The 136,747-nt window shown below is 45.3% G+C and overlaps 3 protein-coding genes across 7 annotated transcripts; all 3 read right to left on the bottom strand.

Moving 5' to 3' along the window:
* Positions 1 to 17,701: 17,701 nt before the first annotated feature.
* Positions 17,702 to 30,185, bottom strand: PIM2 (Pim-2 proto-oncogene, serine/threonine kinase). 2 transcript variants are annotated; one of them, XM_075260842.1, is made up of 7 exons: positions 30,170 to 30,185; positions 21,423 to 21,569; positions 20,681 to 20,787; positions 20,546 to 20,596; positions 19,858 to 20,221; positions 19,503 to 19,679; positions 17,702 to 19,042 (listed from the first exon to the last, which is right to left on the bottom strand). In XM_075260842.1, exons 2-7 carry the CDS (start codon positions 21,460 to 21,462, stop codon positions 18,939 to 18,941), a joined length of 843 nt encoding a protein of 280 aa, XP_075116943.1. In that variant the 5' UTR covers positions 21,463 to 21,569; positions 30,170 to 30,185; the 3' UTR covers positions 17,702 to 18,938. The 2 variants fall into 2 exon arrangements, with proteins under 2 accessions (XP_075116943.1, XP_075116942.1); XM_075260841.1 differs by lacking the exon at positions 30,170 to 30,185 and having other exon boundaries at positions 21,423 to 21,636.
* A 3,716-nt stretch (positions 30,186 to 33,901) lies between these two features.
* Positions 33,902 to 59,472, bottom strand: OTUD5 (OTU deubiquitinase 5). Of its 3 annotated transcripts, none has more exons than XM_075260302.1 (9): positions 58,942 to 59,472; positions 49,188 to 49,278; positions 38,608 to 38,672; positions 38,366 to 38,522; positions 38,001 to 38,149; positions 36,930 to 37,115; positions 35,521 to 35,722; positions 34,705 to 34,818; positions 33,902 to 34,627 (listed from the first exon to the last, which is right to left on the bottom strand). In XM_075260302.1, the coding sequence occupies exons 1-9, from the start codon at positions 59,386 to 59,388 to the stop codon at positions 34,506 to 34,508; spliced, it is 1,533 nt and encodes a 510-aa protein (XP_075116403.1). In that variant the 5' UTR covers positions 59,389 to 59,472; the 3' UTR covers positions 33,902 to 34,505. The 3 variants fall into 3 exon arrangements, with proteins under 3 accessions (XP_075116403.1, XP_075116405.1, XP_075116402.1); XM_075260301.1 differs by having other exon boundaries at positions 33,905 to 34,627; positions 49,188 to 49,281; XM_075260304.1 differs by lacking the exon at positions 34,705 to 34,818 and having other exon boundaries at positions 49,188 to 49,281.
* A 13,800-nt stretch (positions 59,473 to 73,272) lies between these two features.
* KCND1 (potassium voltage-gated channel subfamily D member 1) lies at positions 73,273 to 128,896 on the bottom strand. 2 transcript variants are annotated; one of them, XR_012711859.1, is made up of 8 exons: positions 128,791 to 128,896; positions 115,266 to 116,826; positions 92,086 to 92,248; positions 89,252 to 89,335; positions 87,609 to 87,701; positions 85,839 to 86,071; positions 73,484 to 74,482; positions 73,273 to 73,356 (listed from the first exon to the last, which is right to left on the bottom strand). XR_012711859.1 is itself a non-coding variant. In XM_075260499.1 (7 exons), exons 2-7 carry the CDS (start codon positions 116,378 to 116,380, stop codon positions 74,281 to 74,283), a joined length of 1,890 nt encoding a protein of 629 aa, XP_075116600.1. In that variant the 5' UTR covers positions 116,381 to 116,826; positions 128,791 to 128,896; the 3' UTR covers positions 73,460 to 74,280. The 2 variants fall into 2 exon arrangements, 1 of the variants encoding a protein (XP_075116600.1); XM_075260499.1 differs by lacking the exon at positions 73,273 to 73,356 and having other exon boundaries at positions 73,460 to 74,482.
* Positions 128,897 to 136,747: the final 7,851 nt, after the last annotated feature.

Raw genomic sequence — 136,747 nt, 5'->3', positions numbered from 1 at the left:
ATACAAAGCCATCCACAACCCGGCCCCTCCATACATCTCTGAACTAATCTCCCGATACCTGCCCACACATAACCTCAGATCCTCCAATGACCACCTGCTCCGCTCTGCTCTCATCCGCTCATCACACAACTGCCTCCAATATTTCTCTCGTGCATCCCCCATACTCTGGAACTCCTTACCAAGACACATAAGACTGACCCCCACAATCACAGGCTTCAAGAAGGCCCTGAAGACTCACCTATTCAGGAAGGCCTACAACCTCCAATAATACTATCACCGCACCGCCATCTGTACAGTCTCCCCCTCTCCTTCTGTCTCTACCCCCCCTTCCCCCATAGATTGTAAGCCCTCGCGGGTAGGGTCCTCTACCCCATTGTACCAGTCGGTCACTGTTAGTATTATATCTACCTGTATATTGTATGTAACCCCCAAATGTAAAGCACCATGGAATTAATGGTGCTATATAAATAAATAATAATATTGAAAGAAGTAGTGTGTAAATATAGGATCCTCGAGACCGACAATAGAACTCACTTCACTGGACAGTTCTCTAGATCCAAACAGAGTACTGGCAACACATTCCCTAAAGCCAGGAGACTGGATGGTAGTAAAGAGATACCCCAGAGCCTTGATCCACAGTTTGATAAACCTTTCCAAGTGCTTCTGACAACATCCTCTTCAGTCAAGTTAGAAGGAAAGTTGACATGGATCCATGCTAGTCACTGTAAAAAGGTGACCTGCCCAGAAGAGGACTGCAAAGATGTGGTGCCCACTGGTGATCCTGGCCCTGGTGATGCAACCAATGGGCTTGATACATGAGGTTCTAAAAGAAGAGTGGGACAATAAACTGATGAAACACCATCAGGTGTCAACGGATAACATGAATGAACAGGAAACCCCATGGACTGTTGGATCTGTACCCACAGCCCTGGTTCTGCAAAGACTAGGCTTTATTTAGCGCTCTCTGTCTTGACCTAGATGAGGTTTTTTTTAGGACTCTTGTCTTCATAATGTATGCTGGAATCCAGTGACTGAACATAAGTAATTTTGTTCCCATTCCTATAGCAGGTTGGGTGACCCTCCCATGGTTACAGCTAAATCCGACAGGGAGGCCAAATAAGTGGTATGATTAGAACCTGGTAACAGGAAAACTTCAACATAAATCCAAAGTCCCATTTCATGTTGGTATCATTCCCACAGAACAGCTTCATATCAGCTTTAGTCTGCCAGGTACCTCTAGTGCAAGGTCAGGTAAAGTGGAGCTCATTTTTAAGAAAAAGATTCATGCCCCCTTACCATATAGTGACAGATGGTTCACAGAGGGAATAAAGGGTTGTCCAGAACACAACTCCTCAATAGAACGGAGACTAGTTAAGGAAAGTCAGTGGTGTCTGATACAGAGAACCAGACTACAAAGAGACATGGGGACATGGGATGAGTGGTGTGAAAAAAAACCCTGCAGCGACTCTTTAGCCACCTCTATTGCCTAGTCTAGCCTCAGAAAGCATGCATATTGCCCAAGGATGTATATCTAGTATGTGGTCACCAAACATACAAGTGGCTACCCCCAGGGGGTGAAGGGACTTGTACTCTAGCTAGACTGACACCAGCCACCTTCATAATTGCCCATGAACATGTGAAACCTGAGATGATACCTCATCATACTTTGTACAAGCGTGCAGGAGACAATCACCCTAAGAAAGATGGACGACCTCATGTGGTTTCAATGGGTACAAGTAACAGAATTATCAGCACAATATTATTGTATCCCATGGTCGTGAAAACTTGGGACAAGTTAGTAGAATCCACCAATTATCTAGATGAGCAGATGTACATTATTTGAGGCCTGTTAACACTAAAACAATGCGAGTAAAAGTCATAATAGTCACCAACACCATAGTCATTGGCTACCTCACAGCAGCACAAGGGGATATGTCAGATCGGACCTTCCTGCTGTCACGATATCAACTCAGAAAGGAAACTTGAAATGCGGGCAAGAATTGATAAGTGACTATAAGTATCTGTGACTATTGATAAGTATCTGAGTGTATTGATAAGTATCTGTGAATATCTGTATATGTGGGCAGGGGTTTGGTTTAGGACCATGGATTAATAAATGCTATGTATGGAACTTCTAATTATGGTATATTACCCTATATGAATTTATGTATATTTATGCTCCTGGCACCAATACTTGTCCATATTCAGTTAGTGTATTCATATCCTTGCGGTCTGATTCATTTATGTAGCTGCTTTGATATATTCTATAGATGTTTGTAATTGTTAGTAGTTAATGATGCATTCATGCATGTAGAAGCACCCTGACCTTGCCTCTGTCTTTGTTGGGTTGGTGAATTTAATCTTATCTTTTTGGTAATTAATAAACTTTTTGATATCTTTTGAGACATACAGTGGGGCAAAAAAGTATTTAGTCAGTTACCAATAGTGCAAATTCCACCACTTAAAAAGATGAGAGGCGTCTGTAAGTTACATCATAGGTAGACCTCAACTATAAGAGACAAAATGAGAAAACAAATCCAGAAAATCACATTGTCTGATTTTGTAAGAATTTATTTGCAAATTATGGTGGAAAATAAGTATTTGGTCACCTACAAACAATCAAGATTTCTGGCTCTCACAGACCTGTAACTTCTTCTTTAAGAGTCTCCTCTTTCCTCCACTCATTACCTGTAGTAATGGCACCTGTTTAAACTTGTTATCAGTATAAAAAGACACCTGTGCACACCCTCAAACAGTCAGACTCCAAACTCCACTATGGTGAAGACCAAAGAGCTGTCAAAGGACACCAGAAACAAAATTGTAGCCCTGCACCAGGCTGGGAAGACTGAATCTGCAATAGGCAACCAGCTTGGATTGAAGAAATCAACTGTGGGAGCAATAATTAGAAAATGGAAGACATACAAGACCACTGATAATCTCCCTCGATCTGGGGCTCCACGCAAAATCTCACCCCGTGGGGTCAAAATGATCACAAGAACGGTGAGCAAAAATCCCAGAACAACACGGGGGGACCTAGTGAATGAACTGCAGAGAGCTGAGACCAATGTAACAAAGCCTACCATCAGTAACACACTATGCCGCCAGGGACTCAGATCCTGCAGTGCCAGACGTGTCCCACTGCTTAAGCCAGTACATGTCCGGGCCCGTCTGAAGTTTGCTAGAGAGCATTTGGATGATCCAGAAGAGTATTGGGTGAATGTCCTATGGTCTGATGAAACCAAACTGGAACTCTTTGGCAGAAACACAACTTTTCGTGTTTGGAGGAAAAAGAATACTGAGTTGCATCCATCAAACACCATACCTACTGTAAAGCATGGAGGTGGAAACATCATGCTATGGGGCTGTTTCTCTGCAAAGGGGCCAGGACGACTGATCCGGGTACATGAAAGAATGAATGGGGCCATGTATCGTGAGATTTTGAGTGCAAACCTCCTTCCATCAGCAAGGGCATTGAAGATGAAACGTGGCTGGGTCTTTCAACATGACAATGATCCAAAGCACACCGCCAGGGCAACGAAGGAGTGGCTTTTTAAGAAGCATTTCAAGGTCCTGGAGTGGCCTAACCAGTATTCAGATCTCAACCCTATAGAAAACCTTTGGAGGGAGTTGAAAGTCCGTGTTGCCAAGCGACAGCCCCAAAACATCACTGCTCTAGAGGAGATCTGCATGGAGGAATGGGCCAACATACCAACAACAGTGTGTGCCAACCTTGTGAAGACTTACAGAAAACGTTTGACCTCTGTCATTGCCAACAAAGGATATATAACAAAGTATTGAGATGAAATTTTGTTACTGACCAAATACTTATTTTCCACCATAATTTGCAAATAAATTCTTACAAAATCAGACAATGTGATTTTCTGGATTTGTTTTCTCATTTTGTCTCTCATAGTTGAGGTCTACCTATGATGTAAATTACAGACGCCTCTCATCTTTTTAAGTGGTGGAACTTGCACTATTGGTGACTGACTAAATACTTTTTTGCCCCACTGTATATATAAAATAAAATTTAAAATTACGTGTATCTGAATATTCATTATTACTGAGGCTATTCCAGATGGGTTTATGTAAAGGAATTGATAAGGTCAGAGAACTTAGAGAAAAATGGTTCAAAGAACATGTGAAGAAGCAGGTTAGTTGGTGATCAGATATATTTTCGTTCTTAAATCCTGACAATGGGTTTCAGAGTTTGGGCGATTAGGATTAGGCGGTTTATGGAAATATTCTAAATATTACTGCTGTGTTTTTGCATCTATCTTAATATAAAGTTTATATTCTGCCCTGTAAAGAAACTCACTAGAAAGAGGCGTAAACTCAGTAGGATTGCAGGTTGGAAGGGTGGCTGGGCACACACAGACATGGCTATGAAGGTATTCCTCTGATATAAATGGTATAACATATTTATGGGGAATGATCAGGATCGGATTAGCAGCTCCTTATGTACCCTGGGTATGGGTTATATCCAGGGCCGGCTCCAGGTTTTTATGGGCCCTTGGGCGACAGAGTCTCAGTGGGCCCCCTTGTAAAGGAGGTGGGGGAGTCGAGACACTGTGCGTTGCAGATGAAGCGAGTGACGTCATGCAGGAGTGTGGCGTCACCAACGCCATACCTCCCAATCTTTTAAAGAGTAGAAAGAGGGGCAAAATGTGCGGCGCGTTCTGCGCGCCGCTGCAAATTTGGCTCCACCCACTTTTATGTTGATTCCACCCATTCTCATTCATTTATCATGTGCTCCCACACAGTATAATCCTCCTACAGTCACCCGTAAATTATATGCCCCCCTCCCATCTCTCCCCCAGTTTCATATACACCCTTCCTCTGCCCCCAGTTTCATGTCCCCCCCTCCATCTCTGTCCCCAGTTTCATCACGTTCTCCCCCTTCATCTGCCCACAGTTTCATGTCCCCCGTCTCTGCCCCAGTGTCATGCTGTTCCACCCCTCCCCTTCATTTGCCCCCTCAGTTTCATTGAGCCCCCTCCATCTCTGTCCCCAGTTTCATCACGTTCTCTCCCTTCATCTGCCCACAGTTTCATGTCCCCCGTCTCTGCCCCAGTGTCATGCCGTTCTCTCCCCACCCCCTTCATCTTCCCCAGTGTCATGCCGTTCCCCCCCTCCCCTTCATTTGCCCCCCAGTTTCATGGGCCCCCTTCATTATGTTTCACCTTAATATGTAATACAAAACAAACACTTACACTCACCTTCTATCACTCACCTTCCATCGTTCCCCCGACGCTCCTCTCTCTCACTCCAGTCACATACGCGATGCAGGAGCTGTGAGATCAGCTCCTGCTTAGCTCCGGCCCGGCTTGCGTGTGTAGGAGCGATGTGATGACGTCATCGCGCCTAAACACGCAAGCCGGGCCGGAGCTTTAAAGCAGGAGCTGATCTCACAGCTCCTGCATCGCGTATGTATTCAGCTCATCGGCGGACGGACGCCGATGAGCTGAGATTGTGACAGGCAAGTGCCGGGGGGCCCCCAGAGGCTCTGTGGGCCCCGGCACTTGCCCGACTATGCCGTGCGCTGACGCCGGCCCTGGTTATATCATTTGCTAGCAGGAGGACCCGGCTTCGCACGAGTATATTTAATTTTTTGTTTGTTTGTGTAGTGGCCCCATAAGAATTGTCCGGTTTTGCACTGGTGTATTTTGTATATTGTTTTGTGTGTGTCCATAAGCGTCATGTGATCATGTGTATCTCATACCGGATATCAGTGAAAAACCTGCAATCGGTTGTTATGGAGACGTGGAGTAAAGCTGTGTGTATGTGACCTTGTGTAAGTGTCATCCACAGCGCCCTGCTCCTTGAAAGCTGACAAAGTAGTGAAGAAAAGTGGCTGGGTTGCTATTGAAACCTGGAGTAAAACTCTAATATGTGGTACTCTGTGCAGAGCCGTGTATATAATCCTCTAGCATGTGGCACTGTGTGCTGACGCACGTATCTATTCCACTGGCATGTGGTAATGTGTGGAGTGGTGCGTATCTAATCCTCTAGCGTGTGGTACAGCGTGCAGTTGCGCGTATCTAATCCTCTGGCGAGTGGTACTGTTTGCAGTGGCATGTATCCAATCCTCCGGTGTATGGTATTGTGTTCAGTGGCGCATATCTAATCCTCTGGCATGTGGATTTGTGTGAAAACGCGTGTATCTAATCCTCTGGTGCTTGGTACTGTGTGCAAACGCACGTATCTAATCCTCTGGCATGTAGTGCTGTGTGCAGATGTGCGTATCTAATCTTCCGGCGTATGGTACTGTGTGAAGACACGCGTATCTAATCCTCTGGTGTGTGATACTGTGTGCTGACCTGTGTATCTAATCCTCTGGAATGTGGTACTTTGTGCAGACGCGCGTATCTAATCCTCTGGCATGTGGAACTGTGTGCAGACGTGTGTATCTAATCCTCTGGCGTGTGATACTGTGTGCTGACCTGTGTATCTAATCCTCAGCATGTGGTACTTTGTGCAGACGCGCATATCTAATCCTGTGGCATGTGGAAATGTGTGTAGATGCACGTATCTAGTCCTACGACGTGTGTAACTGTGTGCATTGGCATGTTTCCAATTCTCCGGTGTGTGGTATTTTGTGCAGTGGCACGTATCTAATCCTGCAGCATGTGAAACTGTGTGCAGACGTGTGTATCTAATCTTCTGGCGTGTGGTATTGTGTGCAGTGGCGTGTATCTAATCCTGCGGCATGTGAAACTGTGTGCAGACATGCGTATCTAATCCTCCAGCTTTTAGTGCTGTGTGCAGATGTACATATCTAATCCTCCGGCGTGTGGCACGGTGTGCTGACCTGTGTATCTAATCCTCCAGCGTGTGGTACTTTGTGCAAACGCACATATCTAATCCTCTAGCATGTTGAACTGTGTGCAGACGTGTGTATCTAAACCTCCAGCGTGTGGTACTTTGTGCAGACGCACATATCTAATCCTCAGGCATGCAGACGCACGTATCTAATCTTTCGGTGTGTGGTACTTTGTGCAGATGTGCGTATCAAATCCTTTGGGTTGTGGAACTGTGTGCAGATGTGCATATCTAATTCTCTGGCGTGTGATACTGTGTGCTGACCTGTGTAACTAATCCTTCAGCGTGTGGTACTTTGAGCAGACGCGCTTATCTAATCCTCTGGCATGTGGAACTGTGTGCAGACACGCGTATCTAATCCTCTGGCATGTGGAACTGTGTTCAGATGTGCGTATCTAATTCTTCGACTTGTGGAACTATGTGCAGACGCGCATATCTAATTCTCTGGCATGTGATACTGGGTGCTTACCTGTGTATCTAATCCTCTGATATGTGTATCTCAGTTTGGATATCAGTGTTGGATTGTACATGTGGAGTGACCGTGTGAATTGCAGTTGGAATATGAGTGAAAGACTTGCAGGTTTGTATTGGCTAATGGGGGGTCAGGGTGTTGGGAAAGCTGTGTCTCGGGAATGGTACGTCCAAGTGAGTTGGGGCCTAGTCTTAAACCTTCCCAGACACCTGAAGTATCTGTGTGCCAAATTTGGTGAAGATTGGTCCAGTTGTTTGCTCGCGCATAGAGAACAGACAGACAGACAAGAATTAATTTTTATAATATAGATAGATAAAAGGAGGGAAATCTGGGGGATGTCAGCTTGTGTAACTTCCATTTTGGATACCAGGGCAATGTGGTCCCATGCCTGCAGCCATTTTACACTCCCTCTTTGTTTAGAGAGCTCATTCCCTCTCAGTCTTTAATGGGGGGAGACTTCTCTCCAGTTTCTTATCCAATAGCCATGTACCAGAACTATTTTACAACTTTGCCCCCAATCATCTTCTGCTAATTCTACTAGTACAACCTGTCCTTTGTCTATACAATGTATTTAAACTACCTCTTTCTCGCCATTAAAGCAGAACCCATCATATACACCATAGCTGAGTGTATTTGTGTGTCTCTCTAAGCCTGGCTTAAAAAACAACTTTATTAATTTGGACTCCAATCCGGTGATACTTGGAGCAGATTGTGCTCATCCTCTAAGCTCTAGTGACAGGCTGGGGATGTTCTGTGCCACTAACTTGGCACACCTTAACATGGAATGCTACTCCTCCACCACCCCACTATGGCCCACTTTAATATTGAATACTAAATGGATTACATGGATTAATAAATGCTTTGTATGGAACTTCTAATTATGGTATATTACTCTATATGAATTTATGTAAATTTTAGTCCTGGCACCAATACTTGTCCATATTTAATTAATGTATTCACATACTTACGGTGTCATTTATCTATGTACCCTGTTTCCCCGAAAATAAGACAGTGTCTTATATTAAATTCTCTTCCGAAATATATGACCTGTCTTATTTTTGGGGGATGTCTTATGGAGCGGCTGGAGCGGGGGACAATCGGCAGTCATGCCGGCGCTTCCTTAACGGAGTGTCGGCATGACTGCTGGTTGTAGGTGGTGTAAGAGGTGGTGGGGGAGGAGGTATGCTAGTTACCTTCCCCATCTTCATAGCAGCGCTGGTGCTGCTGTTGGTCACGGTGGTGGAAGTGGTTGGCGGGGCTTAGCAGAGATTAGCGAGGCTTCCGGCGGTTGTGCCGGAGAGCCTCACTTAGTGGGCATTGCAGCCGGCTGAACGCTGTGCTCCGTGTGCACAGGATAGCTGTCTGCCTCCTCTGCTGTGATACCACTGTTCCGGCTGCTGTGGGATGAGCTGGGAGAGTGGACTCCCCGCAGCAATACAATGCTTTCCCAGCTTCCCAGCATCTTACAGCAGCAAGAACAGTGGTATCACAGCAGAGGCAGCAGCTGGCATACCTGTGCACACGGAACATTGTGCACAGTGTTCTACCGGCTGCAGTGTTTTTGGGGATGTCTTATTTTCGGGGGGTGCCTTATATTAGGCAATTTAACAAAGCCTCCCCCATACCTTACTTTTGGGGATGTCTTATTTTCGGGGAAACAGGGTAGCTGCTTTAATATATACTATAGCTGCCATTGTTAGTAGTTAATGATGCATTCATGCATGTAGAAGCACCCTGACCTTGCCTCACTTTGTTGTTTTAACAAGAATAATTTTTAAATCTTCTCTTTTTGGTAATTAACCCCTTCAGAACCGAGCCCAAAAGTGCCTTAAGGACCAGGCCTAATTTTTCAAAACCGATATATGTCACTTTATATGGCAATAACTTTGAGATGCTTTAACTTACACAAGTGATTTTGAGCAGGGGCAGATCCAGGGCCGGGCAACCGCCCGGGGCCCCGCGCTTAGCGGGGCCCCGTGGCCCGGCCCTAACAAAATGGTCCCGGTCAGCTCGGCATAGTAGGGGCCCACAGAGCTTCTGGGGGCCCCCCGGCACTTGCCTGTCACGATTTCAGCTCATCGGCGTCCATCCGCCGATAAGCTGAATCGCAATTAAAGCAGGAGCTGTGAGCTCAGCTCCTGCTTTAAAGCTCCAGCCTGGCTTGCGTGTGTAGGCGCGATGACGTCATCACATCACGCTTATACACGCAAGCCGGGCCGCAGCTAAGCAGGAGCTGAGGTCACAGCTCCTGCATCGCGTATGTGACTGGAGTGAGAGAGAGGAGCGTCGGGGGAATGATGGAAGGTGAGTGATAGAAGGTGAGCGTAAGTCTTTGTTTTGTATTAAATATTAAGGTGGAACATAACGAAGGGGGCCCATGAAACTGGGGGGCAAATGAAGGGGAGGGGGGGAACGGCATGACACTGGGGAAGATGAAGGGGGTGGGGAGAGAATGGCATGAAACTGGGGACAGAGGTGGAGGGGGCTCAATGAAACTGGGGGGCAAATGAAGGGGAGGGGGGGAACGGCATGACACTGGGGCAGAGATGGGGGATATTAAACTGTGGGCAGATGAAGGGGGAGAACGTGATGAAACTGGGGACAGAGATGGAGGGGGGGACATGAAACTGGGGGCAGAGGAAGGGTGTATATGAAACTGGGGGAGAGATAGAGGGGGGACATATAATTTACGGGTGACTGTAGGAGGATTATACTGTGTGGGAGAACATGATAAATGAATGAGAATGGGTGGAATCAACATAAAAGTGGGTGGAGCCAGATCTGCTGCGGCGCGCAGAACGCGCCGCACATTTTACCCCTCTTTCTACTCTTTGAAAATTGGGAGGTATGGCGTTAGTGACGCCACACTCCTGCATGACGTCACTCGCTTCATCTGCGACGCACAGTATCTCGACTCCCCCCGCCTCCTTTACTGAGGCTCTGTCGCCCAAGGGCCCATAAAAACCTGGAGCCGGTCCTGGGTCAGCATGTCCCTACGGACGCCGATGAGCTGACAACATAGGCGTTTAAAGCAGGAGCTGTCACAGCTCAGCTCCTGTTTTAACGCTGAGCTCCGGCATTTGTAGTCGCAATGTGATGACGTCACATCGTGCCTACAATATGTGTATGAGGGAGAGAGCTGCGGGGGAACGAGGAAAGGTGAGTGTGTGTGAGAACAGTATGACACTGGGGCAGATGGAGGGGGGGAGAACAGCATGACACTGGAGCAGATAGAGGGGGGGAGAACAGCATGACACTGGGGCAGATAGAGGGGGGAGAACAGCATGACACTGGGGCAGATGAAGGGGGGAGAACGGCATGACACTGGGGCAGAGACGGGGGGGGACATGAAACTGTGAGCAGATAAAGGGGGAGAATGGCATGAAACTGGGGACAGAGATAGAGGGGGAGGACATGAAACTAGGGGTAGATGAAGGGTGTATATGAAAATGGGGAGAGATGGAGGGGTGACTGTAGGAGGATTATACTGTGTGGAATCACATGAAAAATGAATGAGAATGGGCGGAGTCAACATAAAAGTGGGCAGGGCCTAATTTGCTGCGGTGCGGTGCGCGTAGGGCCCCGCCAAAGTCAATTGCCCAGGGCCCCGCAAACCCTGGATCCACCACTGGTGACAACCCCTTTAAAGGGGCTCTAGCAGCAAAATCATGCTGATAGAGCCCCACATATGCATGAATAGCCTTTGAAAAGGCTATTCAGGCATCGGTAAAGTTATATTAAAACTACCCCCCCCCCGTTTTAAAATAAAACCCTAAAAAAGTATGTGATCTACTTACGCATCGTGCACTGTGGGCGGGCTTTCAGGGTGCGCCATCTTCTTCATCCCCGCCTCTTCGTCTTCCGGTCCCGTCCTCCTCCGGCGCTTGCGAACTGACATCCGGCGCTTGCGAACTGACACTGATATAAAAAAATGGCCTGGGCGCCTGCGCCTACGCCTTCCACTACGGCTACTGCGCAAGCGCCCAGGCCATTTTTTTATATCAGTGTCAGTTCGCGAGTGCCGGAGGAGGACGGGACCGGAGGACATCGGAGGAAGAAGAGGCGGGGATGAAGAAGACAGCGCACCCTGAATGCCCGCCCATTGTGCATGATGCGTAAGTAGATAACATTCTTTTTTAGGGTTTTATTTTAAAACGGGGGGGGGGGGGGGGAGTTTAATATAGCATTTACGGTGCCTGAATAGCCTTTTTAAAGGCTATTCACACATATGTGGGGCTCTATCAGCATGATTTTGCTGATAGAGCCCCTTTAATGAGGCACTAGAAGATGTAACCAACTAACTGGGTTCCTGTGTTTTATTTATCTGGTGTCTATAACCTAAGGACATTTAATTAATTAAGTTTTTATTTATTTATTTAATTTATATATTATTTATTTTTTATTGTGCTTTATAATGAAATTATACACTTCAACTGTAATTCTAGCTGAGGGATGGGATCATTGATCCCGCCCTCAGTTAATGATTTGTATATTATCTTTGTGAAACAATTCCCCCATTAATTTTCCCCAATAACATTTCATCTATATTATTAAACTAAATCAGCCTGAACCCAGTTCTATCTTAATTGAACCTATGTAACAAGGTTTCCCTGACACTGGGACTATATAGTTAACACCCCTTCTTTTTACCCATTTGCCCCACTTACAGGGCTCATTTTTTACTTTAACCCACTCTAATATATATTATTGTCCACAGGCTCCAACTACTCCAGGTGAGCTCTATCCTTTGATTTGGCTTTGGCGTGAGGGGACACATTGGCGTGCATCACGTCACTTGTGTATGCATGCTGAGGTTCCACATTGAAGTTTGGAATTGCCAGGCGCCTGTGCAAAGCGCAGGAGCCAGCATTCCAACGGAGTGGTGACCACCGGCGCACATGCGCGGGCTGCTCCAAATCGCAAGTGCGCAATAGTCCACATTCAAACTAGGATGTGGCTGCCGGTGCGCATGCACAGGCGGCTCCGATTCGAGCCTGCACAATGGGACGCTCCCCACACCGAGACACAGCACGTGGGCCGCCTATTGCGCGGGTAAACATCTCCTCACGCCCACCAATGCTTTTAAATGAAGGCGGACTGCAGCTGTGAGATGCTATACCTTAGTCATCCACAGCAGGTAAGCAGCACTTTATCTCAATCACAATCCTAATAGTATATTGGAAGATACAACATTATTTTAATAAGACCCTCTGTATGAACTTAAAGCTCTTTGGCAACTCTGAATGATATTACTCTAATGGTAGTAATTTTAGTAACTCTCAATCATGGACCATAGAAGTCAGTAAATATCTGCTGAGTCATTAATGTGCATAGAAGTTTTTATACTATTTTACTCAATCTACATCACTCCTCTCCCCCCCCTCTTTTTATAATATGATGGACCTTATAGGTCACTTTATTATGGACCTTTTTAAACCACCACTAGAGATGAGCGAGTACTGTTCGGATCAGCCGATGCGAACAGCACGCACGCATTGAAATGAATGGAAGCACCTGGTACTTCCGCTTTGACACCAGCCGGCCGCTTAACCCCCTGCGTGCCGGCTACGTCCATTCATTTCAATGCGTGCGTGCTGTTTGGATCGGCTGATCCGAACAGTACTCGCTCATCTCTAACCACCACCTCTTAGTAACTGAGGATGAATAGTTTCTATTCATTGTTGAATTCATTTGTTTTTCGATTTTAGTATTTTGATTTTATATAATGACTTTGAATGTTTTGTACATCCTTTTATTGAATAGGTATACCCTTATTTATTTTAAGCAACCTCAGTTCATTGCACTTGAGAAATGGAAATCGTATGCCCGAAACGCGTTGTGTGTCCGAACTAATAAACGATTGAAATCTATTGAACGAGTGGAGCGCAGATCCTTTTTTTTGGTCCTTCTAAGTGTTGTTCTCACCATTGGTGATGGAAATATCTGCTGCTACTATCCACCCAGGGAGGGAGACCCCTGTGATTGGTTCCTAAGTACTATAAGTAGTTGTGAATTTCTCACAACTACTCCAGGTGAGAGTCTTATGCACTATCAGATTGTCATCTCTCACCTGTAATACTACACTAGATACGGCTCGATGCTGTTCTCTCTTCTTTTTGTTTCTTACTCATAGCTTGACTTTACCAAAGAAAACACCACTTTAAATAGTACAAACTGCACCTCTAACCACACCCAAAAGATGCAAATTGGATTTAAAGGTTGCGTTACCATCCTGCTATATATCAGTTGCCATCTGGATGTCTGTGCATCTTCATTGCGCTCGCCACTATTTCTATAAAAGAGACTTTATTTCATGTGGTGTGAGCGGTGATCTCTCTTATGTGGTGCCAAGCCTGCAGCCATTTTACACTCCTCTTTGTTTAGAGAGCTCTCATCCACCCACACCCCCTCCTTCTAGCAACCATGGTGAAGGGATAGATGGCCACAGGTACTGAAAATAGCGCAGGTTGTATGGACATCACAGCATGGTGGACATTACCGGACTATGTACAATACAATGACAAGTGGACAGTAACCCATAGCAACGACGAGTGATATTGGCATTGAACGCCAATCATCAGATCCCCACTGCTAAGAGGTAGCTCCGGTGCGGAGGTCTACGCCAAATTATAGCAGGTGTAGATTTCACGGATCATTTGTGCCAGAAAATTGTAGTAATGATATTAAATGTAGTGCAAAGTCACAATCTCAGGTCAGTGTCGCCACCATACAAAAATCACCAGGAAATACAATTCATTGCATCACAATCTCCTGTCAAGGTGTCAAAAAGAAAAAAAAAAAAAAAAATCACAGAAAATGGAGCAACAAGACCCCTGTACGGCAGTATGCAGGGGTTTGTGCCCCTCAAAACTGACTCCGACCCAGGCATGTGCTTACCTTAGGGGCCCAGCACCACAGCCCTCCTGTGGCGTCCATCTTTGTAGTGAAGAAATCTCTAATTCTGGAAATAAGAATAGAAAAATTTAAGTAAAGGCCAAAGAAATTCAGTGTTTTGGTCAAGAAAAGGTAAAATTTGTGTGGCCGCAGGAGTCAGTATTAAAGGGGTGTACAAGGTTTCTGTGTTCTAGAAACAGTGCCACACTTGTCTGATGGTTGTGTCGGGTATTGCAGCTAAGTTCCATATTTTGGAAACATCATGCAGACAATTGTGGCGCTGTTTTTGGAAGCCCTCATGAGGCACCTGCCATATATCTCTGACTACCCTTGCCTATAACACAGGCCTGGAGATGACTAAATTTTGCAGACAAACTGGAAAGCTACAACTGAATCCCAAACACTGTAAGTAACATGTATGGCTGACATAAACTAAATGTTATATCAGATATCTGTATCTCTGGTCCACGTGCTGTCCTGTGCGCACCCACTGACATCATACTGACCTTAGTAGTGTAGGCTGCAGTTCAGATAGACCATGGATTTTTCATCCATTTATGTGAACTCCACCAGGGGTCATTCTGTCACTCTCCACTAGATGGCGATGATGCAGCAGCTTACAAAATGCATCAGTTGTACTGATACTGCTGACATTGCAGTCATAGCAACAGGCGGATGACACATACAGATACAGGGGCTTCTGTGCACAATAACGCCCCCTATAGGGTTCTGAGAACCTGTATGCAGACCACTGCATTCCTCTTGGCTGACACCCTTTTAGTAAGAGTCTGATCAAGGCTCGGTCTCATCTGGACTTCCCTTTTCTTTTGCTGCGCTATTACATCCAACAGTTTTGAACGATCCATGAGAAGCTTCAACACAAATGTGAACACAGCCTAATATATGTAAAGCCCAAATTCCTGGGGCCATTGAGATGATCACTTCTAGACCTCTCTTTAAGGTTGGCTTCACATGTGCGCGTTTGGTACATGAGATAAGGACAGGATGTCGGCCATATTTCGGTGTATGGAGCCAGGACCTGGACCCTATAACACCAGAGGCATCTGCCTCCCCACTGGACTGATGTCCTCTACTAAAAACACAATTACATTACGAGGTAGTAGTCCTGCAGGGAGGAATTCTTAGGGTAAGTTCACACAGTGGATTTTGAGGCTGCACCTGCCATACAAAATCTGCTGAGAATCCCCCACAGGTGTAACTTCAGTGGGTTCAGTGTGCACAGTCTCACCCGGGCCCAGGAGCATTAGGGGGCCCCATAAGAGGTGTCTTCCTAATCTGCAAGGACTAGCACTATACATGATACATCATCGCTGGTGGGCCTAATGCAGATTTTGCCCTGGGGTTCCGGAGCTTACTGTTACACCTCTGAATTTCCCCATTCACTTCAATGAGAGGTTCGGGCAGAATCGGCCAGATCAGGCGGGACGCTTATTTTTACCACGAGCTGATATCTCAGAAATGTTTTTCATTGGATTCCAACACAAAGATACTGTTGTGTGAAATTGCTCTTACAATTGAGGACAATCATGCTACTGGTCCAGGTAATACGGTCCATATCCAGTTTCATATCTCACGGACCAAATACACCACTGTGAGTCATCAGGTCCGGCCCTGTCAGACGTGTCCGGCCTTTGCTTATCTACTTTTTTGACATAGGTTGTGCTTCATGTGTAATGGCCATTCATGTTTCATCCTGGAAAATACACGGAAGCAGACCTGAGGTAATCGCACACGGACTTCCTGGCTTCATCTGTCACCTGTGTCGTTGACGTACATGACTGTTTACCTGGCTGCTCCGGGTTGTCGGACGCCCTGCCCCTCCCGCATCTGGAGGTTAAACTAGTTTATCTTCTCTAAGTCACAGAGCGGATTCATTCTGTGGGAGTCACTGACTGTCCTGCTTAAAGGGATTGTCCACACAGACTGTCCCAACCAATCTGACATCGGGCCTGGGTTGATAAGGTAACTGTCCAACGCCCAGTAGTCATTATATACGGGGCCTATTCTAATTTATGAGACCTGTGCCCAATACCGAATAGGGTTAAAGAGGCGACCAATCGCCCAGCATGCAGATGTGTCACTCCACCCCCAAAGTCATATTGGATTGTAGTGTACCCCTAGACATCCTCAGGTCAGACATCTGGACAATATCTACATTGTAGGGCCGCAGGTGTCTGGATCACATTTTATAAGCCAATATCTGCAGCGGATAGTTGTAGCATTAACCATTGGCAATGAGGACATTGATGACTGGATCCTTGGGTGACTCCTAGAAAAGCACTGTACAATGTACATCCTGAGCCTCCTAGTTCATGAACAGAATGCAAGAACTACAGTGGAGGACTAACACAAATAAATGACATATGAAGAAGGAAGCAGTAGAGGAAGAATCGAAAAAGGAAATTCCTAAAATGAAGATGGACATAAGGATATTCAAATATCAATATCAGAAAGTGACTCTAAGGGGCTAGTTCACACAGGGGCAATGAGACAGATTGTGACAGCAGATTTCACCTCTAAATCTGCCTCCATACAATGGTGGTCTATGGAGACTGCTAGCAGAAAAAAGAAGCAACATAACCTTCCTTCAGGTGGATTCCGCCTGAGGAAAGCAATAGAAGTGAATGGGAAACGGAAAAACTGCAAAAAGAATGCAACCGAAAACGCCTAGCATTTTTTTTTTTTTTTTACAGTCCATTCACTTTAAAGGAGGGGAAAACCGCCTGGCGTTTTCTGAAGCAGTTTTTACCAAAACTGCTCCAGAAAATGCTCCAAAAAACGACTCAAGGTCAAAAAACTGCTTCCTAATTAGGAAGAGTTTTTTTCGGGACCTAAGTAAGCCAGGAGTTTTTTTACGTGTGAACTAGCCCTAAATATAAGAAGTGAATGGAGAAGCGCAGCACCCGCATATGGGGCAGGAATTGGGGAGGACATTCCATGACCTCGCAGATCGGCGGTATTAAATACCACTACAAAGCTGACAGTGCCGAAACTAACCGATGTCTCTGGCACCGGGGCGCGTAAAGGCAAAGTGGACAGTGCGCTGAATTCAGCCTTCTAGCGGTATATAATGCCACACAGCTCCGAGGACATGGAAGATCCTCTTTAATGACAGCATGGGTAACACTTTGGTGACCGTCAGTCAGGTGGTCAGAGTAAATGTGAACAGGGCCTAAACCCAATGTGGCTTATGGTTAGGGCTGCACAGCGACTTTGGGCACAACCATTGCAATGTTGTCCTGAGACTGAGTCAATGTGAGTGCTCGGCAACTTCTAGCCCCAGAATGATGGAGTATTGCAGGAGTATTTGGCACTAGAAGTTGCAGTCACAGCCACCTCGGGGTTACACTAGGACTCCATTCACATTGTCACCCATATAGGAGGATAGTGGAGAAGGACAAATAAGAGACGTCTTTATCTGGGTCATTCATTGACACTTATTGGATATAACTCACACAACATGTCATGTATAAAAAAAACGCTTCACGGCCATTTATTAAATAACATCAATACATTATATACAGAATATACATCCCAAATCTATAACATGAGTGGAAATGATCTGGACGCTTCATATAATACACAAGTATTTACTCTGTCAACAAAAGACGCTGCAGCCCCTCACAGGGCAACAAAAAGTGTGCAGGTTATAATGGCGAAACCAAGTAACCCAGACTAGAAAATGGAGGCTCATAGCAACCAATCAGCTCCCACCTCTCATTTCACCTTCATGGATTGGAAAATGAAACAAGTGATCGGATTGGCTGCTGTCGGCAATTTGAACAGCACCAGTACATAAGAACCACAGAAACCAATCAGATTCCAGCTCTCATTTCTCTTTCATTGACTGAAAAGTGAAAGCAGAGATCTGATTGGTTGCTATAGGCATCTTCTTCAGCTATCAGCACCAGTTTACACACAAGAACCATAACAACCAATCAGATTTCAGATCTCATTTTCCAGCGCTAGCTGTACAAATGAAACAAGCATTCTGATTGGCTGCTATGGGCAATGCCTCCATTTTGTGTCTGCCCTAGTAAAGAGCCGTCAACACGCCTTTTATTTCTATTAATTTATATCATTTATTTCTGGGAATATTGTGTAAAAGCGCCCGTACCGGCATTGTCATTCTCACCAATTGGAACATCATTTACAAGAATTGCGCCAATTTGCGGTCTGAATCACATTTCAAGGAATGAGCTTTACAGACCGATAATGGGTCTGACTATAACAATAAGTATATACGCCCAGACGTTGTTAGGCTGTGACTGGCGAGCGCCATTGCTTGTGTCTATGTAACCCGGTTGCTTCTTTGTGGCGTCTTTTACAGAATATCCCCCATAGTTTTCATTACTAATCCGTCCCAGGTAGAACGTCCTGTAAAACCAGGTACTCCAATAAACTTGCTGTTTGCACAAGCTATGAGTCACGGCAGGGTGTGACCGGCAGCATGGCACTGGCAGCGCACACAGGACACTCTGTAAATGTCACTCTAGTTTGCCCAATTAACTTTATTGTCCTTCACTGCCGAGCTTCCTCTCCCAGGACCCACAAACTGCCTCCATAAATCCTGCATCTGCCGTCCCGGACATGAGGGGGGGGGGGGGGCGGTAGCCATTTAGTGCTTGACCTTGGACCAGCATACACGCCCTCTAGTGGCCACAACTGTGTATGGCAGGCTGGCTTTTAGGGTGTTTCCCCAAGAGTCTTTTGGATTAGGTTTATAGTATTACGTGCGCTCCTCTTTCATCCAGGGATGTTGAAGGATCTGTTCGAGAGAGGGTCGCTCCAAGGGGCCCGTGGATAAGCACCAGTGGATTAATTTTTCACATTCTAGAAAGGCAGATATGAAGATGTAAAGATATATAAGATAGGAGGTATTACAGTAAACAGGCACAAGGAGCAAGCTTAGTGTGGCAAGCAGGGAGGCAGCGGAGGAAGCAGAGCAGTGCTGGGGGACCAAGCTCACATATACATATTGGGGTACGTCAGTATTGCATTGCAAGCCATAAGCAGGGGTGTAGAGAGAGCAAGGAGGGGAAGGAGGCATAAACACCTTCAGTGTCAGACTTGGGCCCACCCTCCAAAAACTCCTAGAAAACAGACCAAAGTACCCTTCAAATGTGGGGTCTGCTGGTGTGTTAAAAGTCTGACCCACCAGAGGATGCCCTGGTACTCTGGTGGGCCAGTACGACGATTTATTTATTTTTCCCCCAGAGTCCCTTCCCATACAGAAGCAGGAAGAAGCGTACGGTGGCTGCGTGACATCATATGTAATGGTCTTATCTCTTACCTGAAGAAACATTGGTTCTGAAGACGATTTGAGCTTGCAGGATTTCTTGGTCTCTTTCGAATGGAATGTCCCCACACACCATGTCATAGAGCAGGATACCCAGAGACCACACAGCAGCCGGCACCGCCTTGTACCTCCGAAATGCAATCCATTCTGGGGGGCTGTAGACTCTTGTTCCTGCATGGCAGAACATACAAGGGTAAATTTACTATACAATGAGCAGGTCTCTGTTCACATTTTTATATAGGTGGCATTTGGTAAGAGCACCAATGAAGGAAATGAGGTACTCCGAGCCCTCTGCCTCACAATTTTATGATTTGGAGATAATGGCTGCCTGTTTGTATGGGTTACTCACCGTCAAAGTTACTATAGGTGGAGTCGTGGAGCAGAGCACCCGAGCCAAAGTCAATGAGTTTGACTTTTCCTGTCTGGGTGTTGAGTAAGAGATTTTCATCTTTGATGTCTCTGTGAGTGACCCCTTGGGCGTGACAGTGCAAGACAGCGTCCACCACCTGACGGAATAGGCTGCGGGCCACGTCTTCTTCCAGGGGCCCTTGCTCAGTGATGACATCAAACAGGTCCCGGCAGTGTTCTGGCATCTCCATCACCAGCAGGAAGCTATCAGACGTCTCAAACCAGTCCAGGAGTTCTACGATGCCATGGTGACCTTTCACCTTCAGCATGAGATAGACTTCCATGGGCACACGGGGAAAATTACCCTAAAGGCAAGAAAGACAAAATTAGTTTTTGGGATTTTTTTTGTCAAATGTGAAAGTGACCCCTAGGGGGCAGTATAATAGTAGCTCTGGTGTAGAAGTTAAAAAACAAAAAAAAAAAAAAAAAAAAACGTCAGTGGTTTAAAGGAATTAAAATTAAGCAATGTTATATAAATGCTTTACTCAGCAGGGGGCAACAAGGAGCACATTGCCTAATAATCACAACCAACTGATAATCCGGCAACCTAAGTAGCCCCACTGGCGCCGGATTAAAGGAATTTTCCTGTAAATGGAGAAATAAATCATTGCAGATAGTGCAACACTCACCAGCTGAGCCCAGTCCGTGACTCGAGTCTTCTTGATATACTTCACGGCCACCTGGGGGAGCAAAAGATCAGTCAGTTTCTCCCTTCAGTAAGTGACGGGTGTAGATCCTAAAAGGGGGAGTCTTATAGCACTCACCTGCATGTGGTCTGCCAGTCGCCATGCCCTGTACACCGTTCCAAATCCGCCATGTCCCAGCTCCGCTCCCAGCTGATACAACTTCTCAAAACATGCCCTGTCCTTCCCTGTAAAGGAAACATCATATACATTTAAAGAGATACTCCAACACTGGGGAAAATGGGGTGCGGGGAAGGGTGTTTGTTTACATAAAGGTCCTCCTACAACCATGTACATCCATCAGCTTTGTACTTCATGCTGCCATATAATTCTCCCCATGAGCTGGGGAACTACAACTCCCAGCAGGGTTGCATACTCCTGACATGAAGATCCATTTCAACACACATCACGTAAATGTTTTCTTTCTCACCGACACTACCCAGATTTACCTGGAGTGGCAAGTCGGCACACGTGTGTGACTAGATCCCTACAACATGTACACTCACTCCCACGCACCAACACCCAAGTGACTGATACTGTTCACAGCAGCGCAGAGAAACTGCAGCAACGTGAATACAGCAGATGTGACAGATTCTGTATACATTGTCTGACTCATGATGGCACTATACAAATATATCCATCATAATGCACCAACTTATACCCATAAGAAACTTGGAAGCTCATCGAACTGATGTAGAACTACAAAGCTCAGCATGTCAAACTATAAATCCCAGAATGTCTTATGAGTATTTGTCTTTCAGAGGATGCGGAGGGTTATAGTTTCAATCAGGAGGGGAGTTATAGGGGTGGAATATGTTCTTACCTGACTTGGCGGTCACAGCGTCGATGAGGGGGGTTATCATCTCCAGAACAAAGGCGTCAAAAAGCGATGGCGAAGGCAGAGGGTTAAGCAGAGTCCTACCACTACACCGCACTGCCTCAGCTCGGCGCAGTCACCTGCTCTTACACACTGTAACAAGTGAATGAAGACCATGTCAGTTGAGCAGCCAAGTATTTGCTGTGGAGGGGCGTAGCCTGCTGAGGGAGCAGCCAATCAGAGCTCAGGGCTGGGATATTATTCAAATACAATGAATGAAAGAACCAATGGCGAGCGAGTAAAGCGAGCGGGAGAGTCTAAGTATCAAAATAAAGTCTGTTTACTAGGAATTGTAAACCGCGAATGTCAGAGAGCGAGCGCGCCATGTGTGCCAGATATACACAGATGTGTCACCTATACTCTGCACACAAGTCACCTATAGATTATAAACTGGATACACATACACGGGGAGTGGGCGAAAGAATAAATACCTCATATATAATAAATAAAAACAAATATAGTGAATATAATACAACAATAAAACAAATTCTATATAATAAACAATTATTTACAGATACTAGATAAAACAGAAAAATTAAGATCAAATATATATATATATATATATATATATATATATATATATACGCACACATACACACATATACATACATACACTAATACAATAGAAAAAAAATAAAAAAATAAGTCTATATATTAAACAGAGTGAACTCTATATAATACATACAATAATAAATGCTATATAATAGAAGAAGCGTCACACATGCACTTTACCTTTTTAGTCACGTACACTATAGTTTGTGGTTCGAGGGCTTTTATAGAGTATATGTCAATCACCCACAGCTCCCACATATTGAATAATAAGAAGCTTTCTAACATATTAAGCATTTGGTGGGGGGAGAATTTAACATATTTTCATTTCATACTGCACTCTCCTTCTCACGAGGTGTCGTCTAGTCAACTACATGCGAATGGCATTTCACCCAAAGTTGTCCTTAGTAGGGTCACATTTACATTCATCCAAAATGATGTGACGGCCTTTTAGTATCTGCATCTTTTGCAAAAATTTTATCCACTGGTTTTGGCCAAAACTGCATCAAACTACCTGATCAAAACTACACATGTGAATATAATCCAAGTCTCAAGAACACTGCTGAGAAGCAGGGGTGATACTATCGGGAGTAAAGGATGTGACACTTGAGCCCCTAGGCCCCCCCCCTCAGCTACATTGAGATGGCATTACAGATCAGCTCCATTGAACTGAATGCGACTGAGCTGCAATACCATATATGACCTGTAGACAGGTGTGGTGCTGTTTTAGGAAGAAATTAGCCATGGTTTTCTAATCCTGGAAACCCTTTACATGCTGATACAAACTCTGATCACCTTAGAATGGATACTCATGCTGGATTATCAGACATTCTGCAGATTCCGGATTATAGGACACCCATGGTATACAGCGCATGCACGGATATATAGCTAAATATACATAACAGGCTGCAGCGATGTCAGTTTGCTGATAACACATTTCCTGCATTCTGATGAAGACTAAAAATAATAAAAGATATTTCCATCTGATAAGAACCTGACTTTTTTTTTTTTTTTTTTTTTTTTTTTACAGATCTGAAGCATCAAGAACAGAAAACGATCTATTGAAATTTCACGGGGGAAGAAACAGCAGAAATCAATAACAAGGGAGTCTAGAAGCTTTGAGACCGTGTCACCGGCGCCATCATGGGCTGACACCATCTGAAAGTCATTGTTTGAGTCAGTTGAATGAAGCAGGTGTCACGGAAGACCTAACAACTGTCATCATGATGGCCCCTGAGAACAACCAAACAAAATATTAGAGCCCCATAGTGGTTAGGGCCCCACAGAGAACTCTCATTACCCCTTGTGAAGGTATCCGTTGATATGAAGGGGTTAATACAAACATGTCGCTGCATACAGTCAAAAATGTCGTCTTTTCACTGCAAATTCTGCAATGTACGGACAAAGGAAAGGGAATATTCTGATATTTACAAGCTAGTATATATATTGTGCTTGGTAGGTCTGGTGCCCATTAATATGTGCCAGGACACCATGTCCAATGAAGTAGCATCGTGGCGCCACATGCAGAAAACATTTTAGCACCCAGGAGATTTGACAGCTCTTCCAGGAGCCTTTCAGATGTTTCTAGGAGTGCTGGCAAGCAGGGCCATAGTTATAACGAATTCCTGTCTACCCCAGGAACATGGAAACCGTCAGCATTTCATTATGGAGAGAGCAGCTTATTAGAGATGAGCGAGTACTATTCAAAACGGCAGTTTCGAATAGCCCGCACCCATAGGAATGAATGGATGCGAGCTATTCAAAACTGCCGTAGTACTCGCCCATCTCTACAGCTTATTCATCTATACCAGTGCCAGCCACATAATGCATACCTATAGTACCAGTCACATAGTGCCCCCATAACTGTCCACCACTCCTAACTGCCCCACTTCTCTCCACCATGGATGACCTCCCAAGACCTGCATAGATAGCCATGACAAATGCAGAGAGAGTAGCCATGTCTTCCTGAGCTATAGGTATAGAGACTGTCATCTCTGCCTCTGGTTAGTAAGGGGACAGCACAGAACGACCCGGGGTCCGCAAGCAGTGAACTCCTACTTTACATAGTCATAGATAAACGGTGAATATTCTGGCACTTGTGTATAAAGTTTTATTATTGAGCTCCCTCTAGTGGTGCTGGCAGAGACAGAGATTTGTTAACTTTATTACTAGACAGGGAATCTGAAGCTTTGGATCATAAAAACATCAGAACAAAAAACAAAAACTGTTGGACTTTCATAATTTGAAATAAATAAATATATTATATATATATATATATATATATATATATATATATACAGTCCTATGAAAAAGTTTGGGCACCCCTATTAATCTTAATCATTTTTAGTTCTAAATATTTTGGTGTTTGCAGCAGCCATTTCAGTTTGATATATCTAATAACTGATGGACACAGTAATATTTCAGGATTGAAATGAGGTTTATTGTACTAACAGAAAATGTGCAATATGCATTAAACCAAAATTTGACTGGTGCAAAAGTATGGGCACCTCAACAGAAAAGTGACATTAATATTTAGTAGATCCTCCTTTTGCAAAGATAACAGCCTCTAGTCGCTTCCTGTAGCTTTTAATCAGTTCCTGGATCCTGGATAAAGGTATTTTGGACAAACAATTCAAGTTCAGTTCAGTTTGATGGTCGCCGAGCATGGACAGCCCGCTTCAAATCATCCCACAGATGTTCAATGATATTCAGGTCTGTGGACTGGGATGGCCATTCCAGAACATTGTCATTGTTCCTCTGCATGAATGCCTGAGTTGATTTGGAGCAGTGTTTTGGATCATTGTCTTGCTGAAATATCCATCCCGGCGTAACTTCAACTTCATCACTGATTCTTGAACATTATTCTCAAGAATCTGCTGATACTGAGTGGAATCCATGCGACCCTCAACTTTACCAAGATTCCCGGTGCCGGCATTGGCTACACAGCCCCAAAGCATGATGGAACCTCCACCAAATTTTACAGTGGGTAGCAAGTGTTTTTCTTGGAATGCTGTTTCTTTTTGGACGCCATGCATAACGCCTTTTTGTATGACCAAACAACTCAATCTTTGTTTCCAAAATGAAGTTGGCTTCTCCAAATGTGCTTTTGCATACCTCAGGCAACTCTGTTTGTGGTGTGCTTGCAGAAACGGCTTCTTTCTCACTCTCCCTGACAGCTTCTCCTTGTGCAAAGTGCGCTGTATTGTTACCGATGCACAGTGACACCATCTGCAGCAAGATGATGCTGCAGCTCTTTGGAGGTGGTCTGTGGATTGTCCTTGACTGTTCTCACCATTCTTCTTCTCTGCCTTTCTGATATTTTTCTTGGCCTGCCACTTCTGGGCTTAACAAGAACTGTCCCTGTAGTCTTCCATTTCCTTAATATGTTCCTCACAGTGGAAACTGACAGGTTAAATCTCTGAGACAACGTTTTGTATCCTTCCCCTGAACAACTATGTTGAACAATCTTTGTTTTCAGATCATTTGAGAGCGGGCTGTCCATGCTCGGTGACCATCAAACTTAACTGAACTTGAACTGTTTTGTAGAAAGAAATGGTCCAAAATACCTTCATCCAGGATCCAGGAACTGATTAAAAGCTACAGGAAGCGACTAGAGGCTGTTATCTTTGCAAAAGGAGGATGTACTAAATATTAATGTCACTTTTCTGTTGAGGTGCCCATATTTTTGCACCGGTCAAATTTTGGTTTAATGCATATCACACATTTTCTGTTAGTACAATAAACCTCATTTCAATCCTGAAATATTACTGTGTCCATCAGTTATTAGATATATCAAACTGAAATGGCTGCTGCAAATACCAAAATATTTAGAACTAAAAATGATTAAGATTAATAGGGGTGCCCAAACTTTTTCATAGGACTGTATATATATATATATATATATATATATATATATTTGAGGATGGACTTTGATTTTGTGGTCAGACAAGACTTGACTGGTTGAGGAGTTATTTGGGTGCTGGGGCAGGGGGGCTACAAATACACACAGACTGTATACAACCTAGTGTAATTGATTCTGCAAAAAAACCAAAAAACAGATTCCGTCATCTTTAAGCTCTATTCAGAAAACAGTGATGTAAAACAGTTAAAAAAATGCACATTTTTCTCGGCCTAGTGCAATCATGGGGCACCAGTTTTCATGGATCCCTTTGTAAACTTGAATCCATTGCAGGATTTCTGAAAACATGACAAAAATATAATCCATGATGTGAAAAAACCAAACAAAACAAAAACAAAACAAAACAAGAAAACAACGAAATGAATTGATGTTATTGTAGTCGTGTGACAGTCTTTAGTGGATGGAACATGCACAGATGACCAGTGACATCCATTTTTTTCACAGTGACAGAAAATTGTTAGTGTGAAAAGGCCTTTAAGAAATGGAGGACAAATTCCTCCTTGTTTACAGCCTCCACTGCTGGATTCTCTGGAAGTGAGAGGAGTAGGACGAGTTTCTTTAGAAAGTCTCATCAAGGTTTTCCTTCATTTCCGAGGAAATACAAGGAGGTAAAACCATGACACACCCAAGAGCTCAGAGTCAGACGGCTGCCGGGAAAGCATTTCTGTAACTCCAAGTTGTCTGATTTTTCAGGAGATGTGTTGGAAATCTGGAACACCCAGCGACCTGCCCATTTCTCCAAGTTATGGATGTAGAAGGTTTTGTATATGCAGCTCTTTGACATAAGTCCTGACAGCCTAAGCTTTTTAGGTCCAGATTCTCAATACACAGCATATTCTATAATTGTCTACATCAGTCTACGCATACTGGAAATTGTGTGGAAGGAAACTGACCACTTCCACATTACAGAGAAAAATATATATATATATATATATATATATATATATATATATATATATATATATATATATATATATATATACACACACACACACACACAATGTATTTATCCCAGCTGAAACTTAGCAGAAGGGAAACTGTCAGGTTTTGGACACTAACACACCAGCCATCAGCCAAGTCCTTATGGATTGGTGGTCCAGTGTCACAAATATGCTTGTGGTAAACCTGTCCACTCTGGGGTAGTTTATGATACCACTCTAGTACTCCTCCTGGGAGCTGCTCTCCAGACACATGCACATCTCTCCATTTATGCCAGGCCAGTAGATCTTGGCTTCACTGCGCATGTGCTCAATGTGCCTATACAATGAAGTCAAAGTATACTGCCCTGGCTTCCTTGAAGAAGTACATATGAGCTAGGAAGACCAAAGAGGCGTCCGATTCGGACTTCAGACTCCTCTTCGTGAGCCTTGTCTATACATGGTGGTTTTGTGTTCCAAACATCTCCCAATTGGTTCCCTTTAAAGAAGTAGTCTGAAAATGTTCTTGTAAAGACAAGCAGTGCCAGCCAAAATTTAAGGATAAGAGATGCAGATGAGATGCCCGCAGGGTACATTCCCATCTGTCAATAGTGGTGCAGCACATAGCGTGGAACTAACTGTGAAGATACTTCTAGGAAATGTTCCCAGATCTGAAGATATGGAACACCTTCAAATACGGAGAAGTTTACCGTCAGCTTAAAGGGGCTCTATCATTAGATTTTCTCCATTTGAGATAATCATATGCCTAAGGATAGCCTTTAAAAAGGCTATTCAGGTGCTGCTAACCGTTTAAGAAAAGACCCCCCCGTTTTGCGGAGAACTGACAGTTCCACAAGAAAATGGCGCTCGGGCATGCTTACTGCGCATGCCCGAGATTTCGATTCACTACCGCCGAGAATACAGACGCTGGAGGCGGTTACTCGCAGGGAGGAGGAGGAGGACTAAATTCGAGCACAAGCAACAGATGGGGGCGTGGGCAAGGTATGACGCTGGGGGGTGCATGGAGGGGCTAATTAGCATATTTGTTTTACCGGTATGTTATTAAAACAGGGGTGTTTTTTCTAAAACGTTTAGCAGCACCTGAATAGCCTTTTTAAAGGCTATTCAGGCATACGATTATCTTAAATGGCGAAAATCTAAAGATAGAGCCCCTTTAATCAATCAAGTCTTAGATCCAAACACTTCAATGAATGAGCCCAGCCTGCAAAATGGACAGGACCCACCGCCCATGCCATACAAGGCATGGTCATATATATGGGGCCATAGAAAAGAATTGATAACGCTCTGACCAAAATGATACTCATGTGCATCATTGGGATAAGTTCACAAGCAGCAGTTCGTGCTGCCAGAATATCATCCGCTATCCATTTTGAAAGGGTTCCGCAGAATTGCACATGGAAAGAAGAAACAACTCCATCCACATGTATGGAACTGATGCACAAAATGTTTACAAGAAATCTGCAGCATGTGAACTTGCCCTTATGGGGCAGACACCAGGATCTTTAGTCCCTATCCACAGCTAATATACTAGGCTGATAGTATGGCAATCTGTAACGTGAAATGTCAGTGTGTTATGTGAAGTTCATGCGTCAAACTAGAGTTGGACTCCGTGTACACAGCCCTAGAATAAACAAAGACAGCTTAAATAAACTGAAAGATGGCAGCCGTGTAAATATGTATCTATGAGCCGCCCCATCATACGCAGATTTACATCCCTGGGGCGAAGAGTTCAAAGTTTTACAAGCTATACAAGAATGAATGAAGGTTCCCCCAGCCTCCATGCATATTTTCCTTGGCGTCACTCTTAAACATAATGCGTTGGCATCTGGTGGGTGATGTCACCAGCTCTATACAACTCACTATATTTCCTGACCACAGCTGGAGTCTGGACATCATGACAAGTATTGTCTAACATGGTTACCCCCAACACCCCTTTCAAAATGGCAGCTCTTCGCCTTGAGCACCACCACACAGGAGGGAGGATATCAGTCATAGCGTCATGTTCACATCTTACTGGTCATATCAAATATCAGCCCAATAATCCAGAACCTGATGTCACTTCCATTACCCGAGGTCATGTCAAGGCTGTACTTTTGGCCTGTCATTACCAGAATGAGCTCCTGATAGTGCAGGGTTTCTAGTAATCCCCCTCCACCGCCCACCATCACAGAGTCTTCTCGAAAGTCACATGGTTCGAGCCCCGTAACCACTGTGTAACACCTATGACTCAGTGAAGATGTGGCCATTTTCTCGGAGCTCCGGCCACAAGTGAGATCTTTACACTATATGTAATGAGGTGTGTGGTTAGACATGTGGCGAGGCTTACAAAAATTCTCGTGAAGAAGGCGGTATTATGAAGAAAATAACTTCTAGGTGATGCTTGTTAAGGATTTGTGTGCTTTCTTGTCAATAAAGTTTATTGAGACAAGCAGATCCAGGGATTTTGTTTTTATGTATGCAGGTCTTAGTTACCAAAGACCATCCAGAGCAACCAGATCAGTGTTATCATGGATTTAGTAATTTGTTGAATAAAGTTTATTGAAATCCTCTCACTATACTCCTATATACAGTCCATAATATCAAATATCTGAAAACTGTCTTTGTTGTCCATATAAACCAATCACAGTGCAGCTTTCACTTCACAAACAGTTCTGGTAATCTGAAAGCTGCATCGTGATTGGTTGCTATGGGCAACAAAGACAGTTCTCAAATATCACAGATCATATAGGAGTATAAGAGAGCAGCCTTCAATAAACTTTATTCAACAAACTGCTAAATCCATATTAACCCTGACCTGGTTGCTAGGGGCAACAAAGATACTTCTCACAAAAGAAACCTACGGAGGGTATTTATTAGCCCATCGGTGCGGTTTTTCTGGCGTTCTCATTGGCTCACGGCTCTTTCTTCAACCAAAGATATACCGCATAGTTCTGTGCTGTGTTTCGCTCATTTCAATAAACTTTGTTCATCCAACAAACCGCTAAATCCATACAGACACTGACCTGGCTGCTATGGCCAACAATAACAGTTCTCATAAATGAATGTAGTGTATACAGGGGGATAGATTGCCCCTTCCAATAAACCTTATCTGACAAACTACCAAATCCACATCACATCACTGACCTGGATTCTATGGGCAGCGTCTTCTTCATTTACACATTTTCAGCACGGAGACACTTTAGTAAGCATGGAGTATATACCATAGCGGCACGTCGCCATATAACGTCCTATACATTCTATATAGTCCACCTTCCCGCCACCCGTACTACGATCACTATCCTTCATACCTTATAGTCATGGGAGATCTAGGCTGGGGCCTGCAGGCGCTCACAAAAATCAGCTACAAAAGTCTGCAATGGAATTAAAAGGTAGAAATGACCATCCATTATACAAAGCATGGGCTGTCATTACTCACACGACACTGCTGGTAGATGATCGGCCATTTTGAATTGAAATAGGACACATTATAGATCAATATAGTAAATGACAGTTTAGGACTAGACGTCCATCGACAGCCAATCAAAATGAACACTAATCCTATCTATTGCTTTCGGCAGTATCCCGACATTGACCACCATGGTAAACCTCACACAGTGCACGTACATGACTTATTACTCCACTCAAATGAAGGCGACTGATCTCACCATCGGTGGTGGTCCTAATGCAATCCTTGAGATCTGGCTCATATTTGTGTGATAACTGGTCATTTTAGGACAAGCCCTTTAAACTCACTAGTAACCCTGTACACAATAAAGCTCCCCCTAGTGTTAAGGCAGATTGAGATGCACACAAAAATGTTCATAGTAGATGAATTTGGAGCTCAGATATTTCAAAGAAGAATGTCACGCCTTAATAACCCAAACAAAAAAAACAAAAAAATATTGCGTAAAACCTGCTCATTGCTACTCACCCGTATCGACCATCACTACTGAGCCTGAGTCTCTACTGGTTTTACTTCCTGGTACCTCGGCAATTGGAAAAGGATAACACATTTGCTGCTGGTTTTATATGTTGGTATATGTTTTGTATTGTAATCATAACAAGTACTAGTGAATGGAAGACTTCATGTATCAGTGCAAAATAAATGTAGACAGGAGCCTACTGAGTGCAGAATGTATAGGCAGAATGGCCTCAGTGAGGGGAGGAGGAACTCTACACTGCACCCAAACACCTAAAAATCTCCCACATAAGTTTTGCAATACCGTTTCATAAAACATTGATTAAAGGATACCAGAAACAGCATGACTTATCTAGTGGCTACGTCTGGTATTGCAGTTCATCCCCATTCACTTAAAGGGATTCTACCACTAAAACCTTTTTTTTGTGGATAAGATGTCGGAATAGCCTTTAGAAAGGCTATTCATCTCTTACCTTTAGACGTGGTCTCCGCTTCGCCGTTCCTTAGAAATACCATTTTTTTTACCGGTATGCAAATGAGTTCTCTCGCAGCGATGGGGGCGGGCCCCAGAGCTCAAACAGCGATGAGGGTGTCCCCACCGCTGCCAGAGAATTGTCTCCAGCGCTGCCTCCTTCTTCGTCCACAGCGTCATCTTCAACGTCTTCTTCCGGCGCAGACTTGTAACTTCTAGGCCTCGGGCCTTGAGCAGAGCAGACTGCGCAGGCCACGGGAAAATGGCCGCTAACAATACTGTGCAAGCGGCCATTTTCCTGTGGCCTGTGCTGTCTGCTCTGCCCAAGGCCTCGAAGATACGAGCCTGCGTCGGAAAAAGCCGCTGAAGATGACGCTGCGGACGAAGGTGGAGGCGTCACTGGAGACAATTCTCTGGCAGCGGTGGGGACGTCCCCATCGATGTTTGAGCGTTGGGGCCCGCCCCCATCGCTGCGAGAGAACTCATTTGCATACCGGTAAAAAACAGTATTTCTAAGGAACGGCGCAGCAGAGACCACGTCTAAAGGTAAGAAATGAATAGCCTTTCTAAAGGCTATTCCGACGTCTTAGCCACAGAAAAAAAAAGGTTTTAATGGTACAATCCCTTTAAATATGGCAGAGGTTAAACAGAAGATACATTTTTATAGGAACAGGACATAACTAGGTATATAAAACTATAATTCTGGGAAAAGTCACCACACTTAAAAGGGGTTAATGCCACAAAAGGTGTTTTTCCTCTAGTATAGAAGATAAATTGCTGATCGGTGGAGGTCCAACTACTGAGTTGGTTCATTCAATTCAATAGGAGTGCCTGAGATAGCTGTAGTGAAATGAATGACTGGGCTTCATCCGCATCCACTGCCACTGTATTCACAATGGGGTAAACCTCGCCCACCCCCCTTCTCAGTATCAGTGAGGGTCTTAGTGGTTATAACCCCACCGATCAGCGGTTAATCCTCTATGCTATGGATATTAGTGGCATAGCCAGGCCTTTGCTTCTCCCGATATGTCAATACTTGCATTCATCATACAATTCTGGATTCTTACTACTTTACATGTTACCAGTCTTCTGTTGTGCCTCTTGGATACTTCTTAATAACTTAGCTGGGAGTCACTAATCCCTTTGTCAATGAGGAGCGTCCATACACATTGGCAGGATCTAATCATGGCTGACAGTGTCAGTCTATAAAGGGGCACAACCTATCAAGAAGAAATAGGCCAACTATTCCAATTTATTCATCCATTTCCAGGAGGAATAACAAAAGAACAGCACAACACACGAGTCTAAGAAACAATTCTAAATTATTTCATCAGCAATGCAAGTGTTCGCCGGAACGGTCAAGGCAGGAGAATGGACAGATCCTCTTCAAAAGACACACACCGGGAATCTCCTGTAACATGTTATGCCTATGGGGGCAATTCATTGAATCTGTGACACCGGGATTCCTGTTGGTGTTGCTTTTATTTGTGCCACACTCTTTATCGACCCATGTATGCAGATGGGTGTATTGTGACACATTGCCCTTCCTTGTGTCAGTGCTACACCACATTCCCATTCTGCTCCACACCTGACATATTTATTAGAACTCATGCATTGTACAGGAAATATATGCCAGGTCTCAACTGGCAGATTTCCTTTCTGGCACATGGGCATGCGCTCAATTTATTAAAGGGAGTCTATCATTTAAAAAACTCATTTTCAAGTAAAGGCACGTTGGAATAGCCTTTAAAAAGGCTACTCTACTCCTACCTTTACTTCTCCCCGCCGTTTCTTCAAGTATGCCAATGAGGATCATGGAGCACCGAGGCGTCCCCCCAGCACTCCGAGCAGTCCGTGTCATACATGTCTACCGCCCCTTTCATGCTTGTGCTCCGGAACTTTTGCTTTGCACAGGACTCGGACACCGCATTGTAGCGACTGCGCAGGCCCAAGCGGCAATTTTGTGGTGGTCTGCTACACGAGCATACTGCGCTCATATGCTCAGTTCTCCAGAGAACTACACGAGTGTACTACACAGGCGCAGTACGCTCATGTAGCAGACCACCGCAAAATGGCTGTTCAGACATGCAAAATCAGCTGTGTCTGAACCCACAGTGGCAGAAAAGATTGCACATGTCCAAGATTTTAGACAGGTACAGCGTGTCGTACACGTTCTGGAGAAGAGGAGGAAGGGACAGAGCACAAGCATGAAAGGGGCAGTGGACATGTATGACACGGAAGAAGGGTGCTCGAAGCACTGGAAGAACGCCCCCGATACTCCATGATCCTTATTAGCATACCAGAAAAAAAACTAATTTTGAAGAAACGGCGGGGAGAATCAAAGGGGTAAAGGTAGGAGTAGACTAGTGGCTATTCCAACATACCTTTAGCTGAAAATGAGTTTTTCAAATGATAGACTTTAAGAGGGTGGAGCCTCTTGCTAGGTTTGCGTGCCAGTTAGCAAGACTGGCATAGGAAACACCAGACTTCATAAATTCTACCCAATGTGTGCAATTTTTTGCATGGATGATGAGCTGGGTTTGTTTGAGGCCAGGGATCAAGACTCTGACCAACCTATTGCAATACTACAACTTTCATCATACCCCGACCTCTGCTCCTTTGATGGAGGACTCTGGACTGAATATACCCCAAATAGACATCAGAAATCGCAACACAAACAACATGACACTACAATTGTTCTGTATAAGATTTTTTTTTCCATTGTTTTTTTTTTTTTGTTTTTTTTTCTCTTAATAAGAAAAAAGTTATTCCTAGGTGATTGGAACGTCCTCTTGATAAGATACAAACCAAAAAAAAAAAAAAAAAATCTCAGGAAGATACAAAAGTGGATATAGCTCCACCGGCTGAGTCATTCTCTCCTCTACACACCCATCCAAATCTATCTTCTAAAAGGTGTGGGCACAAGTCAGGGTGCCTCCTGCCGGAGCCAGGAAGGCATCAATTCCGTCGTCCCGCTGCAGGCCTTAAGAGCAAAAAAATAAAGTCTGGAAGGTTTGGGGGTTTAGGGGGGGGGGGGCGGCATTGGGCTGTCAATATTCGCTGTAACATGCAGCTATACAAGTCCTCCATAGGCTAGTAGGAAAGGTACGCTTACAGAAAAGAGCATCATTCATGTGGAGATCACAACGTGAGCATGATAAAAACTGGTTGGAGGAAGTAGGGGTCGGGGGTGAAAGGAAAGGCAAGCAGAAACAGGATGGAGACGGGAGAATTGGATGAGCCGAGCTGGATATCAGCTGTGGTCTGGGGAAGGATCCCTGCGCAGAGCGCTCTTCTTCACCGTGTCTAGATATTCCTGCTGTGACACTGCTAAAACGGAGGCCAGGATCTCATCATCGTCCCAATCGTTTAAACCTGAGGACGCAGAGAAGAGGGCATTAGGAGACGGTAGTGAAAATCTGGAGACACCCTGGATGAGGTAGCACACTCACCAAATGCTGTGGGAGACATGTGTTGCATAAGTGCTCTACACTCCAGGGCTGGGTACAAAGACACAAGGGGTGAGGTGGCACGGTCGGCACCAGAACATGGCTGGTTGCTTGGGCCTAGGCGGAGAACAGACTTTGTGAGGGCACAAGCCTGACAACCAGTGAAGCAAACACAACTTTTAGACCCCACCAAGTGACAACCTATATTTTATGCCAGACAAAGTAACAGCTATTATCACCCCCCTCTTTTAGCTCTTCCTTTGTCCTCTAGGGAGCTCTCCATCTTTCTTTTCATATATTTTGGGACCAGCCGAGCTGCCGGATATAGGCATTACATCACCGGGGTGTGACTGTGTGATTGTGCTTTAATTGCCGCAGCTTTGTCAGAACTTGTGTCAAGCTGAATATTACACAAGGTTACAAATTAGAGTATTTTAACTGGATGCCAGGCACTGTGTGCCACCCTTCTATGCCCGGCACTGTGTGCCACCCTTCTATGCCCATCACTGTGTGCCACCCTTCTATGCCCAACCTATGGACAAAGACATTTCTGGGGACTCTAGGTATTGCAGTGCTGGGAATGACTGCCTGCAGAGCACTGTATACGATACATATGAGAGTGTAGAGCAGAGGTCTCCAAATGTATTACTACAACTCCTAGTATGTCCCGACAGCCCCTGCATATAGACTGTGCATCCCTGGAATACATAATGCTGTATACCAATTCACTTTTTCTTTTACTGCTGGAAATTCTGCAGCAATCTCAGAAAGTTCCATGCTATTTAATATCTATATATACACCAGAGGGCTGGAAGTTACCTGGCGCACATGGGGAAGGGGGCTTAGCTAAAACTAGAGTGGTCCCTGGGGAAGACGGCTTCGCTGTTTGCTCTCCGTGAACGTCTGGGTGCTCGGGGGAGCCGGCAGTGCTGCGCTGTCTTGGTGAACGGCTGCTCCATTCTTCAGGTCCGCTTGAGGCGGCGGCTGTGGCAGAACTGCAGGTTGCACTAGCCTTCCGTGGCTGCGAGAAGGAAAAGAGATGATTATTTATAGATCAAGGAACCATGGAGTGAAGGCATGAAAACAAAAAGCAGCCAACCAGAGCAGGAGGGAACAGGAAGAGACAAGAAATCAGGAGAGGAAGTAAAAAGAAGACTACAGCAGATATCTGGCCATGTCATAAAATGTCCGTATCACAGTGGACCTATTATATTTTCAAGCTTGTGACTTGGGACTTAAAGCTGGGACCCTCCCAACACTGCTAAAACAAAGGGACAGAAGTGATTAGCTGGGCCCCTTTATTTTTGCTTGGCTCCTCTCAGCTCTCCCAGGGGCTCATAGTATTCACTAGTGATAACTGCACCATAGGGGCTGGCAGAGTAGATTACTCTGATAGCAAAGCAATACCTCCAGGCAGAGGAGGTATATAGGGTGCTAGTTCCGATCATATGACAGTTTGAAACATCCTGGAAACCCAGCAGTGACAGAAGCTAGCCTGGAATTCGGAAAATTAAGTTCCCGCATAAAGGCAACCCCTTTAAAGGCATGACTTCTAGCACCATTGGCTGGTCGATTTATTGGTTACACAGGAAAAGTGCCATAAATACAATAGTGGTGGTGCCTAGTATTGCAGCTCAGTTCCATAGAAGTAAAGGCTACTGAGTTGCACTACTAAACAAAGACTCAACTATATGTTGCTATAAGTGTGTAATCATTAGAGGTGCAAGCAAGTAGGGCAGCAGGGACAAGCCATCAATACAAATTGAGGGTAGGGGGCAACATGGTGGCTCAGTGGTTAGCACTGCAGCCTTGCAGCACTGGAGTCCTGGGTTCAAATCCTGCCAGGATCGACATCTGCACGGAGTTTGTATGTTCTCCCCGTGTTTGTGTGGATTTCCTCCCATTCTACAAAGACATATTGATAGGAATAAAAAAAAAAAAAAAAAAATTTACATTGTGATCCCTATGTGGGGCTCTTAATCTGCATTAAAAAAAAAAAAAAAAATGGAGGGTCTTTTCCCTATGCTTTACACTGCAGCTCATTTACCTGATACCTGAATTGAAGCCAGTCTAATTGCCACACAAGTACACAGTGAAATAAAGGATGGTTGGAGATCTGCACTTTATGCACATTAATCCAATAAACAAGAACACAATACAACAAGACAACAGGAAACAGTCAGGAAGTAAAGGGGCAACCACAGAGCAGCAGCGCAGCATAGTGTTACCTGTCTGGCTTGTTTCTCTTGGTCCCGTAACCACTGCAGGTAAGATTCCCGTGCCACTTGCTCTTCGATTGCCTCATTTGTGGCCTCCCAGTCCGTGGCCCTTTTTTTGTCCTCTAACATCTGCTGCTCGATCCATGATTCCTCGGAGGTCCGGATTGCATTTTTCATCAGGGACTGCTCTGCGTACTGAACATAAAGTCTACCATGAGCCTTAAAACACTGATAGAAACCTTCAAAGGGCTATCTACAGAGGTAAAACTCTAAACTGGTTGGGGTTCAGCTGCTGGGACTCAATAGAATGAACTGTATTTACCAGTCAATCGACTGTCAGAGTATCTTATACTTAGGATAGCCGAGTGTCCTGGAATTGGCAGGGAGCCTTTTTTTTTTTTTTTTTTTTTAAAGGCTTATGCCATGTGACCATATGTGATGTTGGGGGAATATATTCACATATATAGGTGACTGTGTAATATATAAACACATCAAGTGCTCCAAAGTTGGAGATGTGCATTGCTTCGGCTCCCAGCTCTGAGCTATGTCTATTGCAGTGTCAAAGGGGTGCGGCATATAAGAGGATGTAAAAAAAAAAAAACCTAGAGAATCCATGGATCAAGCTGTGCCCTAGCATGACATAGGACATCAGTTTGCCTGGAGAGTCTTTAAAGGGGTTCTCTTTAAAGGGGACTTGTATACTGATGACCTATCCTTGGGATAGTTCCTCAATATGTGATCAGTAGGGTTTGACATCCAGGAATGAGGCTGAGCTGCTGCCGTACCATGTGATCAATGAACATGTTATAATTGACACAGAGGAGAGGCCACAATGTCCATGAGGGCCTCAGCCTCTTTAAACAGCTGATCAGAAGGGGTCTCAGAACACCACCTATTATATATTAATGACCTATCCCAAGGAAAACTTATTTCAGATAAAGTCTACCAAAATGATCAGTTATTGGCTGTTCAGTTCTTCATCTTCATTGTGTACCCTCCCCATGATCTCCTGCTCTGTATTCGGTACGCTGACCCCCATGCATTTACTACTCCCAGCATTCACTTGGTTTTATAACTCACACCAGGTTTAAAAGATGGTAATCCCAGTCCTACTCCTATAGTGGCCTTGTTGGGGTTAACCACAGAGTTGTAGTGGATGTTTCGGTGGTAGCTCACTCTGATTGGCTCGTCTTCATTCTGTTGGATCCCGTGGAATGTGTTGATTGGTTCTAGAGAACAGAAATCAAAGATGAGTGGATAAAAAAAGCTCTGTACAGTCTGACGCCACCTACCTACAGCACGCCAACTACACCCAAATACACAACCTGCAATGATGGTGTGCACCCTGCTGCTCTTGTACGCTCTCCCATCATGACCTGATAACCAGAGGCTGTAGAGCATGCTGGAAGTTACAGTTTCGCAACAATTGGCCAGAACTTCCTTACCCGTTCCATACTGATACACTTCTACGGGCCGGTTGTACATCTCCGCCATGGCCTGCATCTCTATGTGGTTACCATGGCAATTGTTTTTCCGTTTCCGATTAATATAAGTGGTAAAGTCTTCTGTAACGTAGTTGGAAAAGTAGTCCGCGTTCTTCATCTGTTTCAGAGAAAGCACAATGGCATTTATAAAGACGACATCCTGCATCTCCCTGCCGACCCCCGAGCAGCAATACCCTTCTTACCAGGTAATCCATGCAGTGTTTCCGGACCACCTCGTGCATGTCCTGGTCGCCATATACCTGGTCAGCTGGAAAGAAGAATAGAGGACACGTCATGTAACATGCACCCCTGGTTTACAGGCTACGAGATGTCAGGGCTTGCCGCCAGTGATTCACTTCCAGTCACATACTTCCCGGTATATGCTCCTTAAGTCTTTATATTTCCTGTCACAAGCGTGCACACGCTCTCACAACATCAATGTCATAATAATCCAATTACCTGAGTTAGGAACATGGGAGGAGACCGGGGGTGGGGCAGATCACATTGTACCAGTGACACCCCTAATGCATCAGGGAGACCGAAACTCTGACAACCTGCCCAGCTACCCTTACAGAGTTTGTTCTATGAACCGAATGCATCCCCTATCCATAGGGTAGGGGTACGTGTCTGACAGATGGGGGATGTGGCCTTAGCTATTGAAGATCTATCCTTAGGATGGGGCCCCACACCTGCAACCTCCACAGATCAGCTGGTAGAAGAGGCTGCAGTGTCAGGGTGAGTGCTGCGGCATCTTTACTGAATACCAAGCACAATGCTGTACATATCCTTGCAGCCGTGCCCAGTATTGCAGGTCAGCCCTATTCACATGAATGGGACTGAGTTGCTACCATATATGATATCATCAGCGCAGGGAAGAAGCCGAACCCTCTTCAAGCAAGCTGACCAGCAAGGGTCCAGGGTTTTAGACCTCCACCCATCACATATTGATAACCTATCCTAAGGATACAGGTTTATGCACTCTGCACCCCTACTGATCAGCACAGGCGCTGAGGCCTCTGCACAGCAAACAAAGCACAGCAGTGTACACTGTCACAAGCCCATTTACTTACATTAGGTTATATAGATCTGGGCACTGTATCAACTAAATAGCAACATAGTAACAAAACCACAAAACAACACTTGTAATAACTTTATATACACAGTGGTGAAGAATAAAAATATATAAAAATCTAAAAAGAAAAAAAAAAGTCAAACAAACCGCAGATGTAACGATAAGGCGACTTGTAAAACCACACTAGATGTAAACAATATGCTATATGCTAATGAGGGCTATACATGGCAGCCTTTCCCGCTCGTCACGTTACCAACTTTCTTAGAAGTTCGGGGGGGTTAGCGAGGGGGACGCTCTAGACCAATAGACTTGAAGGTAACGTTTCCCCGCGCAGAGTGAATTTATAACAGGAAACCACAACAGAAGTCGAGTTTACAAATGCTACAAGCAGATCTGAGTATAGATAAGTGCGAAACACACGAATGGTGCGAGGTGCGTGTGTGTGTGTACAGGGTATAAACTGGGTCAATGATGCCCCAACTGTAAACAGAAGTCACATACAGCAGAGGGGCAACTCATGAACCCCTTAGGCCCCATGCACACAATTGGGAGGCAGTGACATCTACCAAGTGTCTTCCATGATGCCATCACCTCTATGGGGGCTTCCGATCCCTTCTGTTCTGTAGTGTGTATTTGGCCTTACTGAACCCCTTAAATTGATAAAGCTGCAGTCCTGACACCCCCTTGCTTCACTGATACAGAAGCCAATCTGGTGAACGCACCACCACTATGGCTGAGTGATGGCATTGAAGGGCCACTACATGTATTTGTAAACAGCATACTGGCATCAAGTGGGCAGTGTGCTGCCACGGTGAAGTAATAGCATTTCAAGACAGCAAGTACAATACAATCCTTACAGTAATGGTAAGAATGGATGGGGCAGATAGTTTGTGTTCCAGATGTGATACTATGGCTCACATCTGTGGAATCGAGGGCAATGGTGGCTCCCAAATCAAGGTGAGCACCAACTATAAGAACTACAGCCAGATGTAGGAAGTCTGTCACGTTGCAGGGTTGCTTGGTCTCCTGGGCTGGACAGTGATAGCCCCCTCCTCCCTCTCTCAGCATGAGTTGTCACATTACAGAACTGCTATTCTCTGACATCACTGTGTGAAAGGTCCTGGACAGGCTCTAGGAAAGCTTCTACTACAACAGTAATAGATGGTATAGATCACAAAGCCTTCAGCGGCTTGGAGTTTAGTTGTAACCTCATGAAGACAAACCCTCTATCATGTGATATGGACATGACAAAGGGTCCCCCACTTAGAACCCCCAGAATAAGTCTGAACAAGCAGCTCCAGTTCTGGGGGACTCAATGATGACTATTCATCTGGCCATGTAATGTAGTGGCCTCTGAAAGGGAATGACACAACGGCAAAGTGCTGATCCTTACAGAAGAGGGGCCTGGGACAATAAATGGCACACTTAAAGGGGACGTCTCTGATATCATCCACTCTTTCACACATTTCCCAATCGCCTTGCCTATGTATAGTCACAATAAAATATCCAGCAAAGTGAGGTCCCTCCCCCGCCCGCTATACCGTGTAGCCCCTCGGACTGTGTTATGTTCTCAGTCAAGGTGTTAACATTACAGCAACATTTCATGCTTCACTTGAAACCATGTATGCGGAGATGGAATATACCATGTATGCAAATATGGGGATTCAGTGCAGAAACTCCCACTCCCCAGATTTGCATAACATGAACTTGTTTCCCCGCTGTATGCTCTGCTCAGTGGGAACTATGGAAAATAAGTCAGGTTTACAATGTGAAGCAGCCGTGACAAGCTAAACCCCAAATACACGCACCATGTCATCGCCTGAAAAAATCCCTGGAAGTACGAGGGTATCCTCAAGTGTCCTCAAACCCAAACATCTAGGACTGGATATCTGGACAAAGGACGTTATAAAAGGTCATCATTCATTTTCATGGGCGCTGTGTAATACTTCATTTCTCCTGTGGTGACGCCACTACAGGAGAATTTAAGGGCTAGTTCACACGTAGTTATTTGATCCAGATTTTGACGAGGGAAGCCGCGTCACAATACGGAACAAAATGCGCCTGCCGCGGCTAGCCGTGACTTTCAACAGTCGTGGCTTTCCGCTCTGGATTAGGCCCAAATGAATGCGCCTATAGTCCAGAGGGAGGTGTCGTGAGGCGGACTTCTGTGGCTGAATCAGCCGCGGAATCCGCCTGAAGAAAGGGCATGTCGCTTCTTTTTTTGGGAAAAGGAAATGACTGTCTCCCTTTGATTTCAATGGGAGGCGTTTTTTTGAGCCGGATTCTGACGCGGATTCCATGTCAAAATCCGGCCCAAATAACCCCGTGTGAACTAGCCCTAACACTTTACAGGTGTAAACAGAATGTACATGCAGCTACTAGAGGTACCCCATGTGATCATAGGACATCTTGAAGGGCTGACTCCAAATGATCCTAAATACACAGATTTCTATGCTATTCAGTATTTGCAGGAAGTATCTGGCACCACCAACAACCTGATGGGAACTGTAGTTTTGCAAGAGTATCAGTTGGGAGACCGCTGTAATGGATGCTGCTACTGGTGTAACTCAGAAAGCGAGTATGACTATTAAAGCAAACTGGTCGGGTCTGACCTCTGGTATCCCCATTAACCATAAGACTGGTGGTGCCCTTGCAGCCCCATCTAATGGGAGTGGTGGGCATGCTGCCATGTCATTCATATAATGGAGCACTGTACTCCAACAATGAAAGGGGCAGTTGTGTGCTGTGATCAGTGCAGGTCCCAGCAGTCAGGAATCACATGAATAGGGAGTCAGATGCTGTTTGCGGATAAACTTTTTTTAAAAGTGTTTTCCAAGGACATATATAGAGATGATGTATCCATAAGATATATAATGAATATGTGAGTAGTAGAGTCAGACACCTAGAGACCCCACCGATCTGCTGGCTGAAGAGACCACAGCGGTTTGGTGACTGCTTTGGCACTAAATATCAAGCACAGCGCCATACATTGTATAGAGGCTGTGGTTGGTATTGCAGCTCAGCCCCATTCACCAGCTGAGAAACTGTTGTGCAATGTGATCGACGCAATGTGACATCGCTGGCAGCATTCCTGAGCGCCATTGGTGGGGGTTCTAGATATCCTAAGGATAGGTCAACAATATACAAGTTCCCCAAAACACCCTTCCAGAGAATACTAACATTCTCACAATAACATTCTCATAAATACGTATATTTATTGCGGTCTGCCTACACCGTCCATACTATCTACTGCTGCACACCAGTAAGTCCTGCTCACTCCCACGTGGTCCAGTCTTCGAAAAGCTTTACCATGTGGGACTCTCTGACTGTAGAACTGAACAACATGGAGGACAGAGCAGGGAAGAGACCAGAGTGAGCAGAACCCCAGAGGAGACCTGTAGATGCTTGAGCTTCACACGTTCCACCACAGCAGATTCTCAGAACTGTCTTTCACTTCAAAAGAAAGGTCACGTAAAACCGGGGGATTCACAGAAAATGTTTTCATTGAAACTGAAACCACATGGCAGTGGCCTGCACCACTGAGGTGAGACGCTACTGGTTTCTGGGTCTGGAAATGCTGACACATGTAATGTGCAATGTAAGTAGTGCAGCACACTCATGGATGTGACTGCCTACGGTAATCCTGCCAAGTGTACACTGTGCCCACTCACATGCTGCTGGCACCTACCAATGGTGACCCAATGCATTCAGCTCTAAGTGATCCCTATTATACCCCCCTCTATGCCAGTCTCCTCCCTGGCATTCAGCTCAGACCTTCCTATACTACTAATGTAATGTGCCTTCCTTCTGGGATGATCTTCTCCCTCTAAATCATTAGGTGCATAAAAGCCTCCCAAAACTCATCTCTTCATCCGCACCCACCCACCTTCCTCTATACCATGACTACGGAGGTACAGGTCACCAATGCCCCCCACTCCTGCATCTCTCCACCTCTCTTTTTGGGCCGATCTTGCTTCTTCTAATACTTTGCTGCAGTATGTACAATTTCTTAAAGGAAACCTGCCCCTTCCTATACCCTTTAACTGAATATTTACCCATGGAACCCTGTCCTGCAAGGTTGGCTCACACAACTACTGCTAGACTGCCAAGTCACAGAATGACAGCTCTGCAGGTCAGTGAACAAAGCTGTCAGCAAAGGAAGAGCAAACACTGGAGATCTAAGATTCTTCCTGTAGACTTAACCAATGAGTTCCTGAGTCTGTGTATTCTATGCATACATGTGATATATGGCCGTCAGATGGCACTACACAGAGCACTGGGATGATAATATTTATCAAGGGCTGCAGTCAGAGGGAGCGGCCGCCTGTGTCACCCCGACAGCCGAGACACCGAGCCCAACTTCCTAGAAAGGAGACTCATCTCAAGATTAGCTAAATTATATACCAAGATTTCTTTGATCCTACACAGCAGTAATATTACACCTCTCTGCATCATCCACCGGTAGTAATATCACACCTGTACCCAATCCTATACAGCAGTAATATCACACCAGTATCCGATCCTATATAGCAGTAATATCACGCCTCACCCCAAATACAAGTAGTAATATCACACCAGTACCCATTCCTATACAGCAGGAATATCATACCTGTACCATATCCTACACAGCAGTAATATTACACCTCTCTGCATCATCCACCGGTAGTAATATCACACCTGTACCCAATCCTATATAGCAGTAATATCACGCCTCACCCCAAATACCAGTAGTAATATCACACTTGTACCCGATCCTATACAGCAGTAATATTACACCTCTCTGCATCATACACCGGTAGTAATATCACAGCAGTACCAAACCTATACAGCAGTAATGTAACACCTGTACCCAATCCTATATAGCAGTAATATCATGCCTCACCCCAAATACCAGTAGTAATATCACACCTGTACCCGATGCTACACAGCAGTAATATCACACCTTTCACCATCATACAAGATAGTAATATCACACTAGTACCCAATCCTATACAGCAGTAAGATCACACCTGTGTCCGATCCTACACAGCAGTAATATCACACCTTTCACCATCATACAAGATAGTAATATCACACTAGTACCCAATCCTATACAGCAGTAAGATCACACCTGTGTCCGATCCTACACATCAGTAATATCACACCTGTACCTGATCCTACACTGGCAGTAATATCACACCTGTACCCTGATCCTACACTGGCAGTGATATCACACCTGTACCCTGATCCTACACATCAGTAATATCACACCTGTACCCTGATCCTACACTGGCAGTAATATCACACCTGTACCCTGATCCTACACTGGCAGTGATATCACACCTGTACCCTGATCCTACACATCAGTAATATCACACCTGTACCCTGATCCTACACTGGCAGTAATATCACACCTGTACCTGATCCTACACATCAGTAATATCACACCTGTACCCTGATCCTACACTGGCAGTAATATCACACCTGTACCTGATCCTACACATCAGTAATATCACACCTGTACCTGATCCTACACATCAGTAATATCACACCTGTACCTGATCCTACACTGGCAGTAATATCACACCTGTACCCTGATCCTACACTGGCAGTAATATCACACCTGTACCCTGATCCTACACATCAGTAATATCACACCTGTACCTGATCCTACACATCAGTAATATCACACCTGTACCTGATCCTACACATCAGTAATATCACACCTGTACCTGATCCTACACATCAGTAATATCACACCTGTACCTGATCCTACACTGGCAGTAATATCACACCTGTACCCTGATCCTACACTGGCAGTAATATCACACCTGTACCCTGATCCTACACTGGCAGTAATATCACACCTGTACCCTGATCCTACACTGGCAGTAATATCACACCTGTACCCTGATCCTACACTGGCAGTAATATCACACCTGTACCCTGATCCTACACATCAGTAATATCACACCTGTACCCTGATCCTACACTGGCAGTAATATCACACCTGTACCCTGATCCTACACATCAGTAATATCACACTAGTACCTGATCCTACACATCAGTAATATCACACATGTACCCTGATCCTACACATCAGTAATATCACACCTGTACCCTGATCCTACACTGGCAGTAATATCACACCTGTACCTGATCCTACACATCAGTAATATCACACCTGTACCTGATCCTACACTGGCAGTAATATCACACCTGTACCCTGATCCTACACATCAGTAATATCACACATGTACCCTGATCCTACACATCAGTAATATCACACCTGTACCTGATCCTACACTGGCAGTAATATCACACCTGTACCCTGATCCTACACTGGCAGTAATATCACACTAGTACCTGATCCTACACATCAGTAATATCACACCTGTACCCTGATCCTACACTGGCAGTAATATCACACCTGTACCCTGATCCTACACTGGCAGTGATATCACACCTGTACCCTGATCCTACACTGGCAGTAATATCACACCTGTACCCTGATCCTACACTGGCAGTAATATCACACCTGTACCCTGATCCTACACATCAGTAATATCACACTAGTACCTGATCCTACACATCAGTAATATCACACCTGTACCCTGATCCTACACTGGCAGTAATATCACACCTGTACCCTGATCCTACACTGGCAGTAATATCACACCTGTACCCTGATCCTACACTGGCAGTAATATCACACCTGCACCCTGATCCTACACTGGCAGTAATATCACACCTGTACCCTGATCCTACACTGGCAGTGATATCACACATCTCCACAACTTATACTGGCAGAATTTCACACCTTTCCATGATCTGCTACCAACGGATAAAAGGAAGATGTGAAACATTTAACTATAAGTATCTCTTTTGACTCTGATTCCAGCCCAGCAGTGACGTCACTCTTCCCCACAATTCCAGGCCAGCAGTGATGTCACTTCTCCCTGATTCCAGCCCAGCAGTGACATCACTAAATATGAAGCAGTAATAACCTGCATCTTTCTATCCCTAACAATGCTGCAGCCATTGGACCATAACCACACAGCAGCATCGTCACTCACACGGTCACAGTGTTTTGATGCTACACCCACAACCATCTAATGTGACCTTCTGAGCACAGCCGATTGTAAAGGGAAAACCATGATGTCACGTTCACTTCCTGCATCTTATCTGGGTAATAACAGATTAAAGCCGTCAGCGATACTGGAAATTATTATATGGGGGGAAAACTCCCCTCCTCCAGGCCAAGAAGAAATCAGCAACAGGAAGCCGAGGCAGGTGCGAAAATTACCTGGGAAGATCTCTACGGAAACAGCTCTTAAAGGGGATGTCCATCAGTGTCACAAAAAATGCTGCAACTTTGAGACACTTTAAGTGTATATTCCTCAACATATTCAAGATCTCTGCTTGTTGTCAGCACATGAAGGCAATCTCTACACCCAGAGACTGATCCTGACCAGACCTTGCAGCTACAACTACACTGTATTACAATGTATGAGTGCAGGTAAATGCCATCTGCCTGGATTTAGGACTGCATGGTAGGATATACTAGAACAAGCCCCGCAGCTACATTAGCATGAGGTGTTCCAGAGGGGTTTCCATTCACTGACAGCAAGAATGAAAACTGTGAGAACCCATAGAGCAACCTTTCATTGCGTGGTTTTCCTCCGGGTACTCCGGTTTCCTCCAACACACCAAAGACATACCGATAGGGAATGTAGATTGTGAGCCCTATATGGGACAGTGACTGACAATATCTGTAAAGCGCTGCGGAATATGATGGCGCTATATAAGTAAGCATAATAAATAATAAAGTGACTATATGTCATACAATGTAGATAGCTGTTAGTCAGCCGCTATCTCCCTGGCTTCTGTATAAACATGCCTTGTAGTGTGTGTGTGTTTACTGCACCTAAGAGGAGATAAGTGGCTGCCAGATCTCCTAATGCCGCTTATCTACCGGGGGCCTAAGGTCAATCATGTAAAAAGTCACAAAGATAGCCTATATGAAATCTGTAAGTCCTAAGAGGGTATACTGACAAGAGTCTCGGATTAGAACCAAGGTCAAATGATCATAACCAGCACCTGAGTTGATCCACTGCAAGGTCAGTACCATTACCCTTCGTTCACATCTGCATTTGGTATTCCGTTCGGGGAGTCCGCATAGGGACCCCCCGAACGGAATACCGAACGCAACTGCAAGCAGTGTGCAGTGAAAGCACACGGACCCCATAGACTATAATGGGTCCGTGTGCTGCCCGCACGAATCATGCGGACAGAAAAATAGATTGTGAACTACTTTCCTGTCCACATGATCCCTGCGGAGATCTGGTGGCAAGCACACGGAACCCCATTATAGTCTATGAGGTCCGTGTGCTTTCACTGGCACACCGCTTGCAGTTGAGATCGATATTCCTCATGCGGACTCCCCCGGACGGAATCCAAACGCAGATGTTACCTGTACTATGACTTTACTATTACAATGATGTATCTGCCAGCCTCTATAGTACAGGTAGTATCAGTGAACATGGAGACGAGGAGCAAGAAGGATTTGGGTACAGAGTGCTGGTTCTAATCCATCTTTAACCTAAGCACAACCAAATGTACCCAGTAAGTAGAAACAAGGCTAATAGACAACCTCTTAGTCCAGGAATTAATAGAATGTGGCTTCTAGAAACTGAGCCACACCAGTGACGCCAGATGTGAACGTAACCTTAGCCTTTCACGTAAAGAGATTTGGTGTCCTCAATTCATCCCTATTTCGGAGGATGGCAGCATTATGCCACTGAATTTTAGGAGGTTGAAAATAGAGTTGAAAGGTTCCCTATTACAGATCAGTGGGAGTCTCACTTATACCAGGAGGTGCCATGTCCAGTCCCAGATTACCTCTTTAGGCCCCATGCACAGGGATGAATCTGAATTGGACAATCCAGTCCATACTAAGTTCAGAGACCAAGACGCCTGCATCTGAGTGCCCTGCCTGTCCTGGAGCTGTGGGGAGATTGGCCTTCTATATCACTACGCTGCCTGGCTGGGTTTAGGCCAGGAAGTCCAGTCTATGTACAGACCATATTTTATGGTCCGGATTCCCCTGTGTGCATGGGGCCTTAAGGACAATCCATGAGAAATCCCGATCAAACAGCGCCATAAATAGGCCAATACAATCCGGCTTGTGGAGGAGTTTGTTTACTGGGCCTGTAATCTGCCGGCACACAGCTGACTGTAGTACTATCCAGCACCTGTTACGTCTGATTAATTCACATACGCCAGGAGTGGAACTAGCGCCCTCCACTGTACACAAGCCAAACGCTATCTGGATTCCTCACAGCTGAGTCACTATTCTGCGATCTGGCTGCTGAGTCACTGGATACGCCTAGCCGTGTCTGCAAATATCTCTCCAAACCACGCATGCACCACTGTGCTTATACACCTATTAGCCTGAGACACTACAACTCCTAGCATTCTCCGACTGCAGACCTATCTGCCATAGGGTGGCACCGCTAACGTAGTTCTAGGCACCTCTGACTCCTCTATAAAACACGTTCAGACAGAAGTGTCCATAATTACTGTAGTACAGATAGTGGATAAGCAGCTGCCAGGCAACACTCATGCCGCTTATCGCTAAAGGATCAAACATGCATACAATCCGACATGTCTGATCTTTTTCTACTAGGCTAATATCGTGTACAGCAAATACAAGAGCGACAAAGGCCTTACCGACAGCTCTGAACAGGCAGGCGCCATCTTCCTTCATCTGCTTTATGATAAATCCCTTCTTCTCCTGCAAATTCTTCTCGAACCAATTCTCCTGCTAAAAAATAAAAAGTAAAGATGATGAAACTGGAAAAAAAAACAAAACGATAAAAGCCATCAATGTGTAAGAAGAAGTGCTGAAACTTTGCATTAAGATCTGCGCTTCAGTTGTATTTTCTGGATTTCTGCTTGCGGTCAGTGAAAGACATTGATGCGAGTGGAAAACCGAGCAGATATCTAACTGTGCCACAATAGTATCCATTCTATACAATCATGTGGCAATGCATGGTGGTTGTTTTAGGCCCTGTTCACACTAAATGCTATCATATCAACATCATCCCAGCTGTCACAAGTAGAGGGTCTGCGAGGGTCTTCAGTCACTGTATATAAGCATGATCTAGTCACTGACAGCAACCAGAAATAGTCACAATTCTGAGGAACTGATAGACAAGGTATACAGAACTCATACAGCAATTAAAGGCAATGTCCACTTCTTATTACTAGTACAGTGAGGAGGTCGCCCCCACATAGAGAACATATAAGAGCCTCAGTGCACCCTCTGGCGGGTTTACAGCGCAGCCTGTGGTCGTACGTCCCTAGGGTGATGTACAGTCACTATGCAACAGGCACCTGTACACACAAGTCAGAAGGGGCTGTCCAGTTCTTTAAAGGGGTTTTCCAGGCTTATTAACTGAAGACCTATAATATGTCACCTATAGAGGATCAGAGGGGTATGAAACATGAACTGATCAGTTTGTAGAGCCTGCAGTGAATGGGTGAGCTTTGCGGTGCTGAACATTGTATATTGACTGCGCTTGAACGGGACTGAGGTGTAAATGGGTCGTGTGACGGATGAATGTGAAATGATACGGCCTGCGGCTTCAAACAGCTGACACCCAGTATCCTCCCAACCCCTCATCTGATGGCCTACCCAACTTTTATGACCATCCCCAACAGTAACAAACTAAGGCGGCATGCACACTGCCATATCACAGGTCTGCGCTGCACTGTTCAATAATGAAGCTTTCCTCTAACATACCAAGGACAACATTGCAAGTCGTATGCCGGTGGGAACAAGCGCATTAGATTCAACCTTCTAAACATTACAGCGCCCCCAAGTGGTGAAACTAAATCAGTCACTTAAAGCAGGACTAAACTGTCAAACCATTATGTTCTTGCAGAATTTGTGGGGTTAAACACTTCCGCAAATTACTTCATTACCCAATTTTGCCTCTGCACCCAAAAATCTCATTGGTCCTTCACTGACCTCCTTTCTGAAGCCTCGTATTAAAGCTGTCATATCATATGCCAGTTATTCTAAACAGCCCAACGGGCGCAGGGGAGAGGAGATTTACAAAGAGGCTGAGAATGAGGATCTAAGACAATTAGGAATTGGTGTGTTAGAAGATATCTGTAGGGCTGAGGCCATATTTTCACAATGTGGCAAGCAAGGTGCATATCTGGGCTAGTGGAGCACGTTCAGTGAAAGAAAAGGCCTTGCTGCAAATGTACGCCGCAATATCATCCCTCTGTGAGAAAAGAGACAGAGAGGGAATGATGAATCTCCCACAGTTTCTGTGCACTGGGTATAGGACTGTAATAACGCTGTGTACAGGGAGGAGATTTGCTCCCGTTTAGCAAACGGCCCCCTAGACTAACTTAACACTCCAAGAGAAGACCACATCAGTAATCACATAGGGCTTTGCCGCACCCATCACTATGGTCTAGCTACCATTGATCTGCGGAACGGTGCAGGTACTGGGTAAGTAGCTACAACAGAAAGTGGACAGAAATCTTCACCCACTGTACTACTGGTGGGGAGTGGGACCAAACCCAACTATAATGGGCTGAACAAAGGCTTAGGGGGAGAGGGGATTGGTGCGTCAAACAGCAACATCTTAGGTGGGTACTACCCATGATAGAGAACCTGGTGATAAATTAAAGAGACATGAGATACCACTGCGCAAAGTGACTCTGAGCCCTCCAACTTTATTTCACCTCTCCCAGCCCCACGGCCTGCCATCTCTCTCCGGTCTATGTTGTAGCTACCTGCCCAATGCCCACTCTCTTCCATGGCCTGACAGGCAGGTACACTGCAGATCCCTGTGAGATTACCGACATGAGCCCCACTTGCTGAGTGATCTAGGGGGCAGCGCTCTGATATAAGAGAGCAAATTTCTGCTAGCAACAGATAGGGGGCCGCAAATAGAGACGCAGAAAGAAGAGACACATTCAAGCGCAATATTTTTACCACAAAGAGACAAAATTTGGTAATGAAGTCATTTGCAGAAGTGATTAACTCCACAAATGCTGCAAGAAATGGAAACCAGCTTGAAAGTTTCTTTATACTTTAAAGGGGTTTTCCAGGCGTGCGAATTGAAGAACAGAGGGCAGGGATCCAACACCTGGGAATCCCAGAAGTCAGTGGTTCCAAGAGATCGCAGCATTCAGAGAAGTGCTGGAATCTCTTCATAGGAAACTAAGCACGGCGCCGTAAATCTTATAGTGGCTGTGCTTGGTACTGCAGCTGAGCCCCATTCACTTCAATGGGACTGAGCTGTGAAAAAGTCATATGACACGGCCTGTGAAGTAGAGGTGGATCTGGAGGAGTACGGCTGGTCACGGAGTCCGGGGTGTCAAGTGATCCTAAGATAAGATCAATAACTAAAAGTCTAAAAAATCTTTAGGCTCAGGCCCCATATAGGGAAAAGCAGATAAACACTACAGCATGAAAGTGATGTGCTTTTTAACAGTTTTTGTTGTGCTTATTCTTCCCCTATTAATTATATAGGGAAACCTCTTGCATTTCCACAGGTGAAATTAAAGGGGTTGTCCAAAATATCTTAAGATAATGTAATAAATTTTATTTATATAGCACCAACATATTCCGCAGCGCTGTACAATTTGTAGGGCGCAAATACAGACAAAAAGATACATTACAAAGAAATAGTCACTTCACACACTGGGACTGAGGGCCCTGCTCGCAGGAGCTTACAATCTATGAGGTAGAGGGGGTGACACAAGAGGTAGCAGGGGCGGCATCGGAGGTAGCATTGCTTATACAAGTGGTCCAGACTTTCTTGTGATACAGGTGACTGTCATTACACATAAAAAAGCTGAATGAGCCGTCACCAGTCGTGTCCTTTAACATGCAGATTGTGTCTGGACATATAAAGAGCCTGAAACATCATCATATCATGTGGGGTAATGTGGGAGCATGAACAGAGCGGGGTTTGTTTTAGGGATTCTAATTACGGTACAGAAGGGTTTACATTAGGAATTGTGATAGGCCTGTCTGAAAAGATGTGTCTTTAGTTTGCGCTTGAAGCTTCAGAAATTGGGAGTTAATCTGATTGTCCAAAGTAGAACATTCCAGAGAAGTGGTGCAGCTCGGGAGAAGTATTAGATACAGGATTTGGAGGTTCTGATAATAGAGGATGCAAGTGTTAGCTCATTGAGTGAGCGGAGAGCACGGGTTGGGCGATAGACAGAGATGAGGGAGGAAATGTAGGGAGGTGCGGCATTATGGAGAGCCTTGTGGATGAGGGGGATAAGTTTATATTGTATTCAATAATGAACAGGCAGCCAATGTAGTGACTGACAAAGACCTGAATCATCACCGTATCGTCTAGACTGATAGATTAAGATTACTACAATATCTTAGACTTTCTAGCCAAAGTATTTTCGGACTATCGCGTTACCACCAAAATGCTCCTTGTCATACTGTGGGCTAAAGTCTCCCTGTAATCCCTGCCCATCTATCTACACAGTGTGATGGCGCTAGTATGTACTGTGTATGCACGATCAGTCTCGGTCACAGAGGAAGTGCATTAATCGCACATGCGCAGGACATACTAGCGCCATCACACCTTGCAGATAGGAGATGGGCAGGGACTACAAATGCCAGCCCACAGTATGACAAAGAGTCGCTGATGTGCCTGGTATACAGGATGTCACTGGAAGAGGGGAGGATCATCATGTGACCGCTACGGGAGCGCCACTAACAGGACAATTACAGTAATAACAAGGTACTGCAAAAATGTTTTGGTTAGCTAAACTATTGCTGCACTAACCTCAAAATGTCCGAGTCCTGGACAACCCCTTTAACAAGCTGCAGCTATGAATAATGCATGTGTTTAGAGAGATGCAGCTTTTTCGCAGCGTTTCTTTTTTCAGTAAGTGGGGAACAAATGAACTGAAATCTCATTCACTTTACAGGGACAATAAAATGCTGCATTTCCCCCTTGCTACATGGGGCCTTAATGTGATACCATTTTCATTGCAGCACCGGTAAGGCATCGGTCTGACATAAAGGGGCAAAAACACAAGTGCATGAAACCCTAACCACCCCACACACATATACATACACACCTACATGAGAACAACCAATAAAACCCACAACAAGTGTCTATATAATGATATGGCCTCTTCTTGTTACTGGCCCACAGAAGTCGATCCCTCCCAGGACAATGTGTGCGGTCAGATCTCAGGCACAGCTCATCTATATGGTCACTACTATGTGATTTATGATGGTCCTTGCCTTAAGCTGAATGAAGGCGCCACCTGGTGGTCAGAGCAGCACACAATGCGTGCTCTATGCACACAATGCAAAACTATGACCCCAGCACCAGGTAACACCAGGATATTTCTGAAGAAATAATATTTTTGCCACATTCTTTTTTTTATCACAAAAAGTAGACATTGACAGCAGCCGAGGTGTTATACGGAAATCCTGTGGTATAGAAGTGCGAGAGCAGAAGTGACAGGCAGTGCCCCAGTCTTCTAAGACCTTATAAAGATGTCCAGACCAATAACTGCATATCCTTCCTTATGGAAATCCAAATGGATTGCAATGATGCCCCCTAGTGGTGAAATACAATGAGTGGGGGTCCCCTATGACTATAAGGTATGTGATGACATCAGAGGTTTACAGTGGTATAGTAAGGGCTGTATACACTTCTATTGTGTTCTACAGTCAGTACAAGCCTATGCACAAGGTCTAAGACCGTGTTCACACAGTTAATGAAAACAAATTTACCCACACTGCAATGGGTTGAAGCCACAGTAATAATAAATTCAGGACATGCCACCACCCCCATGCATTATACTGCAGCACTGTTTTCACAACCACTGCTTTGTGTGTACTAGGCCTTAGTAATATACTGCTAGGAAAACTGCAATATTCAAGAATCTCAGACAGACGCGTCAGTGTCCACCAGCAGTGATGACGGTGGTATACGAGTATTTCACAGATAGCACACTTAACCACTGTTTTCTATGGGCCTGTACACACAAACAGGAATTTCATGGTCTCGGGTGCGGGGCGACAGTTCGGGCAACATCAGATAGGACAGGTCCCATTACTGTCCTATTTTGTGACTCATGCTTCCGTGGTTCCTATTCATTTAATGAAAGGAGCCACAGAAGTTCGGCGTGTGAACTGGCGCTACACAGGGACATCACGGTACCCCCCCATGTGCAGCCCATGCGTTTAATTCACCGCAGGCCGGTTTCAGCAAAGTCGTCTGCAACCGGCCTAAATGGGTGTACACGAGGGTATCTGTAAGGGCTAATCTAGTACAGGGGTCAGCAACCTTCAGCTTCTGGGGAGCTACAACTGCATGTATATTTGCTCTGTAGTTTTTAGAAGTGACTGGAGCATGCTGGGAGTTGTAGTTTCACAGAAGCAGAAGTGTCAAACAATGCTGACCCCTAATCTAATGGGCATCAAGTGTATTGCTCCTGGCCTGAAGCATGGCAGGCTGTATACTGTGCCCAGCTGAGAGGTCAGGAGCAACTGACCAGGATCCCTCGCTGTACTGGGCCAGGTTTGGTAGCCATCAGGCATGCCCTATACAGAAATCTTATAGATCCCTGTACATGGGAAGTTTATACAGCCCCATCCTACCACCAATAAACAAACATAACATCCAGCAAAAACAGCGCCACACCTGTCCATAGGTTGTGACTGGTATTGCAGCTAGACTACAATGGAGCATGTAGTGCTGGAGCTGCAATGCCAAGCACAACCCATAGGCAGGTGTGGCACTGTTAAAAAGAAAGCCATGTTATTCTAGTCGTGGCCTGTCCATGAGCACAGCAGTCACTGTCATTAGTTATTACTGGCAGCACAATGGTTGCCATCTCTAAGGGCATGTTCACACTGTGTAATTTGAAGAGGAATTTGAGACAGTCATACAACTTAAAATCTTCTTCAAAAACTGACCCTGAAAAACCTGTGGTAGAAACTCAAAGCCCAGCCTCAGCTTTCTGCCTCCGGCCTGCAGGTGTTGTTAGTCTCATATACACTGGGGATAAACAAGCGCGAGGCCTTGTGACAAGATCAAGCAGAAGACGGAGAACCATGGGAAGCAGATTAGGGACGGATTGTGGAGAGGATTTCACAGACCATCAGTAGTATCTAATCTATGGCGTCTGACACCTGGACCCTGTACACATCCAGCAACCCCTAGGTGTCAGGAGCTGCAGGTTAACACTATTGAAGTAAGTGGTGCTGCAGTCCCCCAAAACCCACGCTGTGCGGTGCGTTTCTGACGAGGTTTTTTTTCATTGCGTTTCCACAGTTTTCCTCTGCAGACTCCCTACCCCTACTCTAGCTATACGAAACAGGTCAGCGTTTCCAGGAGTATAATTGACAGGCGGAAATTTTCAGATTATTTTCTGTAATATCTGCATATTTTTTCAGGCTTTAGGCCAGGGCCCTAAGATTCTGGCTAATCCCACCCACTTTGCAGGTAATGTAAAATACAGCAATTTTGCAATGTGGGGCCGCAGCCCAAAGCCTCAAAAACGCAGGCCTTATATTTCTCACAACTGAGGATTTACTACAATTGTATCCAGCCTGTGAGCTAAACAGCCTGAGGCCGGGTTCACATCTGCGTTCGGGTTTCCTTTTTGGGTGTCCGCTTGGGGACCCCGCAAATGGAAACCTATATGCATTAAAAAGCGGTTACCTGAAAAACCCGCAGGTCCCATAGACTATAATGGGTTCTGTGTGGCTTCTGCACGAAACATGCGGAGAGAAAACTCCAGCAAGCAGCACGTTTCACTCCGCGATATACATGAGGAAACCACACAAACCCCATTATAGTCTACGGGGTCCGTATGGTTTCTTAGGTAAACGCTTTTTAATGCATATAGGTTTTCCATTCGGGGGGTCCCCAAGCAGAATCCCCAAATGGAAACCCGAATGCAGATGTGAACCCGGCCCAAGTATTACCGTAACTCTCCCGGCAACGACACATTGTAAGAAATGATCAGGTGAGGAGAAAGACTCAGAAACCATCCTCCGCGTGCGTCCTGACCATTGCCGTCTGGTATCTGCTCTTTTGAGGGGAGAAAAAAGTGGGACTTGCCCCAAACAGATCACCAGCGGATAATGACCTGTTTGTGTCTATTTTGGAATCGGTTTTTCCCTCTGCACATTCTTTGAGCGCTCAAAAAGATCCCATTGATTTCAATGGGAGTTACGAGCGTATACGCCGTGTTATTTTGCGCCCGTGATTTGGCGGGCGTATACGCTCGTAACTCCCATTGAAATCAATGGGATCTTTTTGAGCGCTCAACGTCTGACACGCCGTATACGTGCCAGATCACGCTACACGTTACATCGTGTGAACGCACCCTTAATATACAATCCCTTTCTAGTTCTGCTTTCTGAGCATTGTGGAGAAAAAAAGCGTCTGTTATCCAAATTTATACATAGACAGTGAGGTTTAAAAAAAAAAAAAAATCTGATGAAAGTCGTGGACCCGCCATATTACCTTCACCAACATAACAAAACTGTGACAAATATGACGTAACTGGATACTAATGGACAACAGAGCAAATCCCACTGAAATTTATGGGAATTTCTAACAGTCCAGATATTTCCTGACAGATGTCAACAATAGACACTAACAGCGGCCTCAGGGCACATTCACACTATCAAGTTATGTGCAGATTTTCCATGTGAATTTTAATGTGGAAAATCTCCATCATAATCCATTAGCACTACACTGAGAGAGAAATTCTGTCTCATGTAAATGTTGCATTTTTTTTGGGGCTCAGATTTATAAAAATCTTCCCCAAAATCCAAAAGTATCTGTATGAAAATCTGCCCCAAAATCTGTGGACTCCGGAGCAGATTCCCTCATGTAAATCCTAGACATGAGCATGATGGGAACACCAAGGTTCCGCTCACTGACAGCAAGCAGCGGGTTCACTTATTTACAATCAGCTCCAGCACAAAGGAAATCTTCTGGTGCCAGTCACAACCTGCACATGACAATCAGCCCTCCCAGCAGTGACAGGAGCCACAACAGGGACCGGTCATGTGACATACCAGACACATGAGCATCAACTAAACAACCTCATGTCATAGAAAAGTGAGCGCCCCTCGACCCCGCAGAGACCCCCCCTGGACAGTAATGACCCAGCCCAAAGAGCACACATGTAACATGAGAGGACACACATGTACCCAGTCAGGAGCAGATCCTTACACTACCCCAAGGGGGAACTCAGGACAGAAAATCCAAATGCAGAGCAGACTTCACACCCCATTCTGTTCTATGTATAACATGCCCCCCCTCCTCCCCCCCCCTCATCCCCCAGACATGACCGCACCCCCTCCTCCTCATCCCCCCGACATGACCGCACCCCCTCCTCCTCATCCCCCCGACATGACCGCACCCCCTCCTCCTCATCCCCCCGACATGACCGCACCCCCTCCTCCTCATCCCCCCCAACATGACAACCCCCCCTTTTCTGTTCCCCCCCCAATATGACAACCCCCCTTTCTCTGTTCCCCCCCAACATGACAACCCCCCTTTCTCTGCCCCCCCCCAACATGACAACCCCCCTTTCTCTGCCCCCCCCCCAACATGACAACCCCCCTTTCTCTGCCCCCCCCCCCAACATGACAACCCCCCTTTCTCTGCCCCCCCCCAACATGACAACCCCCCTTTCTCTGCCCCCCCCCCAACATGACAACCCCCCTTTCTCTGCCCCCCCCCCAACATGACAACCCCCCTTTCTCTGCCCCCCCCCAACATGACAACCCCCCTTTCTCTGCCCCCCCCCAACATGACAACCCCCCTTTCTCTGCCCCCCCCAACATGACAACCCCCCTTTCTCTGCCCCCCCCCCCAACATGACAACCCCCCTTTCTCTGCCCCCCCCCCCCAACATGACAACCCCCCTTTCTCTGCCCCCCCCCCCCAACATGACAACCCCCCTTTCTCTGCCCCCCCCCCCAACATGACAACCCCCCTTTCTCTGCCCCCCCCCCCAACATGACAACCCCCCTTTCTCTGCCCCCCCCCCCAACATGACAACCCCCCTTTCTCTGCCCCCCCCCCCCCAACATGACAACCCCCCTTTCTCTGCCCCCCCCCCAACATGACAACCCCCCTTTCTCTGCCCCCCCCCCCAACATGACAACCCCCCTTTCTCTGCCCCCCCCCCCAACATGACAACCCCCCTTTCTCTGCCCCCCCCCCCAACATGACAACCCCCCTTTCTCTGCCCCCCCCCCCCCCAACATGACAACCCCCCTTTCTCTGCCCCCCCCCCAACATGACAACCCCCCTTTCTCTGCCCCCCCCCCCCCCAACATGACAACCCCCCTTTCCCCCCTGACAGCCCACCCTACATTACAGCGCCCGCTCCCCCTATTCCCCCTCCCTCTGCTGACATGACAGCTCTTTGGTCCTCTCACCTGCTCCGCCATGTCGGGGTCCATGGATTGGATGCGGGCCGCCGTCTCATACTCGTCCTCGCTGTTGTTCCCGGCTCCGTCCTCCCGGTCGGGGGTATTCCCGGCAACGGGCAGCCCCCTGTCCCCGGCCCCCACGGCTCCGCTCACCCCCTGCCTCCTCCTCTTGCTGTGTCCGGGCCCAGAGCAGCAGCCTCCGGGTCCTATCCCCGCCCCATTACAGCAACAACAACAAGCGAGGCCTCCTAAACCTTCGGGACCCGAGCCCGCCCCCCCTGGACCACCGGCACCGGGCGGAGGCGAGGCCTGGGCCCAGCGCGGAGGTGGGGAGGAGCGAGGCCGAGCCCCGGAACGCGAGTGAGAATGCGAGTCACCCCCGCCGGCGCCGCTCCGGTCCCCGTCCTCCGGGTCAGAGGGGGGAGGCGGCTTCTTCTTGGGAAGGATGGTCATCGGTCACCTTCACCGGACACCGAGCCTGCGTCACACCGAGCGCCGGACCGGGCAGAGCGTCACTACGCAACACGTCCTCCTACCCCAGGTGACGGGGCGTAAACTGACCCCTGATTGGTGAGGAGACAAAGAGGCGGAACCAAATTCGGTGCGTGTTCCGGCGTCTTCAGGACGTCCGTGCTTGCGATCCAGGCCTCGACTGGGGATGAAGGGTTACCATGGAGACCGCTGCTGCAGGACCAGGAGATAGAATAGGCTGATAGTAGGAAACGGCGGGGGATGGACGAGGAGCTCCTGTGCTGAGCATATAACAGGACGGGGAGCTCCAGTGCTGCGCATATAACAGGACGGGGAGCTCCAGTGCTGAGCATATAAGAGGACGGGGAGCTCCAGTGCTGAGCATATAAGAGGACGGGGAGCTCCAGTGCTGAGCATATAAGAGGACGGGGAGCTCCAGTGCTGAGCATATAACAGGACGGGGAGCTCCAGTGCCGAGCATATAACAGGACGGGGAGCTCCTGTGCTGAGCATATAACAGGACGGGGAGCTCCAGTGCTGAGCATATAAGAGGACGGGGAGCTCCAGTGCTGAGCATATAAGAGGACGGGGAGCTCCAGTGCTGAGCATATAACAGGACGGGGAGCTCCAGTGCCGAGCATATAACAGGACGGGGAGCTCCTGTGCTGAGCATATAACAGGACGGGGAGCTCCAGTGCTGAGCATATAACAGGACGGGGAGCTCCAGTGCTGCGCATATAACAGGACGGGGAGCTCCAGTGCTGCGCATATAACAGGACGGGGAGCTCCAGTACTGAGCATATAACAGGACAGGGAGCTCCAGTGCTGCGCATATAACAGGACGGGGAGCTCCAGTGCTGAGCATATAACAGGACGGGGAGCTCCAGTACTGAGCATATAACAGGATAGAGGAGCTCCAGTGCTGAGCATATAACAGGACGGGGAGCTCCAGTACTGAGCATATAACAGGACAGGGAGCTCCAGTGCTGCGCATATAACAGGACGGGGAGCTCCAGTGCTGCGCATATAACAGGACGGGGAGCTCCAGTACTGAGCATATAACAGGACGGGGAGCTCCAGTGCTGAGCATATAACAGGACGGGGAGCTCCAGTACTGAGCATATAACAGGATAGAGGAGCTACAGTGCTGAGCATATAACAGGACAGGGAGCTCCAGTGCTGCGCATATAACAGGACGGGGAGCTCCAGTGCTGAGCATATAACAGGACAGGGAGCTCCAGTGCTGAGCATATAACAGGACGGGGAGCTCCAGTACTGAGCATATAACAGGACGGGGAGCTCCAGTGCTGAGCATATAACAGGACGGGGAGCTCCAGTACTGAGCATATAACAGGATAGAGGAGCTACAGTGCTGAGCATATAACAGGACAGGGAGCTCCAGTGCTGCGCATATAACAGGACGGGGAGCTCCAGTGCTGAGCATATAACAGGACAGGGAGCTCCAGTGCTGAGCATATAACAGGACGTGGAGCTCCAGTGCTGAGCATATAACAGGACAGGGAGCTCCAGTGCTGAGCATATAACAGGACAGGGAGCTCCAGTGCTGAGCATATAACAGGACGGGGAGCTCCTGTGCTGAGCATATAACAGGACGGGGAGCTCCAGTGCTGAGCATATAACAGGATAGAGGAGCTACAGTGCTGAGCATATAACAGGATGGGGAGCTCCAGTGCTAAGCATATAACAGGACGGGGAGCTCCAGTGCTGAGCATATAACAGGACGGGGAGCTCCACTGCTCACCATATAACAGGATGGAGGAGCTCCAGTGCTGAGCATATAACAGGACGGGGAGCTCCAGTGCTGAGCATATAACAGGACGGGGAGCCCCCGTGCTGAGCATATAACAGGAGGGGAGCTCCAGTGCGGAGCATATAACAGGACGGGAAGCTCCAGTGCTGAGCATATAACAGGTCGGGGAGCTCCAGTGCTTAGCATATAACAGGACGGGGAGCTCCAGTGCTGAGCATATAACTGGACGAGGTGCTTCAGTGCTGAGCATATAACAGAACGGGGAACTCCAGTGCTGAGCATATAACAGGACAGGGAGCTCCAGTACTGAGCATATAACAGGATGGGGAGCTCCAGTGCTGAGCATATAAGAGGACGGGGAGTCCCAGTGCTGAACATATAACAGGATGGAGGAGCTACAGTGCTGAGCATATAACAGGACGGGGAGCTCCAGTGCTCAGCATATAACAGGACGGGGAGTCCCAGTGCTGAGCATATAACATGACGGGGAGCTCCAGTGCTGAGCATATAACAGGACGGGGAGCTCCAGTGCTGAGCATATAACAGGACGAGGTGCTCCAGTGCTGAGCATATAACAGGACGGGGAGCTCCTGTGCTGAGCATATAACAGGACGGGGAGCCCCCGTGCTGAGCATATAAGAGAACGGGGAGCTCCAGTGCTGAGCATGTAACAGGATGGGAAGCTCCAGTGCTTAGCATATAACAGGACGGGGAGCTCCAGTGCTGAGCATATAACTGGACGAGGTGCTCCAGTGCTGAGCATATAACAGGACGGGGAACTCCAGTGCTGAGCATATAACAGGACAGGGAGCTCCAGTACTGAGCATATAACAGGATGGGGAGCTCCAGTGCTGAGCATATAAGAGGACGGGGAGTCCCAGTGCTGAACATATAACAGGATGGAGGAGCTACAGTGCTGAGCATATAACAGGACGGGGAGCTCCAGTGCTGAGCATATAACAGGACGGGGAGTCCCAGTGCTGAGCATATAACAGGACGGGGAGCTCCAGTGCTGAGCATATAACAGGACGGGGAGCTCCAGTGCTGAGCATATAACAGGACGAGGTGCTCCAGTGCTGAGCATATGACAGAACGAAGAGCTCTAGTGCTGAGCATATAATAGGTCGGGAGCTCCAGTGCTGAGCATATAACAGGATGGGGAGCCCCAGTGCTGAGCATATAACAGGATGAGGAGCCCCAGTGCTGAGCATATAACAGGATAGAGGAGCTACAGTGTTGAGCATATAACAGGACGAGGTGCTCCAGTGCTGAGCATATGACAGAACGAAGAGCAATAGTGCTGAGCATATAATAGGTCGGGAGCTCCAGTGCTGAGCATATAACAGGATGGGGAGCTCCAATGCTGAGTATATAACAGGACGGGGAGCTCCAGTGCTGAGCATATAACAGGACGGGGAGCTCCAGTGATGAGCATATAACAGAACGAGGAGCTCCAGTGCTGATCATATGTCATGACGAAGAGCTCTAGTGCTGAGCATATAACAGGACGGGGAGCTCCAGTGCTGAGCATATAACAGACTTTAGATTTCTGTCATTATGTGTATAGTGCTCACTGGTCATTCTAGCTTCTGGCTGACATTCAGTGTAGTATCTGTGCTTATCAGGACTGGTTAGTAATTACCTCTGCCAGTGGGCCTGGTCACCCTCTGCAGGGAGATAATAAAAAACAGTGATGGAGAATAGAGAACCACACCAGGGGGTGGCGCCCTTGGGATTGACGCCATGAGGATTGGAGGCACTTTGAAGGGGTGCCTTTACTCACTGGGCTGGGAAATCCACTGAGTGTGTCACATTGCACAGCACTTTTTACACCTTTCAGAGTACTCACCTTTGTGCCTTGTCCATACCAACATGGATAATTTTTATAGATCCGGTGGGTAGACTGGGCACTCTACTCACTTTGTACGTCTTTTTTACGTTTTATCACTGTTTGTATAGAATGAAAGGATGTAGAAACCCTTTTGCGTCTCTCCCGACGTCTAGGGGAAGGGGTTGTATGACCCTTAGGCTCCCTCCATCCCTGCTCCACTGTCCACCTCTTCTTCTGTGGAGGTGGACATTGTTGCAGGCTCTGGGAGAACTTGTTGGGGTGAGAGCCCATGAGTAGAGTTGAGCGATCATGTTCGGAAAATAATTCCGAACACGATCTTTTTAGGTGGGATCGAGATCGGTGATTATTTCCCACAATGCTTTGCTACTGGCCAAGCATTGTGGGAAAAAGCTAACAATGTTAGCCTTCACACTGAGTATACGCGGAGTGTATACTCAGTGTGAAGGCTCCGCTCCATAGGAATGAATGGAAGCAGCCGGCACACAGCCTTAACCCCCTGTGCGCCGGCTGCGTCCATTCATTCTAATGGGAAACTAGCTAACATCTCTAGTAGCTACTTACCTGCAGAGATGGCTGGTCCGGTGCCCGGTGTTCTTGTTCTTCTTCGCCTCACTACCCCCTCCTCACAGGTTAGTGCTAAAGAGCTAGGAAGAAGGTGGGGCTTGTGGCTTAGGAGAGTGTGGGCGGGTACAGGGCGGGGAGATGTGACGTCTCCCCTCCCAGTACCTGCCCACACTCTCCTAACCTGGGGGGCAGCGAGGCGAAGAAGAACGAGAACACCGGGCACCGGACCAGCCATCTGTGCAGGTAAGTGGTCACCAGGGGGGACTAAGTAGCCAGAGGATTAAAAAAAAATCCTCTGGCTACTTAGTGATTTAAAAAATCACTACACAGCGTGGATTCTAACAATTAAAGTGTTCAATTGTTAGATTCCATACTGTATAGTGAATAGGATTGTTTTTAAAATCCGATCTCCGATTAGTAAAAAAAATCCCATTGACTTGCATTGGATCGAAATTGGGATCGAGATCGGGTTTGAATGAAAAATGATTGGAAATCGGATTTCAAAATCGATCCTGAAAAGTCAAGATCGGCTCAACCCTACCCATGAGGAAACCAGAGCAGGAAGGCTCCCTGCTTCAGCAGGAGACATTTGTAGTCCCGGATCTCTTGGTGCCTTAAAGAGGACCTTTCATGGATTTGGGCACATGCGGTATCATATACCGCTGCAAAGCCGACAGTGTGCTAAATTCACTGTCGGCTTTCCCGATCTGTGCCCCGGGTGCCGTTACCGTAGCTCTTCACAGTCAGAAGGGCGTTTCTGACACTCTGTTAGGAATCTCCTTCTGCACAGCAGCGCCAATAACGCTGTACAGTGTGAGCGGGGAGGAACGCCCCCCTCCCCTCCTGATAGTACATGTCTATGGACGAGCACTGTGAGCAGAGGGAGGAGGCGTTCCTCCCCGCTCACACAGCACAGCGCTATAGGCGCTGCTGTGCAGAAAGACGTTCCTGACAGACTGTCAGAAACGCCCTTCTGACTGTGAAGAGCTACGGTACCGGCACCGATAGCTCTTCACCCGGGGCAGAGATCGGGAAAGCCGACAGTGTGCTGAATTCAGTGCACTGTCGGCTTTCCAGCAGTATATAACACCTGCTCATGTGCCCAAATCCATGAAAGGTCCTCTTTAAGGCCCAGAGGCTTGGCAGAGTCGGGAGTCCATTCTCTTTTGAGATGTATTTTGCAATAGATGCATCCCTTGCAAGAATTTTAGTGGCACTCCCACTTTTTTTAGTGCACTGGGTGTAATGCTGGCACAGTTTGGGGCGCCTTCAAAAATGAAAAAAAAAAAATAGTGCTCACTAGTCGTATGATATGGCATGTGCTCTTATATAGCACCGGTAAGGTGCTCACTAAACATATTATATGGGATGTGTTCTTATATATCAACAGTATAGTGCTTAATGGTCATATAATATGGCATGTGTTCTTATTTATCACCGGTATAGTGCTCACTAGTCATATAATATGGGATATATTCTTATATATCACCAGTATATTGCTCACTAGTCATATAATATGGGATATATTCTTATATATCACCAGTATATTGCTCACTGGTCATATAATATGGGATGTGTTCTTGTATATCACCGGTATAGTGCTCACTGGTCATATAATATGGGATATATTCTTATATATCACCAGTATAGTGCTCACCAGTCATATAACATGGGACGTGCTCTTATATATCGCCAATATAATGCTCACTAGTCATATAATGTGGGATGTGTTCTTATATATCACCAGTATAGTGCTCACTGGTCATATAATATGGGATGTGTACTTATACAGCACCAGTATAGCTCACTAAACGTATAACATGGGATATGTTCTTATATATCACCAGTATAGTGCTCATTGGTAATATAATATGTCTTGTGTTCTCATATATCACCAGTATAGTGCTCACTGATCATATAATATGTCTTGTGTTCTCATATATCACCAGTATAGTGCTCACTGGTCATATAATATGGGATGTGTTCTTATATATCACCAGTATAGTGCTCATTGGTCATATAATATGTCTTGTGTTCTAAATATATCACCAGTATAGTACTCATTGGTCATATAATATGTTTTGTGTTCTTATATATAAGGGCTCGTTCACATCTGCGTTGCCCTCTCCGTACTTGAGGTTTCCGTTTCCTGCCTAAAACAGAGGCAGGAGACGGAAACCTGCAGGAGACTTTCTCACCCATTCATTTGAATGGGTGAGAAAGCTGTCCGGCCGTGAGCGGCGATGAGCGTTTTGCGCTCTCCGCCGCGAAACCGGGTTTTATAATCCGGACACAGAGTCGGACATGTAGTACTCTGTGTCCGGATAAAAAAAATCCGGTTTCGCAGCGGAGAGCCTAAAACGCTCACCGCCGCTCACAGCAGGACCCGGTCTATGGTTTCCGTCTTCTGGCATGCAGAAGACGGAAACCACAGAACGGACAGCTGAACGCAGGTGTGAACCTAGCGTCACCAGTATAGTGCTCACTGCTCATATAATATGTTTTGTGTTCTTATATATCACTAGTATAGTGCTCACTGGTCATATAATATGGGATATGTTCTTATATATCACCAGTATAGTACTCACTGGCCATATAATATGGGATGTGTTCTTATACATCACCAGTATAGTGCTCATTGGTCATATAATATGTCTTGTGTTCTTATATATCACCAGTATAGTGCTCATTGGTCCTATAATATGGGACCTATTCTTATATTTCACCAATAGAGCATTCTCTATTTATATAATATGGATATGGAAAATGTTTACTTATCTCAGCAGTAGATTGCTTTCTGATCATATGAGATCTGTTCTTCTGTACTAACTATCAAGGGCTGCCTGACTGTAGGATCTGTTCAGCTATATCAGCAGTACTATTTATGACACATTCTTTTATCTCAGCAGATTGTTCTATAATATACACAGTGGAATAAGTATTTATAGCTCAGCATTAGGGTGCTCTCTGGTCATATAATATGGGATCTGGTCTTATATCAGCATAAAAATGCTCTCTGATCATGTAATGTGATATCTATTCTTGTATCTCAGCAGCAGAGTGGTCTCTAAGCATATGACATGGGATCTATTAATGTATACCAGCTGTTGAATGTTGTCTGATCATACAAGATCTGTTTGGATATATCAGTAGTACAGTGCTCCCTGGCCTTATATTATGGGATCTGTATTTATATCTCAGCACTAGAGCTCTTTGATCATATGGGATACAGCTTTATCTCAGCCGCACAGTGATCTATGATATATAATATGGGATCTGGTCTTATATTTCTGTAGTAAAGGGCTCTCTGATCCTACAATATGGGATCTGATGTTATATCTCAGCAGTATAGTGCCCTCTGATCCTATATTATGAAATCTGGTTTTATATTTCAGCTGCAAAGTGATATGGGATCTGGTCTAATATCTACATAGTACTGTACAGTGCACTCTGATCGTATAATATGGGATCTGGTCTTGTATCTCAGCAGTAGAGTGCTATTTGATCGTATAATATGGGATTTGGGCTTATATGTCAGCAGTAGAGTGTCCTCTGCTCATATAATATGCAATCTTGTATCTCAGCAGTAGAGAGCTATTTCATCATATAATATGGGATTTGGGCTTATATTTCAGCAGTAGAGTGCTATTTCATCATATAATATGGGATCTGGTCTTATTTCTTAGCAGTATATTGCTCTCTGATCATATATTATGGGATCTGGTCTTATAACTCATCCATAGAGCAATCTATGATCATATTATGTGGGATCTGGTCTTATATCTCAGCATTATAGTGCTCTCTGAACATATATTATGAGATCTGGTCTTATAACTCATCCATAGAGCACTCCATGATCATATAATATGGGAACTGGTCTTGTAGCTAAACATCCAAGTGATCTATGATATATAATATGGGATCTGGTCTTATATCTCAGCAGTATAGTGCTCTCTGTTCATATAATAAGGGATCTGGTCTTATATGTCAGCAGTAGAGTGCCTCTGTTCCTATAATATAGGATCTGTTCTTATATGTCAGCAGTAGAGTGCCTGTGTTCATATACTATGGGATCTGGTCTTGTATCTCAGCAGTAGAGTGCTATTTGATCATATAATATGGGATCTGTTCTTATATGTCAGCAGTACAGTGCCCTTTGTTCATATAATATAGGATCTGTTCTTATATGTCAGCAGTGGAGTGCCTCTGTTCATATAATATGGGATCTGGTCTTGTATCTCAGCAGTAGAGTGCTATTTGATTATATAATGTGGGATCTGTTCTTATACCTCATCTATAGAGCATTCTCTGATCATATAGTATGGGGTCTGGTCCATCGTTCATCCATAGAGCACTCTGATCATATAATTTGGGATCTGGTGTTATATCTCAGCAGTATAGTGCTCTCCGTTCATATAATATAGGATCTGTTCTTATATGTCAGCAGTAGAGTGCCTCTGTTCATATAATATGGGATCTGGTCTTGTATCTCAGCAGTACTGTAGAGTGATATTTCATCATATAATATGGGATCTGTTCTTATACCTTATCCATAGAGCATTCTCTAATCATATAGTATGGGATCTGGTCCATCGTTCATCCATAGAGCACTCTGATGATATAATTTGGGATCTGGTGTTATATCTCAGCAGTCTAGTGTTCTATAATAATTAACCATTTGTACATTTCCATTTTAATAACTTCTTTTATTTCGATTCCTTATCATCAAAATAATCAATTTAAAAGGACAAATGAGATGCAGAGTCTGAACCCCCCTCCCCTCCCCCACACCACCCTATCAAGGTGAAGACAGACAATTAACATGCATGGAAGACAAAATTGTGACAACTGCTCTGAGCGGGTCCATTATTTTGGGAGTCAGGGAGAATTGGATGTGGTGACTGCTCACAGTGTCCATGGCTTTAAGTAGATCAAGAAAATGAAATCCGAGCATGTGGCTTTAAGGATCTAGTGGACGTCCAATGTATATGTGCTATAGAAAACTTCATTATAGATTCAGTGTTAGAAATGTCCCATACTGCATCATTTCCAAATTTTCACTACCACGGACAGATTTTAGACAGATGTCACTTAACTGTGCGCCTCAATTACCGCAGGTGATGACATCACATCAGGGGTGGAGACTGGCACATATATATGTCGTTATTGGGGTAACAGCCACAAGCTGCTACAGTGTAGGAACCATACTGTGACAATGAATGCAGTAACAATGTTTAGGTAAAGATCATGAGAATGGGGGTCCTGTGTCCCCTGTATGAATGGAGCTTGGTTGGCCACGTGCATTCAAAGTCTATGGGACTGACTAAGATAGCCCAATGGCGTACTCAGCCCCATAGACATTGATTGGTGCGGCCATGCACATACTCGACTATGCTCCATCCAAACTGGAGCCGCAGGACCCCAACGATCAGACACTTTAGGGATTCTTACCTGACAGTTCTTGCGATAGAAACCTAGTACATGTAGTTCTTGGTCATAGCCATTGGATTACTGATGCCCAATCTGGACAGTTGGAAAAATCTCAGGAGACAAGTAGTGAAGAACGTCCGCCATCACCTAATGGTTTTTAATTAATTATTTATTTGGAGGTTTTTTTCCATTAGGTCATTAAAAATTCCTCCTGGCAGCAAGCATCTGATTCCCCTACAGCACCTCCACAGGTGAAATGATGTATTACACAATGTCATTTAAATCAATTCACTGGCACAGAGTTACTAACCCTGTAGCACCTATAAGGTGGCCAAAAATGGCCAATTTAGCACATAACGGTGCATTTCAGCTCTTGTACCGTGCTCGTCTCTATTATAGATAGTGGGTAGAGTGAGGCAGGAATCTAGGTGGGCTGGGGACACCCAATATGCCTAGCAAACTGGCATGAGTTATAACACAAATCTACGCCAGTCTGAAGTCTTATAGTAATTCTGGTACATCTTGTACCTGTCAGGGAATGAATTAAAGGGGCTTTCCATCTCCAAATCAATCTTAAATTTCCTGTATATAGGTCATCAGTATAATAAATCAATTTGGGGCCAGAAAACCCCTTTAAGGTTGGCATAATACACACCAGTCTTAATAAATTCCCCCATTGTCATTGTAATGTACGGATGTGTCCCGTCTTCTAGGGCAAGAGATGCTATTTAGAAATTTTTCATCTCTCTGCATAGGTGGCCATACACCAGAGAGCGTCAGCTAAAGGTAGCTATTCCCTCTATCCTCCCATACACATGCATACTCAGCTTGGCTAGATGTAAATGTGTTTTTAATGAGAATAGAGGGAATCCGCTGCCAGACACCAGAACAAAAGGATCGGGCATGTTAAAATCCAACAGTCTGACCTTTCCTTGGACATCTGGTGTCAGGGGAGAGTCGGGAGTCCAAGATGGTCGCTGGTCCTGTCAAAGTCAGCAGGTTTAGTTGATATTAGTGGAGGGTGTATGGTCAACTTAATAAATGAGCACCCTGATTGAGAGACTCCTAGTATTAACCCTAACAGGATTTCTGACTGAAGAGATGCAATGTTCTGCAGCCTTCAAGTACATAAAGTGCAATTTTCTGCAAATGGTGACAGCAATTCTGTATACGTTTCAGCACACGGTAAGCGACCGTGCACGCAGAGCAACATTCTGCATATATCATGGAAGCAATGCTCTGCAGATGCCATGGGTAGGGTGAACAATGTTCTAGATAGGGAAATTAAGTCTGCAGATATATTAGACATGGAGAGCAATGTTTGACAAGTGCAACATTCTGCAAACATCAGGGATAAAGGGAAGCAATGCTCTGCAGGTTCATTGGTAAGGGTGAGAGATAGCCTAGACAGGAAAAGTAAGAAACCACTGATATAACAAATAGGAGGGATATTCAGCATGTATTGAGAGCGACATTCTGCAAATATTATAGAGCAATACTCTGCAGATTGGATAAGGAACAATCTGCAGATACCATGGACAAGGTGAGCAACAATCTAGGTAGTTACCCAGCTAGATTCAATAGACAATGCTCTGTGGGTACCTACAGCAACAATCTGTATATGTCATGGACAGAGGGGTGCAAAGCTCTGCAGCGGTAGTAGGTAGCGTAAAGGATATTCTGTCAGTACCATGGATAGCGTAAACATGACTGCAAATACAAAGGAGAATAATGCTCTGCAGACATCACTGTAGGCAAGAGCGGCGAAGAAGAGATGGAGAGCTGTGGTTTGGACCTGTACAGAGCTAAGATCATGTGACCCCGTGGTGAAGAGACTGCACACAGAGTCTTATGTAACAGTCCGTGGAATACTCTATCTAGAAGCAATGAAAAAAAACTATTCAAATATTCGCCCTAGGTCTTGTACATCAGGACCATGTGGACAGGTACCTAGAACGGTACCCAGTCAAGCTCAGGATACGCATACATACCCCCTCCCCCACCCCCAACACCCTCACATATGGCTGTGTGTGAATTGTGCCCACATGTGCATATATGAAAGTCACAACATGCATAGAACGGCCCTTGTAATGCCCATTGTGAGCCTGCAGATGGCGCCGTCACCACCCAAATAAACACCCTGGCATCACCCCACTGTATTGCCACAGACTTACATGTGCGACCTGATTTCTGCCGTCTTTGGCCACACAATGATTGTACAACAATCGCACAATGAACATCAAACCTCAGCAAGAATCGCACAATGACATAGAATTCTTTAAAAACAAACAGAATGTAATAAAGGGGTGGGGGGCTGAGTGGTGCTCCTTGCCATCACATTCGGGCTGTCACCTCTGTATCGTCCTGGCAGGCGGTGGGCAGGCAGCAGCACAGTGGGGCTGGTGGCATGCAGTGGTCACTGGTTGCAAGGATCAGACGTGTTATGGTCTGCAGGGCCTTAGACATGAAGGCCGACAAGAAAGGAAGAAGAAAATCTGTGTGTCCCTGAGTCAGAAGCTCTTACCGTATCGTCCCCCGGCCTTGTAGGGGGTCACGGCCCACAACCCTGCTTTAGTATGCATAGTCGCCTACACCAGCACCTTAGCCTGCTCTGCATCGTAGAGCATGGAACACATTGCCCCTCCATTTATATAGTGCTGTACATCTATATACACATACATGCTGTACCTATATATACACACATACATATCAACATATACAATGCTGTGCATACATCCACAGGAGCTCTGCATAGTCATATACATGGCTGTGACTACCCATCTATACTGTGCTGTGTATACGTGTAAATATATATACAAGGCTGTGCATAAATATACTGTACATAGCTCTGTGCATGTAGACATTATACATTGCCCCGAATCCCTATAGAAGTGTACTGTGCTGTACAAGTATCGCTATCTACAGGTCTGTACATACATGTCCATACTGGGCTCTGTACACACATGTGTGCAATGTGTCTCAGTTCCAAATGCAAGGACCCCCTTCCCCAGCGATATACGTATAGAATAATATGTGCATAGATTTCCTCTCGATTTGTGCATTACTCTAGACTACAGAATTGTCCGTCCAGTGGGAACCAAGGTGTGCGTGTCCAGTGTGAGGGTGTATGTGTATAATGTGTACATGACGTGTGTGTATATACTGTGTATATGAAATGTGCATGATCTGTATATATGATGTGTGCTGGTGTGTATGTAGTATGTACATAATGTCTCTATGTCCAGTGTGTGTATATAGTGTGCAAATGATATGTGTAAATATGTATGTGATGGGTGTATCTAATGTAAGGATGTGTGTACATGATGTATATGTCCAGGGTGTGCATATACTGTGTATATATATATGAAATGTGTATGTTCAGGGTGTGTATATAGTATGTACATGATATGTGTGGGTGTGTATGTAGTATGTACATGATGTATGTATGGCATATGTATCCAGTGGGCGAGTGTGTGTATGAAGTGTGTACGTGATGTGTGTGTACATGGTATGTGTATATGATGTGTGTATAGTCTGTAGATGGATGATGTGTGTGTTTATATGAAGTGTGAGTGTATGATGGACTGGCGAGGGTGAAATGTATCATAGAGCTGAACAAAACCCAGGAATCAGGTAGCCATAAGGACAGGAAATTTGAAGGCTTCTCCCTATTGGTTCCTATGGAAGATCTTCTTGTCAAGCCTAATATAATGGCTACTTGTATATTGTCCATCCTTGGGTTATTATGGGTGAGAGTGAGGAAGAATATGAGTAGAATGAATGATGAAGATGATGATGAAACCTTCCCACGTACATACATATCCATATATACAGACCCTCTTTATCCATCATGATATTATTTTACCCCATAACCTAACCATACAGTTCTGTGCAGGCCCCTAACATCCCATTACCTGATCCTCTGTACCCAGGCACAGTTTCAGTTACCCCATAACGTGACCTTCAGGGTCTGTACATGGCCTGAGACTCCATGACAGGCCTTCAGTTACCTCATAATGTGACCTTCAGTGTCTGTACATGGCCTGAGACTCCATGACATGCCTTCAGTTACCTCATAATGTGACCTTCAGGGTCTGTACATGGCCTTATACTCCATGACAGGCCTTCAGTTACCCCATAATGTGACCTTCAGGGTCTGTACATGGCCTTATACTCCATGACAGGCCTTCAGTTACCCCATAATGTGACCTTCAGGGTCTGTACATGGCTTTATACTCCATGACAGGCCTTCAGTTACCTCATAATGTGACCTTCAGGGTCTGTACATGGCCTTATACTCCATGACAGGCCTTCAGTTACCCCATAATGTGACCTTCAGGGTCTGTACATGGCTTTATACTCCATGACAGGCCTTCAGTTACCTCATAATGTGACCTTCAGGGTCTGTACATGGCCTTCAGTTACTCCATGACAGGCCTTCAGTTACCCCATAATGTGACCTTCAGGGTCTGTAAAGGTCCTGAAACTCCATGACAACATTGACAGGCCTTTAGTTACCTTAACCTGCTCCTTAGGGTATATGCTGGTCCCGACATCCCATAACTTGACCTTCAGTATCTGTGAGGGTCCTGACAACCCATCATTTCAGCTTCAGAGTCTGAGAAGCTTCTGACAACCCATTGCCTTTTTTTAAACCCTTCCTGACGTGGTTACAATGACATGGGTAATGCAGTATGTCTGACCGCTGCGCTGACCTGTCTTACCTTCTATGAGGGTCCTCTCTGTGACAACCATTACATATGGTTGTCAGTCTCCTCTACCACATGGTAGTCAGGTATACCGGAGTCTTTCTAGTCTTGGTCCTTCCTGGGGTATCCTGACTCACTGACTATGTTCTCCTGCCCGTCACTACTACCCCATCATTACATAGTAGATTTGTATGTGCTTTTAATATGCCTATTACCTTTAACCCTTTCATTCTCTTACCATGAATCAAAAGGTGATTTGGTGAAGGTGATATGACAATGCATGTAGATATCAAGGGCAATGGAGACGATTAAAGTTGTGCTGTTTTGAATGCTGGAAGCGTGTGTTTTGTGGTGTATGTAGTGTCGTGTAGTAGCAGCGGTGTTGGTTGTCACGGTGTGTTTTCCGTCTGATGGCTTTTGCGTCGGTTCTGCCGTCCACGTGGAGATGGGCTGATTGTCTGGTAGATATGGTCAATGTGAGGTGTTCTGTGTCCGTGTGGTGTCACAGTGTGTTTGGAGACGTCACTTGTTCCGGGGTATACCAGGCCCTACAAGCTGGAAATCCTGACAGTCTCCTGGTAGTATCTGGCGGTGACACTGGAATTCCTCACAACGCCGGCATTTGGTGACGAGGGCTCATCTGGAGTGTTGGCAGGCGGCGTCGGGATGCTGATAATGGCCGCCGTTAGATCAGACGTCTCGCAGTTAAGCTTCAGGTTCCCGTGAGTTTTGGCATTGAGACTGGAGCGACTAAATACAGGAGAGACAAAAAGAAGACAAGACCAAGAGCGTGAGAAACAGAAGTAATGAAGAACTCTAGGAAAAAAATTAATTTAGATGGACACTTAAAGGGGTTTTGTGGGATGTTGATATTTATGACCTATGCTTAGACTGGGTTATCAGCACCAGATTGGTGGGGTCTGACACAGGGGTGAACCTGCCCTTTTCGCCGCCAGAGGCGAACGACAGAAAGCCGACCCCCCCCCCCCCCCCCCCCCCCCCGGAGGAGGGGGCGGAGCGGGTGTGGTGGAGCGAAGGGGGCGGGGTGAAGCAAAAGGGGCAGGGCTTAGCAGCGTTCGCAGGCAGAGAGAGGACCTGCTCTTTGCTTGAGCGTGAGGGGAGGCCGCTGGAACAGCTTGTCCTGGACTGGCTTAGGTAAGCAAAAATGCCGCCCTCCCTGGGGCCTTGGCATAGCGCCGCCTGAAGCGGTCGCTTCAGGTCGCCTCATGGGAGGTGCGGCACTGGTCTGACAACTGACACCCTTACCAATGAGCTGTTTCTGGGGTTGCTGCAGCTTCAACACTTCTTACCAAGCACAGCGCTGTTTATTGTATAGTGGTTGTGCTTGGTATTGCAACTCAATCACATTCACTTCAATGGGACTGAACTGCAGTATGGCCATGTGACTGATGAATGTGATGTCACTGGCTTGAGAAGTCTGTGTGAAATGGGGATTGCCTGAGCTCTATGACCTCTTCAAATGGCTGATAGTGAGGGGGGAGGAGTCAGACCCCCACTAATACAATATTAATATCCTATCCTAAGGACCGGTCAATTTTTATGGTCCTAGAAAACGCAGATTGGTGGGGGTCTGACACCCTGCACAACTATAGACCAAGCACAGCGTCTTACATTATAATATTGCTCCGCCCCATTCACTTGAATGGGACTGAGCTGCAAACAGGACATGTGACTAATGCACGTGTAGTCACATGATTACTGTTTTGAACAGTTTATTGTGGAGGTGTCAAGTGTTGGGCACCCTCCAATCTAATACTGATGACCTATACTAGAGACAGATCAGAAATATTTAAGTCCTGGAACACCCCTTTAAATGGACACTAACCCTAAAGCTCTCTGCTTATAAAGGGTCAGTAGTGTTATGAGTATCATCATTAAAGGGTATTCCCGTAAGATCAAGTTACAGCATAAAGTAGGTATATTGACCAAGTCTGGGTCAACGGTTAATGGGGAGCCTATGCATACGTTTGCCATATTTGCCGGGGGAATCCTCAAATCCTTTGGCAAGCTGACACTGCAAACATAGTATGATATGAGCCGTGTAATGGCCTCAGGAGATAGCTCATCCATGATCTCATTGAAGACAACAAGCCAGAAGGGGGCAGGAGCAGCGGCCTAGCTCTTATGTGATGTCACCTAAAAATCGTCAGCAGGAACAGGTGGCATTGGAAGCTGCAGTACTGGGCAGAGGTGCTGAGGTGTCCATAAGTCTTCCCTCCCCACCAAACATTTGCAATGGAATCTTCCGCACACAGAAGAGCGGGTATCCATTATTAATGTGTATTAATGTATTTATCTAAGCCATAGATCCCTTGGAGTAGCGAGCAGTGCGGTAATATCGGCCGGCTGTATTGGATTTTAGCTGTGGATTATGTGATATTTAAGTAACTGTGTAAGTATCTGCATTTGGTCAGTGTAAAGTAGACTATGGCTGGCGTATAATGTCTGATGTATCATAATATATATGTAATATATAATATAATGTTAGATTGGTGGAGATGTGCAAAAATCAACCCCCACATATTGCAGTCTGAATTTTACCATATATTTCCTTGTGTGTAAAAAACATAAGAAACACATACAAACTTATATATAGCACTTTGTACGCATCTGAACTATGACACTTATGTCTAAGAATGTACAGTCCTATGAAAAAGTTTGGGCACCCCTATTAATCTTAATCATTTTTAGTTCTAAATATTTTGGTATTTGCAACAGCCATTTCAGTTTGATATATCTAATAACTGATGGACACAGTAATATTTCAGGATTGAAATGAGGTTTATTGTACTAACAGAAAATGCGCAATATGCATTAAACCAAAATTTGACTGGTGCAAAAGTATGGGCACCTCAACAGAAAAGTGACATTAATATTTAGTACATCCTCCTTTTGCAAAGATAACAGCCTCTAGTCGCTTCCTGTAGCTTTTAATCAGTTCCTGGATCCTGGATAAAGGTATTTTGGACAAACAATTCAAGTTCAGTTAAGTTAGATGGTCGCCGAGCATGGACAGCCCGCTTCAAATCATCCCACAGATGTTCAATGATATTCAGGTCTGGGGACTGGGATGGCCATTCCAGAACATTGTAATTGTTCCTCTGCATGAATGCCTGAGGATTTGGAGCGGTGTTTTGGATCATTGTCTTGCTGAAATATCCATCCCCGGCGTAACTTCAACTTCGTCACTGATTCTTGAACATTATTCTCAAGAATCTGCTGATACTGAGTGGAATCCATGCGACCCTCAACTTTAACAAGATTCCCGATGCCGGCATTGGCCACACAGCCCCAAAGCATGATGGAACCTCCACCAAATTTTACAGTGGGTAGCATGTGTTTTTCTTGGAATGCTGTTTCTTTTTGGACGCCATGCATAACGCCTTTTTTTATAACCAAACAACTCAATTTTTGTTTCCAAAATGAAGCTGCCTTGTCCAAATGTGCTTTTTCATACCTCAGGCAACTCTATTTGTGGCGTACGTGCAGAAACGGCTTCTTTCTCATCACTCTCCCATACAGCTTCTATTTGTGCAAAGTGCGCTGTATAGTTGACCGATGCACAGTGACACCATCTGCAGCAAGATGATGCTGCAGCTCTTTGGAGGTGGTCTGTGGATTGTCCTTGACTGTTCTCACCATTCTTCTTCTCTGCCTTTCTGATATTTTTCTTGGCCTGCCACTTCTGGGCTTAACAAGAACTGTCCCTGTGGTCTTCCATTTCCTTACTATGTTCCTCACAGTGGAAACTGACAGGTTAAATCTCTGAGACAGCTTTTTGTATCCTTCCCCTGAACAACTATGTTGAACAATCTTTGTTTTCAGATCATTTGAGAGTTGTTTTGAGTAGCCCATGATGCCACTCTTCAGAGGAGATTCAAATAGTAGAACAACTTGCAATTGGCCACCTTAACCGGTTAAGGACCAGGCCCAAAAGTATGTTAAAGACCAGGCCTCTTTTTTCAAAACTGACATGTGTCACTTTAAATGGCAATAACTTTGAGACGCTTTAACTTACACAAATGAATTTGAGATTGTTTTCTTGTAACACATTATACTTCATGTTAGTGGTAAACACTAATCAATATTTTTGCATTTATTTATAAAAAAACTAGGAAATTTGATGGAAATTTGAAAAAAATTGCAATTTTCAAAATGTGAAATTATCTGCTTTTCAGGCAGATAGTCATACCATCCAAATACATGAATAAATATTATCTCCCATATCTCTGCTTTATATTGGCATCATATTTTGATTGTCTTTTAATTTATTTTGGACGTCACAAGGCTTACAAGTGTAACAGCAATTTTCCAGATTTACAAGAAAATTCTCCAAACCAATTTTTTAGGGACCACTTCAGTTCTGAAAGTAATTATAAAGGCCTGTATAATAGAAACCCCCATAAATTACCCCATTTTCAAAACTGCACCCCTCAAATTATTCAAAACAGCATTTGGGATGTTTGTTAACCCTTTAAGCATTTCATAAGAATAAAAATAATATGGCAGTGAAATTTAGACATTTCATTTTTTTTCACTAATACATTCATTTAGACCCAAAATTAACACATTCACAAAGGGTTGAAGGAGAAAATGCATCTGACAGTTTATTGTGCAATTTCTCCCGTGCACAGAAATACCCCACATGTGGGTGTAAACTGATTTTTGGGCACACGGCAGTGCATGGAAGGGAAGGAGCGACACTGGGTGTTTGAACAGCAGATTTTGCTGGAATAATTTTCAGCGCCATGCCTTATTTGCAGAGACCCTAGAGTACCAAAACAATGGAAACCCCCCAAAAGTGACCCCATTTTAGAATCCACACCCCTCACAGAATTCATCAAGGGGTATAGTCAGCATTTAGACCCTACAGTTGTTTCACAGATTTTACTAACATTGGGATGTGTAAATGAAAAATTACTAAAATGTCACTTTATCTCCAAAGTTTTCATTTTCACAAGGGGTTAAAGGAGTAAAAGCCCCCCACAGTTTGTTAAACAATTTCTCCTGAACACGGCAATACCCCATATGTGGCTATAATCTGCTGTATGGGAACATGGCGGGGCTCAGAATGGAAGGAGCGCTATTTGGCTTTTGGATGGCAGATTTTGCTGGAATAATTTTAGGTGCCATGTCGCATTAGCAGAGCCCCTAGAGTACCAATACAGTGGAAACCCCCTAAAAGTGACCCCATTTGGGAAACTATACCCCCCACAGAACATATTAAAGGGTAGAGTGAGCATTTTGACCCTACAGCTGTTTCACAGATTTTATTAACATTGGGCCATGAAAATGAAAAATTACTTTTTTTCCAACAAACTGTCAATTTAGCCCCAAATTTTTAATTTTCACAAGAGGATAAAGGAGAAAAAGCTCCATAAAGTTCGTTACACAAATTCTGCTGAACACAGAAATGCCCCATATGTGGTCATAATCTGCTGTATGGGAACATGGCGGGGCTCAGAATGGAAAGAGGGCTATTTGGCTTTTGGAGGGCAGATTTTGCTGGAATATTTTTCAGGTCCCATGTCGCATTTGCAGAGCCCCTAAAGTACCAATACAGTGGAAACCCCCTATAAGTGACCCCATTTTGGAAACTACACCCCTCATAGAATTTGTCTAGGGGTAGAGTGAGTATTTTGGCCTCACAGGTGTTTCACAGATTTTATTAACATTGGGACGTGAAAATGAAAAATTACTTTTTTTCCCAATAAATCGTCCATTTAGCGCCATAGTTTTAATTTTGCAAATAGTTTAAGAATTAAAAGCCCCCCACAGTTTGTTACACAATTTCTTCTGAACACGGCAATACCCCATATGTGGCCAAAATCTGCTGTATGGGTACATGCTGGGGCTCAGAATGGAAAGAGCGCTATTTGGATTTTGGAGGGCATATATTGCTGGAATAGTTTTGAGGTGCCATGTCGCATTTGCAGAGCCCCTAAAGTATCAATACAATGGAAACCCCTCAAAAGTGACCCCATTTTAGAAACTACACCTGTCAAGGAATGTATCAAGGGGTATTATCATTTTGAGCCTAAAATGCTTCCCAAAAATTAATGTACAAAATGAAAATTGAAATTTTTAAAAATCTGCCATTTCGGTGCCCAATACGTTGCACCCACTTTGTGTTGTCAGAGACCTGCACTCCTAAAACTATTAAGTGGGCCATCCCGGGGGTCAAAAAATTATATATGTGGGTGTAAACTGCTGCTTGGGCACACAGCAGGGCTCAGAAGGGAAGGACCACTGTGCGTTTTAGCTTTTGGGATACAGATTTAGAGGGACCCTCTGGGCGCCATGATGTTTTTGCAGAGCCCTGGAGGTTCCAGTAAACTGGAATTCACCAAGAAGTGACCCCATTTTGTAGGGGCAATTTTAGGGTCTCTGCAAATGTGACGTGGTGTCCAAAAACGAAGAATCTAAATCTGCACTCCAAAAGCACATATTGCTCCTTCACATCTGCACCCTGCTGGGTACCCAAATAGCAGTGTATGCCCACATGTATGACACTGGTGTACCCCGGATAACGTACTTAATGCCATATGTGGGTAGAATCGGCTGTTTGGGCACAACCGGGGACAGAAGGGAAGGAGCGCTATTTTGGTTTTTGGAGCACAGTTTGGTTTTTTTTGCCACTTTTGCAAAGCCCCTGAATTGCCAATAAAGTGGAATCCGCAGACATGTCACCCTATTTTGGACACTAGCCCACAGATGGGATTTATCAAGTGGTGTAGCGAGAATTTTTAACCCTTGAGTGTTGCATTTATTTAGTTTCCAGAAATGAAATCGCAACTGATAGAGAAGTTAAAAATGAAAATTTTACAGATTTGCCATTTCAGTGTGCAACATGTTGTGCCCGACTTATGTCAGCAGAGACACTCCAAAAACTGTTAAACGGGTATCCCAGGCACAACAGCTTTTAGAGCGTTCATCTCTGATACAAGGTGGGCACAACATATTACGCACTGAAAGGACGTATTCCTGGAAAAATGGTCATTTTCACCTCTCACAATCCACTACAGTTATAGTTATATATATAAAGTTATAGCAACACTTGGGGGTTAAAAATGCTGTCTGTACCCCTGGATAAATCCTTCAGGGGTGTAGTTTCCAAAATAAGGTAATTTATCAGGGGATTCCAAATTACTGGCGTTTCAGCTCTACAAAAGTGTCATGGCATCCAAAAACCAAACCGTCTGTGCTCCAAAAACCAAATGACCCTTCTTCCCTTCTGTGTCCGGCTGTGCCCTAGTATCAGTTTATACCCACATATGACATTATGTCCGTTAACTGCAGTTTGGACGTACAGCAGGGTGCAGAAGGGAAGGAGCGCTATGCGGCTTTTGGAGTACAGATTCAGATGTTTGGTATCTGGACGCCATGTCATGTTTGTAGAGCCTGTAAGGTACCAGAAAAGTGGATTCCATGGGGTACCAGGAGTGACCCCATTTTGAAAACTGCACCCCTCAAAGAATTTATCAGGGGGTGTGGTGAGTATTAGTATCCCGGACGTGACTGCACAGCGGATGGCGAAGAGGGAATGTATAAGCTGTGCGGAGGACATTGCAAACACCAAATTCCCTACTATGTCCCCGTAGCTCCTATGATTGGGGGAGTCACTCTGGGGGTCACTTTAGGGGTCACTTCTGGTGTCTGTTCCCTCATAAGCTGTAAATCTGGGGTGTCCCCTGATATCCGCTCACACAGCTTATATATTCCCTACATGACGCACCCAGTTGTGTTCTAATAATTTGGCGATTTTTGAGGGTTTTTGTCTTCACATTGTGAGATGCTATATTTTCTTTATGTTTCTGGTGACGCGGCCATATAAGGGCTTATTCTTTGCGGGATGAGATGCATTTCGTAATGACACCATTTTTGGGTGTCTACATCTTATTGAATACATTTTATTAACCCTTTTTTGCTGGATTTAAAAAAAAAAAAAATCAATCCTGGCATTGAGTTTTACTTTTTTAATTTTGCGCCATGCAGCGTACAGTATAAGTAACATGTTCCCTTTATTCTGCGGGTCGGTACGGTTACGGCGATACCTCATTTATAGTATTTTTTTATGTGTTACTAGTTCTGCAGAGGAAAAACACATTTGGGGACATAAATCAATGTTTTTTGCATCGCATCTTCTAAGAGGCGTAACATTTTTATTTTTCGGTTGACAGAGTTGGTTGAGGGCTTATTTTTTGCGGGACAACCTGCGCTTTTTATTGGTACTGTTGTCGGATGCATATGACTTTTTGATCACTTTTTATAGCATATTTTGTATGGTGAGATGGCGAAAAATCATTACTTCCGGCGAGTTTTTTCCGTTTTTTTTTTCCGGCGTTCGCCGTGTACATTAAATATTATTTCAGTTTTATTGTACAGATTGTTACGGACGCGACAATACCAAATATGCATTGTTTTTATTACTTTTGAGTTCTTTTTTTATATAATTCATTTTCTATTGAGAAAAAGGGATTTTTGGGCTTTATAACTTTATTAATTTTTTTCATACACTTCATTTTATTTTTTTTACATTTTTTTTTACTTTTTCATGTGTCCATTTAGGACACTTCAATCAGCAATACTTTGCTGATATAGAATGCCATGTGAGACACAGCCTGCAGGTGTCCCACATGGCATTCCGTAGCAGGATGTCAGGCTGTGTAGACGCACAGCCTGACATCAGAAGGTCCTGGCAGGATCACCAGGTATGTGGGGGCTCCGGGCAGTCTGGGGTCACTGGCCAGACCCCAGACTACCTTTTACTGCTATCGGCACCCTCCGATCTCGCCGCGGGGGGTGCCGATCAGCTTCAATTGTCGGCGGATGCCTTTCGATCGCGCCGTGATGTTTCACGGCGCGATCGAAAGGGTTAAAACTTCCAGTCGGACTCAGTTCTGACTGGACGTTATGGAGGAAGGGGTTAGGTGTTAGTAACACCTAACCCCTGTCCCCCCCGCACCCCTCCCCCCGCCAGAAAGGTACCTAAAGGCCGGACGTATTTCGGCAATAGTCCGGTCTTTAGGTACCAGCACATGAGGCCGTAAATTTACGTACGGCGGTCCTCATGTGGTTAAATACCTTTTCTTATGATTGGATACACCTGGCTATGAAGTTCAAAGCTCACTGAGGTTACAAAACCAATTTTGTGCTTCAGTAAGTCAGTAAAAAGTAGTTAGGAGTATTCAAATCAATAAAATGATAAGGGTGCCCATACTTTTGCACCGGTCAAATTTTGGTTTAATGCATATTGCACATTTTCTGTTAGTACAATAAACCTCATTTCAATCCTGAAATATTACTGTGTCCATCAGTTATTAGATATATCAAACTGAAATGGCTGTTGCAAACACCAAAATATTTAGAACTAAAAATGATTAAGATTAATAGGGGTGCCCAAACTTTTTCATAGGACTGTATCTATCTTATACATTGTTTGTTACATGCTGAAAATACAAAAACCTCAATAAAAACTTGTTGAATTAAAAAATAAAATTATACACAGTATACCTAAAAAGTTCAGCACATAATTGTGACATAGACCATGTGGTATGAGAGCACATCTTTGAACTATTCTGTCCAGCGTAGCCATGTAACTCCCCAGTAACAAAGCAATTTAGCGCATGAAAACTATGGCAGGTGAATAAGCACAACATGGGCGAACTGAATAAGAAATAGACATTAGAGTCGTTCATAACCAGGGCGCATGTGTTAAAACATCATGAGAACGCTAGTACATAACATACGGTCCTGCTTGGCTTACAAAGCAATCATTAGCCCCAATGCAGTATTATCTTATCTAAATCTTCATTATTACAGCTAATACAAATAGCCCCAATAATATGGAGTCAATATATGACCATATGGATCATGGCATCAAAGCACAAAATATGACAATGATATATTAAAAATTTCCTAAAGTGCAAATTATATTATGTGAACACAAAAACCTAAAAATGTATGAAAATAGGGAAAAATATCAAATAGATACAATAAATGAAATCGGGTGAAATATATCTGATACATACAGCATTAAGTAATACATAACAAGGAGATAAATAAGTGATTAATAGATAAATTAGAGATGTATTATATCAGGTCATTCATCATTTATTAATCTCTTTGGTAGGTATTATTTAATGTACAGTGTACACATTTATTTCATGCGATATGTATTTAGCAGATTTATTTCACAATCTACATCACATGTCTGTACTGGCCTTTACATATACTCTACGAGAGGGGGACTTCTGTGACCACTGGGGAAGTGAAGTGGGCCTTCTATGACCACTGGGAAGGAAGGGGGGCTGCTGTGACCACTGGGAAGGAAGGGGGGCTGCTGTGACCACTGGGAAGGAAGGGAGCTGCTGTGACCACTGGGAAGGAAGGGGGGCTGCTGTGACCACTGGGAAGGAAGGGGGGCTGCTGTGACCACTGGGAAGGAAGGGAGCTGCTGTGACCACTGGGAAGGAAGGGGGGCTGCTGTGACCACTGGGAAGGAAGGGAGCTGCTGTGACCACTGGGAAGGAAGGGGGGCTGCTGTGACCACTGGGAAGGAAGGGGGCTGCTGTGAATACTGGGGAAATGAAGGGGGCTGTTGTGCCCCCTTGGGAAGTGGAGGGTGCCTGTTATAACTAATGGGTAAGTGAAGGTGGGCCGCTGTGAGTACTGGGAAAATGGACAGTGCCTGCTATGACTACTTGGGAAATGAAGAGGGGCTGCTGTTACTACTAGAGCAGTTAAGGGAGGCTACTGTGACCACTGCTACTGTGACCACTGGGAAAGGGGGCTGCTGTGACCCCTGGGTAAGTAGGAGCTTAATGTGACTATTGGGAAAGTTGGAAGTTTGACGGGTATGTTGTGACTACTGGGGGAGTGGATAGGGCTGCTGTTACTACTAGGGAAGTGAAAGAGTGTCTGATTGACTACTAAGGGAATGACAGGACACAGCTGTGACTACTTCGAAAGTGGAGGGGGACAGACATGATTAAGTGGGGATGTAGATGGTCTGCTATGAGTCCTGGTAAAGTGGAGAGGGCTGAGAATAGTGACCAGAAGGGGACAGCAGTGACTACTGGAGAAGTGGCGGAGGATGTGTAAGGCCTAATTATCTTTTGGCTCTTGGACCCTGCTATGGTTTGTGTATGCCCCTTGGTTAGCACACACAGCTCTTGCTATAAATGGGCAGATTGTGGGGGCGTCAGGGCGACCTTTAACTTATTTTATAGATAATGCTACATGAACAAAGGGGCAGGTGACTTGCACCTTTAAGAGTCTCTCCCTGCCCCATACATTAATATTTCACGTCAGGAAGTCTAGTCAGGGATATCTGCTCATCCTCCTGCTCAGAAGTGACCGTCTTGCAGAAATATATTGTCTTGTATCCCTGTAAAAGACATTACTGCCGGCTCAGTGCTGACAACTCACTTTATAACCTGCCAATCTCCAGTCTATCCCTCAGTAAATGCTTATCAACCCCTTCCCCCTTGACGGTCCACTGCCATACAAGATATATCATGCATTATAGGAACAAGCAGTGAGGGCTGGCACAATTAATATGAGTACCCTGGGATCACTCTGAAAATATATATAGGGTCACTCTGGCTTTGTTATGGGGCACCATTTGTTGGCACTGCTTGTGGGGTCACTCTGCAGTATTTCTTTTTTCCACGGGCCCTTATCCCAATGAGGGCCCGGGAAATCAGCCATGTCAGGTCCCCATCAGACCAATAATCAATAACATAAGGATAGAGAATAGCATAATAGTGGCAATATCACAATGGCCTACGATGGAAACCCTGCACGGGGGACAACGCTCAGGCCTAAGAGGAAGGCCCAGAGCCCAGAAGCATCTGATATTCACAGAGCGTTGGAATTCCAGCCAATAAAACCAGCTTTTATTAAAGACTCCAACCATGTCATGCAGGAAGGAAGTGAGGTTTTCCATGCACATGATCTCGTTGACCTTTAAAATCCAGAGGGAGAGATACTCTGCAGCATTTCTAACCAGGTTCTAGCAATGTAGACATTTGAGGGGCCCCTGATGTAGAATGGGTGATGGCGGCTGTCATTATTTGCTCACCTCTGGCTGAGACCCTTCTGTACATGCAGGGTATCCAGCTCTTGCATGCTGCCACGACTGACGGAGACTGTGGAGTTAGCAAGTCGTATGGCTCGTCGCTTAGCTCGCCGTGGGCAGCAAGATGTAGTCAAACCCTGCTGGGAGGAGACGGAGGTGCTGCGGCTGGTCCGGTACCCAATGGACTCGGTCATTAGAGCTTCACTATAGGTGTGCTCATCTGTAAACTCATGGCACTGGGGACAAGAAAGAGGAAGAGAGAAGGAGACAGCAATACAGGCTCAGTGCCCAATGGTGAAGCAGAGAAGATATCACGTCTTGGTTAGTACAGGGTCCTCACCTACACTCTATGGCCAAAATACATGAACCTCCCCTAACTATTGACTTCACTTGCCGTACCATGCAGAGTGGGGCCATTCTGTACTTCAGCACGTATCACGTACAACCACCTATTCTCTGTGACATCATCCAGAGCTCCAATCTATCAGCACAAGAACTGTACAGTCAGGTAGCTGCTCATAAGACTAAGATCACCATGCACAATGCCAGGGGTCTGCTGGAACGGTGTAAAGCACGTAGTCACAGGGCTGCTCTCTGGAGCGACAATATGTTTCACCATCTGGTCATCTAATGGATAAATCTTTACTGGAGGGCTGACGAATGCTACCTATCACAGTGCATAATATGGCAGAGGAGAGACTGCACTTTGTAGCCATTACAATGGTGACATCACAGTTGGGGATTCTGACTTTACAAAGGGTCACATTCAATTCTATAACATCAAAAAGGACTATGTAAAATCACAAAGCAGCATTGTCACACCGCAAAGAGGCATTATAACATCACAGTGGGCAATGTGACATTACAATGTGACACTGTGACATCACAATGGGGTATTATAACATCAGAATGTGCTATTGTGACATCACAGTGAGTTACGTGACATAACATCGGGGCTCTGTAATATCACAGTGAGACATGTTGACATCACAATATGGCATTGTGACATCACAAAGAGTTCTGTAACATCACAATGAATTGTGTGAGATAATACTAGGCTATGTGACATCACAATGGTCTGAATTACATTACAATGTGGCAATGTGACATAATGATGAGGCCCTGTGACCAGTGTCGGACTGGGCTACCTTAGGCCTTCCAGGGGTGATGATACTAAGGCTATACTCTCACCTATACAGGACTGGCCCACGTCCATGTAGGACATATCATTAATAAGATCTAAAAAGTGATATCACCTCATAAAAGACAGCCCCTAAATGGGTTAGTCCACTGCCGGACCTTTGGGGCCCATTATTATGGTTCAGAGATTGTGTGCCCACTGGAGGATCCTGTTATACTGATGGGCTACTCCAACCCTGATGGTATTGTGGTGTTTTTTAAGGTTTTCCCTATACTTCCAGTTAAAGGAACCTACCGCCCCTACATCACCAGTATGTCCTGCTGGGGTTCAGGGCCCCAAACCAAGTCATCTCAATCTCGGCTGACCCTAGAGACACTAATTGGATGGCTACTAGCATGTTACAACATTTGGGCCCAGGACAGTATACCCCTCCTCACTGTGCACAGGCAACATGTACTGTCTCCGCATCCAGCAGTGCAGCGCTCATGTGTCTGGAGGTGTCACAGGTGCGTCTGGATCTGCAGCTACCACTAGGGGCGCTTGCTGGATACATTGAGCTCAGTAACACAATATGCCTTCTGGCTGTGCACATTGTAAGGTTCACTGGTATGGGTCCGTCTGTAGGTTCTTACCGTGGTCTTCTCTAGGCAGTGCAGCAAGTGATGGTGCTGCAGCTCAAAGGCCGAGCGGTTTTTCACACACAGGGCATGACTTTCACTGTCCTCCTGGAAGGAAGCAAAGACCATTGAGAATTACCTTTGACCCTTGAGGAAACTTTGTAAAAGCAGCGGCATCTACAGCAGTGGTGTCCAAGCTGTGGCTCTCTGGCGGTCGCAAAACTACAACTCCCAGCATGCCCTGGCAACCTTTGGTCCCTGATCTAGAAGATATAGACGGCTTCTGCTCCTCAGTCTATTCTTGTCTTTCAGTGACCTCTGAAGCTCTGATTTCCCCATCAGAACCTGTCTCGGCCCCATCCTGATATCTCGATCTTATGCCTCGTCCTTATTCTGTCCCTTCTTATGTATTGATTTTCTTATCTGCAGCGCAGCGAGGTGCAGGACGTCATGTTATATCGCCAGTAAAATCTACAGAGAACCTTGAGCAACTCTGCAAGGGTCTGGCTTTAATTCACTAATTCATGTCTTACTCTAGTCCCATCCACAGCTCCATTCACATGTCTTACTCTACTTGCATCCAGAGCTGCATTCACATCTTATACTGATAGTCACATCCAAAGCAGCATATACATATCTTAAACTAGTCACATCCAGAGCTGCATTCACATGTCTTACTCTAGTCCCATCTACAGCTGCATTTACGTCTTAATCTTCTAGTATCCATAGCTGCATTCACATCTTAAACTGCTAGTGACATGTAGAGCAGCATATATGTATCTTAAACTAGTCACAACCAGAGCTGCATTCACATGTCATACTCTAGTCCCATCTACAGCTGCATTCACGTCTTAATCTTCTAGTATCCATAGCTGCATTCACATCTTAAACTGCTAGTGACATGTAGAGCAGCATATATGTATCTTAAACTAGTCACATCCAGAGCTGCATTCACATGTTTTACACTAGTCACATCCAGAGCTGCATTCACATGTCTTAAACTAGTCACATCCAGAGCTGTATTCACATGCCTTGCACTAGTCACATCCATAGTGGCATTCACTTGACATTTCTTACCCTAGTCTCATTCAGAGCTGGATTCACATGTCATACACTAGTCACATTCAGAGCTGTATTCCCAACTTACACTACTAGTCACATCCAGAGCAGCATTTACATATCTCACACTAGTCACATACAGAGCAGCATTCACATCTTACACAAGTCACATTCAGAGCTGTTACACAGCACAGTGCACTCAGATATATTACACTAATCACATGTAGAGCAGCATTAATATGTCTTGTACAAATCATACCCAGCGTTGTATTAACATGCCTTACACTAGTCTCACCCAGAGCTGCATTCACGTCTTACACTAGTCACATTCAGAGCAGCAGTCACATGGCTTACGCTAGTTACATGTGGTGCAGCATTTTGTACTACTCATAACCAGTGTTGTATTCACATGGCTTACACCAGTCACATCCAGAGCTGCATTCAGAATTCTGCTGATTCCCTTAGATCTCTGTTGTACAAGCCTACATAGAGTATATGTAACAGCTCCCTGTTCTATCTATACATGGCATGTTGTTCTGTGATGTAGCTACAGCTCTGGGTGTGACTGGAGTTAAGTATTTCATATGAGCAGCTCTTACCTCCAGGCCACCGCTCTCCTTGTAGCGCAGGAATGCGTTAGTCGTGTTACTCTTTGCCAGTCTAATCCTGGCCAATCGGATTTTCTGCCAAAAGCAAAGAACACACAAGTGACTGGACAGTTGACATATTTACTATTGTATTGAAGTCTATAAAACATAGTGGTGAGAAGGGGCAACACGGAGGCCCAGTGGTTAGCACTGCAACATTGCAGCGCTGTAGTCCTGGGTTCAAACCCTGCCAGGAACAAAATCTGCAAGGAATTTGTATGTTCTCTCCGTTTTTGCATGGATTTCCTCCCATTCTACAAAGACATGCTGATAGAAAAAAAAAATATATAGATTGTGATCCCGATATGGGGCTCACAATCTACATTAAAAAAACAGAAAATAGTGGTGAGAAGTGGTACTACACATGGTAAAAATTAACTAAATTTCAGAAAGACTTCAGTGAAATGTCTTCCAAAAATAACAGGAACTTATTTGAGTGCCTGCTTTCTTCTAGACACCTCTCCTCGAATTGTGTCTGGTATTGCAGCTTTGTACTAAATGGGACTGAGTTGCAATACCAGGCTCAGCCTATAGGCAAAGGAGGCGCTGAGTCTGGATAAAGGCAGCCAAGTTTTTCTAAAATCATAACCCCAGGGTTATCCAGGACTGTGATATTGAGCTCCACCTCCTCTTCTCAGGCAGTCACATCATGTCCAATGCTCATAGCCATTCAAAGGAATAGGGCTGAGCTGCAATACCAAGCACAACCACAATACAATGTTTGGTGCTGTTTTTGGTAAGTAGAGAAGCGGCTGCAGTAATCAGTATCACATCCCCAGATAGCCCCTTTATACATGCTAGACCATCACCTAGACCAGACCTGGGCAAAGTCCGGTCCCCGGGCCACATCCGGCCCTCTGACTGTTTCAGAAAAAAAGAAAAAAGGCACCGAGCCGACCAATGTGTAGTAATTTAGAACAGTGACTCAAGGTAAGCAGAATATTAGGCCGCTCACCTGGCAGGGTTGTATAGGATACAACAACCCTGATGGCATAAACATCGAATAGGTTGGTAGGTCTAGGTAGCTGCAGGTCATACGCCAAGTGACGTCAAGGAATAACAATTAAGGACCGTCCTTCAATCAAGGAAAGGAGACCGCGCTCGCCCAAGAACCAACAAAATTTTATTATCACAGCACAACGCGTTTCGAGCTATAATGCTCTTTTTCAAGTGCATAGAATTCACCTTTTAGGTTGAAGGTTCCTGCTTCAACCTAAAAGGTGAATTCTATGCACTTGAAAAAGAGCATTATAGCTCGAAACGCGTTGTGCTGTGATAATAAAATTTTGTTGGTTCTTGGGCGAGCGCGGTCTCCTTTCCTTGATTGAAGGACGGTCCTTAATTGTTTTTCTCTGACTGTTTCAGTCCGGCCCGCACAGCTTTGACTAGGGAGGCGTGTCTAGGGGGGCGTGTCTAGGGGGCGTGTCTTAGTGCCGGCCGAAGATGGAGATGTGGAGCGTGTCATAAAGTAGTGAGAGATGTAAGGTGAGCTGCAGGGGGGAGAGAGAGAGAGTGTGTGTGTGTCTATATGTGTGCCTGTCTATATGTGTGTGTATGTGTGCCTGTCTATATGTGTGTGTATGTGTGTCTGTCTATGTGTGCCTGTCTATATGTGTGCGTGTCTATATGTGTGTCTGTCTGTATGTGTGCCTGTCTATATGTGTGCCTGTCTATATGTGTGCGTGTCTATATGTGTGCGTGTCTATATGTGTGCGTGTCTATATGTGTGTCTGTATGTGTGCGTGTCTATATGTGTTTCTGTCTGTATGTGTGCCTGTCTATATGTGTGCGTGTCTGTATGTGTGCGTGTCTGTATGTGTCTATATGTGTGCGTGTCTATATGTGTGTCTGTATGTGTGCGTGTCTATATGTGTTTCTGTCTGTATGTGTGCCTGTCTATATGTGTGCGTGTCTGTATGTGTGCGTGTCTGTATGTGTGCGTGTCTGTATGTGTGCGTGTCTATATGTGTGCCTGTCTATATGTGTGCCTGTCTATATGTGTGCCTGTCTATGTCTGTCTGTCCGTCTATATATGTGTGTGTGTCTCAGTAACCTAGGGCCAGAGATGGAAGGGGAATGTTATACTAGGGCAGAGATGGCAGATGGAGGGGGGGGGGGGGACATGAAACTGGGGGAGAGATGGAGGGGGGGGGGGACATGAAACTGGGGGAGAAATGGAGGGGGGGGACATAAAACTGGGGGTAGATGAAGAGGGCACTTAGACTGGGGGGACATTAAACTGTGGAGGTAGGTGGAGGGGGACATGTCTGCCTCTAGTTGCCCCCAGTTTAATGTCACCCTCTAGCTACCCCTACAGTTTAATGTCTGCTTCCAGCTTCCCGATTTTAATGTCCCCCTCTAGTTGCCCCCAGTTTCATGTCCCGCTCCAGCTGTCAATTTATTGCCACCCTCCAACTACCCCCACTGTTTAATGTCCCCCTCCAGCTGCTCCAGTTTCATGTCCCCTCTAGTTTCCACCAGTTTATACTGGGGCACCAGGAGAAGGACTTAATACTGTGGGGCAGTTGGAAGGGAACATTACAATGTGGGGGCATATAATGTACGGGTGACTGTAGGAGGATTATACTTTGTGGGGGCACATGGAAAGATGATTGGGAATGGGCGGAGTCAACATATAAGTGGGTGGAGCTAAATTTGCCGTGGCGCGGCCCTCTAGCATAGTTTCAATTTCTTATACGGCCCCATGGGAAAATTAATTGCCCACCCCTGACCTAGACAGAGCCCTAGAGGCCCCAGCAGCATTCTATGTAGCATCTGGATCTTACCTGCTGCGCCCGGCGCTTGTCAGCTCTCTGGTTTTGGTGATAAATACGGCTGAAATTGGATACAATGACAGGGACTGGTAGCGCAATAACCAGCACCCCACTGAGGGAGCAGATGGAGCCAAAGATTTTGCCGGCAATGGTGTCTGGAACCATATCTCCGTACCTATGAGAAGAGAGACAACGAGCAAAATTTAATAAGACAATTCTGCACTACAGCCCTTGCGGAGATACAAAGCTGAATAATAAAATTCTACAGCCACCACTAGAGGGAGCTCCTGAGCTTACACATAATTGTAATAATCCTATGTAGTTAGCTCCTCTGCTCCCTCTAGTGGCAACTGCAGGCAGACAGAATTACTATTATTTAGCTCCCTGCAGAAGATTTGGAGCTTTGTGTCACAATAACAGAGCTCAAACTTCAATAAAGATCTGTTATGACGTTAATGAGCACAAATTTGTGGCCATATTTAGCTAAAAACTTGAAAATCCAAGATCCTTGTGTAGCGTTCAATAGATTTTATGTCTTTGCAGTGTAAGGAGAACACAAGTAATTACAAATACATTAGAAGTCTCATCAGTATGCGCGGGCGTCGAGGCTAATTTACCGTCTCATGAGTGCAGTACTGCTTTTGGCCTGAGTCAGTGGTGGCGGTGTTGCACAGTTGCTTCTCAGCTCTCCAGCCCGCGCTCTCATTCATCATCAGACATATTTCTTATTAGTAATGACCGCTCTATTTTTGGCGTCTTCCATTAATCCAAGACGTGTAAAAAATAGTTATTAATGAAAAGTGACACCGAACAGCGAAAGATAATTATAGTGCAAGAAAGGGATCGGAGGCGGGGTGCCTGGAAAGATACATGCACAGCAGCACAGATTATTTCAGACCACGAGCTGCACTGTTTCTTGAAGCAGTGTCCTCCAGAGGGTGGGAGTACATAAGAGGTCAGCAGCACAGAGTATTTCAGGAAGAAGTGCGCTCATCTTGTTGGGAATGGGGCAGTGTTTCATCTTGTAACAGACAATGTTAGTGGGACCAGGGAAGTGTCTCACAGCTGCACAGAGTATTTCAGGCCGGGTGCTCATCTTGTGGAAATCAGTGTTAGTGAAAATGGAGCAGTGTCTCACAGCTGCACAGAGTATTTTAGGAAGAATTGCTCATCTTGCAGTAGGCAGTGTTAGTGGGAAGTGTCTCACAGCTGCACAGAGTATTTCAGGCTGGTGCTCATCTTGTGGGAATCAGTGTTAGTGAGAATGGAGCAGTGTCTCACAGCTGCACAGAGTATTTTAGGAAGAAGCGTGCTCATCTTGTAAGCAGGCAGTGTTAGTGGGAAGCGTCTCACAGCTGCACAGAATATTTTAGAAAGAATTGTGCTCATCTTGTAGGTGTTAGTGAGGACAGTTAGGCTCCGTTCCCACGGAGTAACGCGCCGCTCATTTAGACACGTAAACACGTGTCAGAGCGAGGTGCTTCAAAACAGATCCCATTGATTTCAATGGGTGCCGGTTTAAGCGCGCTACACATTGAAATAAATGGGTTATAAAGCCTCCCATTGATTTCAATGTGTAGCGCGTGTAAGCCAGCAATCAATGGGATCTGTTTTGAAGCGCCTCGCTCTGACACGTGTTTACGTGTCTTAAAAAGCGGCGCGTTACTCCGTGGGAACGGAGCCTCAGGGCCCAGCAACCTTCATGACTCCAGCTGTTGTGAAACTACAACTCCCAGCATGCATCAAAACTTGCTCTGCTGTTGTGGGAACTCCCATAAAAGTGAATGGAGCATGCTGGGAGTTGAAGTTTCACAACAGCTGGAATGAAGGTAGTAGTGACACCTAGGAGTAGGAGCATCAGGGTGCCTATAGGACATATGGTAGGTGGGGGCCCCAGTGCAGCTTCAAATTACCCCTCTGGTGGTTTCTGATGGAGGAGTATGGCCTCACAGCAGCACAGAGTATTTCAGGAGTTGTTAGCTAGCAATGCTCTATGTGACAGTCCCAATGGTGTGATACGTAGGGAAATGAAAAGAGCTTCAGTCAGACAAGTAAAGGAGCAGAGCTCTATAGCAGCGCAGAGTATTTCAGCAATTGAAAGTATATGATAGGGGCAGGAGATGGACGTGCTCATGGGAAAGGTGAGGGAATTTTTTTAGGATTAGAGGGGGAGATTATAGACACGTAGGAAGACACACCACACAGACCTAGCAGACAGATCCGCAGCTTGTAGTGCAGATATGAGCCCCTGCGCGGGTCATTAGTAGCCATCACGTTGCCCCTTGTGGTTTCTACCAGAATCTGTTACAATGATTTCCTATTAATCTCATCTGCTGGAATAAAGGCTGAGGGAATAAGAATAGACGCGAATACAACCCCCAGATGGCCAAGTTACCGGCTCCGCCAGGAGCGCCGCTGATCACGCCGGGGATATTAACTTTATCTGAAGTGAGCGCCTCCCGGGGGTCTGGTTACATAAGTCGCCTCTAATGCTCAATACTAAATTGTGGAATGTTATATGGGTTGTCTGACATCAGAAACACATGCTGCTTTCTTCCAAAGACAGCACCACTTTTGTCCAGTGGTGAGGTCAGGTATTGCAGCTTACAAAATGTGGTAGCCATGATTCTCTGATCTCACGTGCAGTCAGTCAATAGAGGGAAGCTGCAGATTTAGACCCCTGCAGGAGAAATGTGGTATTACAAGGTGACCATTCAATGAAATGGTCATACTGAGTCCTCCAGAGTGGGAAGCGCTGGCATTGGTTTATCATGGGAATGCTCTGCCATTGGGGTTTCTCTGCCCCTATGGCAGATGATTGGGTTTAACCTTTTAAGGAGATGACTGTATTATAACAATGGCCGCTAAACATGCAGTTCATGCGGAATTGAGACGCCTAAGAGATGACAGGGATATGTCTGAGTGTGTGTGACACTGCCACTCACCCTGCCAGGCATGTCAGTAAACGGCAGGCAATGTGACCAGACAGGCTCACGCAAGCAACAAAATGAACAAAAAGCCAGAACCTTTCGCCTGCAGCGAGCAGATCCCAATATCTATGACAGACAGACATAATCGTACAGATGTGTCTCTCTAGCCTCGTACCCAACTGCGCATGATACGGAAAGGGCAGAATTCGCTTTTCAGAACGCTATGAAAAACTCCCGCTGAAAAAAGCTCTGGACATAGACGTTCTTTTGTATTGTTTATAGGACTTATAGAGCAGCAGTTTGTGCTCCAGAGCTGCTATTCATATGGCCATAGGCAGCCATTACAGAGGCCACAGAGCTATATACTGGTAGTGAGATACATACAATACACCTGGTCATTCACTGACTGCAAGCAGAGGTCTTGATAATGCCTGAAGCAGAAGGATCTCAGCGCTACATCAGATCCTCTCTCTGGTCACATGAGAGTGCAGAGCAGGCCGAGAGCACAATAGTCAGCACCTGTTCACACCATCCTCATGTACTAAAGAGTGACAACTTGTGATAAAAAAAAAATAGTCCTTAAAAACTACAACCCCCAACATGACCTGACCAGTGGATATAACAATTATACAATACTAGCCTCTGCCCGCGACTTTGTCTGTGTGTTGTTGGTGTTGATGATCTGCCTATATTCAGCAAATTGCTGCCATCGATGGTTTGCCTGCTCCGGCGTTTCGGCAGCTGCCAAGCTGGCCTACCGCTGAACTCATTCCTCGCGCTGTGCCTGTGATTGTTCTGGAATCTCAGCAGCTCGCTGGGAAGCCATATAATGAGCGTGTTGTTGGTGTTAATAATCTGCCTGCTTCGGCATTTCGGCAGCTGTCAAGCTGGCCTGCCGCTGAACTCATTCCTCGCTGGGATACCATATAATGAGCGTGTTGTTGGCGCCGATGATCCCCGTCAGCTCCGCTTGAGGAGAGCTCTGTGACTTCTGGCTACTTTCATAGCTCTCGTTGTTTTAGAATTTTGCAACAAATTAGATTTTCTTTTTCCCGGCATGTTTAAAAGTAACAAAGTGCCAATTTGGATTAAATGTGTTTTCCCATCCAGTGTGTCAGCACTGCCTGGAGCAGATCAGATAATATGCAAATGCGTGTACAAAATGGACTGAGGGTTAGCTGAGTGTTTACATACAGAGATAACAGACCTGTTTTTATCAGAACCTCAGATAAGCTGATGCCAAGAGAAGTTTAATATAGTATGTGAATATAAATTCATAACAGTCGTGAAGCCATGTCACTTACCGGGAAAAAAAGTAGCCTATGTGTTAATTGAGGTTATACACTATCTATGTGCCAAATTTCATTCAAATGCGTTCAGCCGTTTTTTTTGTGTGATTGAGTAACAAACACTCAAAAAACCAAACACACAAACTTTCACATTTAATATTAGTAGGATTATAATATTAGTAGGATAGGACTAGTATACATTATAAAAAACTACAACCCCCAACATTACCCGATCATAATACAATCCTATTATACTCTAGATATATGAAACACTACAATCCCCAACATAACCAAAATACAATCCTATTATATTCTACACATATAGAACACTACTAGATGACCCAAACCTATTCTACTCTCTGGACTCTCCTACTTAGACTTCACTACTATATATGACCATAAATCAGTCATTACACTCTATACATATAAGGACTACAACCCCCAACATGACATGACCATAGCACTGCTGTATTATCTTCTATAAGAACCTGCAGTGAACACTATGGTTACTCATGTGGTGTAAATGATGCTTTGCTCTCCAGTAAGATGGCTGACACTCCCCCTCTAGGAATCCATTACTAATGGGGTAATAATCACATCACCGCGCTATGTGGAAGTGATATATACGCTGTAAATGAGCGCAGTTCCTGGATGCAGTAATATAATCCATACAAGATGGACATACACTGGAGGAATAAGTGCGCCTGACTGGGTGTATGGCAGAGCTATCAGGTTGTAAAGCAGAGCTGCTGTGTGTGGGGACATATAAGGGGTCTGTGCTTCATATAGAATAGCATTGATTCCCAAAATGTACTACATCCACATCAATATTTCCTGCGTGCTGCTGCTCCTCCCCTCTCACAGCATGTAGACTCACAGCAAGAAGTGGAAGACTGCAAATACATCCACCTCCTCCATGTATCGTTTTGGCTGTTTTACACTAGATAGATTTCTTGGTTGGCCGAGGAGGTTCCTGACTATTGTGGGGAATTGTTCAGGTAGATGCTTGTAGCAGTGCAGGAAACAGGGACACAGACACTGGATTGCACACAAGTTCAGGCTTTATTCACATGTAGCGCATACACTGCTTTTGCAAAGCCACAGGATAAACAAAAACAAACTCCTTCTCGGCTGAGAAAACTAACTTAAACATAAGGAAACGTTTCCCTGACTATACAGGAGACTGGCTACCAGTCTCCCACCTTGGCAACAACAACGGGTGGCACAGTACCTGCTTTGGAGGTCCGGTCTGTACCGTTCAACTCTGTCTGTGTGGTACCACACTGCTAGTCTTCACACTCTGACTGTTATTAGGGCCTGATTAGTCAGCTGACCTCCCTGGTGTGAGTTTTTACCAAACACCCTTTAGGTGCCTGGCTGGAATATACTTGTCTTCTCAGACCACACCCTTCACTCTCTCACATACACCCCCCCCCCCCCCCTCAGTTCTGACCCCTCGGGGCGAACTCCAGCCACCAAGCAATAAGTTCGGGACAAGGCATCCGCATTGCTTGCAGTTTCCGGGCTCTGTGCTCCACTGTGAACCTAAAGTTCTGAAGTGACAAGAACCACCTACTCACCCTGGCATTCTTGTCCTTGGTTCTGCTCATCCAAGTGAAGGGTGAGTGGTCGGTCACCAGACAGAACTGCCTCCCAAACATATAGTACCTCAGGGCCTCTAATGCCCATTTTATGGCCAGGCACTCCTTCTCCACTATACTGTAGTTGTTTTCTGCTGGTGCGAGTTTCCTGCTCAGGTAGGTGACTGGATGTTCTTCTCCATTCACCTCCTGAGACAGGACAGCTCCCAGCCCTACATCTGATGCATCCATCTGGACCACAAACTCCCTCCTGAAGTTGGGCGTAATTAGGACAACTGATCCACGCAAGGCCACCTTTAGTGCCTGAAAAGCACTTTCGGCTTGGTCATTCCACTGCACCATAACGGACCTTTTTCCCTTTAGAAGGTCTGTCAGGGGAGCAGATACCATGGCAAAGTTGGGCATAAACCGCCTGTAATACCCAACAATGCCCAGGAATGACCTAACTTGTTTGGTGCTCAGAGGTCGAGGCCATTCCCGCATAGCGTCAACCTTGTTGACCTGGTTTGATTATACTACAGCCAATCACATACCCCAAATAGCGTGTCTCCTCCATCCCCAAAGCACACTTTTTGGGGTTGGCAGTCAGACCGGCTGCTCTCAAAGAATCCACTACAGCTTGTACCTTGGCCAAATGACTCTCCCAGTCATTGCTGAAAATGGTGATGTCATCCAGATATGCTGAGGCGTATTTTCTATGAGGTTTCACCACTATGTCCATTAACCGTTGGAATGTAGCTGGGGGCCTGTGGAGCCCGAACAGTAACACAACATAGTGAAAAAAGTCCCTCAGCGGTGATAAAGGCAGTCTTTTCTTTGGCGCTATCTGTCATGTGTACCTGCCAATATCCCTTAGTGAGATCAAGCATAGAGAAGTAGCGGGCCCCTCCCAGTCTCTCAATAAGCTCGTCTACCCGAGGCTTATCAAACTTTAGTTATTGCAGAAACGCAATGTCCCATCTGGTTTGGGAACTAGAACAATGGGACTGGCCCATTCACTTTTGGACTCCTCAATGACTCCTAATTTTAACATATTCTGCACCTCCCCTGAAATGGCTTGTCGGTGAGCCTCGGGAACCCGGTACGGCCTCATCCACACTTTCACATGGGGCTCAGTAACAATATCATGCTTGGTTAGAGATGTACGCCCGGGTTGCTCAGACAACACATCTGTATTCCTAGCTACAAACTCTTTGCACTTTTGTTGCTGGCTTTTTGTGAGGGTCTCTGATATTCTTACCCCTGCTGCCACTTCTGTAGTCCCAACTGCAGCCTGTGGGGATATCACGGGAGATAGTTTAGCTGGAGACCTTTCTGTAAGCAGACTCTCTTGGTTTACTGTAAGCAGAATCTCTCTGTCTTTCCATGCCTTTAGCAAGTTTACATGATAAACCCGTTCAGGTTTTCTCCTACCTGGCTGACGAACCTTGTAGTTCACTTCCCCTATCTTTTCCATTACCTCATAGGGGCCTTGCCATTTGGCCAGAAACTTACTCTCCACTGTGGGAATGAGTACAAGTACTCGGTCACTGGGTTTAAAGGTCCTTACCCTTGCTGACCTATTGTAAACACGGCTCTGAGCCTTTTGGGCCTCCTGCAGATGCTCTCTAACCATGGGCATGACTGCCGATATCCTGTCCTGCATACCAGCAATATGTTCAATAACACTTTTGTGGGGGCTGGGTTCTAGCTCCCACGTCTCTTTGGCAATGTCCAACAGACCCCTAGGATGTCTGCCGTAAACCAACTCGAAAGGAGAAAACCCAGTGGAAGCCTGCAGTACCTCACGGATGGCAAACATCAAGTAAGGTAACAGAACATCCCAATCTTTTCCATCCTTGCTGACCACCTTTTTCAGCATATTTTTTAAGGTTTTCTTAAACCGTTCTACTAATCCATCTGTCTGGGGATGGTAAACAGATGTACGCAATTGTTTGATACTAGAGATGAGCGAACACTAAAATGTTCGAGGTTCGAAATTCGATTCGAACAGCCGCTCAATGTTCGTGTGTTCGAACGGGTTTCGAACCCCATTATAGTCTATGGGGAACAGATACTCGTTAAGGGGGAAACCCAAATCCGTGTCTGGAGGGTCACCAAGTCCACTATGACACCCCAGGAAATGATGCCAACACCTCTGGAATGACACTGGGACAGCAGGGGAAGCATGTCTGGGGGCATCTAACACACCAAAGACCCTCTATTACCCCAACATCACAGCCTAACAACTACACACTTTACACACTCAATACCACCTCTCTGACAGTAGGAAAACACCTTGAAACATGTGTATTTGGCACTTGCAGTGAGGAGAGCTTGTCACCAGCAGTGAATTTAGCCCTTGTAGTAAGTTGAGGTTGGCACCAACATTTGTTTTGAAAATCAGGGTGGATTGAGCCTCTAACCAGCAGAGTTTGGGCAAATTCATGGTGGAGGGAGCCTCTAAAAACCCCAGTTTGGACCAATTCATGGTGGAGGGAGCCTCTAAAAACCCCAGTTTGGACCAATTCATGGTGGAGGGAGCCTCTAAAAACCCCAGTTTGGACCAATTCATGATGGAGGGAGCCTCTAAACAGCCCAGTTTGGGCAAATTCATGGTGGAGGGAGCCTCTAAAAACCCCCAGTTTGGACCAATTCATGGTGGAGGGAGCCTCTAAAAACCCCAGTTTGGACCAATTCATGGTGGAGGGAGCCTCTAAACAGCCCAGTTTGGGCAAATTCATGGTGGAGGGAGCCTCTAAACAGCCCAGTTTGGGCAAATTCATGGTGGAGGGAGCCTCTAAAAACCCCAGTTTGGACCAATTCATGGTGGAGGGAGCCTCTAAAAACCCCAGTTTGGACCAATTCATGGTGGAGGGAGCCTCTAAAAACCCCAGTTTGGACCAATTCATGATGGAGGGAGCCTCTAAACAGCCCAGTTTGGGCAAATTCATGGTGGAGGGAGCCTCTAAAAACCCCCAGTTTGGACCAATTCATGGTGGAGGGAGCCTCTAAAAACCCCAGTTTGGACCAATTCATGGTGGAGGGAGCCTCTAAACAGCTCAGTTTGGGCAAATTCATGGTGGAGGGAGCCTCTAAACAGCCCAGTTTGGGCAAATTCATGGTGGAGGGAGCCTCTAAAAACCCCAGTTTGGACCAATTCATGGTGGAGGGAGCCTCTAAAAACCCCAGTTTGGACCAATTCATGGTGGAGGGAGCCTCTAAACAGCCCAGTTTGGACCAATTCATGGTGGAGGGAGCCTCTAAAAACCCCAGTTTGGACCAATTCATGGTGGAGGGAGCCTCTAAACAGCCCAGTTTGGGCAAATTCATGGTGGAGGGAGCCTCTAAAAAGCCCAGTTTGGGCAAATTCATGGTGGAGGGAGCCTCTAACCAGCCCAGTTTGGACCAATTCATGGTGGAGGGAGCCTCTAAAAACCCCAGTTTGGACCAATTCATGGTGGAGGGAGCCTCTAAAAACCCCAGTTTGGACCAATTCATGGTGGAGGGAGCCTCTAAACAGCCCAGTTTGGACCAATTCATGGTGGAGGGAGCCTCTAAAAACCCCAGTTTGGACCAATTCATGGTGGAGGGAGCCTCTAAACAGCCCAGTTTGGGCAAATTCATGGTGGAGGGAGCCTCTAAAAAGCCCAGTTTGGGCAAATTCATGGTGGAGGGAGCCTCTAACCAGCCCAGTTTGGACCAATTCATGGTGGAGGGAGCCTCTAAAAACCCCAGTTTGGACCAATTCATGGTGGAGGGAGCCTCTAAAAACCCCAGTTTGGACCAATTCATGGTGGAGGGAGCCTCTAAAAACCCCAGTTTGGACCAATTCATGGTGGAGGGAGCCTCTAAACAGCCCAGTTTGGGCAAATTCATGGTGGAGGGAGCCTCTAAACAGCCCAGTTTGGGCAAATTCATGGTGGAGGGAGCCTCTAACCAGCCCAGTTTGGACCAATTCATGGTGGAGGGAGCCTCTAAAAACCCCAGTTTGGACCAATTCATGGTGGAGGGAGCCTCTAAACAGCTCAGTTTGGGCAAATTCATGGTGGAGGGAGCCTCTAAACAGCCCAGTTTGGGCAAATTCATGGTGGAGGGAGCCTCTAAAAACCCCAGTTTGGACCAATTCATGGTGGAGGGAGCCTCTAAAAACCCCAGTTTGGACCAATTCATGGTGGAGGGAGCCTCTAAACAGCCCAGTTTGGACCAATTCATGGTGGAGGGAGCCTCTAAAAACCCCAGTTTGGACCAATTCATGGTGGAGGGAGCCTCTAAACAGCCCAGTTTGGGCAAATTCATGGTGGAGGGAGCCTCTAAAAAGCCCAGTTTGGGCAAATTCATGGTGGAGGGAGCCTCTAACCAGCCCAGTTTGGACCAATTCATGGTGGAGGGAGCCTCTAAAAACCCCAGTTTGGACCAATTCATGGTGGAGGGAGCCTCTAAAAACCCCAGTTTGGACCAATTCATGGTGGAGGGAGCCTCTAAAAACCCCAGTTTGGACCAATTCATGGTGGAGGGAGCCTCTAAACAGCCCAGTTTGGGCAAATTCATGGTGGAGGGAGCCTCTAAACAGCCCAGTTTGGGCAAATTCATGGTGGAGGGAGCCTCTAACCAGCCCAGTTTGGACCAATTCATGGTGGAGGGAGCCTCTAAAAACCCCAGTTTGGACCAATTCATGGTGGAGGGAAACTATAAACAGCCCAGTTTGGACCAATTCATGGTGGAGGGAGCCTCTAAAAACCCCAGTTTGGACCAATTCATGGTGGAGGGAGCCTCTAAACAGCCCAGTTTGGGCAAATTCATGGTGGAGGGAGCCTCTAAACAGCCCAGTTTGGGCAAATTCATGGTGGAGGGAGCCTCTAACCAGCCCAGTTTGGACCAATTCATGGTGGAGGGAGCCTCTAAAAACCCCAGTTTGGACCAATTCATGGTGGAGGGAGCCTCTAAACAGCCCAGTTTGGACCAATTCATGGTGGAGGGAGCCTCTAAAAACCCCAGTTTGGACCAATTCATGGTGGAGGGAGCCTCTAAACAGCCCAGTTTGGACCAATTCATGGTGGAGGGAGCCTCTAACCAGCAGAGTTGGTGGAAATCAGGGTGGAGGGAGCCTCTAACCAGCAGAGTTGTGGGAAAGCAGGGTGGAGGGAGCCTCTAACCAGCAGAGTTGGTGGAAATCAGGGTGGAGGGAGCCTCTAACCAGCAGAGTTGTGGGAAAGCAGAGTGGAGGGAGCCTCTAACCAGCAGAGTTGTGGGAAAGCAGGGTGGAGGGAGCCTCTAACCAGCAGAGTTGTGGGAAAGCAGGGTGGAGGGAGCCTCTAACCAGCAGAGTTGGTGGAAATCAGGGTGGAGGGAGCCTCTAACCAGCAGAGTTGGGGGAAATCAGGGTGGAGGGAGCCTAGTATTAGCAGAATTGTGCAACGCTTATGGTGGATGAGTATGAGGATGCGGAGGAATTGGAGAGGTTGAGTACAGACATGGAGTTTCATGTTGGGGTGCTTTACACAGGTGGGCACAAAAATGAAGGCTCTATCCAGTGGTAGTTCATTTTTATCAAAGTGAGCCGGTCGGCACTCTCAGCTGACAGACGGGTGCGCTTGTCAGTGATGATGCCACCGGCTGCACTGAACACCCTCTCAGATAGGACGCTGGCGGCAGGACAGGACAGCACCTCCAAGGCATATAGGGCAAGTTCAAGCCACAGGTCCAACTTCGACACCCAATACGTGTAGGGCGCAGAGGGGTCGGAGAGGACAGGGCTGTGGTCGGAAAGGTATTCCCGCAACATGCGCCTATACTTCTCACGCCTGGTGACACTAGGACCCTCCGTGGCGGCACTTTGGCGAGGGGGTGCCATCAAGGTGTCCCAGACCTTAGACAGTGTGCCCCTCGTTTGTGTGGACCGGTGAGAACTTGGTTGCCTACTGGAGGAACTGCCCTCCCTGCCGCCAACGTCACATGCTGGAAACATCTCCATCATATTCTGCACCAATTGCCTGTGGCAAGCATTGATGCGATTGGCCCTCCCCTCTACCGGAATAAAAGACGAGATGTTGTTTTTATACCGGGGGTCAAGGATAGCAAAGATCCAGTACTGGTTGTCCTCCATGATTTTGACAATACGCTTGTCGGTTGTAAAGCACCCCAACATGAACTCAGCCATGTCTGCCACAGTGTTAGTTGGCATGACTCCTCTGGCCCCACCGGAAAGTTCAATCTCCATTTCCTCCTCATCCTCCATGTCTACCCATCCGCGCTGCAACAATGGGACGATTCGAAGTTGCCCGGAAGCCTCCTGTATCACCATCACATCATCGGACAACTCTTCTTCCTCCTCCTCCTCCTCCATTAAACGCAGTGAAGCGGACAGATGTGTGGACCTACTCTCCAGCTGTGACGGATCGGATGCTATCCCTAACTCCTCTGTGTGATCTGAGTTATCCCTGATGTCAATCAGGGATTCTCTCAGAACACACAAGAGCGGGATTGTAAGGCTCACCATCGCATCCTCAGAGCTCACCCTCCTTGTGGACTCCTCAAAGACCCGTAGGATGTCACAAAGGTCTCTCATCCATGGCCACTCATGGATGTGAAACTGAGGCAGCTGACTTTGTGGCACCCTAGGGTTTTGTAGCTGGTATTCCATCAAAGGTCTCTGCTGCTCAACCACTCTATTCAACATCTGAAACGTTGAGTTCCAGCGTGTGGGGACATCGCACAAAAGCCGGTGTTGTGGCACATGCAGGCGTTGCTGGAGAGATTTTAAGCTAGCAGCGGCTACTGTCGACTTGCGAAAGTGGGCACACATGCGCCGCACTTTCACCAGTAGCTCTGGAACATTGGGGTAGCTCTTTAGGAAACGTTGCACCACTAGGTTGAAGACGTGGGCCAGGCATGGAACATGTTGGAGTCCGGCAAGCTCCAGAGCTGCTACCAGGTTCCGGCCGTTATCACAAACGACCATGCCTGGGCCCAGGTGCAGTGGCTCAAACCATATTGCCGTCTCATCGAGGAGGGCATCCCTCACCTCGGAGGCAGTGTGCTGTCTGTCCCCCAAGCTGATCAGCTTCAGCACAGCCTGCTGACGTCTACCAACGCCAGTGCTGCAACGTTTCCAACTCGTAGCTGGGGTCAATCTAACAGCGGAGGAGGAGGCGGTGGCGGAGGAGGAGGCGGTAGAGGAGGAGGAGGAGGGGGGTGTTCTTCTCGTGTCCCTGACAGGAATGTTAGGCGGGGAGACGAGGTACACCGGGCCAGTTTGGGAAGCAGTCCCAGCCTCAACTACATTCACCCAGTGTGCCGTCAGTGAAATGTAGCGTCCCTGTCCGCATGCACTTGTCCACGCGTCGGTGGTCAAGTGGACCTTTGTGCAAAGCGCGGAACTAAGGGCCCGCCTGATGTTGAGTGACACGTGCTGGTGCAAGGCGGGGACGGCACACCGGCAGAAGTAGTGACGGCTAGGGACGGCATAGCGAGGTGCTGCAGTTGCCATCAGGTCCAGGAAGGCGGGAGTTTCAACAAGCCGGAACGCCAACATCTCCTGGGCCAGCAGTTTAGCGATGTTGGCGTTCAAGGCTTGCGCCCTGTGGGTGGTTAGCAGTGTATTTCTGCCGCCGCTCCAATGTCTGAGAGATGGTGGGTTGTTGTAAAGAAGCGCCTGATGGTGCCTTTGATGGTGCAGGAGAAGGAGATAAGACAGGAACAGGGGAGGATGAGGGAGAAGTCAACAAAGTGGCGGAGGCAGATGAAGTGGTGTCCTGGCTCGTCCTCTGGAGTGCATCGCCAGCACAGTCAGCAGTGGCAGAGGCAGTGGCAGAGGCAGTGGAAGTGGCGTGAACGGCAGGCGGCCTTTGTCCTGCCGTTGCTGCCTGCCACTGATTCCAGTGCTTGGATTCCAAATGACGGCGCATTGAAGTGGTGGACAGGTTGCTCTTCTCAGAGCCCCTAATCAATTTCGAGAGGCAAATTGTGCAGACAACACTATATCTGTCCTCGGCGCATTCCTTGAAAAAACTCCACACCTTCGAGAAACGTGCCCTCGAGGTGGGAGTTTTTCGGGGCTGGGTACGAACTGGAACATCTTGGGAGATTCCGGGTGTGGCCTGGCTTCGCCTAAGCTGCTGACCTCTGCCTCTGCCTCTAGCTACCCTTTTTGGTGCTGCACCTGCCTCAACATCCACACTACTTTCCCCGCTTGACATCCCCCCTGTCCAGGTCGGGTCAGTGTCCTCATCATCCACCACTTCCTCTTCCAACTCCTGTCTCATCTCCTCCTCCCGCACAATGCGCCGGTCAACTGGATGCCCTGACGGCAACTGCGTCACATCATCGTCGATGAGGGTGGGTTGCTGGTCATCCACCACCAAATCGAACGGAGATGGAGGAGACTCTAGTGTTTGAGCATCTGGACACAGATGCTCCTCTGTTAGGTTCGTGGAATCGTGACGTGGAGAGGCAGGTTGAGGGACAATGAAAGGAGCGGAGAACAGCTCTGGGGAGCAGGGACAGTTGGGGTTATTGTTCTGTGAAGCTTGGGAATTTTGGGAGGAAGGAGGACAAGACTGTTGGGTAATAGGAGGAGAGGAGGCAGAGTCTGACTGGCTGCTGGACAATGTGCTGTAAGCGTTCTCTGACAGCCATTGCAAGACCTGTTCCTGGTTCTCGGGCCTACTAAGGTTTGTACCCTGCAGTTTAGTTAATGTGGCAAGCAACCCTGGCACTGTGGAGTGGCGCAATGCTTGCTGCCCCACAGGAGTAGGCACGGGTCGCCCTGTGGCTTCACTGCTACCTTTCTCCCCAGAACCATTCCCCCGACCTCGCCCACGGCCTCGTCCACGTCCCTTTCCGGGAGCCTTGCGCATTTTGAATTCCCAGTTAGAAACTGGCACTATATACCAGTAGCAAAAATTGTGGGTGCACGTAACCCCAATATATTCTTTGAATTCCCAGTCAGACAATGGCACTATATACCAGTAGCAAGAAATGAGGGTATTTATAACCCCAATATATTCTTTGAATTCCCAGTCAGACAATGGCACTATATACCAGTAGCAAGAAATGAGGGTATTTATAATCCCAATATATTCTTTGAATTACCAGTCAGAAACTGGCACTATATGGCAGTAGCAAGAAATGAGGGTATTTGTAACCCCAATATATTCTTTGAATTCCCAGTCAGACAATGGCACTATATACCAGTAGCAAGAAATGAGGGTATTTATAACCCCAATATATTCTTTGAATTACCAGTCAGAAACTGGCACTATATGGCAGTAGCAAGAAATGAGGGTATTTGTAACCCCAATATATTCTTTGAATTCCCAGTCAGACAATGGCACTATATACCAGTAGCAAAAATTGTGGGTGCACGTAACCCCAATATATTCTTTGAATTCCCAGTGAGACAATGGCACTATATACCAGTAGCAAAAATTGTGGGTGCACGTAACCCCAATATATCCTTTGAATTCCCAGTCAGACAATGGCACTATATACCAGTAGCAAAAATAGTGGGTGTATATAGCCCCAATTCTATTGCTAGGGGACTTGCAGGGTATTTCTGAGGTGAAGGTGGGGGGGCACACCGTTGGAACGGGGATTTGGGGTGTATATATGGGGTATACGGGAATACACTGTCAGTGTGTTCCATTCAGGATCCTGGGAAAGCTGGGTTGCGGCGATTGAGCCCATCAGTGCCACGTTACACTGACAAGCTTGTCCCTGGAATTGAAGTTATATGTAAGCCCAATATATTCTTTGAATTCCCAGTGAGACAATGGCACTATATGGCAGTAGCAAAAATAGTGGGTGTATATAGCCCCAATTCTATTGCTAGGGGACTTGCAGGGTACTTCTGAGGTGAAGGTGGGGGGGCACACCGTTGGAACGGGGATTTGGGGTGTATATATGGGGTATACGGGAATACACTGTCAGTGTGTTCCATTCAGGATCCTGGGAAAGCTGGGTTGCGGCGATTGAGCCCGTCAGTGCCACGTTACACTGACAAGCTTCTCCCTGGAATTGAAGTTATATGTAAGCCCAATATATTCTTTGAATTCCCAGTGAGACAATGGCACTATATGGCAGTAGCAAAAATAGTGGGTGTATATAGCCCCAATCCTATTGCTAGGGGACTTGCAGGGTATTTCTGGGGTGAAGGTGGGGGGGCACACCGTTGGAACGGGTATCGGGGGTATATATCGGGTATACGGGAATACACTGTCAGTGTATTCCATTCAGGATCCGCGGAAAGCTGGGTTGCGGCGATTGAGCCCGTCAGTGCCACGTTACACTGACAAGCTTCTCCCTGGAATTTAGCTCTTATAAGAGCTGTTGGTTGTCTTCTCCTTCCTATCCTAGCCTGTCCCTGCCTACCCAGAATCTAACCCCTAGCTAACTGGACGGAAACCTCCGTCCCCGGTGAATTGCAAGCTCAGAATGACGCGAAGCTGGGCGTCGCTGTTCTTTTAAATTAGAGGTCACATGTTTTCGGCAGCCAATGGGTTTTGCCTACTTTTTTCAACGTCACCGGTGTCGTAGTTCCTGTCCCACCTACCCTGCGCTGTTATTGGAGCAAAAAAGGCGCCAGGGAAGGTGGGAGGGGAATCGAGTAATGGCGCACTTTACCACGCGGTGTTCGATTCGATTCGAACATGCCGAACAGCCTAATATCCGATCGAACATGAGTTCGATAGAACACTGTTCGCTCATCTCTATTTGATATTAAAAAGTTTACACAATTCCCTAGTGACTTTAGACATGAACGGGAAATCCTGATCTGTGAGGATCTCCTTGGGTAGTCCCACTCAGCAAAACACAGCGAACAACTCTTTTGCTATCAACTTTGCTGATGTGTGCCAAAATATGTTGAGTCCCTCGAATGGACTTAACTAAAGGACCTACCAAGTCCATGGCAATCCTTTCAAAGGGCACCTCAATAATGGGCAGAGATACCAGGGGGCTTCGAAAATGTGCCATGGGGGCATGCAACTGGCACTCAGGACATGTATCACAAGACATTTTAACTTCATGATATACCTCTGGCCAATAAAAACGCTGCAATATGTGGTCCAGCGTTTTTGTGGCACCTAGGTGACCCCCTAGCACATGTTTATGTGCCAACTCTAGCACCGTCCGGTGATAAGGCTGGGGTACCAGTAATTGCTGTAAGGTCTCACCTCGCACCCTGTCAACTCGGTATAACAGCTCCTGGTTGACAACCATGTGGGGGAACACCTCACCAGCGCCTGGGCGCTGAACACTAACATTTTCCCAGGCCCTTTGCAGAGTGAGATCCTGGTGTTGTGCAGTACCAAAGTTATCATGCGACACTTTCAAATCTGACATCTGAAGTTCAGTATGAGCCTCCTTGGCTTCACCTGCCATTACCTCTAGGGGAGACATGGAGCCACAATCCTCTTTTAACATGGTCACCCCTACGGCAGGACCCCTAGAGTCCTGGTCATTAGGTTCAGGCTCAAGGACCTGACAAGACAACACTTGTGGTATTCGTGGGGTCAAATCCTCTTATCCTGGCTTTCCCCGCCACAGAGTCCAAAATAGGGGAAAGTCCCGTCCCAGAATGAGGTCATGGGGCAAGTACATAACAACCCCTACCTCATGTCGGCTCTCTCCACAGGGGGTCTGGATGGAGATAGTCATGGTTGGGTAGTCCCTTATATCTCCATGTATGCACAGGACCCCGACTGTGTGTCCAGTGACAGTCCTGTGGTTAACATAGTTCCCATCATCAAGGGTCACCCGACTGCCAGAATCAACAGTGTCTGGGGTGGCAGCAGTGTAAACAGGTGCAGCATAGAGGGACACCCTCCGTCCCAGGCTGCAGTCCTTGGGTTCAGTGGCACTGGGACAATGAGCCGCAATATGGCCCGGCTCCTGGCACTGCCAGCAGATGACAGTCCTTCTCTCCTGGGTCACTACCTTATCCTGGGGAGCCCGAGATAAATTGTCCCTCTGGGCCTTGGGAGCTTGTGGGATTTGGGGGCGCCCCTTCACAAGGGACTGTGTAGTCCAATATCGCTCCACCAACCCCACCAATGCTGTAGCATTTCTTGGGTCTTCATGCCCCACCCACCTCTGGATCTTACTTGGTAAAGACCTGGGGTCAATGTCTCTGGCTGGAGCCACTTCCGGACAAGTTGTACAAGGTGGTGCATTTGGGACCTTGGTGGTAACGCCTCCTGGTATTCCCACTCATGGACTCTTTGAGCCCGGACATTCTGGTCCACAACCAGTCGGGCCAGGATCTCTGCCTTCACGCGCTGGTAATCACATGCATCCTGTTCATTCAGGTCAAAATAAGCTTGCTGGGGCTCAGCAACTAAGAAAGGGGGCAACACCTCTGCCCAGAGCTACGGTGGAAGTCTCTCACGGGTGGCCACTCTTTTAAACCCAGTCAGATAGGCCTCTACGTCGTCCTCTGATGCCATCTTGGTCAACGCTTTACGGACCTCTTTTCTGGCATCCTGCTCTGGCTTTGCTGGATTGGCCTTTTGCTGAACAGCCAGCAACATGGACATCTGCTTGGCCAAAAGACGGTTGGTCTCCTGTTGCGCTGCATTAGCTTGCTGCTGCTGTCAGGCCTCTGCATGTCTCTGCTGCAACAGCCTGTTAGCCTCTTGTTGCGCTGCATTAGCCTCTTGCTGCACTGCATTGGCCTCTGCATGTCTCTGCTGCTGCTGCTGATTAGCCAGAATCAGCTGTTTCACAATCTCCTGCATAGCTGTGGCTTTCTACTTCAGCTTGTGTATGTCTCACTGCACTTATGCCCGCATTCGAAGCACCATATGTGGGGAATCGCTCAGGTAGATGCTTGTAGCAGTGCAGGAAACAGGGACACAGACACTGGATTGCACACAAGTTCAGGCTTTATTCATATGTAGCGCATACACTGCTTTTGCAAAGCCACAGGATAAACAAAAACAAAACCCTTCTCGGCTGAGAAACTAACTTAAACGTAAGGAAACTTTTCCCTGACTATACAGGAGACTGCCTACCAGTCTCCCACCTTGGCAACAACAACGGGTGGCACAGTACCTGCTTTGGAGGTCCAGTTGGACAGTTCAACTCTGTCTGTGTGCTGCCACACTGCTAGTCTTCACACTCAGACTGTTATTAGGTCCTGATTAGTCAGCTGACCTCCCTGGTGTGAGTTTTTACCAAACACCCTTTAGGTGCCTGGCTGGAATGTACCTGTCTTCCCAGACCACACCCTTCACTCTCTCACACTATATACAGAGATTATGCAGAAACTCATGTAGTACATCCACATCAAATATCTCCTGCTGCTCCTCCTCCACCCCTCTCACAGCACGTACACTCAAAGACAGGCTGAGGCATCTCCATCCTTCTGGTAAATTGTTAACTGTTTTACATTAGAAGGATTTTTGGTGGATGAGGAGATTTATGAACATTTATAGAGATCCAGCAGACTGAGAGAAGAGGCACAACTGGCCGATGAATGTGAAGAAGATGGCACACCCCACATTGCAATATAACATGCCTTCTAACTAAGCCCATCAGAAGGGGCGAGAGGAGACACAAGACTTCCCTCATGTCTCATGTAGCACATCCATGTCATATATCTCCTGTGTGCTGCTCCCTCTCCCCTCTCACAGCATGTAGACTTACAAACTGAGGCAGCCGCATCTCTCTCTTACTGTACAGTATTGAATGTTTTACACTAGATGGAGTTCTGGTGACTGAAGAGATTTCTGAACATTTACAGAGATCTTGAAAACAGGCAGAAGAGGATCTACCGGCTGATAGAAGATGAGGGAGATGGCACTGCCCCATACCACTATACAACATACCTGCTCAATAAGCCCATCAGAAAGAGGACAATCAAGACACCCCATGGACTCATATACGGTAGTACATACAGATCATATATCTCCTCCATGCTGCCCCTCCCCTGTCATAGCATGTAGACTCACAATATGAGGTGGAAGACTGCAGCTGCATTCCCCTTCTCCCTATGTAGCGCTGACTGTTTTGCACTAGATGGAATTTTTGGTGAAGGTTTCTGAACCTTTACAGAGATCCTGCAGACAGGGAGAGGGGGATCGTCTGATTGCTAGAAGATATACAACCACATCATAAATCCCCCAGTTGCTCCTTCTTCCCTCTCACAGCAGACTGAGGCAGCTGCATCTCCCTGCTTCCTGTATAGCATTAACTGTTTTACACTAGATGGATTTTTGGTGACTGAGGAGATTTCTGAACATATAAAGAAATTCTATAAACAGGGAAAGGGGGGACTAAAATCTGATAGAGAATGAGGAACGTGGCACTGCCCATATCGCAATACAACACACCCTCCGACTAAGCCCATCAGAAGGGGTAAGAGGATAAACCATGATACCCCATGGACTCATTTAGTGGAGGTGCATACTATAGGTGTGACCTAGTTACCTCTTTGTGTTCCAGCACCATCTTTCCCTGCCTGCAGAACTGGCAGGGGAGCCAGGTGCCGCATGCCAGAGCACATGGCCACCGACCAACCAGAGTGCCGAGCACTTGATCTCACTCCCTTTCAGGCGGCGTTCCAGGAGCAAGACATTACAAGACTTCAGATAAAGCCGCCGCAACCTTCATTTTAAGATTCTTAGTTCTAAGGAGAATCTTGGCAGATGGTTCATGTTCACATTTCAGCCGCGCTAAGATCATTATTCTGCAATACATTAAAGGGGGGTCGGAGCAGCAGAGCGTATCAGTATCTGGCGCCATTATGAAGGCTCAGCAATTACACCGCCACCGGTTATTACAAGCCATTTCACATTCATTTAACTGGGACAGTGCCACCTAGTGAATGCATTATCATGAATCACCACATAGAGTATGAATGGCAGAAATGGCTGGTCTGGGTTACAAGAACAGAACAATTTCCAAATAGCCTATTAGGGAAGTCTTTTTTTTATTTAACTGTAATTTTTATTGAAGAGTTTTTCAAAACAAGATATATAAGAGTCCCGCGCCCCCCCATGTCAAAAGTTCGCCACAGGGCCCCGCCATTCCTAGTTACGCCATTGGTCTCATAGTAACAATTGGACGCTATGAGATATCAATAGAGGTGTCATATCTTTTTCTCTCAGACTGTCCTGTGTATATTAATTACCTATATATATGCATGTAGCTGGGGACTTGTATATACAGTCTAGTAGTATGTGATGATACCACAAACTCCACTTTTTGACTAATAAAACATATATATTTTCTGTAACTTTTGGTATAGTAAATGTATTTCTTCTTTAGCATGGTGCACAGATTCTATGTAGGTAATAAGCTTTTATAAGGAGAATCTTTTGCAAATTTCAGCATATTGTTAGGAGAGAACCGTGTAGGGTTTAGGTCTAATTTTACAGAGTATAGATCACAGCTGATCACTGGGTGATATTGTTCAACAATGTATATAAAGAAATATCTATACTGTATACATATACAAGATAGTCCAAAGCTGTATATATAGAAGTATCTAAACTTTATCTATGGAAGTATCTATACTGTATACAGAATAGTCCAATGCCATATACATAGAAGTTTCTATACTGTATCTATAGAAGTATATTTACTGTATACAGAAAAGTCTAACACTGTATCTATAAAAGTATCTATACTGTATACAGAATAGTCTAACGCTGTACCTATAGAAGTATCTATGATGTATTCAGAATAGTCCAACACTGTATATATAGAATTATCTATACTGTATCTATAGAAGTATCTATACTATATACAGAATAGTCCAATGCTGTGCCTATAGAAGTATTAATGCTGTATACAGAATAATCCAACGTTGTATATATAGAATTATCTATACTGCATCTATAGAAGTATCTATACCGTAAACAGAATAATCCAACGCTGCATATATAGAAGTATCTATACTGTATCTACAGAAGTATCTATACTGTATACAGAATAGTCTAACACTGTGCCTATAGAAGTACTGTAACTATACAGTATCTATACTGTATACAGAATAGTCTAACGAGAAGTATCTATACAGTATCTATAGAAGTATCTATACTGTATATAGAATAGTCTAACACTGTATCTGATAGCCTGAAACTGTGCATAGAATTATCTATAGTGTATACAGCATAGCCTGGCACTGTATATAGAATAATTATAGTATACACAAGATAGCCTGGCACTGTATACAGAATTATCTATAGTATACAGAGGATAGCCTGGCACTGTATATAGAATTATCTATAGTGTATACAGGATAGTCTGGTACTGTATATAGAATTATCCTTAGCGTATACAGAACTATCCTACCCACAAATATCTAATCCCTAATCCGCTATGGCTTTGACCAATCTCTTGCACTACTTATCTACTGGCAGTAGATAGATGATAGATAGATAGATAGATAGATAGATAGATAGATAGATAGATAGATAGATAGATAGATACTCAACTGTCGCCACCACCATTTAATAAATTACTGACCTCTTTCATCACCGTCATCATCCTGCGAGTGTATTATTACCGCTGTATTGAACTCACAGCCACTATTGTTCAGGTGACGGGGATGTGGGCAGAACATGACAGCTCCTGAACCCCCTGTATTCATCTTGCCAGAGGAAGTACAGCTGTGTCCACGTATATATGGCAGTATATATATATATATATATATATATATATATATATATATATATATATATGTATATTACAGGAGCCAGGGACCATCAGATATATGTATAATATATTATACGTACTGATGTAGCTATGACGTATATTACCTTTCCCTTGCCACTGTGTATAACGGGTGGGTTCTTATAGCCTCCCCTTGAAGACATCTTAAAGAGGTTCTCCACCCACATGTATTTTTAGCCAGCCCTGATCAATAATGCAGGCTGAGGTGGGAAATGGCGTAGTACGACTGCTGCCAAGATGACTTTCCCCTACTCAGCGAGCAGCACAGTGCCAGATGGGAGCTAAACAGCTGAGTCATTTAAGGTAGTATGGTTGCTAGGAATATACTGCCTGGCAACTACAGGGGGGTTTAGGCAGGACAATCTTAGTGGAGAAAAGTTATCTGAGGAATATATGGTGGGGCTATGGCGTGGTCGCGGTACTGGTGCACAGTGCCAGGTGGGAGCTGAACAGCCAGCTCATTTATACAGGTTGTCAGGCAGCGCATCCTTAGCAATGAAGTTGCGAGAGGTCACTCAAGTCTTAAAGGCTATATTAGCCCTAAGCTGAGGGCACAAAAATGTCATTGTTGAGGTGACACTTATTGTCTGGTAATGATTTCTTCAGGACAAAGACCATTACTTACCGTTACTTTCAAAGGAAATCACATGATGAAATGGTTGGTTGTCATAGAAACAATAACAGTTGCCAGAAAGCGTTTCTGCGACACTCACCCTAGCGTTGTCATAGTAACAATGGTGTACCAGAAGGCCGCGGGAATGCTCGTGAACTTTGTCTTGCTTGTTCCCTTCTCTGCATAGAACATCACAGTGGCAAAGATGATGATGGCCATGGTCAAGGAGAACAGGAGAAAGCCGAGCTCGGAGGCACAGCTCTTCAAGGTGTACCCGAGAATCCTTAGTCCTTGGGAGTGGCGGGAGAATTTGAAGATCCGGAAGACTCGGAAAACACGTAACGTGACAAAGGCACCACTCACATTATCGTTCTCTGGCATGACCAGCTGGATGTAGTAGGGCATGATGGCCACCACGTCAATGATACTCATCACACTGCGCATAAACTTACAACGACTTGGGGCTGCAAATAGTCTCATGAGGTACTCAAAGGTGAAGATAAGAACACAGGCTGTATCCATGCAGTCAAAGGCTGTCATGTACTTTTCCCCACAAGGTAGATCCTTAAGGCGCCCGGGCGGTGGACGGCAAGGCACCGTTTCCACTACATTGGCAATCACCGAGACGGCAATGAAGAAACCAGTGACATAGTAGAAAACGAGAGCCATAGTGCTGGTGTGAGGGTTTTCAAAGGCCCTCCACAGTCTCTGACGGAAGGTACTATCGGGGGGTAGAGGGGCATCAGTAGCGGTTTCTGCTTCTGTATCCTCCGCCAGCCTCTCCAGGTTCTCTTTTTTACGGTCGCGATATTCTTCTAGACAACAATCTCCAATGATCTCTGGTATGATGCCGTAGAATGACAGCTCTTCATCGAAGGCCTGGATGCATTCATGGCGTGGATAATGTAACTTGCCTGTCCGGTAGAAGTTGAGGATGTGTCTGAACATCTCTGGATCACGGTCAAAAAAATATTCCTGGGTCTCCTGGTTGAAGAAGAATTCTTTCTCCGTGCTGCCTAACAAGGTGTCTGGGTAGCGGTCCAATGTATTTTTCCATGTCTGGAACTTCCTTCCACTGACATTTACTACCAATATTTCATCATTTCTCTTTCTCTTGTCGCTCGGAGGCTTGGGCATGGGCCTCTTTGCAAGAGGAAGCCACCCCACTGCTGCTGCTCGAGCGAAGGGAAGCCATGTCGCCACTCCAGCAGCCATAGTTCAGTGGCTGAGTCTTCAGTGGACACAAGTCCAGTGTTTGGATCCAGTATGTGACCATGAAAATTTAGACCTGCCTTAAGGAACCAGAGGGACGCTGAACAACTTTGGTTTTTTGTTTAGTTCCAGTCCAAGAAGGCAGGCGTGAAGGAGAGTCAAAGATGGTGACCTCAGCCTGGCAATGTTCCTCTAGAGATCCTAGCTTCAGTAAGACGAGGCGGACAACATGTGGGCTTGTGACGCTCAATAAAGCTCATGAAGGTCTACATCCACAGCTGCTCTGGAGGCTTTGTCAGACCATAGTGCTGCATAGTCCTCGGCTGCGTTGCTATTTTTCTTTCCAAATTCTCGCTCTTCTTGGTTTCTCTGCCTGCATCCTACAGATTCTTCCTGTGTTCTTCTCCCACACAATCTGTAATTAGATTTCTTTCCAATATATTCTTGTTCTGTTGGCAAATTAGGAAAAAAATCAGAATATATATAAGATATCCAGATGAAAATACATTCTTAATTGTCTATATCTTCTAATACGCAGAGGTTAGGATACTAGTGCCACCATTCATACATGGGCATCAGGATAAAGGCCTCATACTGGTACCGATAGTGGGGCAAAGACCATTCATATCCCCCCAATACACAAAACAGAGGACTATCATGTGCACCTTAAAGGAAGTCTGTCAGCAGAACTCAGCATATCAACCTAGCCTACAGATAGATAGGTTAGGGTCACCTGAAACAAATGGTGCTTTTCCCCTTGTGAATCGGAGCTATCATTGTTGAGATAGTGCTGTTCTTGTCAATATGTAAATGAGCTATTCGAGCAATGGTGACATCCTGAGCTCATCTGCATATTGACAAAAACTGTGATATCTTGGCAACAGAAGCTCCGATACACATGGGGTAAAAGCTATTTGATTTAGATGACCCTAACCTAACTATCTGTGGGTTGGGTTCATATGTTGGGTTCTGGTGACACAATTCCTTTAAAGGAGTCTTGAACCTCATCTAATACATGGACATCAAAACACAGACTTCTCGTCGCCTAAGGGTCCTTCTACACTAATTTTCTGCCAGTTACAAGCACCGATCAATAATTTAGCAACTTGATCTGAGCTAATTTAGCACCATTCACATGGGCTTGGCCATTTTCAGAAATCCCAGACTTGCGGCCATGTATGGGGCTTAATTCTTGATAGATGCAGATTCCGGAGGTAGAACCCGTATCTAACAAGCATTTACAGAAGACTAAGATATAGCCATACATACTAAGATGGGAATACCCCTTTAAACCTCCATCTAAAGCCATGTTCAGGTTAGGGGTGTATGGGAGTGATCAGGGCTCTTGGGAATTAATAGGGTTGTTACCTCAGTCCATATAGATGTCATAGGAGAAGGTGGTTTTTATGAATCCATAATAAATCTTTGATATTACTGCAGCACAGCATGGACTATTCTCCCTACTATCCACTATATGAGTAATCCCCTATCAGTAGAGCACGCTGCTGTCTAGGAGCTGTCATTCTGGGAAACCGGTGTGATCGGAGAGACGTCAGCGCGGGAGACATTGTCACTCAGGATCACACTTTATCTTTCTTTACTTAGTTTAATAGAAGGAAATCTCTGTGTTAGTGAGACGCTGAGTAATGTCACAGCTCAAAACCAGATCTACAGTCATACAACTACGACTCTAAACATCTCCCCTCCCCAATTCATGAAGGAGGGACCTGAGAAAGCAGCATAAATATATGTAATATTAGCAATTCACTCATATTTTATGAACAATCACATTAAAGGTTGTCTGCCAGCAGAACCCAGCATATCAACCCCGCACTGCAGATAGATAGGTTACAGTCACCAGAACCCAGCATATCAATCCCGCACCGCAGATAGATAGGTTACAGTCACCAGAATCCAGCATATCAATCCCGCACCGCAGATAGATAGGTTACAGTCACCAGAATCCAGCATATCAACCCCGCACTGCAGAAGGATAGGTTAGAATACACAGAACCAGAATATCACTCTAGCCCTGCAGATACATACGTTAGGGTCACCAGAACCCGGCATATCACCCCAGCCCCAAAGATAAGATAAGTTAAAGTCACCAGAACCCGGCATATGAACCCAGCCCTACAGATAGGTTAGTATCACCAGAACCGGCATATCACGTCAGCCCCGCGATAGACAGGTTAGAGTCACCAGAACCTGGCATATCAACTTAGCTCCGCAGATAGATAGGTTAGGGTTGCCTGAATCTAATAGGTGAATCAGTGCCTCCATTGCCAAGATATCACCACTGATTATGGCAGAACCGAATGACCATCTAATGTATATGGGGGTGTCCCGACTGTAGTTCCAACACTTGACACCTCTGCTACTCAGCTAGGACGAGCATGCGTTGAATTCAGAGGCCTGTGATGTCACGTTCTTGAGTCACTCAAGCTGTTTGTAGCTCAGTCGCTAGAATGGATAAGAATGAGCTGCAATACTACGCACGGCCACTCTTGAATGTATGGTGCTGTGCATAATGGAGATGCCACAGCACTCATATGAATACTACAGACTCTTCAAACAGCTAAAGATGGGGCACCAAGTGTCAGACTCCATCACTTTAAAATTGATTACACATCCCAAGGATAGGGCATCCATATATAAGTGTGGATAGTGGCAGAGAATTCATTTAAAGTGGACCTTTTACCAATTCCAACTCTTTGCAAATAGGCAATGCTCCACTGGCTCTGAAGAAGTTGAAATTTTTTCTCTAACCCCCACCATTCCATATCTGTCAGTGCTGTTAGTTTAAGCACCTAATATGGTATTTAGGTTATGAACTTTCAGGTGGGCGGTCCAGGGCTGGAGCAGGTAGTCTGAGACCTCCCACCTGATAGTAGAGAGCCTACTGGGTGCTGAAACTAACAGCACTGATTACTCAGGAACTGTGGGGGCTAGTGAAAAATTTCCAACTGTGCTGGAATCAGTGCAGTGGCACCTATTAAGGAATACAAACAGCTAGAGTTGATGGAGGTGGTGAAAAATCCTCTTTAAGTCTATACAGCCACCTCCAAACCTGTTTGTAAGGTGAGCAGTTCCAACAACAGCAACAAGTTAGGGATTATGCAATCCCCAAAATTAAACCCAAAAGTCAATGTCAGCTAAATATATGATGTCCTGTTGGCTTCTGGCTTGAAAGTGTACAAGAGGCTGTGGATATATAACACATATAAAGGAAAGTGACAGTAAAAGCGAACGATATACAGTAAAAGAAAAATAACAGCAAAACTAAACCAAAAAGGCGATGAAAATGTGTTGGTCGGCCTCCAAAAAGTTGAAAGAATCAAAGAAGATGTTCGCAACAGATACCAAAAAAAAATCTTGTACTGCCGTTTATCAAAACCTTGACATCCTAATGGGCTCGGAGAATATTGAAGTTTCATAGGTCAAGAGAAATACTTAATGGAGAACATTAGGTCTTCCCATTCATCTTACCAGTGTCCAGGCCGAGATTGACACTAGACTTGGGTCTGACTCCATTGTGGCTGTAAATGTGCAATTAAATGTGTATGAGACTTGTATTAGTCTCCCAAATTATGTGTCTGTCAGAGGACTAAGTGATGTCTCTGCTCTCTTAAAGGGATTCTCCACCTAAATGTATGTTTCGTATAGCTTGTGTTAAATATACCCAAGTCTCCTTGCACTTTCCTTGCCCTTAGTCCAGTGCCAATTCAGAAGTAAGCTGAAGACTTATGATCCAAGAAGACATCTATGACTATAGGGGCACCTGTACAAGGTAAAGAGGTTTTCCCACCTTACCGGCATAGAAAGTGTTCTCTATAGTCACAGCAGATATGCAGCGACCACATTAGGTATATAAATCAATCGGATTCTCCTAGAATAAAACATTATCAGCTATAACAGGTAAGTGTTAATGTCGCGGATTTCTCCGCTAGTCGGGTGTTTCCTTTACCTAGGCAATTTTAAAAATGCAAAGGATTCCTTACACTGCGAGCCTCGGCGAGCAGCCCTGTCATGTAATGGGCTACGGTCTGTCCAGCCAGCAGTTTCCTGACAATGTGCTTAAATGGCCAATTCCAGAAGAACAAGAGTCGTGTATCATAACAAATCCATATCTGTCTCTTATCTATCTATAAAAGGGAAAAGTTACAGCATTCCAAAAATTCACAGAAGACATCACTATTCTTTATTGACGCTCCAGGAACTACATTCTAGTCCTAAGTCTATTAGTCTATAGAACGTCTATCTGATATCTATCTATCTATCTATCTATCTATCTATCTATCTCATATCTATCTATCTATCTATCTATCTATCTCTTATCTATCTATCTATCTATCTATCTGGCTATCTATCTATCCGTCTGTCTGTATCTATCTAATATCTATCTATCTATCTATCTATCTAATATCTATCTATCTATCTATCTAATATCTATCTATCTAATATCTATCTATCTAATATCTATCTATCTCATATCTATCTCATATCTATCTATCTATCTATCTATCTATCTATCTATCTATCTATCTATCTAACTAATATCTATCTACTATCTATCTATCTATCTATCTATCTATCTAATATCTATCTATCTCATATCTATCTATCTAATATCTATCTATCTATCTATCTATCTATCTATCTATCTATCTAATATCTATCTATCTATCTATCTATCTATCTATCTAATATCTATCTATCTCAAAACTATCTAATATCTATCTATCTCCTATCTATCTATCTATCTATCTATCTATCTATCTATCTATCTATCTATCTATCTATCTATCTATCTGATATCTATCTATCTATCTAATATCTATCTCAAAACTATCTATCTCAAAACTATCTATCTAATATCTATCTATTTAAAAATAAACAATAGTAGCAGCACCAGTAAATCTGGGTATCATCCCATAAATTGCACGGCAGAAACCCCTCTCCAGTCAAATAGCAACTTGTATAGATGGAAAATGTCCTTATATTGGAAAAAGCAGTACACAGTGTATCTCCTATCTATCTATCTATCTATCTATCTATCTATCTATCTATCTATCTATCTGGTATCTATTTTCTATCAATCTGTCGCACATCTATCATATATCAATAAAATGAAAAACTTTTAACATTCCAAAATTTCATAAAAACATGATTTTTCTTGACTTATCAAGTGTGACATTTAAGTCCTTGGGACCATTTATCTATCTATTTACCTATCTCATATCTATTTATCCTTCTATCACATATCTATCTATCTATCTATCTATCTATCTATCTATCATCTACACAAAATACAGTCCTATGAAAAAGTTTGGGCACCCCTATTAATCTTAATCATTTTTAGTTCTAAATATTTTGGTGATTGTAACAGCCATTTCAGTTTGATATATCTAATAACTGATGGACACAGTAATATTTCAGGATTGAAATGAGGTTTATTGTACTAACAGAAAATGCGCAATATGCATTAAACCAAAATTTGACCGGTGCAAAAATATGGGCACCTCAACAGAAAAGTGACATTAATATTTAGTACATCCTCCTTTTGCAAAGATAACAGCCTCTAGTCGCTTCCTGTAGCTTTTAATCAGTTCCTGGATCCTGGATGAAGGTATTTTGGACCATTTCTTTCTACAAAACAATTCAAGTTCAGTTAAGTTTGATGGTCGCCGAACATGGACAGCCCGCTCTCAAATGATCTGAAAACAAAGATTGTTCAACATAGTTGTTCAGGGGAAGGATACAAAACGTTGTCTCAGAGATTTAACCTGTCAGTTTCCACTGTGAGGAACATAGTAAGGAAATGGAAGACCACAGGGACAGTTCTTGTTAAGCCCAGAAGTGGCAGGCCAAGAAAAATATCAGAAAGGCAGAGAAGAAGAATGGTGAGAACTGTCAAGGACAATCCACAGACCACCTCCAAAGAGCTGCAGCATCATCTTGCTGCAGATGGTGTCACTGTGCATCGGTAACAATACAGCGCACTTTGCACAAGGAGAAGCTGTATTGGAGAGTGATGAGAAAGAAGCCGTTTTTGCACGTACGCCACAAATAGAGTTGCCTGAGGTATGCAAAAGCACATTTGGAGAAGCCAACTTCATTTTGGAAACAAAGATTGAGTTGTTTGGTTATAAAAAAAGGCGTTATGCATGGCGTCCAAAAAGAAACAGCATTCCAAGAAAAACACTTGCTACCCACTGTAAAATTTGGTGGAGGTTCCATCATGCTTTGGGGCTGTGTGGCCAATGCCGGCACCGGGAATCTTGTTAAAGTTGAGGGTCGCATGGATTCCACTCAGTATCAGCAGATTCTTGAGAATAATGTTCAAGAATCAGTGACGAAGTTGAAGTTACGCCGGGGATGGATATTTCAGCAAGACAATGATCCAAAACACTGCTCCAAATCAACTCAGGCATTCATGCAGAGGAACAATTACAATGTTCTGGAATGGCCATCCCAGTCCCCAGACCTGAATATCATTGAACATCTGTGGGATGATTTGAAGCGGGCTGTCCATGCTCGGCGACCATCTAACTTAACTGAACTTGAATTGTTTGTCCAAAATACCTTTATCCAGGATCCAGGAACTGATTAAAAGCTACAGGAAGCGACTAGAGGCTGTTATCTTTGCAAAAGGAGGATCTACTAAATATTAATGTCACTTTTCTGTTGAGGTGCCCATACTTTTGCACCGGTCAAATTTTGGTTTAATGCCTATTGCACATTTTCTGTTAGTACAATAAACCTCATTTCAGTCCAGAAATATTACTGTGTCCATCAGTTATTAGATATATCAAACTGAAATGGCTGTTGCAAATACCAAAATATTTAGAACTAAAAATGATTAAGATTAATAGGGGTGCCCAAACTTTTTCATAGGACTGTATATATATATGACTGCACCAGTCTAAGCATAGGGTGCTCACCAATGGGAAAAGGATTTGTCCCATTCAATATAACTCTAAAAATGGAGGCAGCACACCAAAAATTGTGAAGGAGGTTTATTGCCCCATACTGCGACGTTTCGCCGAAACGTCGCAGTATGGGGCAATAAACCTCCTTCACTTTTTTCACAATTTTTGGTGTGCCGCCTGCTTTTTTGGAGTTCTATCTGTCTATCTCTCTATCCATCCATCCATCCATCCATCTCTTATCTATCTATCTATCTATCTATCTATCTCATATCTATCCATCAATCACACATCTTTCTCATATCCATCAATCTATCCATCACTTTTATGACTGCTATAAACCAAGGTAATGGATTCCAGTGGGGCTTACATCTGGGATTCGGAGATAAAGGTGTAGCCTCCATGTCCCCGGTTATATCTGAGCACATATTGGTGTGCAGCTCCATCAGCTGTTTGTAAATGGCATTTAGATGAATAATTCACTGTTGTTTATGGAAGTACTATGTTATTCAGGAGCACTCCAAAAATGCTTCCATAGACGCCAATCCCAGCCCCCTAATTTACATAGAGGCATCATATGCTACAGACTAAAATATTAGGTCAGCATTTCCGTCATGACTTGCAATGATGCGCCATCGGCTGTAATGTCTATAGACTACTGAGAAATTGGGACCCCCTCAAGTTAGACCCACAGGGATGGGTTATATTAAGGCTACCCCTTATATGACCAAAATGGCTGCCTACAGCATAAGAACTATGGCCCGTTGACTGTGCTAGATATCCTTGTCTTAGAATGGGGTGTCCTATCAGGATTAGCTCAGTCCATGTACCCTATTAGGCCTATTGACATCAAAAGTGGTCACACATTCGGGACATTCAATTAAGGGTCGGAACAGAGCAGGGGCAAAACTGGAATCTGATTGGTTGCTAGGGGCAACTTCTCCGCTTCTCCTCTGCACTAGTTTTGATAAATCTGCCCAATTATTAAGGTGCCGGAGGTGGCAGTACTTCTGTGTATAAACTAGTGAGGATGTGTGTTCACCGCCATCCTAATGTGACACTGATATATCCAGTCACTCACACAAGCCTCCACGCCGGATTGTTCATCTCCCAACAAATACAATGAAATCTTGATTATCCGCACTAATGACGCCGTATAGGCGATGAGCGCTGCTCTGGAGAATGACTCCCTTAATTATACAACAAATGGGAGACACAGCTGGGAGATAAAATACTCAGATAAAACTACTAAATGTGCGTCTTACTGATGGGACACAGACCTGCCATGTCTGCCTGTGTCATAGCTAACTATCCATCTATCTATCAAAGGTAGACGGACAGATAGATAGATAGATAGATAGATAGATAGATAGATAGATAGATAGATAATAGGATAGATAGATAGATAGCAGAAAGAACAATACACAGATATATAGATGATACAGAGACAGATTTGATATATATAATATATATGATAGATAAGCGACTGACAGATATAAGATATAAATCTATCTATCTCATATCTATCTATCTATCTATCTCATATCTATCATCTATCTATCTATCTATCTATCTATCTATCTATCTATCTAATAGATTCGATAAATAGAATGATAATATCCTTATGTACCTCATATCCATCTACTGCCTGTCTACCTACCTATCTACAGTACATATATTAGACCAATAGATATTAGATAGATAGATAGATAGATAGATAGATAGATAGATAGATAAAAATATAGCAGAAGAAATAGCACCAACTAAGGAGACCACCCTCCATACACAAGGTCAGTTCTTGCAAAAATATCAATGAAAGAAAAATGTTACCAGTATCTCGCAAAATGTGATGTTTGCCTACAATAAATCTACTCAATTTCTACAAGAAGCTGGCAGAATGTTTCTTTTTCATGATAGAAAGATAAGAGATAGATAGATAGATAGATAGATAGATAGATAGGAGATAGATAGATAGATAGATAGATAGATAGCGATAGATAGATAGATAGATAGATAGATAGATAGATAGATAGATAGGAGATAGATAGATAGATAGATAGATAGATAGATGATAGATAGATAGATAGATAGATAGATAGATAGATAGATAGATGATAGATAGATAGATAGATAGATAGATAGATAGATAGATAGATAGATATGAGATGTCTACCTATCTATATATTATAGATACAAATCATGTAAAGAGTGAAAGAAGCAGTTACATAGCCATGGCCCAAAAATTTGCGCTAAAAATAGTGTCTTATTGTCCTCTATTGTTGCACTTTCTAAAAAAGAGAACAGACTGTGGGTGGAGCTATATGAGGAGGGGAGGGACTTGACAGCCAGACACTTTTATGATTACTTACATCAGAAAACTGACGTAATTAATGCCTACAATCTACACCAGTTCCTGATCCACGGCGCCGAATAATTGTGACTCACCTGCCACAGATTAAGACTGGCGTGTCAAATGCATGACCCCCATTCTTTCTATCTATCTATCTATCTATCTATCTATCTATCTATCTATCTATCCGTCCATCTATCTCATTTTTATCCACCTCATATCTATCTATCTAATATCTATCTATCTGGATGCAAAACAAAGATACTGCAGCACTCCAAATGTAAGCCAAAATAGTGGGAACTTTTTTGGATTCCATTTGGAGTGCTGCAGTATCTACCGGTATTTTTTATTTTTTGTATCTAGCTATTATCAGAACATTGGATCAAGGTTAACCTGCTGGCACCAAACTCATTTTTTTACATGGTGCTGCCTGGCATTTATCTTTTGCTCTATCTGTCTGTCTGTCTGTCTACCCATCGGAATGGATAGACAGACAAATAGATAACAGATATCACAGACAAACAGATAGATTCCATAGATACATAGATAGTTACCATATATACTATAGATAGATAGATAGATAGATAGATAGCCTTACTCCCATTATTTAAGTGTGGAGCGCACAGAGCCACAGTATGGTCACTTACAAGGACAACTTATAATAGTCATCAACGTGGGGCAGCAAACACATGCTAGCCTACTCTCTCCTGATACTTCTCCTGGCCATCTTGCTTGGCACATTGGAGGCCAGAGGACCCTCATTCCTAGGACCCCCCACCCATTATACATTTAGGGCTGGAAATGTCATGGTCAGGGTATCCCGTTACTGGGCAACAACTGTATGGTGTATATGTTCTCCCCATCTTTTTGGGGGTTCTTCCTATTTTTCTGGCTTGGAAACACTGAGGGGTCTCTAGTATAGTTAACCCTTGAGTGTACATAAGAGCATAAGATAGGGATATCAGGCTGTGAGTGCAGCTCTAAATATAAGAGAAGAGTCTCCATTACAGGAAGTTTACATTACTGTACATTATCTGCGTGCTGCCGGCCTGCTGCCTGTAATTTTAGGTTTTAACACGTTGCGGCTTTTCCCATTACGGCGTGTCCAGGAGGATGCGGTGTGCGTACGAGGGGATGACTGTTTACACAGTGCACATCATCTCCAGCGGCCGCTCGCCTTCTTACTGTGCATATCTCTGCATCTTATTGATTGGCTCATGTGGTGAGTCCTGGGATGCTGAAGGTAATGGCAATTCATTCACACGCTGCTCTGCAGGCATTCTCATAAACACGGCACCCTGGTCCAAATAGATCAAAGCTGGCACGGCCGATGTGGCACTGCTATATACAAGCCTGTGCACTGCACCCACTGTATATCACACTATGACAAGCACAACCTAGGCTGCCTGTAGTAACAGCTGTCTCTCCTGGCGCTCCACCAATAGTGCCGGCTGTCCACCAGGTGGTCCTGGGTTCTCCTCACAGTTCCCATCAGGTCTCCATCAATAGTCCCATCCTGCTCTCCACAGTCAGTGGCTTACAGCTCTCCACCATCTGTCCTCATGTTTTACACCATCTGTACCTACCTGTTCTCCACCATAGGTCTAAGGCTGCAGTCCCTCACAGTTCTCTTTTATGGATCCTTCATAGCTCTCTACCAGATGTCCATCAGCTGTATCAGCCTGTTGTCCTAGATGTCCCTCACTACTCTCCATCAGTCCTTACGACCCCTCCACCACTGTCTGATCTGCTGCCTACAAGAAGTTATTAGATCTCTAGTCCTGTCCTGGTACTCCCCCAATACCCTCATAGTCCACATGTACCATCCATTAGTAGTCACCTCTGTGGTCTTCACCAGATGTCTAGATTTGTTTTCCACCTCTAGTCCTTCTCAGTTTTCCTTCAGTAATGCTGCATCCTTCATCACAAGTCCCCAAAACTTGCCTCCTTTATTCACCTACTCTTTTGTGCTTTCATCAGGTTACTCCTCTGCATACCCTCTGAAGTCCTCCTCTGTTCTCTGAAACAAGTCCATCAGAACAATCCATCTGTTTTCCACCAGCAGTACCTCTTTGATCTACACCCGCAGTCTCCCTTCCTTCCTCCATCAGTCCATATTTACCATCAGCAGACCTTTTCTATTCTACACCAATAGTCCCTATTTGCCACCAGCAGTCCATTTTTTATCTCCACCAGCAGTCCCTGTCTCTTTGCTACCTGCAGTACCCCCTCTGATCTTCACTAGCAGTATCTTTATTTACCCTACCAGCTGTTCCTCTTTAATATCCATCGGCAGTCCCTTTTTGCTCCACCAGAGTCTTGTTTCTCCATCAGCAGTCCCCTTTCTAAACTCAACAGGCAGTCCCTTTCTTTACTCAACCAACAGTCTCCATCTGATCTCCATCAGAAGTCCTCTGGTTTGTACATGAGCAGTCCCTCTCTATTTGCAACCTGCGGTCTCACCTCTGATCTCCACTGGTAGTCCATTTCTTTACACCAGCAGCAGTCCCTTGTTTTCTTCACCACCAGTCCTTTTTTTCTCCACCAGTAGTTCCTGTCTTTTTACCCCCTACATTCCCCTTTCTTTACTCCACCAGCACTCCCCATCTGATCACTACCAGCAGTCCCTGACTTGCCACCTGTGGTCTCCCCTCTGATTTCCATTGTCAGTCCCCTTCTTTACTTCAACAGTAGTCCCTATCTGGAGAACCAGCGGTCCTTTCAGTTCTCCACCACCAATACTTTTCTTTTCTCCAACAGTCCCTGACTTTTTTGCTACCAGCAGTCATCTCAGTTTTCCACCACCAGTTCTTTTCTTTTCTCCAACGGTTCCTGTCTAATTTCTACCACCAGTCTCTTTTCTCCAACAGTTCCTATCTATTTGCCACCAGCAGTCCAGTTGTTTTCTCCACCATTGGTCTTCTTGGTTCTTCACCACCAGTCCCTTTCATTTCTCCAACAGTCCCTGTCTCTTCTTCACCAGCAGTCCCCTTGTTTCTGCACCAGCAGTCCCTGTCTATTGCCACCTGCAGTCTGTTTTTTCCACCACTCTGCCTGCCTATTCTCCATAAGCTGTGCTTGTATCCTCTATGAGCAGCCAGATGTATTTGAGGGTCTACATAAGCAGTCCTTACCTGGTCTCTATCAGTAGTCCCTGTAGTCCAGGTAGCTCTTACTCTCCACAGTGGACCAGAAGAGATACAGGAGTCACCCCAGGGCTGCCTTCCCTCATCTCAGAGCCTGGATTCGGAGTATTCCCCCTCCCTATCATCACTCCCCTCCCTTCTCTCTCCATCCTCACTCACTCCCTTCTTCTCATCTCTTAATCGCTCTGCAGGAGGAGGGACCTGGCGGAGGCTCTAGTACTGAAGCCAGGGAATAGGGGCTGCAAGTATTGGGGATTGCATGGGGTATTAACCCCTGATCTACTGAGCTGGAGCCAGTGACAAAGGACTGCAATGAGTTTTAACCCCTAGATTGCTGCAACAGGAATTTCAAATAGGGAAGGCAGGATGACAGTTTTAACCTCTGCACTGCAGCACTGGATCCAGATGTAGTAGACAGGATGGGAGTATTAACTTAGAGACATACAATAGATGGAATTAGAGGACTTACCATCTGACTGCAGAATAAGGATCAGATACGGTGGAGATGATGGGAGTAATACAGCTATACTGCAAGTTCTGGAAACCTAGAGCAGATAGAGGGAACATAATGGGAGTATTAACCTCTGCACTGCAGCACTGGAGTCAAATGCAGTGAATGGGTTTGGAGCATAAATCTACAGTCACATGTAATGGTTAATATGGGAAAATTAACCACTACACTGCAGTGAAATACTGGGAACAGGATGGCAGTATTAACCTGTGCAGTGCAGGACGAGAGGTAGATACACTGGACATGATGGGAGTATTCACCTCTGCACTGCAGTCTACATAGGTATTAGGATAGGGGCATTAACCAATACACTGCCTAACTGGAGCCACATATAGTGTGAGCATTAACACAAAGCTATATGGGAGCATTAGTATGTGCACTGCAGCACTGGAGCCAAGAGAAAGGAATACAATCTAAGTGCTGCAGCCACATACAAGAAGCACACAAGTATGGAAGTAGCACTGAGAAATGGATATATACAGTATATAAGGAGCATGCCAGAATAACATGGATAACTTTGGTATATAATTCTATATGTACAGCTGATACAAATTATACATCTTCTTCTACATACGTACCATGCTGGTATAACCTGGGTATCTCCTGTATATAATTCTTGTACATAGTGATATGGGCCATACTGGTATAACCTGGGTATCTCCTGTATATAATTCTATATGTACAGCTAGAATACGTTATACATAGTTACATACATAGTTACATAGTAGATGAGGTTGGATAAAGACATGAGTCCATCAAGTTCAACCTATAACCCTACAATCCCCTACAGTGTTCATCTTCTTGTACATAGTGATATGGACCATACTGGTATAACCTGGGGATCCCCTGTATATAATTCTATATGTACAGCTGGTATAAGTTACACATCTTCTTGTACATAGTGATATGGGCCATACTGGTATAACCTGGGTATCTCCTGTATATAATTCTATATGTACAGCTGGTATAAGTTCGACATCTTCTTGTATACAATGATATGGGCCATACTGGTATAACCTGGGGATCTCCTGTATACAATTCTATATGTATAGCTGGTATAAGTTATACATCTTCTTGTATATAGTGATATGGGCCATACTGTTATAACCTGGGGATCTCCTGTATATAATTCTATATGTATAGCTGGTATAATGGGTAAAATATGCCAATCTATTCTCTAGCTGGTATAAGTTATACATCTTCTTGTATATAGTGATATGGACCATGTTAGTATAACCTGGGTATTTCCTGTATACAATTCTGTGTGTACAACTAGTCTAAGTTATAAACCTTCTTGTATGTAGTGATATGGAGCATGCTAGTATAGCCTGGGGATCTCCTGTATATAATTCTATATGTACAGCTGGTATAGGTTATACATCTTCTTGTACATAGTGATATAGTTTTTGCCGGTATAACCTGGGTATTTCCTGTATATAATATTATATGTACAGCTGGTATAAGTTATACAACTTCTTATATGTAGTGATATGAACCGTCATGATATAACCTGGGTATCTCCAGTATATCTTTATAGATGACAGTTATTCTTAGTTAGGACATATATATTTCTATTATACCTGTACATATGTAGTTAGTTATCTATCATGCTGTCTGTAACGTAACGCTAGCAGTTATCTCTCTTTCCTTCAGTGATGTAGATTTCCTGTCTTGCCACATGCAGGCCCATGTAATTGTGTCTTGTCTATGGCTTTGTCCTGCTTTGCGTGACGGCATGACCTGCTCTGAATTGCAAATGTGCGGCACATAAGGTTAGACTGGGCTTCACTGGTGTAATAAGCTTCTGGTCAATGAGCTGTGGTTCCTCGCCTCAGTCACGGAGCTTCACACACTGCAGATCATTACCCGCCACAAAATTTATGTTAATTAAAAATCGTTACAGTAACCAGAGGCCGACACGTGATATCATCTGATGACATAATGCATAGTTCACAAGGCAGGACCCCTAAATTAAGTAAGCCTGTTGGGTGATATCTGCTGTGTGAGAGTAGGTTATGAAACAGGGAGAAGCTGAGCTCTGCCATATAAAGAGTTATATGATAGAGGTGAGAAGCTGAGCTGTGTGATATATAGGGTTATTTAATAGAGGAGAGAAGCTGAACTGTGTGGTATATAAAATTATATAACAGAGGAGAGAAGCTGAGCTCTGTGGTATATAGGTTATGTGATAGAGGAGAGAAGCTGAGCTCTGTGATATATAGGGTTATATGATAGAGGAGAGAAGCTGAGCTCTGTGGTATATAGGTTATGTGATAGAGGAGAGAAGCTGAGCACTCGCTCACATCTGCGCCCCGGTCTCTGTTTTGCAGGTTTCAGTTTTCTGCAAGAAACTGGACAGGAGACGGAAACCTGGAGTAATTTTTCAAACCGATTAATTTGAATGGGTTTAGAAAGTGTCCGGCCGTGAGCACCTGTGAGCGTTTTGTGCGCTCCGCGGCGAAACTGTTTTTTTTTTTATCCAGACACAAAGTAGGACATGCAGGACTTTGTGTCCGGTTAAAAAAAACCACACCAAAAAACGGTTTCACCGCAGAGAGCACAAAACGCTCACAGGCACTCATGGCCAGACACGGTCTGCCAGGTTTCCGTCTTCTGTCGGCAGAAGAGGGAAACCTGAAAACGGAGATCGGGCGCTGGTGTGAACCCAGCATAATATATAGGGTTTTTTAATAGAGGAGAGAAGCTGAGCTCTGTGGTATATAGTGTTATATAACAGAGGAGAGAAGCTGAGCTCTGTGGTACATAGTGTTATATAACGGAAGAGAGAAGCTGAGCTCTATGGTATATACACTCACCGGCCACTTTATTAGGTACACCTGTCCAACTGCTCGTTAACACTTAATTTGTAATCAGCCAATCACATGGCGGCAACTCAGTGCATTTAGGAATGTAGACATGGTCAAGACAATCTCCTGCAGTTCAAACCGAGCATCAGTATGGGGAAGAAAGGTGATTTGAGTGCCTTTGAACGTGGCATGGTTGTTGGTGCCAGAAGGGCTGGTCTGAGTATTTCAGAAACTGCTGATCTACTGGGATTTTCACGCACAACCATCTCTAGGGTTTACAGAGAATGGTCCGAAAAAGAAAAAACATCCAGTGAGCGGCAGTTCTGTGGGCGGAAATGCGTTGTTGATGCCAGAGGTCAGAGGAGAATGGCCAGACTGGTTCGAGCTGATAGAAAGGCAACAGTGACTCAAATAGCCACCCGTTACAACCAAGGTAGCCAGAAGAGCATCTCTGAACGCACAGTATGTCGAACTTTGAGGCAGATGGGCTACAGCAGCAGAAGACCACACCGGGTGCCACTCCTTTCAGCTAAGAACAGGAAACTGAGGCTACAATTTGCACAAGCTCATCGAAATTGGACAATTGAAGATTGGAAAAACGTTGCCTGGTCTGATGAGTCTCGATTTCTGCTGCGACATTCAGATGGTAGGGTCAGAATTTGGCGTCAACAACATGAAAGCATGGATCCATCCTGCCTTGTATCAACGGTTCAGGCTGGTGGTGGTGGTGTCATGGTGTGGGGAATATTTTCTTGGCACTCTTTGGGCCCCTTGGTACCAATTGAGCATCGTTGCAACGCCAAAGCCTACCTGAGTATTGTTGCTGACCATGTCCATCCCTTTATGACCACAATGTACCCAACATCTGATGGCTACTTTCAGCAGGATAATGCGCCATGTCATAAAGCTGGAATCATCTCAGACTGGTTTCTTGAACATGACAATGAGTTCACTGTACTCCAATGGCCTCCACAGTCACCAGATCTCAATCCAATAGAGCATCTTTGGGATGTGGTGGAACGGGAGATTCGCATCATGGATGTGCAGCCGACAAATCTGCGGCAACTGTGTGATGCCATCATGTCAATATGGACCAAAATCTCTGAGGAATGCTTCCAGCACCTTGTTGAATCTATGCCACGAAGAATTGAGGCAGTTCTGAAGGCAAAAGGGGGTCCAACCCTTTACTAGCATGGTGTACCTAATAAAGTGGCCGGTGAGTGTAAGTTATATCATAGAGGAGAGAAGCTGAGCACTATAATATATAGGGTTATTTAATAGAGGAGAGAAGCTGAGCTCTGTGGTATTTAGTGTTATACAACAGAGGAGAGAAGCTGAGCTCTGCCGTATATAGGTTATATGATAGAGGAGAGAAGCTGAGCACTGTAATATATAGGGTTATTTAATAGAGGAGAGAAGCTGAGTTCTGTGATATATAGGTTATTTAATAGAGGAGAGAAGCTAAGCTCTGTGGTATACTGTATAGTATTATATAACAGAAGAGAGAAGCTGAGCTCTGTGGTATATAGTGTTATATAACAGAGGAGAGAAGCTGAGCTCTGTGGTATATAGTGTTATATAACAGAGGAGAGAAGCTGAGCTCTGTGGTATATACACACGTGGACAAAATTGTTGGTACCCCTCGCTTAATGAAAGAAAACCCCACAATGATCACAGAAATAACTTGAATCTGACAAAAGTAATAATAAATACAAAATCTATGAAAATGAACAAATGAAAGTCAGACATTGCTTTCGCTTCAACAGAATTTTTTTTTTTAAATAAACCTCATGAAACAGGCCTGGACAGAAATGATGGTTCCCTTAACTTAATATTTTATTGCACAACCTTCTGAGGCATTCGCTGCAATCTAACGATTCCTGTAACTGTCAATGAGACTTCTGAACCTCTCAGCAGGTATTTTGGCCCCTTCTCATGAGCAAATGTCTCCAGTTGTCTGGGGTTTGGATGGTGCCTTTACCAGACGGCATGTTTCAGCTCCTTCCAAAGATGCTCAATAGGATTTAGGTCAGAGCTCATCAAAGGCCACTTCAGAATAGTCCAATGTTTTCCTCTTAGCCATTCTTGGGTGTTTTTAGCTCTGTGTTTTGGGTCATTATTAGAGATGAGCGAACACTAAAATGTTCGAGGTTCGAAATTCGATTCGAACAGCCGCTCAATGTTCGTGTGTTCGAACGGGTTTCGAACCCCATTATAGTCTATGGGGAACAGATACTCGTTAAGGGGGAAACCCAAATCCGTGTCTGGAGGGTCACCAAGTCCACTATGACACCCCAGGAAATGATGCCAACACCTCTGGAATGACACTGGGACAGCAGGGGAAGCATGTCTGGGGGCATCTAACACACCAAAGACCCTCTATTACCCCAACATCACAGCCTAACAACTACACACTTTACACACTCAATACCACCTCTCTGACAGTAGGAAAACACCTTGAAACATGTGTATTTGGCACTTGCAGTGAGGAGAGCTTGTCACCAGCAGTGAATTTGGCCCTTGTAGTAAGTTGAGGTTGGCACCAACATTTGTTTTGAAAATCAGGGTGGATTGAGCCTCTAACCAGCAGAGTTTGGGCAAATTCATCGTGGAGGGAGCCTCTAAACACCCCAGTTTGGGCAAATTCATGGTGGAGGGAGCCTCTAAAAACCCCAGTTTGGACCAATTCATGGTGGAGGGAGCCTCTAACCAGCCCAGTTTGGGCAAATTCATGGTGGAGGGAGCCTCTAACCAGCCCAGTTTGGACCAATTAATGGTGGAGGGAGCCTCTAACCAGCCCAGTTTGGACCAATTAATGGTGGAGGGAGCCTCTAACCAGCCCAGTTTGGACCAATTAATGGTGGAGGGAGCCTCTAACCAGCCCAGTTTGGACCAATTAATGGTGGAGGGAGCCTCTAACCACCCCAGTTTGGACCAATTCATGGTGGAGGGAGCCTCTAAACAGCCAAGTTTGGACCAATTCATGGTGGAGGGAGCCTCTAAAAACCCCAGTTTGGACCAATTCATGGTGGAGGGAGCCTCTAACCAGCCCAGTTTGGGCAAATTCATGGTGGAGGGAGCCTCTAAACAGCCCAGTTTGGGCAAATTCATGGTGGAGGGAGCCTCTAACCAGCCCAGTTTGGACCAATTAATGGTGGAGGGAGCCGCTAAACAGCCCAGTTTGGGCAAATTCATGGTGGAGGGAGCCTCTAAACAGCCCAGTTTGGACCAATTCATGGTGGAGGGAGCCTCTAAAAAACCCAGTTTGGACCAATTCATGGTGGAGGGAGCCTCTAAACAGCCCAGTTTGGGCAAATTCATGGTGGAGGGAGCCTCTAAACAGCCCAGTTTGGGCAAATTCATGGTGGAGGGAGCCTCTAACCAGCCCAGTTTGGACCAATTAATGGTGGAGGGAGCCTCTAAACAGCCAAGTTTTGGGAAATTCATGGTGGAGGGAGCCTCTAACCAGCCCAGTTTGGACCAATTCATGGTGGAGGGAGCCTCTAAACAGCCCAGTTTGGGCAAATTCATGGTGGAGGGAGCCTCTAAAAAACCCAGTTTGGACCAATTCATGGTGGAGGGAGCCTCTAACCAGCCCAGTTTGGACCAATTAATGGTGGAGGGAGCCTCTAAACAGCCAAGTTTGGACCAATTCATGGTGGAGGGAGCCTCTAAAAACCCCAGTTTGGACCAATTCATGGTGGAGGGAGCCTCTAACCAGCCCAGTTTGGGCAAATTCATGGTGGAGGGAGCCTCTAAACAGCCCAGTTTGGGCAAATTCATGGTGAAGGGAGCCTCTAACCAGCCCAGTTTGGACCAATTAATGGTGGAGGGAGCCGCTAAACAGCCCAGTTTGGACCAATTCATGGTGGAGGGAGCCTCTAAAAACCCCAGTTTGGACCAATTCATGGTGGAGGGAGCCTCTAAAAAACCCAGTTTGGACCAATTCATGGTGGAGGGAGCCTCTAACCAGCCCAGTTTGGACCAATTAATGGTGGAGGGAGCCTCTAAACAGCCAAGTTTGGACCAATTCATGGTGGAGGGAGCCTCTAAAAACCCCAGTTTGGACCAATTCATGGTGGAGGGAGCCTCTAACCAGCCCAGTTTGGACCAATTAATGGTGGAGGGAGCCTCTAACCAGCCCAGTTTGGACCAATTAATGGTGGAGGGAGCCTCTAACCACCCCAGTTTGGACCAATTCATGGTGGAGGGAGCCTCTAAACAGCCAAGTTTGGACCAATTCATGGTGGAGGGAGCCTCTAAAAACCCCAGTTTGGACCAATTCATGGTGGAGGGAGCCTCTAACCAGCCCAGTTTGGGCAAATTCATGGTGGAGGGAGCCTCTAAACAGCCCAGTTTGGGCAAATTCATGGTGGAGGGAGCCTCTAACCAGCCCAGTTTGGACCAATTAATGGTGGAGGGAGCCGCTAAACAGCCCAGTTTGGGCAAATTCATGGTGGAGGGAGCCTCTAAACAGCCCAGTTTGGACCAATTCATGGTGGAGGGAGCCTCTAAAAAACCCAGTTTGGACCAATTCATGGTGGAGGGAGCCTCTAAACAGCCCAGTTTGGGCAAATTCATGGTGGAGGGAGCCTCTAACCAGCCCAGTTTGGACCAATTAATGGTG

This window comes from Leptodactylus fuscus, chromosome 11 (assembly GCF_031893055.1).
Source record: "Leptodactylus fuscus isolate aLepFus1 chromosome 11, aLepFus1.hap2, whole genome shotgun sequence".
In the NCBI taxonomy this organism is placed as follows: Eukaryota; Metazoa; Chordata; class Amphibia; order Anura; family Leptodactylidae; genus Leptodactylus; species Leptodactylus fuscus.
This window is presented reverse-complemented; position numbering and strand designations above follow the sequence as displayed.

Coding starts and splice junctions, on each gene's coding strand:
- KCND1 (XM_075260499.1), bottom strand. CDS start 116,380: ATGGCTGCTGGAGTGGCGACATGGCTTCCCTTCGCTCGAGCAGCAGCA. Junction 92,249..115,265: donor GTTACTATGACAACGCTAGG/GTGAGTGTCGCA, acceptor CTCTTCTCATAG/GTACGGAGATATGGTTCCAG. Junction 86,072..87,608: donor ACTGCCTAGAGAAGACCACG/GTAAGAACCTAC, acceptor TCTTGTCCCCAG/TGCCATGAGTTTACAGATGA.
- PIM2 (XM_075260842.1), bottom strand. CDS start 21,462: ATGATAACCCCCCTCATCGACGCTGTGACCGCCAAGTCAG. Junction 20,597..20,680: donor GACTGGCAGACCACATGCAG/GTGAGTGCTATA, acceptor TTGCTCCCCCAG/GTGGCCGTGAAGTATATCAA. Junction 19,680..19,857: donor CACCTATAGTAACTTTGACG/GTGAGTAACCCA, acceptor TCTGCCATGCAG/GAACAAGAGTCTACAGCCCC.
- OTUD5 (XM_075260301.1), bottom strand. CDS start 59,388: ATGACCATCCTTCCCAAGAAGAAGCCGCCTCCCCCCTCTGACCCGGAG. Junction 38,673..49,187: donor CTGCCTGTTCAGAGCTGTCG/GTAAGGCCTTTG, acceptor TCTTCTTTCCAG/CTGACCAGGTATATGGCGAC. Junction 35,723..36,929: donor AAGAGAAACAAGCCAGACAG/GTAACACTATGC, acceptor TCCTTCTCGCAG/CCACGGAAGGCTAGTGCAAC.